Raw genomic sequence first — 144,179 nt, forward strand, 5'->3', positions numbered from 1 at the left:
TTGATTTTTATTGATTTATGCAACATGTTGTTAATATTTGAATGTGATATATATATATATATATATATATATATATAAAAAAAAATTTGGACACAATCCAACTTGTCTATATGATTGCCTGATATTGAGTGACGCCCAACTCTTTCCAATTTTTTCTACCTTATCAGCAATAGGGAGTGCTGTGGGGCAGTGCACCTCCTCCATTAGTGGAACAGTGAGTGAGCCACCAATTCTGACATTTGCCATTTTTGTTAAGTAGGTGCCATTTTTTGGGTCTCTGATGCTTTTAGAAAATGTATGCCACTACTATTCAGTATTAGGATGGTTTTTCAGGCAAAGGCAGTAGCGGGTTGGAAGGGAATGAGAAATATAAGGGAAAGACTTCTACTCCTCCTTCCTGCTGGATCTGCTTCTGTCTTTGGCTCAGAACACTACGACAAAAACCAGGCTTAGGCCTCATGCATACGGCAGTAAGTGTTTCGCGGTCCATAAACTGCAGATCAGCAAAACACGGATCCCGTCTGTGTCCGTGATGACATCTGTGACAAGAAGGTTAGTATTTCATTCATGAAGAGGTTTGTAAAGGGTCTATTTTTTGCGCTCTGTGTCATCCATATTCCATGTACACTGCTAGGCTGTTTCCAGAGCAACTCCAAACAGTCAGTGATGCCATCCCTGTTCTGTCAGTGGTTTCCACAGCCCGGGGGGGTTATCAAAACTTGTGTAAAAGAAAACAGGCTAAGTTGTCCATAGCAACCAATCAGATTCCACCTTTCATTTTCCAAACAAGCTCTGAAAAATGAAAGTTGAAATCTGATTGGCTGCTATGGGCAACTAAGCCTGTTTTCCCTTATACCAGTTCTGATAAATCTCCCCCATAGACTTCAATGGACATGTTTGGTCTACATCACAGAACAAAGTAGTGCATGTCTGTGTTTTTTTCCACTGATCCACAGTCAGTGGGAAAACAAGGTTAAGTGAATAAACACATTGGGAAATATTTATCAAACTGGGGTAAAGGAAAACTGGCTTAGTTTGCCATGTTCCTATAACACCTATCTGACCTTTGCTAAGATTACATACTGTCCTGTAAATGAGATGTATTATCATCCTGGCATTTATATATATACAGTGTGTGTGTATATATATATATATATATATATATATATATATCTCTGTCTTCAAGCTGAGATAGCAAATAGTGCTCATGTACACCATGTTTGCTGCCCCTTTAGTTCTTCAGAAGGAAAGCAATGAGATTTCTTGAGATGTTCTGTCTTTCCACTTGACATAAGGAGAGCCGTGTGCACAGTCTGTCTCACCTGTGATCTAACAACGACTGACACCCAAATGTAATCATTCCGCTTGAACATTGGGAAATCCCATGGATGCTATAAAACTACCTAGAGCGTAGCCAATCCGTAGAATTATGTACTGAAAGTAACAAGACAGACACATGAGGATACAACTAGAAGCTCTACTGCCCTCTGATATAATTTCTGAGGCTAGTATGAATCTACCATAGAATCTGAGGAAATTAAGATTCTGCTTCTTTATACTGTAAATCTGCAGCGTGCGTTCATTCATTAACACTGTGCCACATTGACGGCATCCTGCAAGAGCGCCACCTGGTGGTAAAGACGTAAAAGACTGTTACATAAAAGAGAAAAATTTTTGGCTAACGTAAAATAACGTACATGTACGGTATTTCTGTGCAGGGGTAGAATGTATAAATTATGGTAATTTAAACCTTCACATGCTGTGTTCGATAGCAACCGTGGCATCTGATTGATTAGACAGAGAGAGGGAGCTTTCGCTGTCCTCCGATTGGAGCCTCTGCTGCAAAATCTTCAGGCTCCGATCAGTTGATATGGCAGCCTGGGTTCCTTGTGACCACTCACAGGCCTGCCATAGTAAGCTTCCTGTTAAACTGTGCTTGTGGCAGGGCCTGGCAAGCAGTCAGTATAAATCCCATAGACTGCAATGGCTGTTTTTTAGCCATTTTGCCAGTCAGATGGACCCCACTGAAACTAATGGGCCCGTTTTTAACAGCTGTTTACACAGAAGTGCACCCATGTAAGAGCCTCTGTCAGCATCATCAGTCCTATTAAACCAGGTGTACTGACTGGTAGGGTTGGTCATGCTTATTAAAATGATTCCTTTCTTTTGTTTGTAGTTTGAACAGCTGTGGAGCCACCTGGTCTGAAAGCCTGCGCTGCACGTCTTCAGGACGTAACGCAGTGTACGTAGGAGCGCACTATGACCTGATGCTGTGTGACGTCAGGTCACAGTGTAGTGCGTGATAAGACACAGTGCTGCACAAAGAGTGGAGGACCCCATAGGAGAAGAGAGGTATTTATTTATTTTTTTGGTCTAGCCGCACAGAAAGAATCCCCAAAGTGTACATGAGATTTGTGTATTCTCATACACTTTGCTGGTACTGTAATACTATGCATTTTTTCCTGCATTGGTATCCATATTGAAAATACGCATATTCCACAAGGTGTGCAAGTGGCATTGGGGTACCTGCACACGTTGTGGATTAGGTGTGTTTTTTCTGTGCTGATTTTCATGCAGACAAGACACAGCATAAACTAGTACCAGCAAAGTGAATGACATTGACAATGACTGACAAATTTCATGTGCACTTTGCATGAATTTTCCATGGATTTTCTCGTTGGATGCATTGGGGAACACAGGACCATGGGTATATGCCCAGCTGACACTAGAAAGGAAAAATGTTGACTCCACCCAGATGGGCTATACCCTTTGCACAGACACTAAACTAACCAGTTGGTACTAAAGCAGTAGGAGCACCAAAATCCAGAGCGAAAAGTGAAGCCAACATGTCCTAAACCAGAAACCCGGAAAACCTGAACTAAGAAAAAAACAACAAGGGTGGGATCTGTGTCCCCCAATGCATCCAACGATTTTACGGTAAGTACAAATATCCATTTTTTTCGTGAATGGCATTGGGGGACACAGCACCATGGGACGTCCCAAAGCAGTCCCCGAGGGTGGGAAGAAACAGCCATGTGAAAAACCTAGCGCACAGCCACTTGCAGAACCTTGCGACCCAAACTGGCATCAGCAGAGGCCAAGGAATGGATGTGGTAAAACCTGGAGAAGGTGTGAACTGAGGACCAGGTTGCATCCTTGCAGACCTGGGAGGCTGAGGCCAGATGCCGGACCGCCCAGGATGCCCCGACCGCCCTAGTGGAGTGAGTGGTCAACTGGAAAGGGGGGATCACGACCCTTCGCCACTTATGCTTCCTTGACAGCCGACCAAATCCAACGGGAGATGGTGGCTTGTAAACCCTTACGTGAGCCCTCAGGGACGACAAAGAGGGAGTCAGAATGATGGAAGGACTCCATTAACTGGAGATACAGCTGGAGCGCTCGAACCACATCCAGACGATGGAGAGACCGCTCTCTGGGATGAGAGGGGTTGGGACAGAATGAAGGCAGTACAATCTCCTCAATAATGTGGAATGAGGAAACCACCCTGGGAAGAAAGGAGGGAACTGGGCGCAGGACAACCTTGTCCTGGTGAAAAACGAAAAAGAGGGACTGGCAAGATAGCGCTGCCAGCTCAGAGACTCTGCGAATGGAGGTAATCGCGACTGGAAAGGCAACCTTAAAAGAGACGTAAGAAAGGGAGATCTCCTTCAAGTGCTCGAAGGGAGAGGACAGAAAGGCATCTAAGACCAGATTCAAATCCCATGGTTCCCTTGGAGAACGGAAGGGGGGGGGGGGTGAGCCATCCCCTGAAGGAAGGTTTTCACTTGGGAAGGAGAAGCCAAGGGACTTTGGAAAAGAGCAGACAAGGCCGAGACCTGACCTCTGAGAGAGGCCAGGTGACCTTCAGGAGACCTTTCTCAAGGCCAGCCTGAAGAAAGAATCCTAGGGACAGAAAAAAGGAGAGGGTGAACCTCGCCAGATTCACACCAGGCAAAATAAGCCTTCCAGGTACAATGGTAGATCTTGGCCGACTGGGGTTTACGTACATGAAGCATAGTCTGGATGACTGACTCGGAGAGACCGCGGAACCTCAGGACTGCGGCTTCAACAGCCACGCCATTAAATGAAGCCGAGGTAAACTTGGGTGGAACAGCAGACCTTGCGAAAGGAGTTTGGGATGCAGTGGTAGCCGCCATGGGGCGTTGGCAAGCAGAAAGATGAGATCTGCGTACCACTCCCTGCGGGGCCAGTCTGGGGCCACTAATATTGCCGGGACCAGATACATTTTGAGGCATTTGAGTACCCCAGGAAAAAGCGGAAGGGGAGGGAAGAGATGCAGGAGACTGAATTGGGACCACGGGAGCACTAAGGCATCTACCGCAAGAGCCTGAGGATCCTGAGACCTGGCGACGTAAAGCGGAAGTTTGTGATTCAGACAGGAGGCGAAGAGATCCACGTCTGGGATTCCCCAATGCTGAATTAGCTGTTGAAACACCTCTGGATGGAGAGACTGAGGAAATCGGCTGCCCAATTGTCAACTCCGTGGATGTGGACAGCGGAAAGAGCAGGAACGTGTCCCTCTGCCCACCGCAGGATGTGAGATGCTTCCTTCAGGACTGCCACACTTCTGGTGCCCAAATAAGCCACCGCAGTGGAGTTGTCCATCTGAATCCGGACAGGAAGACCGCAGAGGAGGGGAGTACAACAGGAAAGAGCTAGGAAAATGGCCCTGAGCTCCAGAATATTGATCTGCAGGGAGCTCTCTCGTACTGACCACTGACCCTGTGCTGTGAGAGACCCGAAGACTGCCCCCCAACCTGCTAGACTGGCATCAGTGAAGATCACCTGCCAATGGGGGGAAGGAAGGATCTGCCGAGGGAGACGGTTTGGGGGTTCAGCCACCAATGCTAGTCCCGGCGGACCTGAGGGGAAAGGCGGATCGGGCAATCGAGGCCTGATGGAGACTTGTTCCACCGGGCAAGAATTGAGAGCTGAAGGGACCGGGTGTGGAATTGGGCATAAGGGCAACCATTCGGCCTAGAACGTGCATGCACGCCCTGATGGACAGAGGAGATGGCATGCGAAGGCGAGCCACCCCAGACTGGAGAGCCACTACCTTGTCCTGGGGAAGGAACACTTGACCGAGGCGAGTGTCGAAGACAATGCCCAGGAAATCCATCCTCTGGCTGGGAACAAGGGAGGACTTGGAGTGGTTCACCAGCCACCCAAACTGGGATAGCACGGACAGGGTAATGTGGAGGCTGGACAGGTTGTCCACCCGGGATGGAGCCTTCACCAGAATATCGTCAAGGTAGGGTATTACTGCAACTCCCCTGGCATGGAGAAGTGCGACGAGGGGAGCCAACACCTTTGTAAAGACCCTCGGGGAAGACACCAGGCCGAAGGGCAATGCCACGAATTGAAAAAGCAGAGAACCTACTGCAAAGCAAAGGTACCTCTGATGAGACAGAGCTATAGGGACATGCAGATAAGCATTCCGGAGGTTGATGGAAGATAGAAAATCGCCCACCTCGAGGGAAGCAATCACCAATCTGAGGGACTCCATGCGAAAGTGACTGACATGCACGAAATGATTGGGGGGAGAAAACTTACCGTCCGGCGTCTTCAGGCGCCGCAGGGTCCCCCGTTTCGGAAAACTCGCACATACGTGGGATTGCCGGCATGCCATTGCGGATGCAGTAATGGGGGACTGGGTGACCGGCGAGGTACTCAAAGTATGCGCCCGCAGGGGGTGCAACTAAAGTGGTTATCCATGATGAAGCCCCATCCTGCAGCAGGCCGAGACCTGCAGAAGAAAAGAAAAAAGAATAAAACAAAAAATAAAAAGCAGCAAGACCTGCAAAAAAACTGAGTAGGTCATGTCTGCCTCCTATGGACACTAGACTAAAACTGGTTAGTTTAGTGCCTGTGCAGAGGGTATAGCCCATCTGGGTGGAGCCAATGCTTTTCCTTTCTGGTGTCAGCCTCCTAGTGGCAGCTGGGAGTACTTTTCCCCATAGACTTCAATGGGGTTAAAATAAGCTGAAAATCCACACCAAAAACAGCATAAAGAAATCACCAAAATTGTGATAAATAGTGCAAAATTAGGGCTATAGTTTCGGACCCGCATCAGATCTGCATTTTTTGTGGATCGGATGTTTCAGTAGGGTTGCAAAAGATGTTGACAGCACACAGTGTGCTGTCCACATCGATGTGTCCGTTCCGCGGTCGCACAAAAAAAGAAAGAATATGTCTTATTCTTGTCCGTTTTGCAGACAAGGATAGGACATTTCTAGAGGAGTGATAAAAAAATGGCAGCATACACTCAGCTTGGATCCATGTTTTGCGGATCTTACGGTTATCTGCATATAAGGCCTCATGCACATGGCCGTTGTTTTGGTCCGCATCCGACCAGCAGTTTTGGCGGCTCGGATGCGGACCCATTCACTTCAATAGGGCCGCAAAAGATGCGGACAGCACTCCGTGTGCTGTCCGCATCGTTGCTCCGTTCTGTGGCCCAGCAAAAAAAATATAACATGTCCTATTCTTGTCCTCGCTTTGCGGACAAGAATAGGCAGTTATATTAAAGGCTGTCCGTGCCGCAAATTGCGGAAGGCGCATGGACGCCATCCGTGTTTTGCGGATCTGCGATTTGCGGACCGTAAAACACACCACGGTCGTGTGCATGTAGCCTAAATCAGCACCGTGTGCAGGTACTCTTAGGCCTCTTTCACACATCCATGAATCACGGATGTTTGCTGTCCATGTTCTCCACGAACAGCACACATAACCAGTGATTTTCCACTAACCCACTACTTTGGGTCCATGATGAGGAGCAAACACGCCTAGAGAAGTCTGTGTGTCTGTGAAAACCACTGACACAACATGGATGGCATCCTAGTTCTGTCAGTGATTTTCACGGACCATTGGTAGGAGATGCTCTGGAAACTACCGTAATTTTCTGCCTAGCAGTGCTAGTGTAAAACTGATGACACATGAAGGGCAAAAAACAGACACATGGACCAAACATGGACATGTTCACAGATGAACCACTGACCATCTTGTCATGGATATGATCTCGGATGTGTGAAAGAGGTCTTAGGCTGGGGCTACAAGGCAAAATGTTTTGCGTACTATGAAATGCGTCCGGTCACAAACAGAATGCTGACGGAACAGAAGGCATCGTGAACCAATCTCTTTCCATTCAGATTAAATGGGGACAAAATGGAACCATTTTGGCCTGGGTTTGAGATCCTCTGCCGGATCTCAAAACTAGAATGTCAAAACTTATATGTGAAAGTAGCCAAAGTCGAATCTGTCCTGTATATTTTCTCTTCCTTTATGATCCACTGTTGATATTGGCTTCCAAAACTGCATTACGAAACCTGTGTGGCCATACTCTAAGGCTGGGTTCACACGGGCGAGATTTCCGCGCGGGTGCAATGCATGAGATGAACGCATTGCACCCGCACTGAATCCGGTCCCATTCAATTCTATGGGGCTGTGCAGATAAGCTTTGATTTTCACGCATCACTTGTGCGTTGCGTGAAAATCGCAGCATGCTCTATACTGTGCATTTTTCACGCATCGCAGGCCCCATAGAAGTAAATGGGGCTGCGTGAAAATCGCAAGCATCCGCAAGCAAGTGCGGATGCGGTGCGATTTTCACGCATGGTTGCTAAGATGAAAGTCTATTCACTGTATTATTTTCCCTTATAACATGGTTATAAGGAAAAATAATAGCATTCTTTAATGCAGAATGCTAAGTAGAAGGTCAATTGAGAGTTAAAAAATAAAATTTAATTTAACTCACCTCCTCCTCTTGATCGCGTAGTTGCCGATCTCTTCTTACTTCTTTAATCATGAGCTGCGGGCTAAAGGACCCGTGGTGATGGACCATGTGATGAGCTCAGTGATGTCACCACAGGTCCTTTGACAGGTCCTGAAGAAAGAACAGGAGACCGGCAGCTGCGCGATCAATTGGAGGAGGTGAGTTAATTTTTTTTTTTTTTTTTTAACCCTCAATTGACCTTCTACTAAGCATTCTGTATTAAAGAATGCTATTATTTTCCCTTATAACCATGTTATAAGGGAAAATAATTAGATCTACACAACCTTGAACCCAAACCTGAACTTCAGTGAAAAAGTTTGGGTCTGGGTACCACATTAATTTTTTTATCACGCGCGTGCAAAACGCATCCTGAGCCAAAACGTGACGCCCATGTGAACCCAGCCTAAGAAACATGAACTTTCAGACCAATTAGAGAACTTTCAATTTGGGTAGAATTGATTTGGACCCCATTCGAATTGGTCAACTGACTTGGCTAAATGAAACCCAAATCAAAATGTGAGCGATTCGTTCATTTCTTATTCTAACCTAGGAGAGATGCATGTTCCTTGGCCGTACTCACCGTTTTGTAAAAGAAATACACATGCTGGACGACATGAAACTTTGCACATGATATTTTCAACTTGCCAATTTTATCTACAGCTATTTTTAATGGTGGTACAATTCCCGTTTTTCAAATTGTATTAACATCTGAGATTCCTAACCTCTTTAGTGAGACTTAAGCAAAGACAGATTGTTAGAAAGCCACATGATAAATGTGTACACTTAATGTAAAGCAGAAGTATCTTAGATGTCGCTGAGCAGTTCTGAGGCCACAGCCTAAGTTCTTTTACTACAAATTCCAGACCTCTAAGGTAATTTATCATGCATCTTATAATTTACAGTAGAGGGTACATTATTCCTTAAGATACCTTAGCTGGTGCAGACTCTTTTTTTTTTTGAAGTTAGGGACCTTCAGGTCAAAGATTGAATAACGTGAACCCTCCATAGGGTGCCAGCCCCCACATTGTTTTGATTTTACTGTGATGTACAAGATTGGCACAAAATACCAGAACAAAGAAATATATAGTGAACAAACTATTTTTACTTAAATCTCATATGGGACAAGTCCAATGGAACAGATTGAAACTGATCAAAATCACTCCTGCGGTCCATCATCCATTGTATGACAAGGATCTTAAATGGGCTTTTGCCTCACAGAAAGAAATGGCATATCACTTTTAATGGTGGGACCTCGGCTGATAATGAGAACCAAGAGTCCCCAGTACTGGTTTAGCACTCTGGAGCCTTCACAGCTGCCACTGTACAGGGAACTGCAGCACAGCCATTAAAGGGTTTTTTCCAGGTGTACAATGTTGATGACCTATCCTGAGGGTAAGTCATCAATACAGATCCTGTGGGGGTCTGCTTCCTGGAATCCCTGACACTCAACTGTTTGAAAGTGCTGCAGCGCTCGCTACTGACAGCTTAACGAGTGCAGCGCTGTACAATTGGCTGTGCTTGGTAGTGCAGCTCAGGTTCCACTCACTTGAATGGGACTGCGCTGCACATAGGTCATGTGACAGATGTGCGTGACATGGCTGGCCTAGGGAGAGTCTGCAGAGCTCAACAGGGCGCTGCAGCCTCTTCAAACAGCTGATTGGTGGGGGGTGCCGGGATTCGGTCCCCCACTGATGACCTATCCGGAGGATAGGTAATCAGTATTTTATTCCTGGTAAATCTCATTAAGTTGTGCTGCAGGAAGTCTTAGAAATGTCTAATGGATCCAGGTCCCACCAGATCTGCACCTACCTAACAGACTCCCCCAGGTACCTTCTTTGTGAATGGAGAGGTGGTGACACACGCACAACAGGGGCATATTAAGTCTATCACAGGCCCAGAGCTGTTTACCCCACTTAGACCCCCTCCCTCAATTTGCTCCTGACCATCCCCCCTTTTGTGTTCTACCCCATAGCATTTGTTATTCTGGTAAATATTAAAAATACTGTACCCACATTCTTTCTTCTTTCTATGTGAACAGGAAAATAAAAATGTTATGGCTCCAGGAAGTCAGGGAGTAGAAAATGAAAATATACAGTGTATAATATAACACCCCTAGTATATAGTATAACACCCCTAGCCCCACAAAATATAAAGTATAACACCTTTAGCTGCACACAGTATAAAGCCTCATTCACACGTCCGTGTTTCATGGATGTGTGCTGTACGTGTTCTCCGTGGACAGCACACGTCCCCATTCATTTTAATGTGTGTATTCACACATCAGTGTTTTAGCAGGGTCCGTGTTTTTAGCACTGATGCATGCTCTATTTAGTCTGTGTTCACGGATCCATGACGCCCATTATAGTCTATGGGTGTCATGCTTCGGTGTGGGAGGGAAACACCACACCGAGCATAGGAGGGAAGGGGGGGGGAACAGGGAATAAGGCCTGAGAACTAGGGAAGGAAAATGGACACCTCCTAGTGAAAACCCTAACCAAAATCCTGACTGACTACCAGTATAAACAGACCCCAAAGGTACACGAGTTTATATGCAGGAATACCTAAAGTCCTATCAAGCCCTATAGGACCCTGGTACTAATGGCAGGAACGAGACTGCCTGTTCCTCCAAAAGGAAGGACGAACAGGAGTCTCCTTCAGGCCTAATACACTGCGTGCAGAATTATTAGGCAAATGAGTATTTTGACCAAATCATCCTCTTTATGCATGTTGTCTTACTCCAAGCTGTATAGGCTCGAAAGCCTACTACCAATTAAGCATATTAGGTGATGTGCATCTCTGTAATGAGAAGGGGTGTGGTCTAATGACATCAACACCCTATATTAGTTGTGCATAATTATTAGGCAACTTCCTTTCCTTTGGCAAAATGGGTCAAAAGAAGGACTTGACAGGCTCAGAAAAGTCAAAAATAGTGAGATATCTTGCAGAGGGATGCAGCACTCTTAAAATTGCAAAGCTTCTGAAGCGTGATCATCGAACAATCAAGCGTTTCATTCAAAATAGTCAACAGGGTCGCAAGAAGCGTGTGGAAAAACCAAGGTGCAAAATAACTGCCCATGAACTGAGAAAAGTCAAGCGTGCAGCTGCCAAGATGCCACTTGCCACCAGTTTGGCCATATTTCAGAGCTGCAACATCACTGGAGTGCCCAAAAGCACAAGGTGTGCAATACTCAGAGACATGGCCAAGGTAAGAAAGGCTGAAAGACGACCACCACTGAACAAGACACACAAGCTGAAACGTCAAAACTGGCCCAAGAAATATCTCAAGACTGATTTTTCTAAGGTTTTATGGACTGATGAAATGAGAGTGAGTCTTGATGGGCCAGATGGATGGGCCCGTGGCTGGATTGGTAAAGGGCAGAGAGCTCCAGTCCGACTCAGACGCCAGCAAGGTGGAGGTGGAGTACTGGTTTGGGCTGATATCATCAAAGATGAGCTTGTGGCGCCTTTTCGGGTTGAGGATGGAGTCAAGCTCAACTCCCAGTCCTACTGCCAGTTTCTGGAAGACACCTTCTTCAAGCAGTGGTACAGGAAGAAGTCTGCATCCTTCAAGAAAAACATGATTTTCATGCAGGACAATGCTCCATCACACGCGTCCAAGTACTCCACAGCGTGGCTGGCAAGAAAGGGTATAAAAGAAGAAAATCTAATGACATGGCCTCCTTGTTCACCTGATCTGAACCCCATTGAGAACCTGTGGTCCATCATCAAATGTGAGATTTACAAGGAGGGAAAACAGTACACCTCTCTGAACAGTGTCTGGGAGGCTGTGGTTGCTGCTGCACGCAATGTTGATAGTGAACAGATCAAAACACTGACAGAATCCATGGATGGCAGGCTTTTGAGTGTCCTTGCAAAGAAAGGTGGCTATATTGGTCACTGATTTGTTTTTGTTTTGTTTTTGAATGTCAGAAATGTATATTTGTGAATGTTGAGATGTTATATTGGTTTCACTGGTAAAAATAAGTAATTGAAATGGGTATATATTTGTTTTTTGTTAAGTTGCCTAATAATTATGCACAGTAATAGTCACCTGCACACACAGATATCCCCCTAAAATAGCTAAAACTAAAAACAAACTAAAAACTACTTCCAAAAATATTCAGCTTTGATATTAATGAGTTTTTTGGGTTAATTGAGAACATGGTTGTTGTTCAATAATAAAATTAATCCTCAAAAATACAACTTGCCTAATAATTCTGCACTCCCTGTACAAACAATAGGGAAATGCATCACACAGAACCCAAACAAAATACAAAAGGGAAAGGAAAGACTTAACTTCAAAGGAGCAATGGAGGCACCAGGAACTCAGCCGAGATCCAACCACAATCTATCCAAAGGTCCAAACAGTAGCTATAAACTGCACAGTATTGTGGGAGAAGCAACTATAAATAGAGAAGGTTAAATGACCCTAATAGTCACACCTGGGGAAAGAAGGTGTGGCAAGCACCAGAAACAACACAGACGTCATTTGATCTAAACGGAAAACGTCAGATCACACCACGTGTTGCCAGTCTCACCGATCTCCTTCCACCTGTCGCGGGAAAGTCCGTTACAATGGGTCTGTGAAAACCACGAATGCAACACAGATGCCATCCGTGTTTTATGGATCATTAGGAAGAGATGCTTTGAAAATTATTTTTCAGCTGTTCAGTGTCAGTGAAACACGGATGGCACACAGACAGCAAAAAAAAGGACAGCCACCTTCTCACGGATTTGACCACCGACACGGACGTGTAAATGAGGCTTAACACCCCGAGTCAGCCCAGTATATAGGATCTATAACAGGGTCAGTCTTCGGGAACATACAGTACTCAACATTCTGCCTGCTCTCCCTCTCATGCCTCGGAGGATCATGATACAACAGCTGTTTCCCATCAGGAGTGGGTGCAAAAAGGCTAGCATTGGCAATTAGGCTGTAAATTGTCATTTTTTGCAGATACCACACTGACCTATTAGTTATTGAAATGTCGACATGTTCTGGAATAATTTTTGTCTCGATTTCCTCAGACTTATCATTATTCTCTGTTGGATGTCTGCAACAATGGCGGGTGTCTGATCACGCGGTTATCTATATTTTTTTTGCATTGGCAACAGATTGTGTGTTACCTCACTTCCGTACACACAAATCTCATTCCTTGTAGCTTTGCTTTTGACCATCCCTGCACTGAACTTTATTCTGACGTAAGGCTCACGATTCTGATATCAGTAAATGTGGATGAATCCAATAACACAAACCATGTAATTATGTTTAAGACATTAAGGCCCATTAAAGGGGTTGTCCTACAAACAATTCTACATTTATTCCACATTTTTTAACCAGCACCTGGAAATAAATACTTTTGTAATTGCATGCAATTAAAAATTCCATATAGCCACTAAATTATTCAATAAAAACTAACTATATAGCGTCACCCGCTGTTTGTTCTTTTCCTTATTTCTCTGTCCACCTTCCCTGGACCCGTGCGCCAAGTGCAAACCACAGTGCCGACCCATCTTCTTCTTTAATACATGGAAGAGCAGGGTTTTCCAGAGCAGGAACCATTCTTACTTAGCAGCACTTCACTTTAAGTGATATACTGAAGTCCCACGTGTGTGTGGACACCACCTCTAAGACACGCTTACGCCCTTGTAGACAACCATACAGACAGCCATAAAGACAACAGTGGTTCCTCTTTGCAATAATAGTAAACTCACTATCTTCAAGAGAGGACTCTCAGATCATCAACATCAAGTGCTACAAAGACTCCCTGAGGACACATAATGTAGCTATCAACCCAAGTGCTTTTCTGGACTGATGCCACATCCAGGTCACGCTCAGGGCTGCACACTCTATTAATAAACATTTTAGATACCGAAAGTGTAAATTGTGAAAATTGCTGCCCGTTCCCATGTAAAACAGATTTAGACCATATTCCTACCTGTACAGTTCCTCCAGCCCAGTTAATATCTGTTATACAGTTCCAATAATTCAGACCATACTTAATTAGATATGGGTCTGATATTAGCTGATGCCGAGTCTCAGATTGCACAACCTGCAGTTACAGAGTGAGGCCCCATCAGAAGATGATGGACAATAGAACACATTACTAAGTGGTCACTAAAATAATGACAGTAATTCTGCAGTATGAATAATGATTGGGTCATAAAGTTCATTGTCTCCAATCTTAAATCATCCTGAATAATGATCGCCTACCAAAACCTACGGAAGATATTCAGAAAGTAACTGTGGCGGTTTTTAATTACCTATGCTTTTTGTTTCCAGCCTTGAACACCATTTCAGCTAAATCCAAAAGTTCCATATGGTGGGGGGATGCATGAGGTGAGTAATGCTTCAGTTGTATTTCTAACCGATTATGGCTGAAACACCCTTTTATATCAGTAGTAAAGAAGTCTCTAGTAAGCTCCCCCTAGTCGCAGGTGCTAGCAGTTATTTAAAGGGGTTGTCTGGGCTCAGAGCTAAACCCGGACATATCTCCATTTTCAACCAAGGCAGCCCCCATGACTTGAGCATGCTGTGATGCTCTCCTTTGCCCTGCGCTGAATCGTGCAGGGCAAAGGCATTTTCTGGAGTTCCAGTGACGAACCGGGCTCTACATAGGGCTGCCAGGCAGAGGCTTCCTCCCAGCAGTGAGCCTGGTGACATCACCAGCACTGATAGGCGGGCTTTAGCGCTGCCCTAGTCTGTAAAACGGCTAGGGCATTGCTAAAGCCGGCCCATCAGAGCCGGTGACGTCGCCGAACACACTGCTTGGCCGATCCTGCGCAGGGCAAGAGAGAGCATTGGAGCATGAAATGCTCAGATGCTAACATCAGGGGGGCTGCCTGGGTGAAATTATGGGTATGTCCGGGTTCAGCTCTGAACCCGGACAACCCCTTTAACTCTGTTTGCTGGGGAGTTGGAGCTCTGAGAAGCCAGTCATTACCTAAAGAGTCATTTAGCAGCTCCTCTGATACGACTTACAATACGAATATAGGGGGAGATTTATCAAACTGGTGTAAAGGAAAAGTGGCTTAGTTGCCCATAGAAACCAATCAGATTCCACCTTTCATTTTCCAAAGGAGCTGTCAAAAATGAGAGGTGGAATCTGATTGGTTGCTATGGGCAAGTAAGCCAGTTCTACTTAACACCAGTTTGATAAATCTCCCCCATAACGTTCCATGTTCTATACAATTTAGGCCTCATGCACACGACCGTTTTTTTTTTACGGTCCGCAAAAACGGGGTCCGTAGGTCCGTGATCCGTGACCGTTTTTTCGTCCGTGGGTCTTCCTTGATTTTTGGAGGATCCACAGACATGAAAAAAAAGTTGTTTTGGTGTCCGCCAGGCCGTGCGGAGCCAAACGGATCCGTCCTGAATTACAATGCAAGTCAATGGGGACGGATCCGTTTGACGTTGACACAATATGGTGCAATTGCAAACGGATCCGTCCCCCATTGACTTTCAATGTAAAGTCAGGAGTCCCTTTTATACCATCGGATCAGAGTTTTCTCCAATCCGATGGTATATTTTAACTTGAAGCGTCCCCATCACCATGGGAACGCCTCTATGTTAGAATATACTGTCGGATATGAGTTAGATCGTGAAACTCAAATCCGACAGTATATTCTAACACAGAGGCGTTCCCATGGTGATGGGGACGCTTCAGGTTAGAATATACTAAAAGAACTGTGTACATGACTGCCCCCTGCCCCCCCGTAGTTAACTCTTTGTTGTCCAGTGCGGCCGCCCCCCCCCCCCTCCCCTGTAGTTAACTCGTTGGTGGCCAGTGGGCCCTCCCTCCTCCCAATTAAAATCTCCCCCCCTATTATTGGTGGCAGCGGAGAGTACCGATCGGAGTCCCAATTTAATCGCTGGGGCTCCGATCGGTAACCATGGCAACCAGGACGCTACTGCAGTCCCGGTTGCCATGGTTACTTAGAAATTTGTAGAAGCATTATGCTTACCTGCGAGCTGCGATGTCTGTGTCCGGCCGGGAGCTCCTCCTACTGGTAAGTGACAGGTCTGTGCGGTGCATTGCTCAATGATCTGTCACTTACCAGTAGGAGGAGCTCCCGGCCGGACACAGACATCGCAGCTCGCAGGTAAGTATAATGCTTCTACAAATTGCTAAGTAACCATGGCAACCAGGACTGCAGTAGCGTCCTGGTTGCCATGGTTACCGATCGGAGCCCCAGCGATTAAACTGGGACTCCGATCGGTACTCTCCTCTGCCACCAATGATAGGGGGGTGGGATTTTAATTAGGAGGGGGAGGGAGGGCCCACTGGCCACCAACGAGTTAACTACAGGGGAGGGAGGGGGGGCCGGCCGCACTGGACAACAAAGAGTTAACTACAGGGGAGGGAGGGGGGCCCACTGGCCACCAACGAGTTAACTACAGGGGAGGGAGGGGGGGGGGGGGCCGGCCACACTGGACAACAAAGAGTTAACTACAGGGGAGGGAGGGGGGCCCACTGGCCACCAATGAGTTAACTACAGGGGGGGGGCTGCCCCCTGCTGCCTGGCAGGCAGCAGGGGGCAGTCATGTACACAGTTCTTTTAGTATATTCTAACCTGAAGCGTCCCCATCACCATGGGAACGCCTCTGTGTTAGAATATACTGTCGGATCTGAGTTTTCACGAAGTGAAAACTCAGCTCTGAAAAAACTTTTATGCAGACGGATCTTCGGATCCGTCTGTATGAAAGTAACCTATGGCCACGGATGCCAATCTTGTGTGCATCCGTGTTCTTTCACGGACCCATTGACTTGAATGGGTCCGTGAAACGTTGTCCGTCAAAAAAATAGGTCAATGGGTCCGCGAAAAAAAACAGAAAACGGCACAACAGCCACGGATGCACACAACAGTCGTGTGCATGAGGCCTTAAGGGAGCATTCACTCAACCGTAAGTGTTTTGCAGTCTGCAAATTGCAGTTCCACAAAACACGGATACCAGCCGTGTGCGTTCCGCATTTTGCGGACCGCACATGGCCGGCGCTATATAGAGAATGCCTATTCTTGTCCGCAACCACGGACAAGAATAGGACATGCTCTATCTTTTTTGCGGGGCCACGGAACGGAACAACGGATGCGTGAATGCTCCCTTAGTATTTAGATATATTGTGAGCAACCTGTTTAATTTACAGTGGTGTTCCAGCCAAACCTTTTAATGACATTTCCACAGACTAGGTAACATCATTAATTGGCCAGAACCTCAACAAAGCAATAGAATGATGGCATGGCTGCCTCAAGGAGTATAGATGGATGGATGCTCAGCCAGTGCTGCAGGTCCAGGGGCAGCAGACTGTGGTCTCCAGTTTTAGTGATTGGTGGGGGTCCCAGTGGTGGGGCCCCACTATCTTTTATCAGCTATACAGTGGATAGGTAATGAACGTCTTTGGCTGACGTGCGCCCTTAAAGAAGCACTCCCGCAAAAATCTTTATTCTCTGGCCCATTAGAAAGGTACATGGGGGGCGTGGCCTGGACGTCTTCAGGGATGGCCGCCTAACCGCTGAGCTCCGCCACATGCCTTAAGCCAGAACCTCAACAAAGCAATAGAATGATGGCATGGCTGCCTCAAGGAGTATAGATGGATGGATGCTCAGCCAGTGCTGCAGGTCCAGGGGCAGCAGACTGTGGTCTCCAGTTTTAGTGATTGGTGGGGGTCCCAGTGGTGGGGCCCCACTATCTTTTATCAGCTATACAGTGGATAGGTAATGAACGTCTTTGGCTGACGTGCGCCCTTAAAGAAGCACTCCCGCAAAAATCTTTATTCTCTGGCCCATTAGAAAGGTACATGGGGGGCGTGGCCTGGACGTCTTCAGGGATGGCCGCCTAACCGCTGAGCTCCGCCACATGCCTTAAGCCAGGAGATTCAACCGCGCTACATACGCACCTTATGGGGAAGAAAACTCATCTGGGAGCCCCCGACACCACTCTGATTACCTGTTCGAAGTCCTTGACGCTGGATTCATACTTTTCCAGAAGTTCAGCTTCTCCGTCTCCTGTCGACTGCCTACTTCCGGTCTGGACCTGCGAGGACTGGGAAGCTGCAGTGAAGTGCGCGCGCTCCCTGCCATCAAGCGCAGCGCAGATTGAGGTAGGAGACGCACTCCTCTTCACCTTGTCCCCACTGGTAAGGGAGTTTGTCCCCAAAATCCCAGATTGTCGGAGGGGAGGCCAAATAGAGGCACCTCCAGTCCCAAGTGACCGGCCTGACCGAGTAGCTGCTATGTCACCGAAACTAGCGGCTAGGCACCAGAAGCAGGCCGCCACACCATCACAGCGCCGCCGCGATTGGCCTGACACTTTTGCTGAAGTCAAGGACCCAGCGCACCCCCAGATGAATGCTGAGGGGGACCACACCGTATGGGAACAGCTTTCTGATGGCATAGGGGAGGGAGACAAAGAATTACTGCAGTCGACACAGTCTTCCACTTTACTGCACCAGACCCTGCAGCACCTGCCTACCAAGGATGACTTTAAAAAACTGATATCTGAAGTAAGAAGTGCATGTAAATCTGAAATTTCCTCATTGCGACAGGACTTTAAACAACTGTCGGATCGTATTGAATCGGTGGAATCCGAACATGATGACACTCGTAGATATATCGCTCATTTAGAATCTGTGATCTCAGTCCATTCTCAAACTATCCGGGAAAATACCCGCCATTTGGAGGACCTAGACAACAGAGGGCGTTGAAATAATATCCGAATCAGGGGTCTTCCTGAGCGTCCAGCAAACGAGAATCTACAAGACATACTATCAGAACTTTTCAATATGATATTGGGAACTTCACAACCGCAGGCTATTAAGCTAGACCGGGCACTCCATCCCAAATCATCCTCCGCACAACCACGTGATGTAATATGTTGCATACACGACTTTAGGTTGAAAGAAAGCATCATGGCTCACGCTCGCCTATTAAAAACCATAGATTTCCATGGTTCCAAGGTCCAGATATACCAAGACCTTTCCTGGTTGACACTACATAAGCGGAAAGTCTTGCAACCCTTGCTTATCCTATTACGGGAGAAGAAAATACCCTATAGGTGGGGTTTCCTTTTCACTCTGATAGCCTCCAAAAACGGCAAATCGTGGGTCTAAAGGGCCTACATGGATCTACCAATGTTTTGCTCTGATCTGGACATTTCCATCCCATCAATGGACGACTGGGAGGTACCTGACCCGCCACCTGTCCCAGCACCGGTATGGCGGGAAGTCCGGAAGAAGAGAAACCGTTCTCCTCCATAGGATGAACTAATGGAATCTAGTCCTCGCTCTGCTCCCCCATGAACTTCCTAATGTGGGGAGATCCCCACTGCTCATCTCCTATCTCCGCTCCTTTATTAGGCCGCAACTCCATTGAAAAAGAAGATGTTACAATGTTGTTTTACTTTTTTATGCCTGTTCTCAATTATTTTTTTGCATTTCCTATCAGAATACCCGTTCCATGGGAGCGTTCATCCACTCTCCCCCAAAAAGGGTCTTTTTTACTACCCTTCCTCTTTTCTTTTTTTGGAGAAGGGAATAGAGTGCAGAGTTTGTTGGCATCAAATTATTGCACTATATTGATCCCTTACAGGGCAGTATTGCCCAAGGTTCCAACACTATGGTGTTTTTTGGATAAATGTATGTATATGTCTATGTTTTACCGTTCCCTTCTGTGTCTTCCCTCCCCTTCTTCTGTTCTAGGTACCACGGTTCAACTTCACACTTGTCACAAACATGAGAGATCGCCTCCTGCCGGATGATCCATCAGTACAATGTGGAGTATAAGTTTATTAGCAAACTTGGTGCTTTTAACCTACTGATTAAGTGTATGTCATTGAATGTGAAAGGCCTAAACTCTAATGTGAAACGAAGATTGGCTCTAAATGAATGCCGCTCCCAGAGGGCGGACGTGGTTTTAAATATAAATTGTACCCACGAGTTTATGCTGCCACTGCAGGCAGGAAAACCGCGGGAGTCGCTATTCTTCTGTCCGCCAATTGCCCTATCCAAGAGGATTACTATATATCTGATGCTGATGGTAGATATGTTATTCTCAAAGCGTCACTTAATGGTGCTCCCCTGGTATTGTGTAACTTATAAGCACCTAATTCTGCTCAAATTCCATTTCTTAATAAGGTATTTGGGAAACAATCTACTTACTTGCCAGCGACAATGATCATTGGTGGAGATTTTAATATCTCATTCTCTGATCATTGGGATAGGCTATCTTCCAATGCAGCACCGCCCTCATCCGCACAATGTAGGCTTTCACAGCGGTTTAGACGACTGATCAGAAAGCATGTACTTTATGATTTTTGGAGAATATCCTACCTCTAAAAGTTACACCACACCGCACGCATACTCGCATACATTATTTTTTTGGGGAACACCCCGTCTCTTCGGATGCTAGACTAGGCAGAGCTGGGTAACATTTCCTGGTCTGATCATGCTCCTATTTTTATCAATATCAAAACATCTGGATATCACACGAAAATATGTCATTGGCGGCTAAATGAAACCCTCCTTGCCAACCCAATTCCTAGACAGGAACTTCATGATTCTCTTGTGGAATATTTTTCTTTGAACCAATCTTCTGCATCTATATTATGGGAGGCACACAAGGCCGTTTTCAGAGGTCAATGTATTGCCGTGGGATCTAAACTAAAAAGAGACCGTAACCTCCAATACCGCACTCTCACCACAGTTGAAAGAATTAGAAACGCAATTACAATCCAAAACCTTGCGCCATCTACTGCGTCGCATTGTTTTGCTACGTACTAGACTGCGTGAATTGGCATACCAAAAAAATGAAAAACTGTTGTTCTCGCGACAAAAGTTTTATAGCTGGGGCAATAAATCGCATACTATTCTAGCACACTAGTTGCAGGATTCTAACTTTTTTTTTAAAACATTGGTTTACTAATAAGCTATTCAGGTTTGCAGATATTGTAGACTATAGAACCCTTCGAATATTGCCATGGGAAAGTCTTAAGTCCTCATTCAAGTTGCCAGATTACACCAACTTTCATCATACTCAATTACAACATTTTCTCCGTAGCTTATACAGTTCTTACAAGTTGTCCAAACCTACTGCATTTGAAAAACTGTGTAAGCTCTCGGAAACTACAAAAGAGCCGATATCTGATATATACGTCATCTTATCTTCTCCCCCTTCTCCTGCACTGGTTAGACATGCATATATGACTAAATGGGAAAAGATTCTGAACCGTACTGTCTCGGCAGGTGAATAGGGATTGATCTGGAATAGGACTGCAATGACTTCCTCCTGCATCACTCATAGGGAAAACTCATACAAGGTGTTAATGTTTTGGTACCACACTCCGCAGCTGCTGAGACATCTTAACTCCAATGTTTCAGATAGATGTTGGCGATGTGGATCGGGATTTGGATCTCATATCCACATTTTTGGGGAATGCTCCCTGATACGCCCCTTCTAGGCTATAGTGCAAGAGATTCTCTTCCAACTTCTCAACATTAGATTTCCATTAGACCCTTTTTTTTTCTGAAAGGCCAGCAGTAATGATAACAACTTATACAGAATAAGGGTAATAATGAAGAAATCGAAAAGTCCAGCAATTGTACCCTGTTCAATAATTAGATAGCTAAATTGAATGAGAAAAATAAACTAACCTCTACATAGTCATAGTCAATCGGGTGGGCCACGACACAGTTAGACACACTAGGTGAGTGGTGGGGTAGATGTCCCTACCACTGCTACCCTAATCTGGTCCTCTGCCCAGGGACGTCCCCTAGTGGTGGGGACTCCCTGTCCTCGTGCCTAGCCTCACCTCCTGTCTAACCCTGATAAGGTGACAGGTGGAGAGAAGCTAGTGTCAGAGTGGCCCCCCCAACGGATGACTAGCACAGACAAAAAAGAGGAAAAGAGGTGTCCACTGTATAAAACCCTCGTGACGGATCGCCAGGAGGTACAGGATCCACCTAGTAAGTAAAATACGCAGACAAACACACGCACATGAACACACTGATACGATAGTTAATTGATATAAATATGATACACTACAATCCTGACGCGTTTCACCCACAAAGTGGGATCATCAGGGGGTAATACGAGGTAGGTATAATACAGACAAGGAGCCCATAAAAATAAATAAAGCAGGCCCCGTCCGATAATGATGCGCAATTTAAAATTGCATTAGAAAATTACGTAAAGACAACAGACCCATACTTAATATAAAGGAGAATAGATAAATCTGTGCCAAATGGCGGAGTACATATGGTCACTTGGCAGTGGGATTGACGATGGAGTATGACGAACGCATGCAAAATGCAAATCTCTGAAGTCACAGAGGGCACCAAGTCACAAAATAATAAATTGTGAGAGTGCTCATGAAAGGGCATCAAAGGTAATAGCCCCGAACCTTCATAGGTATAGCTGAAAGTAACTGCCAATGCAGAGCGGTCCCGCAGGGTATGGCTCCTAAAATATAGAGCTACCAACCATATAGTGCATAGCGCCGCCGTCAATATGGCTTCAGACCCTTTTTCCATATAGACGGCGGCGCTATGCACTATATGGTTGGTAGCTCTATATTTTAGGAGTCATACCCTGCGGGACAGCTCTGCATTGGCAGTTACTTCCAGCTATACCTATGAAGGTTCGGGGCTATTACCTTTGATGCCCTTTCATGAACACTCTCACAATTTATCATTTTGTGACTTGGTGCCCTCTGTGACTTCAGAGATTTGCATTTTGCATGCGTTCGTCATACTCCATCGTCAATCCCACTGCCAAGTGACCGTATGTACTCCGCCATTTGGCACAGATTTATCTATTCTCCTTTATATTAAAGAGGACCTTTCACCTGTATAAACTATGTTAACTGAGTATGCTGCCATATAGAGCGGCACCCGGGGATCTCACTGCACTTACTATTATCCCCGGGCGCCGCTCCGTTCTCCCGTTATAGGCTCCGGTACCTTTTCTTTTTAAGTTATAGTAGGCGGGTCTTCCCTTGTCCTGTGGGTGTCTCCTTCTCCTAGGCTGCAGCGCTGGCCAATCGCAGCGCACAGCTCACAGCCTGGGAGGTTTTTTTCTCCCAGGCTGTGAGCTGTGCGCTGCGATTGGCCAGCGCTGCAGCCTAGGAGAAGGAGACGCCCACAGGACAAGGGAAGACCCGCCTACTATAACTTAAAAAGCAAAAGGTACCGGAGCCTATAACGGGAGAACGGAGCGGCGCCTGGGGATAATAGTAAGTGCAGTGAGATCCCCGGGCGCCGCTCTATATGGCAGCATACTCAGTTAACATCGTTTATACAGGTGAAAGGTCCTCTTTAAGTATGGGTCTCTTGTCTTTACGTAATTTTCTAACGCAATTTTAAATTACGCATCATTATCGGATGGGGCCTGCTTTATTTATTTTTATGGGCTCCTTGTCTGTATTATACCTACCTCGTATTACCCCCTGATGATCCCACTTCGTGGGTGAAACGCGTCGGGGTTGTAGTGTATCATATTTATATCAATTAACTATCGTATCAGTGTGTTCATGTGCGTGTGTTTGTCTGCGTATTTTACTTACTAGGTGGACCCTGTACCTCCTGGCGATCCGTCACGAGGGTTTTATACAGTGGACACCTCTTTTTTGTCTGTGCTAGTCATCCGTTGGGGGGGCCACTCTGACACTAGCTTCTCTCCACCTGTCACCTTATCAGGGTTAGACAGGAGGTGAGGCTAGGCACGAGGACAGGGAGTCCCCACCACTAGGGGACGTCCCTGGGCAGAGGACCAGATTAGGGTAGCAGTGGTAGGGACATCTCCCCCACCACTCACCTAGTGTGCCTAACTGTGTCGTGGCCCACCCGATTGACTATGTAGAGGTTAGTTTATTTTTCTCATTAAATTTAGCTATCTAATTATTGAACAGGGTACAATTGCTGGACTTTTTGTTTTCTGTTGAACATGCCTCCTACTCCATTAAAACGGCACTTCCTAAGACTAACTTTGCACATTTTGACAGCCGCCAGACGTCTGATTGCGAGCATTCGGAAGAGATCTGTCTCACCTGTACAGCTTGATCTTATTGCTAGTATTGCTGAGGTTAGAAAATGAAGCATCTGGCAGCTATGCTGGCCAATCAGACTGATCGATTTGAGAAAGTATGGCAATTATGGGATGAGTTTTTTGACTCACACGCTTAAACATTAATGGTACCAGTCTCTTATCCCTCCTTCCTTCATCTCCTTTGCCTTGTCTTGTGGTGTCTTCCCCCTGTGTACGAGTTTATTGTTTATATGGCTCTTTAGTGACAAACATCACAACTTATGGAATACTTTATTGTATTTTGCCAAATAGACTTTGGTTCATGTATCTTGCAAATATTCAACTGGTATCTTTATTGTTATTGGATTTATGTTTCTTCTTTGATCATCTATGCATTTAATGGACAAATGTTTTCTTCCATTGATATATTACTGTAATATATAAAATACTTTAATAAAAAGACAATAAAAAAAAAAAAAAAAAGTAAGGTACATGATGTAAATTGTAGTGAAGGTCTTACCAGTGTATTTGTGAGAGTTATAACCTCCCTTCTGATCCTCAGCTGTGTCATGTGACCAACACTCGGCCTCTCCAAGGCAGGAAGTCAGATTCTCTTTTCATTCCTATAAGACTGACATTGAGGCTCTCATTGGAATACAGAAATACACTGTCTTCTTGTCCACCTATAAGATGCTGTATCAGTTGGAGAGGCAGAGTGTTGGTCAAATGACAAGGAGGTTATGACTATAAATACAGTTACTGATAAGAACATTACCTTCACTACAGTTTACATCCTGTACCCTTATAACATGACAGAGAATAAATAATTTTTGTGGGAATGCTTCTTTAAGACAATCCATAATTCCTTTAAATGTGCACAACTGCACAGTTACAAAATAAGAAGCCTTTTTTGACTTTGTCAGAGTAAAATTGAAGAATCTCACACATGGTTTTATTTAAAGACTGAACCCGTTAAATAAGTATTTAACATTTGGAATACATTAAAACTACCTATAATGACATCGACTGATCGGAACACATCTCATAATTTTTTTTTTTTGCTAGACTACATTACTGAGACAGGAAATAATAGCAGGACAAACTGAATGTATTAAAAGAAAAAAGGCCAGTCTGGGTTTCAAGTTAATATTTCTTTTTTTTTTTTATTAAAAAGCACCATCTAAAATGATATAAAGAGAAAAACAGAAGAATATAATCTAAAAAAAAAGCCACAGCTCCTGCTTGTCTGGCTGCACAATGATGCCTCAATTCCATCCAAATTAGTAAACCAAAATGTTCACTGCAATGGACATATTAACCGTATGATGAAACTCTGTACATCTATGTGCCCTGCACTCATAGGTGACAATTACGATATCACATAACCAATCATAACATATAAAAGTCTACTCTTCCTAATAAAAAGAACAGTGTGATCCCAGGTCATTGTAATTTTTGCCCTCAAGAGTCCTCGGAGACGTGTAATATATTCAGGTAATACTTTAAAGGGGTTGTGAGCTGCCTCAGCCTTGCACTAAAGTTGTGAATCCCCAAGGAACATCTAGGGGCAGGATGTGGCACTTTGAAGTCTTCTGAATGCATCCAAAATAATAAAAAATAAAACTTCACTAAAAACACACAAAAATAATTACACAAGACACCATAATATAGATGAGCAGGGCTCAGTAAATTACCCCCAAATCGCAACACCTCATCCGCCCAACTTGATGAATCCATGGCACAACTTACTGCATAAGATAGCAGTCAGGTGTTTCTTTTCCATCCTATTCTTGTATGCTCAGAGGGTACATTTGGGATGGATTCCTCCAGATTACCGCCCATTTGTCTCAGTTATTATTTTCTTTTTGTCACAGATTTCCAGTTGCCCTCTACAAGCAGCAAGCCAGAATCTATACTGGTATATAATCTTCTATAAATCATTCTAGGGAAAAGTTAAAATTGAATTTCAGCATTTTTGATGTCTGCCAAGATCGTAACATAATCTGTTGGACTGGTCACGAGAAAGGAAAATTAAAACAGAGATACTGATCTACCAATATCACTGAATGAGCTAGACACAGGCGTTGTTCCTGAGTGGTGAGTTGGAGGTATGGCAAACCCGTGGGGTTTGATGCCTTTCCTCTTCTTGTTCTTGGTTAAACATGCAATGTTTGGTTGAAATTATTGTTCCAGTGCTAAACCGAGGACATTTTTATCTTAATGGTGAGGGGAGGACAGTGGGAATAAATGGAATCCTTTCTTCTCTATGCCAAAGCACCCATAGGGTCCCAGGCTGGTAGCTCCACTGGGAGCTGCTTCAGCACCTTTAAAACTTCCTCAGGTACGTGTTTCTTGTCCACAACCACTTCGTAGACGTACTCCGAGAACCATTCATCAGTCATGATGAGGTAACCTAGGCAGAAGCAAAAGCATCTTAATTAGTCATAAGTCACCTAGACTTGTAAGGTAATTATTCGATGCCATACAGCAAGCAGATTTATTCAGATGTCTAACATTTTATAAACATTAGGTCATTTTACTCAAATATTATGCTCTATATACATACAGGACTATATATGCGCTCTTCAGGCATATACTGAAATTTATAACACAGGGATAAAACCAATAAACAACCAAAAGTACTAAACTGAGAACCCATCTGTGGTACTGGGGCCTTGATCTCGGAACTGTACATTATAGTACTGGTAGAGAATTCATTATTCACATTTTTTTTTGGAGATCTAAACACCCTTGAGCTTACACGCCAGGCAGACACAGAGCAATGTAATGTCAAGTTGATTCAGCTACAAAGATTAAGTTCTTCAAGAAATGCCAGAATCAGAGGGGATATGTTCCTCTGATAGGCAGAATGCCTGTCATTGTGCTAAGTTGTTTTTGCAGAATACATTTCCTTAGAGAATCCCACCCAGATTCCTGCACAATTTAAATTAGGCTGAAAACAAAAACGTTTGGAATGTGAACACTTTTCAAAGACGGTAAGAGCATAACCAAGTTTACAAAAGCTGCCAACCGGGCAAAAGCTGAACCACGTTTGGAGTAATTTTTTGTGATTGACTACTTGTATCAGTGGTTTTTGACCAGTGACCCCCACAACTGTAGGAAAAACTACAGTTCTCATCATGCTGGGAATTGTAGTTTCACATCAGCTAAAGGGCTACATGTTGGAGGTCATTGATTTACCAAAACCTTAAGTACATCGCTAATCGTCTGAATGCACCAAATGTGATATTACCACTATGGTTCAAGATGAAGAATGTAATGTAGATGTTTTAAATTGTCAAATGTTCTTTACAAAACCTGAGAGGAGACCTCATGCAGGGGGTATGGGATGAAACCAAAATGTCTACCCCATGTTAACACTAAGGCTGAGCGTGATGAAATTTCTTTTTAAAACTTTCAATATACATTACAGTAGTGTTCAAGAAAATAGCAGTTTAAAAAAGCAAATTCATTTCCATAAATGCAAATGCACTGGAAATACTACACATTCAATTCTTAATCAAAACGATAACCAAAATGTATCCAGTTTATGTTAACCAGTTCCGGACATTAACTGTACATGTATGGTGGAAGTCCGGTCTTTAAAAGATGGCGCATGCATAGGAAATGGCGTAAAAACATAACCCATAAAACTGTGGTGGAATTGTGTTTTTTTTTTCGCAATTACATCCAATTTTCCAGCTTCTCACTACATTGTATGTAATAGTATATGATGCCATTAAAGAGTACCACAAAAAACAATCCCACATACAGCTATGTGAATGGAAAAACAAAAAAAGTTATGTCCCTGGGACGGAAATGGAAAATTGCAAGGCCCAGAAAGGGTTAATCTTTTACAGAAAATAAAGTAAAAGGAATATTAGGCTGTTCAAAAATAGCAGTGCCATTATTTTTTTTTTAAAAAGCAAAAATGTAATGTATAAGCAAAAAAATGTTTGAGATTTCCCTTTTCTTTAAATTACTAAACTAGCATTTAGTGGCATCTGAGAACTGCTTGACATCCGTGTTGCATGGAGTGGATCAACTTCTGGCCCCTCTAAACAGGTATTCCAGTCTAGGACGACTGGACTGCATTCCACAGTTCATTTGCATTTTTGATGTCACACACACGTTGAGGTTAGGAGATTGCTGATTACTGGTGTGTTTTGGGTCACTGTTGTGTTGAAACACCCATTTCAAGGGAATTTCTTCTTCAGCATAGGTCAACATGATCTCCTCAAGCCTTTGCCATTTTAGCCATCACCACTTCCCACTGCGTCTTTCAGGTTTTGGTTGCCACAAGGCATTAGAGATCATTTTAGCTGAGCAGCCTATAATTTGCTGCACTTCTCCATATGTTTTTATCTCTTCAATCAACTTTTTAATCAAAGTATGTTCTTCATCAGAACAATGTCTGGAACAACCCATTTTACCCAGTATTTCAGAAGGAAATGCACTATAACCAACATGTGCAACATTTACCACCCTCCTACCTAAAATAACCGAAACCTGTTATTCCACTAAATGAATGACTTCACATTCTAAATAAAATGAGCTAAGGCTACTTTCACACTAGCGTTCGGAGCGGATCCGTCTGATGTTTCATCAGACAGATCCGCTCCGATAATGCAGACGTTTGCATCCGTTCAGAACGGATCCGTCTGCATTATTACTTAGAAAATTTTCTAAGTCTGAAAGTAGCCTGAGCGGATCCGTTCAGACTTTACATTGAAAGTCAATGGGGAACGGATCCGCTTGAAGATTGAGCCATATAGTGTCATCTTCAAGCGGATCCGTCCCCATTGACTTACATTGTAAGTGTGGACGGATCCGCTCGCCTCCGCACGGCCAGGCGGACACCCGAACGCTGCAAGCAGCGTTCAGGTGTCCGCTCACTGAGCGGAGCGGAGGCTGAACGCTGGCAGGCGGATGCATTCTCAGTGGATCCGCCTCCACTGAGAATGCATTGGGGCCAGACGGATTGCTCAAAATCTCACAATAAATGGCCCCATTCATCCTCTCCTTAATACAGTGCAGTCGTCCTGTCCCCTTCTCAGAAAAACACTCCCAAAGCATGATGTTACCTCCTTCACAGTAGGAATAGTGTTCTTGGGATGCAACTCATCCTTCTTTTTCCTCCAAACATGACGAGTGAAGTTTAGACCAAAATGTTCTACTTTGGTCTCATCTGACCACATGACTTTCTCCCATGCCTCCTCTGGATCATCCAGATGGTCATTGGCAAACTTCAGATGGGCCTGGACATGTGATGACTTGAGCAGGGGAACCTTCCGTGCAATGCATGATTTGAAACCATGACGGCGTAGTATTCTATTAACAGTGACCTTTGAAACTGTGGTCCCAGCTCTCCATGTCATTGACCAGCTCCTCCCTTGTAGTTCTGGGCTAATTCCTCACCTTTCTTATCATCAGTGATACCCCACGAGGTGAGATCTTGCATGGAGCCCCAGTCCGAGGGAGACTGACAGTCGTCTTTAGCCTCTTCCATTTTCTAACAATTGCTCCAACAGTTGATCTATTTTCATCAAGCTCCTTGGCAATTGCCCCGTAGCCCTTTCCAGCCTTGTGGAGGTCCACAATTTTGTCTCTGGTGTCTTTTGACAGCTCTTTGGTCTTGCCCATGGTAGTAGTTGGTGTCTGACTGACTGTTGGGTGGACAGGTGTCTTTAAAGAGCTCAGACAGGTGCTACTAAGTTAGATTAATGAGTTGAGTAGAGGTGAACTTTTTAAAGGCACAGTAACAGGTCTTTGAGACAGAATTCTTGCTGTTTCTCAGGTGTTCAAATACCTATGTTCAGCAGTGCAAGACAAATAAATTCTTTAAAAATCATACAATGTGATTTCCTGAATATTTTTTTTTATTCTGTCTCTGAGTGGGAATGCACCTGCAATGTGAATTTCAGACCCCTCCATGATTTCTAAGTGGGAGAACTTGCAAAATCGCAGGGTGTTCAAATACTTCTGTTCCTCACTGTATGTATTATAAAGTATGTTTTGTAGAGTAGGATGGGTTTGAGGGTACCACCATTTCAATTTATCAGGAGGCCTATTTTAAGGTGGCATTTCCTCTAATGCGCTTATCTTTGCTTGTGTAAGGGTGCTGCTTCCGCAAGCTGATAGATTCCTATTTCCACATGGAGATTTCAAAAAATTACTAGGCTTTTCCTCAGTTCCGGGTCAGATTTAAGAGGAAGTTAGTTCCCCTTCTCCATTGTTACTCTGTTAGCAATGCGCTTCAAACTTGATTAAAGCAGAAAGGAAAAGAACTAGTGCTAGATCAGGCCTTGGTGTAGACATACAGTACAGACCAAAAGTTTGGACACACCTTCTCATTCAAAGAGTTTTCTTTATTTTCATGACTATGAAAATTGTAAATTCACACTGAAGGCATCAAAACTATGAATTAACAGATGTGGAATTATATACATAACAAACAAGTGTGAAACAACTGAAAATATGTAATATTCTAGGTTCTTCAAAGTTGCCACCTTTTGCTTTGATTACTGCTTTGCGCTCTCTTGGCATTCTCTTGATGAGCTTCAAGAGGTAGTCCCCTGAAATGGTTTTCACTTCACAGGTGTGCCCTGTCAGGTTTAATAAGTGGGATTTCTTGCCTTATAAATGGGGTTGGGACCATCAGTGGCGTTGAGGAGAAGTCAGGTGGATACACAGCTGATAGTCCTACTGAATAGACTGTTAGAATTTGTATTATGGCAAGAAAAAAGCAGCAAAGTAAAGAAAAACGAGTGGCCATCATTTCATTACTTTAAGAAATGAAGGTCAGTCAGTCAGCCGAAAAATTGGGAGAACTTTGAAAGTAAGGGCTATTTGACCATGAAGGAGAGTGATGGGGTGCTGCGCCAGATGACTTGGCCTCCACAGTCCCCGGACCTGAACCCAATCGAGATGGTTTGGGGTGAGCTGGACCGCAGAGTGAAGGCAAAAGGGCCAACAAGTGCAAAGCATCTCTGGGAACTCCTTCAAGACTGTTGGAAGACCATTTCAGGGGACTACCTCTTGAAGCTAATCAAGAGAATGCCAAGAGTGTGCAAAGCAGTAATCAAAGCAAAAGGTTATATACATAACAAGTTGTTTCACACTTGTTATGTATATAATTTAACATGTGTTAATTCATAGTTTTGATGCCTTCATAGTCATGAAAATAAAGAAAACTCTTTGAATGAGAAGGTGTGTCCAAACTTTTGGTCTGTACTGTATGTAATGATAAGCGGGCCAGCAAAGCTAAATGGCCCTGCATATGACCTAACGACCTAACTAGCAAGTTTTTATAGCTGCTTCAGCCAACATATAAGGCAGAGGCCATGGTGGTGATTTGAATAGCAGGGGAGGACAGGGCAGGGAGAACAAACTACCAATGTAAAATTGATAGGAGGCTCACACAAAAACGAAATGGATAGTGGAGGGTTCACTATCAATTTGGGTCACCCGATCCCAATATAAAAAGAGAAAAATAGATAAAGAGAGATAGGCACTCCTCCTTCTGTAATGTATTTAGTACAAGATGTATAAAAAAAAATTATTATGATAACCGAAACCAACTAAATAAATATAAAAACAAAAATTAAAAGTAAAAAAAATAAAATCAGCATGATCCAGTATTACACATAATGAAATAAATTAAATAATATCCCCAAAATATCAGTTAATGACGTAGCATATAAGGGTAATTCATGCAATAAAGTTGTAAATCATGATAGACATATATTTGCATAATAACTATAACCATACAATCATGTAGTAAATTTAATATTCGTTCAATAATCAAGGTCTCTTGTAATTAATTACCCAAAATCATGATTAATCACAGTATCTTATAATTAATATCCAGCAAATAGATTTGTTATTTTGTGTTCATGACTAATCTTTTTAATAATAATAAACACTATTAAAAAATCAAATAGTAAATGATTGATCTTCTTCATGATAAAAAATACTAGGGCTGCAGCTAACGATTATTTGAATAATCGATTAGTTGTCGATAATTTAATTGATTAATCTGAAAAACACCAAAATTACAAAACAAAGAGGTTTATATGATTTTACTTGAAAAATTATGTTCAAAGGCCATATTAAAATAAATTGTGGATGGCGCTGTTATGGGGGATCTGTGGATGGCACTGTTATGGAGGGGATCTGTGGATGACGCTGTTATGGAAGGGGATCTGTGGATGGCACTGTTATGGAAGGGGATCTGTGGATGGCACTGTTATGGGGAGGGGATCTGTGGATGGCACTGTTATGGGGAGGGGATCTGTGGATGGCACTGTTATGGGGAGGGGATCTGTGGATGGCACTGTTATGGGGAGGGGATCTGTGGCACTGTTATGGGAAGGGGGATCTGTGCACTTATGGGGAGGGGATCTGTGGATTGCACTGTTATGGGGAGGGAATCTGTGGATGGCACTGTTATGAGGAGGGGATCTGTGGATGGCACTGTTATGAGGAGGGGATCTGTGGATGGCACTGTTATGGGGAGGGGATCTGTGGATGGCACTGTTATGAGGAGGGGATCTGTGGAAGGCACTGTTATGGGGAGGGGATCTGTGGAAGGCACTGTTATGGGGAGGGGGATCTGTGCACTGTTATGGGGAGGGGATCTGTGCACTGTTATGGGGAGGGGATCTGTGGATGGCACTGTTATGGGGAGGGGATCTGTGGATGGCACTGTTATGGGGAGGGGATCTGTGGATGGCACTGTTATGGGGAGGGGATCTGTGGATGGCACTGTTATGGGGAGGGGATCTGTGGATGGCACTGTTATGGGGAGGGGATCTGTGGATGGCACTGTTATGGGGAGGGGATCTGTGGATGGCACTGTTATGGGGAGGGGATCTGTGGATGGCACTGTTATGGGGAGGGGATCTGTGGATGGCACTGTTATGGGGAGAAGATCTGTGGATGGCACTTTTATGGGAGGGGGATCTGTGCACTGTTATGGGAGGGGGATCTGTGGATGGCACTGTTATGGGTAGGGGGATCTGTGCACTGTTATGGGGAGGGGGGATCTGTGGATGACACTATATAGCATCTTATGCTATATGTGTCATCCACAGACCCCCCTCCCCATAACAGTGCACAGATCCCCCTACCCATGACAGTGCACAGATCCCCCTCCCCATGACAGTGCACAGATCCCCCTCCCCATGACAGTGCACAGATCCCCCTCCCCATGACAGTGCACAGATCCCCCTCCCCATGACAGTGCACAGATCCCCCTCCCCATGACAGTGCACAGATCCCCCTCCCCATGACAGTGCACAGATCCCCCTCTCCATAACCGTGCCATCCACAGATCCCCCTCCCCATAACAGTGCACAGATCCCCTTCCCCATAACAGTGCCATACACAGATCCCCCTCCTCATAACAGCCCCGGCCCTGCTGCTCACAGCAGACTATTCTGGCAGTAACTTTTATTCAGCGCATCTTTATTACCTTACAATGAAGCTCCAGTAACAGGCAGAGCGGGCGGCGGCGTAACGTCACTCACTCACGTGACGCACCTGCTCCGCCCACTGTATGAATGAAGTAGGCGGAGCAGGCGCGTCGCGTGAGTAAGTGACGTTACGCCGCCGTCCGCTCTGCCTGTTACTGGAGCTTCATTGTAAGGTAAAATAAAGATGCGCTGATTTAAAGTAAACCGCCCGCAAAGCAATGAATCGGCGATTATTCGATAACTGGATTCGTCGACAACGAATCCCGTTATCGAATATTATCAATAAAGTCGATTAATCGTTGCAGTCCCAAAAAATACTATTGTAAACTAAAACTAAAAACAGAGAAGAAGTTCTTAGTGGCTATGGAGACCTTTGGCGCAATTTTTATTTTATTTTTTATTATTGCACTGTACTCAATTTTGAACGCACGTTAAATCATCTGCTGGAATTTTCGCAAAGGTTTACAGCTATACAAAATGGGCCCAGTGGTTATTTATGCTGTGTTGGAACTACACCCAGAATGTTTGTATTTGCAGATACAATCTGGAGTAAATCTGCACCAAGTTATAGGAGGTGTAAACTTAGGCTACTTTCACACCAGCGTTTTCATTTTCCGGTATTGAGATCCGTGAGGGTTCAGGAAAAACGCTTTCGTTACTGATAATACAACCATCTGCATCCGTTATGAACAGATGCGGTTGTATTATCTTTAACGTTTTCTGTTATGTCAGAGAAAACGGATCCGTCCCCATTGACTTGCTCTGCATCCCAGGAAGGAAAGTAAACCGCAGCATGATGCGGTTTGCTCTCCGGTATGAGAACTGAAAGTAATGCATTTTGGAGCACTCAGTTCTGTTCTGTTCAGTTTTGTCCCCATTGACAATGAATGGGGATAAAACTGAAGTTTTTTTTCCCGGTATTGAGACCCTATGATGGATCTCAATACCGGAAAATATTAACGCTAGTGTGAAAGTAGCCTTAGAGAGTTTTTTTGGCACATGGACACGTTTTTTGGAGCATGAAAAAAATCTGGTGCACAGACAAAATTCTGGTAGAAATCTGGAGCAAAATGTATAATACTCCAAATATATAAAGGTCCATGCGCCACAATATTAAATTTGTCTAATAATTTTACTGTGATTTGTATTCTTGGTGTAAAATGCGACACTGTTAGTAAATCTGCCCCAGTATTACATTTAAAACAGTCATCAAAACTCCACTTAATTTATAGATAGGTTTCTCTATTATTGAGAGCAGGAATCATAACATGGTCTCCAATATATATCCAGTGAGGGCAATACTACAAAGAAGCGTTCACCTTTATATAAGACTATCCAATAACAAGCTATAGAATTGTTCCTTTAATCTCTGTGGCGCTTTGCAGAGCTCCAGACAGTCTGCGCTCCAGCCCTGAACCTCTACTAATTAATAAAGCTGTTAGACATTGCAAGGATTTGAGGATTTGCCATTGATTACAAATCGTCCAGGCCATTGCTGGCTCAAATGCATAAACGTACAGGCAATTTCAATTTACCCTCCCCAGACACAAGCTTTGTATCCATGATCTGGTATTTATGACATAACTATCAGGACATTGTATCCTTGGCTTATAAAAATACAGCTACACTGTTTCACCAAGTGTCCGGGGAGCCAAAATGTCAAAGCAATCAGGTTACATACATATATACTTTTACATAAGGGACCGGATTCAAACAAACATATGCTTTCACAGCCTGTTACAAAGACTATTTTTTTTTCAGGAGAACGTTCCTTTAATCCATGTCCAATAATCGTCAGTAATAGGTTTCAGGACCAAAGGGTTAAAAGTAACGCTTGTTTCATATATGAATAGTACAAGTGAATATAAGAAACTTTGTAACATATCTTATCAGAGAAAGATCCTTCCTTCTCCTATCAGTTTCCTCTCCTGATCCCTTCCTCTTCGCTAACTCTCAATTCACTGCTCAAATCTGTCTTCAGTGAAGTGTCAGATTACATAGAAGTCTATGGAAAGGGGAGCGGGGAGGAGGAGAAGGGAGGGGGAGAGATACAGACTGCTGTTGGTTTTTAAAGGATAACTTTCATATTATTTTTTTTTTCTATAATTGGATTTGTCTCATTACGTTTACATTAGTGCCCTAGTTTATACTTATGGCTTAGGTATTAAATTACCATGTAATTCCTGCATGTTCGGTCCTCCCTCTGGCATTTTAGCTTTGCCGCTAAAAGAGCGTTGTTAGGTGTCCTCCATCTCCCAGCTTCTTCAATCAGAAGACTGAGGACGTAGAAGTGGGCAGTCCCGAACCCTGCCTGCTCGCTCCCATGTGAACCCGGAAGTTACTTTCTGCATAGAGAGCTGTAAATCACGTTCTACTAAGCATTACACCAGGTAGCTAGCCACAAGTGTAAAAAAAAAGGAAATATACATAAACATAAACCCCTGCACTGACGTTCAGCAGCGTGGCTCTGATCCCCTCAGTGAGTGTTGAGGAGATCGGGCCGTGCTGCTGTGTTTCTGTGCCCTGATCTCCCCTTCAGGATGGCCGAGCCGGAGAAAATTGTTATTTCAGACAGAGAGGCAGTCCATCCCCCCACCCCTCCTCTCCCCCGCAATTGAACAGGATGGCCGAGCGGTTTAGTAGATTGTCAGCTGTAACATACAGCTGACAATCTACTGTAACGGCCGACATCAGTGGATGTCTTCCGTTTAACCCCTACCTTGCGGTGGTCTGTAGGGACTGCTGTATGGAAGGGGTTAACAGTAAGGAGCTCTCCCGTCCCCCCAACCCTCCCGACACTGCGCTGCTGTGGCAGCGTCCGGATTCCTCATAGGAGAGGGAGGGAGATCTTTTTAGGTGTCCAGGCTGAAATGACGCGCAGCAATACAGCCACTTGCTAAAATGTATGGGCTCTCAGGAGGAAAAGGGCGTGTTGAAGTGTGGACAACTCCAATTGGTTGAGTTGAGGCAGCGAGTACCTGAGATTAGCACAATGCGTTCTGGGTAGTGAGGGAAGGCAGGCTTAGCCTCAGGGTGAGGGAGAGGCAGAATGAAGTCTGGTGAAGAACGGTTGCTATGAACGGAATCTTCTTAAATATGGGGTAAGTGAGGAAAAAAATTTGTGATCATGGATTATCACTTCAGTAGTAACTACATATGTGAAAATTTAAATTTTGAGTTAAAATATGACAGTTATCCTTTAAGTATTTTAATGTCTACTGCTGTGTAATGTCCTCTATTACTCCTGCTGCTTCTGAGGTTGTGCTACAGAGAGCAGAATCTCCTGTTTCTCCATGTCCTGTGTCTGGGCAGACATGATTCAAGCTAGTCTCTACCCACCAGCTCAGACTAAATTAGAATTACTGACGGACTGCTAAGGGAAAACTGATATAAATGCCAGATACAAGTCACGATTTAGGAGGTATTTTCTTTTCTTACGGAGAGCGCCTTAAATCGGCGTGAAAAGTCTTATAAGCCATACATGCTCCTCTGGAATTCTAGGAAAATAGTATGCAAATGAGCTCTTAACAAGCTCTGTCTCTGATGCCACCAGATGTAAGGCAGCTATCCTATAAGTCAATGTTCAACCCTTTAAACAGGCCTTGAGACATGACTCAGATAAGCCAGCACCTCATCTGCAGACAGCCACCTTCTTCTCAGATACAATGGCCAGAAATCGTGTTATTCCTCATGTAACTCACGTGGCTGCCTATTCTGAAAAATTAACTGAAATGACAATTAGGTCACATTCACACGACTGTATTTTTGGTCCGCATCCAATCCACAATTTTTTTGTGGATAGGATGTTGATCCATTTATTTCAATGGGTCTGCAAAATATGTGGACAGTACACCGGCTGAAATCCACATCTGTATGCCCATTCCGTAGTCCCGCAAAAAAGAGGTCCCATTCTTGTCCGTTTTGCGGACAAGCATAGGCATTTCTACAATGGATCTGCAAAAAAAACGGATGTCATACATATTTTTGCTGATTCACGTATTGTGGGCCGCAAGATACATATGGTTGTGTGAATGGACCCTTACACTTCTAGGCCCTGATTTATCATGCCTTCAAAAAGTCGCAAAAGGGGGCTTTTGCGACTTTTTCGTCTCACTTGTGCAAACATTTTGCGACTTATTTCATTTTTACACCACTCGCTCCAGTTTTGAAATATTGGTGGGAAAGTGGGTGTGGTTCATTTATGTTACTGGGTTTCACTTCAGATTTATTAGAAAGTTGTAAAAAAAAAAAAAAAAAAAAAAAAAAAAAAAAAAAGGAGCAATATTCCTTTTAGTGGGAGGATGGAGAAGGAAAGATGGAGGAGCTTTTCTAGACAAAAGTGTTAGGCGTAAGGATAACGCAAATTGTCCTCAAATTTTTTTCAGCATTCTCATTTGTGTAACTGTTGAAACCGTAAATAATCCTAAGGGTCCATTCACACAACCGCGGCCATTTTTCCGGCCGGCCACGTGCACCCCTCACAGTGTTGTGGACACGTGTGCTTCCGGATGCGAGGACGTATCCTCTCTTTGGCCGCATCTTGTGGACCCGTTAAAAGTCAATGGGTCTGCACCACGATGCACACGGCCGGTATCGTGTATTGCGGATCCGCGGTTTGCAAAACGGACAAGGTCATGTGAATAGGGCAGTGATGGCGAACCTGTTAGAGACCGGGTGCCCAAACTGCAGCCCAAAACCCACTTATTTATCGCAAAGTGCCAACACTGCATTTTATCCTGAATACTACAGTCCAGTATAGTATATTTTCCATATACTTTATCATTTAAGTATAATGACCTGCCTACATTCAATGTGCTGTCCATAGTGCGCCCAGCGCTGATGAATGGCTGGAAAAGTCCAGAGTATATTGGTACACCATAGACTTTTTCCAGGGTGCGGGTGCCCACTGAGAGAGCTCTGAGTGCCGCCTCTGGCACCCATGCCATAGGTTCGCCATCACTGGAATAGGGTCTTGTGCTGTAAAAATGTCAAAACTCATGATTACTATGCTTTTCAATACAAAGGAATGTCCACATGCAGTGGAATTGTTGCAGATGATTTTTGCCGCAATTCTGCAGAAAGTGAAGGGAAATCTTTTGCAGCAATTCTATATAAAATTGTAGTAAAATTACTTTAAAAAACGAAACAAATAAAAAACACGCATCTCTCATCCCCGCCCAGCCTCTGTACACCCGGACTCTTGCAAGGATGTCTCAATGACTGGTCATGAAACATGGCCATCACAGGAGGCCCGGATGTACAGAGGCGAGTAGGCAACCAGTCAACAGAGCCACAGAAGTCCCAGGGAGGTGAGAATAGTTTTGTTATTTTTAAACTGCGTGTAAAGTGTTATTTTCCTATTTAAGAATTTCACTGCGGGTCACAGTCAATCTGCGGCAAAATCTGCAACAACTGGCGTCTGTTGGGCCACTGGCTTCCTCCACAACTGGTGTCTGTTGGGCCACTGGCTTCCTCCACAACTGGTGTCTGTTGGGCCACTGGCTTCCTCCACAACTGGTGTCTGTTGGGCCACTGGCTTCCTCCACAACTGGTGTCTGTTGGGCCACTGGCTTCCTCCACAACTGGTGTCTGTTGGGCCACTGGCTTCCTCCACAACTGGTGTCTGTTGGGCCACTGGCTTCCTCCACAACTGGTGTCTGTTGGGCCACTGGCTTCCTCCACAACTGGTGTCTGTTGGGCCACTGGCTTCCTCCACAACTGGTGTCTGTTGGGCCACTGGCTTCCTCCACAACTGGTGTCTGTTGGGCCACTGGCTTCCTCCACAACTGGTGTCTGTTGGGCCACTGGCTTCCTCCACAACTGGTGTCTGTTGGGCCACTGGCTTCCTCCACAACTGGTGTCTGTTGGGCCACTGGCTTCCTCCACAACTGGTGTCTGTTGGGCCACTGGCTTCCTCCACAACTGGTGTCTGTTGGGCCACTGGCTTCCTCCACAACTGGTGTCTGTTGGGCCACTGGCTTCCTCCACAACTGGTGTCTGTTGGGCCACTGGCTTCCTCCACAACTGGTGTCTGTTGGACCACTGGCTTCCTCCACAACTGGTGTCTGTTGGGCCACTGGCTTCCTCCACAACTGGTGTCTGTTGGGCCACTGGCTTCCTCCACAACTGGTGTCTGTTGGGCCACTGGCTTCCTCCACAACTGGTGTCTGTTGAGCCACTGGCTTCCTCCACAACTGGTGTCTGTTGGGCCACTGGCTTCCTCCACAACTGGTGTCTGTTGGGCCACTGGCTTCCTCCACAACTGGTGTCTGTTGGGCCACTGGCTTCCTCAACAACTGGTGTCTGTTGGGCCACTGGCTTCCTCAACAACTGGTGTCTGTTGGGCCACTGGATTCCTCAACAACTGGTGTCTGTTGGGCCACTGGCTTCCTCAACAACTGGTGTCTGTTGGGCCATGGGCTTCCTCACTGACATAAATTGACATCCTAAAAATCCATACCACAGGTCAATTTATAACTTTTTCTGCAGCATATCTGGGTGAAAAATCTGCAGCAATTCCGTCTTGTGTGAACAAGTCCTATAACCTATCATGCTCCGTCATACAAAAGCATGGCTCATTACTGTGCAACACTTCCGTGCTATATCCCATTGGTATACAAAGAGGAGGGGGGTCTGCTAACAAAATTCAAACTAGCCTCCAATCAGGGTGCACAGTTTTGCCACCCAAGACATAACAGCATTTGTTTCTCCCTTTATTTACTTTCTATGAACCTTGAGACAATTTCTCTCCCAACATGTAGCCAACAGTGCAATTCCGGTGGACAGGGAAGTCCGGCACAGGTACTTACCACCCAATGGCAAAGGGAATATTACCAAGCAGTGCTGGCCCGCTCTCTCCAAGGGCTCCAAAGCACTGCATGGTGTGCCTTATGATATGTCCCCGTAACCATCTCCATTGTGCTTTTGTCATTTTATGCACAGTGTCTGAGGTCACTTAACTTGCCTCAAAATGTTCTCAAATAATAACCTACCCATTATTATGACTTTCACTTACCCTTATTTCCACGATCATCTCCCCAGGAATTCTCAACTCGCCATTTTTCATACTCTCCTTCTTGGCCGTCCTGGAAAAGCACACAATGTTAGAGGCTAGCAGGGTGGGAGTATTAATCGAAGACCTGTGAGAACTGATGTAATGACAACAGTTTTCTGAGTTAAAGAGGATCCGTCACCTCTCCTGACATGTCTGTTTTAGTAACTACTTGCATTTTCCATATAATAACAATTCTGGAAAATCTGTTCTTGTGCCCCTCTCGTGCCATTCCCGATTATTTTTTCTACAAGTTATGCAAAAATTGCTAGTAATATGCACTGAAGGTCCAGCTGGGTGTTACCAGTTGGAGGTGTGTCCCTGCACAGTCTGACATTATTCAATCAGTGCTGCCAGTGCCAGACTGTGCAGGGACACATCCCCAATTGGTAACACCCATCTGGACTCACTGCAAACTGCTATCAATTCATTCATAACTTCTAGCAGGAATAATAAAGGAACGGCACAACATAGAGTCATAAGAACAGATGCCCCAGAATTGTTATTACAAAGGAGGAATCAAGTAGTATCTAAGGCTACTTTCACACTAGCGTTAATACACTGCTCAAAAAAATAAAGGGAACACTTAAACAACACAATGTAACTCCAAGTCAATCACACTTCTGTGAAATCAAACTGTCCACTTAGGAAGCAACACTGAGTGACAATCAATTTCACATGCTGTTGTGCAAATGGGATAGACAACAGGTGGAAATTATAGGCAATTAGCAAGACACCCCCAATAAAGGAGTGGTTCTGCAGGTGGTGACACAGACCACTTCTCAGTTCCTATGCTTCCTGGATGATGTTTTGGTCACTTTTGAATGCTGGCGGTGCTTTCACTCTAGTGGTAGCATGAGACGGAGTCTACAACCCACACAAGTGGCTCAGGTAGTGCAGCTTATCCAGGATGGCACATCAATGCGAGCTGTGGCAAGAAGGTTTGCTGTGTCTGTCAGCGTAGTGTCCAGAGCATGGAGGCGCTACCAGGGGACAGGCCAGTACATCAGGAGACGTGGAGGAGGCCGTAGGAGGGCAACAACCTAGCAGCAGGACAGCTACCTCCGCCTTTGTGCAAGGAGGAACAGGAGGAGCACTGCCAGAGCCCTACAAAATGACCTCCAGCAGGCCACAGATGTGCATGTGTCTGCTCAAACGGTCAGAAACAGACTCCATGAGGGTGATATGAGGGCCCGACGTCCACAGGTGGGGGTTGTGCTTACAGCCCAACACCGTGCAGGACGTTTGGCATTTGCTAGAGAACACCAAGATTGGCAAATTCGCCACTGGCGCCCTGTGCTCTTCACAGATGAAAGCAGGTTCACACTGAGCACATGTGACAGACGTGACAGAGTCTGGAGACGCCGTGGAGAACGTTCTGCTGCCTGCAACATCCTCCAGCATGACCGGTTTGGCATTGGGTCAGTAATGGTGTGAGGTGGCATTTCTTTGGAGAGCCGCACAGCCCTCCATGTGCTCGACAGAGGTAGCCTGACTGCCATTAGGTACCGAGATGAGATCCTCAGACCCCTTGTGAGACTATATGCTGGTGCGGTTGGCCCTGGGTTCCTCCTAATGCAAGACAATGCTAGACCTCATGTGGCTGGAGTGTGTCAGCAGTTCCTGCAAGACGAAGGCATTGATGCTATGGACTGGCCCGCCCGCTCCCCAGACCTGAATCCAATTGAGCACATCTGGGACATCATGTCTCGCCCTATCCACCAACGTCACGTTGCACCACAGACTGTCCAGGAGTTGGCAGATGCTTTAGTCCAGGTCTGGGAGGAGATCCCTCAGGAGACCGTCCGCCACCTCATCAGGAGCATGCACAGGCGTTGTAGGGAGGTCATACAGGCACGTGGAGGCCACACACACTACTGAGCCTCATTTTGACGTGTTTTAAGGACATTACATGACATTAAAGTTGGATCAGCCTGTAGTGTGTTTTTCCACTGTAATTTTGAGTGTGACCCCAAATCCAGACCTCCATGGGTTAAAAAATTTGATTTCCATTTTTTTATTTTTGTGTGATTTTGTTGTAAGCACATTCAACTATGTAAAGAACAAAGTATTTCAGAAGAATATTTAATTAATTCAGATCTAGGATGTGTTATTTTTGTGTTCCCTTAATTTTTTTGAGCAGTGTATTTTAGGGTCTCAATACTGGAAAAAAAACTGTTCATTGTCAATGGGGACAAAATGTAACTGAACAGAACGGAATGCTCCAAAATGCTGCGGTTTGCTTTCTGTCCTGGGATGCGGAGCAAAACGGATCCGTCATCACCCACAATGCAAGGATAGGTCATCAGTTAAAAAAATATCAGAAAGCCCTTTTAAATGTCAAACCACTCAACAAGCAGTTTCCAAAGAGACTGTTTCTGGACAAGAGCACGTACCCTGGGAGAACTTATTACCCCCATCCCATCCAATGAGCGGCAGCTTATCTGATGCCTTTGATGCTATTAGGTGAAGTATGAGAGTTAACAAGGCACAAGTCACAAGCTAATCTCCACCAGCAGCAGGAACAAGCTTTTACTGTTGCTCAAATGCAACTGCGGATTTAACTTTGCTCAATCCTTTACCGTCCCTACTCGGGCAGCACAAATTCCCAGAGTGGTTTTCTTTCTTCTGCCCTTATGCTATTTTTTTTAGATAATCCAGATAAGAACCAGAAGAGAACCGCATTCTGTAACCATTGGGGTGGGAAGAATAACAAGCCAGGGGGGCATTGTACAAAAAAGTATTTCTCGCCCAGTTTCCTTGGGGGACACAGAAGACCTTGGGTATAGCTCATCTCCATAGGAGGCGTGACACTAAGTGAAGACTGTTAAGCCCCTCCTCCACAGCTATACCCTCAGCCTGGAGAGAAAGGCAGCCAGTTTTTTGCTTAGTGTCCAAGGAGGCAAGACACTCCCTGCTCTGCAGGGCTGGTTTCTCCTTGTTTAAATTTTAGATTTTTACTTTTTTATTTCTTTTTGTTCCAGATCATCAGGGATAACAGAGTCGCACTAGACCTCTCTGTTCTCCCGGGGTTGAGCTGCGCCAGTGCCGGTCATCCGCACTGCTGCCTCCCCCACAGAAGGCAAGGTGGATCAGGGCAGCCTCGCTCCCCCACATCCCGCCAGCGCAAGGGTCGCCCGCACGCCAAGTCCCTCTTCCAGCGTCCTGCCACTACGGTGCCAGTAGCTGAAGGGGCGACCCTGCTGGAATGGACCGAGGGTGAAGACGGCTGTGGTAAGAGAGTGGCTTCTCCAGCCCTACGTCCCCCACCCCCCACCCAATGGTCTCCTGCGTGCCTGACCCCCCATACTACTGCTGGACCTAGGCTGGCTCCTGGGGTGCCGCAGAGCGGCAATCTGCTCCCTGCCTCCCCCCCCCCCTTTTTTCCTGGCCCTCATAGTACATGCAGCTAGTGGCTGTCAGCCGTCGCCTGCCTTCTCCTCACGGGCACCCCGTCTTTGGGTCCCCCCCCATCTCGCCTGATCACATTGGGCCTTACCGGAGAGTGCAGGACGCTGCAGTGGAGTAAGGCCTCGCCTCCGGACAGCACTAATATTCCGGTGCGGCCGAGCCGGCGGCAAACCGCCATTCCGGGTCCCAGTCTCTTCCGGCCGGCGGGGTGGGCCCCCGCGGCCGGCAAACCGCCATTCCGGGTCCCTGTCTCTTCCGGCCGGCGGGGTGGGCTCCCGCGGCCGGCAAACCGCCATTCCGGGTCCCTGTCTCTTCCGGCCGGCGGGGTGGGCTCCCGCGGCCGGCAAACCGCCATTCCGGGTCCCTGTCTCTTCCGGCCGGCGGGGTGGGCTCCCGCGGCCGGCAAACCGCCTTTTCGGGTCCCTGTCTCTTCCGGCCGGCGGGGTGGGCTCCCGCGGCCGGCATTGGGCTTGACTATGCCCCAGCAGGCCCCGTCCGACCATCGGTGCCGGTCGCCAGGGCTCAGCAAATTTGGTCCTAGGCTTCGCGGCCTGCTGGGCCGCAATTCCGACCGGCCCGCGGGGTGGGCTCCCGCGGCCGGTTTAAAGCGCCATTCCGCCTCAGGTCCCGGCGGTATAACGGGCCGGGCGCCGCAAATTTAGCCCCCGGCTTCGCGGCCTACTAGGCCGCAATATTCCGGTCTCTGGTGGAGGGGGCGGGAACCTCTCCAGGCGCGAATTCTTCCCGCCTGGAGGTTCCTCCGCCCCCAGGGGATCGCACGCCGCCCTCCAGGCCGGATCCCTGTTAACCCTTTGGGTACAGGCCGGCTCCCAAATGGGTCTGTATAGTTGGCCCCCCTTTTTTTCTCAGGTGCCCATATATGGTGGCTCCCCTTTAGCCTTGGAGAGGCTGTGTTTTAAATATATATAAAAAAAAAAAAAAAAAAAAAAAATAATAAATTATTATAATAATAAAATAAATAATAATAGATCACTGATTTCTATTGGACTGCGCAGGACGCTGCAGCCTCATCAGTAGTGCTGCATGTCTGCATGACCTCTTTCCACAGGCGGCATGGTGTTGCGCTCCCAGCCTGCGTCGCTGCTAGGGCATTTCCCCTTTTAGGCGGTTTTTCTTGCATCTTCCAGGATACGGCGCTGGCCAAGTGCATGCGGCCCTTCCGTAGGCAGCATTCATCTTCTCTCCAGTTATGGTGCCTGCCATGTGCATCCCCCCCCCCTCCTAGGCGGGATACTGCACTCTCCCTGGCTGCCGGCTGGCCATGTGCATGACCCCCTTCTTAGGCGGAATACTGCACCTTCACCGGATACGGTGCTGGCCATGTGCACGACTCCCTTCCATAAGCGGAACGCTGCACTCTCTCTGGATTTGCTGCCGGCCATGTGCGTGACCCCCTTCCATGGGCGGAACGCAGCACTCACTGGATTTGCTGCCGGCCATGTGCGTGAGCCAGCCATGTGTGTGTGTGACTCCCTTCCTGGGCGGAACGCAGCACTCTCACTGGATCTGTTGCCGATCATGTGCATGACCCCCCTTTTTAGGCGGAATACTGCACTCTCACCGGATACGGTACTGGCTATGTGCACGACCCCCTTCCATAGGCGGAATGCTGCACTCTCACTGATGTGCTATGATGCACTTATGTACTATGTTACTATGCTGCACTCTCACTGGTTTCGCTGCCGGCCATTTCATAGGTGGTATGCTACAGTCTCATTGGATTCCTGCCGGCCTTGGGTATGCCTCCTTCCCTCAGGCAGCATACAACATCCCTCTGTCTGTGGTTGTTTCCTCGCAGGTACGTTGCTGGCCATGTGCATGTACCCCATACATGGCAGGGTGCTTGCACTCTCGCTGGATCCGCTGTCGGCCATATGCATGACCCCTCTTCCGTGGGCGGTGTACGCACTCTTGCTGGATTCGCTGCCAGCCAGGGGCATGCCTTCCTTCCTCAGGCGACATGCACACATTCTTACTGACTGTGTTTGTCTTTCGCCAGTACGTTGCTGGCCATGTGTATGACTCCCATGCATGGCGGTGTGCTCGCACTCTCCCTGGATGAGATGCTGGCCATGTGCTTTACCCCCCTTTTTTCTGGGCGGCATGCTACACTCTCACCGGATACATTGCTGCCCATGAGAATGGCCCTCTAATATGGGTGGAATGCTTGCGCTTCCATTGGATACGGTGCTGGCCTTGTGCGTGACCACCCCTCATCCCATGAGCAGAATTTGGCACGCTCATGAGATTCACGGCTGTCCTTGTATGGCTGTGCTGGACTTGTACATGTCCCCCTTCATTGGCAGAGTAGTTGCACTCTCGCTAAGTTCAGTGTTGGTGTATTATTGCACATTCACTTAATGCTAGGATACCCCTGTGCATGTTCCCCTTTCACTAGGTGGACCTTCTGCGTTCCTGCTGGATTATAGGGTATGTCCTGCTTCTCTGAAGTAGGTACGGCCTTAGGCATCACTCCCTTTTGGGACCGGCCTTTGCACTCTTGCCGACTGCAGTTTGCCAGATACAATTTCCCCCCTTTTCGGGGCGGACTGCTTGCGTTCCATCGCATGCTATACTAGGCTTGTGCATAACTCCCTTTCAGGTTGCACTTTGCAATTCCGTACATGCTGTGGCACTCTGTGGCGAGCCCCCCCTTTCTCGCTAAATTAACCTTTTGCAGTGAGCGGACGTTCTTGTGCGTTGTTTGGGCCGTGTATGCCTTCTCCTCCTGTAGGTGGGTTGGCCTTCTCACTGCTTACGGGCTGCTCGTACGTATGCCTCATCTACTTCCTGCGGCATACTTTTGTTTTCTTGGGATACGATGCCTGCCACAAACCTTGCACTCGTCTCTAAGGAGTTCATTCTGTCCACCTGACCCGGACGGGCTCTACTTGCTCTCTGCTGCACGGAGCTGGGTGGTACTCATTCATTTAGTTGGCCCTTCATCCCAGGGAATGTTCGTGGTTCCTAGATGCGTGCCCATTCGTCCTTCCGCGGTATTGCTTCCCTGCGCTAGTGGTCACATGGTCGAGAGTGCGGTTGTCTGGATCGCCCCTCGAATTCTTCGTTGGCTCTGGCAGGACTGCGGTTCCCTTGCCTGCTGCAATTTCCTCCTCTTCGGATGTAGTGTGGTATGAGTCCTTCCTCTTGGCGCCTCTACGCTACAGTCTGATCTGCTACCAGGTGCGGGCCGCTTTTCTCGGGAAGGTCACCCAAATTCTCTTGGGTGCTCGATTACCCAGGTCCGGAGGACCTCCGCCTTGGGTTCTTCAGGGTATTCTCCTTCTGCGAGGCGGTGAACCGGGCATCTCACAGTGTAGCAGGGTTCTGCTTTTGAGCTGTCCTATGGCTTCCCTGTTGCCCACTCCTCCGTTCGGTTGGAGGGTGTTATGCCGGCCTTTGTCTCGACTACCTTATCTTGCCGGCTCTGTTTGGCCGCCGCTCGGTACAGATCACTCTGATGTGGCTTCTGTCCCGCCAGACTTCAGAGGTTGTTCCTTCACTGTCCTCCCCTCTGGGGAGAGCATGGTTGTTCATGTGGATGGTTCCGGTGTTCCTTTTGGCCTCGTACTGTCTCCCTTGTTCACACTGGCTGTATTAGCTGTGCCGATTTATCGAGTCTACCGCGTTCTGTCCTCCCGCTGAGTGCAGAGTGTGTGGTCCATTCTAAGACAATGGTCCTGCTGTAGACTTACCTTCTCGGTAACTTGGGGGGACTACCTTTCGGTCCAGATTATCCTTTGATCTCCTACACCGGGACTGTAGAACATGGCTACATCAGCATGGACTTTAGCCTGTCTTGTCCTGGCATCTGGCGGATGCTGGGCGGACCCTTTTGGTTCCTTTCCGTCTGTCCTTCTGCTCCCCCACTCGGGTGGATACGGGACAACGTTGCTCGGGGGCCGACGGGACCAGTTTGTCAACCTCTGCCCGTGTTACTGGTCTGCGCCTGATCACATTTGGTTTTTCGCCCGCTTGCCAGGCGACTCCAGCGGTTTCGCTACTGCCCGCTCCTGGCTGTATTTCGTCCAGGATCTGTCGTAAGACTTATGTTTTTTTTTTTATCTGGGGTTCTGTGGGAAGCTGTGCATTCCCCACTCTGACTTTTCTCTCCCCATGGTTCTGTCTTTTTTCCAGTCCGGCCTGGACCTGGGACTGGGATTCCTTTACTTGAGGTATCAGTGTCAGCGCTGTTCTTCCTCTTCCAGCGTTCCCCGGCCCTCTGGGCCTGTCAAGACCTTCTTACTCGAAATGGCTCTTTGGTTCCTCTGTACTGTCCTTCGGTACCGCCCTGGGAACTACATACTGAGTTCTCGGCGCTCCAATCTTGTCCTTGGAGCCGTTACAGAAGTTCTCTCTACCCCTCCTGTCCTGTACGGTTGTGTTTCTGTATCAGTCATGTCTCTGACGGGTGCCTGAATGGCCCCCTTTTTGTTCTGAGCCTTCTGTCTTTTCCCAGGACAGGGCTGTTCTACATCCCGTTCCTTCCTTCTGAAGGTGGTGTTTGCCTTTCGCTTCAACACTTCACCAATTTGGACGTTGTTTGGGCCTTGCAGTTTTTACTTGGAGATCTCCGACTCTTGTCGACGTTCGGTCTCTTGGGTTTCCTGGAGGTCCGCGCTTAGAGTTGACGGACTCCAGGGTGGTTTTCCTCCGCTTTATCAGATTGGCTATTGCTGAGGTTACCGCACCGAGGGCAGGATTCTGCCTTTACTGTCACCGTTCATTTCACCAGAGCGGTCGGTGCCTCCTGGGCCGGAGGCATTGGGCTTCGGCCATGCATTTGAGCAAGGCGGCCACAGGTCTTCCTTGCACGCTTTACAGAGTTCTACAGGGTGCATACTCTGGCTTCGGCGTATGCTGCCTTGGTCCGCCTGGGTCTGCAGGCGGCGGTTCCTTGATGCCTTCGGGTGCTTCGCCTTGGAGCTGTGGTCCCTCCCCTTTTGGACTGCTTTTGAACGTCCCAAGGTCTTCTGTGTCCCCCAAGGAAACTGGGCGAGAAAACGAGATTTTTGTATAACTTACCAGTAAAATCTCTTTCTCGCTCTTTCCTTGGGGGACACAGCACCCACCCATTCGTTGTTTTTCTCTACACGGTTTCCGAGTTTGTGTTACCCGTTGGGTAGTTGGCTTGTTGGTTCCTTGTTGGACTTTGCCTTTTCTCACTGCTTGGACACGCAACTGGCTGCCTTTCTCTCCAGGCTGAGGGTATAGCTGTGGAGGAGGGGCTTAACAGTCTTCACTTAGTGTCACGCCTCCTATGGAGATGAGCTATACCCAAGGTCTTCTGTGTCCCCCAAGGAAAGAGCGAGAAAGAGATTTTACTGGTAAGTTATACAAAAATCTCGTTTTTACAGAGCAGAGTGGGAGAGGTGTATGGAGGGGGGCATGCTTCAAAATGAGGGCTGCTTAAAGCTTCTAAGGAAAACATAAAGAAGTGAATAAAAAACAGCATCAACTATATTATACACAGCAGATATAGAAGGCAAAACCCACAAACACGCTCGCTGCTTCCTGGACAAAATTAATTTTAAAGGGGTATTCCCATCTGAGAGAATGGGGGCATATCGTTAGGATATGTCCCCATTGTCTTATAGGTGCGGGTCCCACTTTTATGGAGAACAGAGCGGGGAAGGTGGTGGAGGGGTACATCGGGTTTCCCCAGGTCCGGCCACCACAAAGCACTCTCCCCATAGAAGTGAATGGGAGTGCACCACGCTTGGGCGGCCACCGCTTCCATTTACTTCTATAGGGCTGACGGAAATAGCTGACCCAACACTCGGCTAATATTTGGCAGCCCCATAGAAATGAATGGAGGTCGGCTACGCATGCGCTGTGCGCCCTCCATCGCTTTCAGGGCTCTGTTCTCGGTGTAGGTACGGGTCCCAGAGGTGGGACCCGCACCTTTTAGACAATGGTGGCATATCCTAGCTATATGCCCCCATTGTCTCAGATGGGAATACTCCTTCAACCTTTTCCCTCCTACGGACATATCTCGTACATCCTAGCAGGGCGGCACATCAGTAATCAAAGGCATGCTGTTAGGGAATTTAGATTGTAAGCCCCTCTGGGAATAGCGGGTGACAATAATGTCTGTAAAGTGCTGCGGAATATGTCAGCACTATATAAGCAAGAGGAATAAATAAGGACGTATCTCATATGTCCTTGCTACTGATGGCTGTCTCTTAATGCATTTTTTTAAAGAAATCCTGTTTCTTGCAAAGTTACATGAAGGTGGATATGGCTGTCCGTGAATTTTTTTTTTCAATCATCAGGTTGTCTGCTTTAGGAAATATATATGCTAGGTTTTAGGGGTGCACTTATTTTTTGTCTACTCCCTCTATTTTATAGATTGAAATTCTGAAAAAGACCAATCTTAGAGTTTTAGGTGGAGATTTATCAAAACTGGTGTAAAGGAAAACTGGCTTAGCTTCCCATAGCTAACTAACTAAGCCAATTTTCCTTTACACCACTTTTGATAAATTTCTCCCTTAGGGCTTGTTCACACGAAGGTGCTGTGTTTTGCGTTCAACAAATTGCAGATCCGCAAAACACGGATGCCGCCCGTGTGCCTTCCGCAATTTGGGAACGGAACGGACGGCCCTTTATAGAAATGGCCATTCTTGTCCGCAAAACGAACAAGAATAGGACATGACATAATTTTTGCGGGGCCACGGAACGGAGCAACGGATGCGGACAGCACACGGAGGAGACAGCGCGCGGAGTGTGCACATGCTATCTCCCTTCTCACCGCTGCTTTGCCATACACAGCAGCAGCAAGAGAGACGGGAGATGGCACATGCTCACTGAGCGTGCAGTCTCCTCATACAGCTGATTGTGGGGGTGCCGGGTGTCGGACCCTGCCAATCTGATATTAATGACCTATCCTGAGAATAGGGCATCAATATTGAAAGCCCGGACAACCCCTTTAACCACCTAACAAGTCCAGCTCAGTGGGAAAAGTAATTAAGTACTGCTCAGGCAGGAGGGGGAGGGCTGCTTTAGACGCTGCCATCTCCTGAAACATGACAATGGTCTTGTTTGAAAGCTAACATTCCAGGCTTTCATACAAGACCAAAATGACAGCATTAGTCCAAGCAACAGACGAGAAATCACTGTTAGAAATCGAGTCGGGAATAATCGGGGGTAAAACCTGCTTTTACTTTCACTTTCAGCTGCATTCACAGCATCCCGATTTCTATCAGTGATATCTTAGGCCGAGTTCACATCAGCGTTCAGCCTTTCCGTTCTCCTGCTCCGTTATAGATAAAGCAGCCCCCCTCCCCCTTCAGTCTGGAGGAGGGGGAGCAGTTGCAGAGCTGACAGGCTGCAGGCGGAAAGAAAAAACATGTCCTCCTGTATGATCAGGACAGGTTTTGTGTGTACTGATAGCACTGCGGCCATTTTATTTCTCATAATGATTGCTCCCTAGACAAAACGAACCATTCTAAGTAATGAAAGGTATTTGTGAATATATGTATTATAAAATAATACTTAAGTATTTTCATTTTTTTTTTTATTCCTGGAGAACCCCTTTAAAGTCAGAGATAGATTTTTGATTTAGCACAAAAGCTGCCCACCACAGCAATATTCAGTACATAACTGCCTGCATAGCGGTATCACAAAATTATAGCAAAAAAACAAAAAAAAACATTTAAAAACATTCCAGGCCCACCGTTTAAAGCAGTCTGCTTTCATTACTATACTCATATGGGAGTATACTATTACAATTTCTTTTAAAGAGCCTCTGATGAGTCTTTTAAAGGTAAATGTATGCAACAATTCAGTTTTGTTAATGCGGAAGGCTGCAGCTGCTTTTCTCAGCCTGTGGAAGGGTCGGCTTAATTATCGCCCTAGTCTTAACCCTGAACAAGGTTTAATTAGGGATGAGCGAACCAGAACTGATGGGACAGCGGCCATTTTGTTTCCCCTGATGATTGCTCCACAGACAAAACGAGCCATTATAAATAATCTAAGGTATTTGAGAATATATTTATAATAAAGTAATATTTAAGTATTTTTCATTTTCTTAATTCCCGGAGAACCCCTTTAAACTCTAACCTTCTCAGTGACGGCAGTCAGAGCCATGGCATGGGTCATCATCGAGTCTCCAAAAATAAGTCTCTCCGCCTTGTTCATGTTCTTGACAGAAAGACCAAACACCAGCTCATGGTCAAATCTGAAATAAAAGAACAGAAATGTTTGAAATACAACATACAACATAATCAAGTGCCATGAAAATACAAAATATAAAATAAATGGTGCTTAAAGGGGTTGTGCCATGAAAAATATTCTACATTTTTAGAACCAGCACCTGGATCTGAACACTTTTTTAATTGCTTGTAATTAAAAATTTAGTATAACCATTAAGCTATTCAATAAAATGTATCTGTATAGCGCCACCTGCTGTTTGTTCTCTTTCTTATTGCTTGTCCACCTCACTGAGGTGGTCGCACATGCTCAGTTTAAATCTTCATCTACCACCAGTCATGTCTTCTGTTAGAAACTGACAGTTACAGGGAAATAGCTACAGAAGAAAGGACATACCCTGAGAAAGGAGACACATCCTGAGCTGCGATAGGGAGAGAGTTGCAGCAGGGCTGGTTCTAGCTTTGTTGGAAAGAGATTATCGTGTCTTATTTTCATTTTTTAAATCAATTATGGCATAACCGCTTTAAAATGAATGTTTATAGCGGTTTTATGACCCACATTGATCCCGAGATCGAATGTGCTTTCATTTACTATTGTCCATAATGTTTTCCAATCATTTTCATGGAAAGCACATCCATCAAATGGCTCTAGACCCCAATGGTCATCATATTACAATTTGAAGGAAAACAATAATATGAAAACTGCCTAATACATAATAAGTAGGGTTGAGCGAATGTTCGGGTAATATTAATATACCATTGGATCGGAGTTTTCTCCAATCCGATGGTATATTTTAACTTGAAGCGTCCCCATCACCATGGGAACGCCTCTATGTTAGAATATACCATTGGATTTGATTTAGATCGTGAAAACTCAGATCCGACAGTATATTCTAACACAGAGGCGTTCCCATAGTGACGGGGACGCTTCAAGTTAGAATATACTGAGAACTGTGAACATAACCGCCCCCTGCTGCCTGGCAGCACCTGATCTCTTACAGGGGGCTGTGATCCGCACAATTAACTCCTCAGGTGCCGCACCTGAGGGGTTAATTGTGCGGATCACAGCCCCCTGTAAGAGATCAGGTGCTCCCAGGCAGCAGGGGGCCAGACCCCCCTCTCTCCTCAGTATTAAAATCATTGGTGGCCAGTGCGGCCCCCCTCCCTCCCTCCCCAGTATTAAAATCATTGGTGTCCAGTGTGGCCTCCTCTCTCCCTCCCCCCCTTAATTAAAGTCATTGGTTAACACCCCTTCCCCCCAATCATTGGTGGCAGCGGAGCGGCAGTTCCGATCGGAGTCCCAGTTTAATCGCTGGGGCTCCGATCGGTTACCATGGCAGCCAGGACGCTACTGCAGTCCTGGCTGCCATGGTTACTTAGCACTTTTAGCAGCATTATACTTACATGCGCTGTCTGTGGCCGGCCGGCGCTCCTCCTACTGGTAAGTGAAAGGTCTGTGCGGCGCATTGCTTGTAGCACAGACCTGTCACTTACCAGTAGGAGGAGCGCCAGCCGGCCACAGACAGCGCACGTAAGTATAATGCTGCTAAAAGTGCTAAGTAACCATGGCAGCCAGGACTGCAGTAGCGTCCTGGCTGCCATGTTAACCGATCGGAGCCCCAGCGATTAAACTGGGACTGCCGCTCCGCTGCCACCCATGATGGTTGGGGGGGGGGGGGAGGGTGGCCACTGCCACCAATGATTTTAATTAGGGGGGGGGGGGGGGAGAGAGGGGAGGCTGTACTGGACACCAATGATTTTAATAGGGGGGGGGGGGCACTAACCATCAATGATTTTAATAGGGGGTGGGGGGGCCGCAATGGCCACTAATGATTTTAATACTGGGGAGGGAGGGGGGGGGGGGGGGCACCTAAAGGGTTAATTGTGCGGATCACAGCCTCCTGTAAGAGATCAGGTGCTGCCAGGCAGCAGGGGGCAGTTATGTACACAGTTCTTAGTATATTCTAACTTGAAGTGTCCCCATCACCATGGGAACGCCTCTGTGTTAGAATATACTGTCGGATAGTGAAAACTCAGATTTGAAAAAGCTAATACTATTATTTTCCGTTATAACGGAAAATAATAAAGTGAAGTTCGGGTCCCCATTGGCTTCAATGGGGTTCGGGTCCAAGTTCGGGTTCCGAACCCGAACTTTTTTTTAAAGTTCGGCCGAACTCCCTAAACATCTAGGTGTTCGCTCAACTCTAATAGTAAGCATAAAACAAAGTATTACTTACAAATTCAACAGCTTAAGACAGGAAACGTGATTACATTTTTGAGCAGAGAAGCCTCTGTTTTTCATTAGTGTGTATTTGAAGGTCTAGCAAAGAATTTAGATAAGGACACAGAGCAGGAAATAAAAAAATCACCAGTCGTTTTACTTTGACAACTTGGAGAATTTGGAACCTGAGAGATGTACAGTAAAAAGACATACATAAATTAACACAGATTATAAATGTGAAAAAATGCATTCATCCGTCTAGTTCAGGGGTAGGCAACCTCCAGCACTCCAGCTGTTGTGAAACTACAACTCCCAGCATGCATACTTGCTCTGCTCTTCTCAGAATTCATAGAAATGAATAGAGCATGCTGGGAATTGTAGTTTCACAGCAGCTGGAGTGCCGAAGGTTGCTGATCCCTGGTCTAGTTGATCCAGAGGAAGGCAAAATAAAACCCATGAAGTAGGAGCCAGATTTCCTTGCCTTAGGGAAAAAAAACTTCCTTCCCAACTCAAAATCTGTCAGTCAGAATAAAGGTCAATTTACACGGGCCGACGAGCAGCAGCAGTGGAGGTGAAGCGCTGCATTTACACGCTAAGATCGCCTCCACAGTATGAGGACAAGTGATTGCTATTGCATTGTTTCTGGGCAGCAGACTGCTGTTTACACGTGTGGCTGCCCAGAAATGATATATTAGGTGCGTGCACTAACGACAATTTCACCCAATGAATGAGCGTTTTGCTCAATCATTGTGTGATCGGCTGCACCTTTACACGGGCAGACTGTCGGGAATGATCGCTCGCAGGAATGTTCATTCCCGATAATCTGCAGGTCTTAATCCACCTTTACTCCCTGGATCAATGACCTCTCTCCAGAAATCTAATAACTATATCCTGCAATATTATTACACTCCAGAAATACATCCAGGCCCCTTTTGAATTCCTTTACTGTACTCACCATCACCACCTCCTCAGGCAGAGAGTTCCATAGTCTCACTGCTCTTACCGTAAAGAATCCTCTATGTTTGTGTACAAACCTTTTTTCCCCTAGACTTAGAGGATGTCCCCTCGTCACAGTCACAGATAAATAGATGATGGGATAGATCTCTGTACTGACCCCTGATATATTTTACATGGTTATTAGATCTCCCCTCAGTCGTCTTTTTTAATAAACTGAATAACTCTGCCCAAGCCTCCAATCAGTCTTGATCAGTTTGTAAATCACAGGTTTGACTAATTGGCTGTCAGAGAGTCTACTGTATTATAGTAGTGAACAACAAGGTATTAAATAGAAGTCAAAAACTTTATATGGACAAAATGACGTCTTTAGTGTCTTAAAAATGGCAGATGCAGGAGTATTCCTTAGGAGAGAGAGGATATACTCACCCTAATGTCTCACCCTATTCTGTTGAGGTTTGCCTAAAAACGGAATGGCCACCCTGAAAGGCTTCAGCAGTGATGTGCCGCTTGTGGCCTCATCACCGATGAAGCCAGTTATTGGCTGCAGTGGTGTACGTGACCATGTCCAAGTTTCTGGAAAACTCCTTTAATCAGCTTAAAGAAAACCTTAAAGGGGCAACCTATAGAACATGACAATCTCTTTCTAACAAAGCTAGAACCAGCCCTGTACCTCACACCATTCATTGCTCTGCTAAATTTATATCAACATGCTCGCCCAATCACAACCTCAGGAAACTGAGCACGTGCGGCCATCTCAGGGAGCCGGACAAAAAAATAAGAAAAAAACAAACAAACAGAAGGTGGAGCTATACATATACATTTTATTGAATAACTCAGTGGCTATGCTAAATTTTTAATTACATACAATTACAAAATTATTCAGATCCAGGTGGTGGTTTAAAAACTGTAGAATGTTTTTCGTGGGATAACCCCTTTAAATGCATTTTTCTACCATTTTTGTGTATAGCTCATGTGTCTCCATGGTAACAGACTACATGCAGACCTTGTGTGTAGTCTGATCTTGAAGTGATCTCTTAGTTTGTTCTCTTTATTTGAAAGCTAACAAAGAATTTGGTTAGCAACAACTTATAATGTCATTAGCAACCAATGACAATTTAGATTTCATATTCCAGCTTCATTTTAGACCGTTTACAGTACACAGTCTTAAAACCCACATGCAGGACTAAGCATTGGAAAGGGTGACATTTGGGCAATTGACTGTAATGGCCCAGCACGGTGTCTCCCGAGGAAATTTAAGCTTTATGACAATATGTCAGAAGAGAAGAATGTATGCACAAAAATTCACACATACTTCATGAACCATGCGCATCTTGACGATACAGATCCTTTGAAGGACACACATTTGCAGAAAGCATGTGTTAAAGGGGAACTAAACCTGCATGCAAAGAATGGAAGGTGCAGAGGCGCTTTTCAAAGCCAGCTGCACCTTCCGCTTATATCGGCATGCAGCGTATGGATCTATAGAAAGTATATAGGATCCGTATTCCGCATGCCGATGCAAGCGGGAGCTGCAGATCCCTCTGAGAAGCACCGCTGCACCTTTTGTGCTTTGCGTGAAGGTTTAGGTACCCTTTAACATCTAACTTCATCTTGATGGAACCACTACATATACAGTAAAACCATCAATCCCACTTATATTCTAAACAAGGCTTCAGGATGTTTTTTTTACCCAACTTACATGTTTAAGTCATTGATTCCTAATTTTCCTTGAAAGTGCTTTCCAACATCACATCCAAACCACACCGCCTGGTATAAAATAATAGAGAACAATAATAATGAGACAAGAGACAACATGTAAGTACGTACACGGCAAGATCAAGCAGATATCCAAGTGAAGGGATGAATGACCAGCAAGCAAGCAGAGGAATACAGGAATACACCTTGCTGACCTATGATTGCAGGGGTTCACTGGTGGGGCCCCCCGGTGATCCCAGCAGAATTTAAGGGCTTGCCATGCTCAGCGTCCCTTTCTATTTTCCGCAGATACATTTAGGAGGACAAAACTACCCACCTCGCCATCCTTTATTGAGGCAGCTGCCAGGCTTTTTAACACTTCGATGGGTTGGTTATTATACAGCGTTCTCCTGCCTTCTACCATGTTCCCAAGATACTGCACAGTATACAGTTTCCCAAAAGGGTTTTGCGGTCGAGGATCATTCACAAGGCACATCTGCAATAGAAACAGACGGTGTCCAGAAATAAAATATGCTATAAACAGACCGAAGAATAAAAGACAAGGCTCAAAGCATAGAAAATTCCTGTAAATTTGATATCAAATAACCTGTAGATTCTAAAGACTCCTTCACACTGAAGTGTTTTTTTGTTTTTGTATTTTTTCTTTTATTTCAGCCAGGTATCGCCACATTATTCAATGTATTACATCTCAGACAAGTGGATTCTAAATAACACATGTCTCACTACAAATCAGTATTCCAATATGTGTTCCTGAGTGATGGCTCGGAGAGATATGCTGGGGAACAAACAACATAATGGGAAGGGGATGGGTGGGAGGGCTGTTTTCATAACCTCAAAGCCAGGAAGAACTGATAAAAACAAAGCGAGAGCGGAATGCGTTCAAGTCAGGATACAGCGGTTTTCTCTGCTTGCTCCGGCACATGTATTTTTTAGGCAGAATACACAGCATCGGCTTGTAACGTGCCAATACACCTTCAATAGCAGTCGGACAGTTATTCCTTCTGACTTCTCCATACACATTGCACGCTGGGCTTGGCTGAACATGCATGTGTAGCCCATAGGTAGAGGGGAGGGCCTGCTGCCAGCCACCTGTGAAGGAGGTCTATCTCCCTTGGGATCAAATGGATTGGACTTTGAAATTCAACATGCCTAACCCTCCACCCCAACAGAGGAGGATAGTTGGGAACAGTGGCGTACATAGAGACCTGACCAAGTTTTCACCCCAAGTAGAAGAGAGGATGATCCCAACTGGGCCCCCTCTTGCCCTGGGCCCCATAACAGTCGCATGGTCTGCCGCTATGGTATTTACGCCCCTGGTTGGGAGAACCCCCATACACATAAGCTAGCTAGCCTGTCCTGGTGGAATCAGCTGGTTGTGCTGACTATTCTCTTATGTGTATGGAAGACTGTAGAAAGTTAGGCCAAATGTGAAGTCGAAAATGTGAAATCGAAACCAATCTATATTGATTATAATTATTAACCCAGAAATAACCAAATCCATAACTTTTCCACTTATCAGCTTCGAACATGTCGACACTTCAGTTCTGCTATATTCTACCCTAACTTAGCCACTCCAGGAAGAGTGAAGGACCAACCTGCCAAACCAGAGACATCAGATCTGTGATCCCGTTAAAAAGGTTGCCCCATCTCAACATTTATGGCATATTGCTCAGGTTGATTTTAACAATGCATGACTTCTGCTTCTTTACATAAAAGCGTATAATACATATCAATTTCAGCAAATGCCCACCGATGCTCACCTTGTCTTCTACATTGTAAAGCGGTTTTACATGCTCCCTGTAGAACTCTTGGGGGGTCATGGGTCCAATCTTGTGATAAGTCTTCTCCTTGTCCCTGAATTCCCAGGTGAAGGTTTCTGGTGGGCTCCCGATACATATACTAACCACCCGGTACACCTGAAGTAGAAAGAAGAAATCAAAATACAACTTTTATATCTGCTTTACGCTTTTATATAGCAGCTTTATAAAGCAGATCAGACCCCACTATAAAGGAAGAATATTGGCATTAATCAGTTACATTTAATGATTATCAGTCTAATGCCTATGGTAGGAATAGCACAATTCAAACATGGCGACGCAAGCAATACAGAGATGAGCGAAGAACTGATTTGTCTCATCAAGCAGAGTTCTGCACTTGTTACAGGGTGTCCCTGTAGCTGAGGAAGCTCCCCCTACTGCTTGATTGACAGGACATATCTGGTGCCTGTTCCGCTGCTCGGAGAGGCTATGATTTGAGCGACTGTTCATGTGCCATTACCAAGAAGTGGTGCGGCACATGGAGTAGCAAAAGCAGGGCCTCCGGCACAGGAGAAAGATTGTCACTCAAGCAGCAGGGTGGGGGGGGGGGGGGGGGGGGGGGGCATCCTCACCTTTGAGAACTGTACTTGATGAGATGAAATCGATTCGCTCATCTCCATGACAATTTTACAAGAAAGCAGAGATGAGGTCAATGATGGTTGATCACTTAAAAAGTGGCAAATCCCAAGGTCTACATTAGGGGTGCACAACCCTTTCTGATCCGAGAGCTACATTATAAGAGTGAACCGAAACCAAGGCCTGCAATACTGCTTAAAGGGGTACTACCATATGAGACATTTATAGCATATCAAAATACAGTAATACGCCATAAATGTCCGATATATGCCGCTTCCACTTCCAGGACCCTTTCTCAGGAAAATGCGGTTCCCCTTCTTCACCATTTGCACTCTAGAAAGGAAGAAACTAAGCATACATGGCTACCTCTCCACCTCATCTACTTCTTTCTTTAGTGACACATGAGGGTCAGCAGACCCCCATTCTTTCAATCTATGTGGGTTCCAGAGATGGCCACACAGTGCACTATAAGTGCATGCCCCTCTTGCAAAACGCATCACTCCTATTCCCTGAAATTACACATGAGCAACCATCACAAACTATTATGGTTGAGACAAGATGGTTGGGGGCCACACAGAATAGTGCTGTGGGCTGCATGTTCCTGGTTTTGCATCCATGGTGATATATATATATATATATATACACACACTGCTCAAAAAAATAAAAGGGAACACAAAAATAACACATCCTAGATCTGAATTAATTAAATATTCTTCTGAAATACTTTGTTCTTTACATAGTTGAATGTGCTGACAACAAAATCACACAAAAATAAAAAAATCGAAATCAAAATTTTCAACCCATGGAGGTCTGGATTTGGAGTCACACTCAAAATTAAAGTGGAAAAACACACTACAGGCTGATCCAACTTTGATGTAATGTCCTTAAAACAAGTCAAAATGAGGCTCAGTAGTGTGTGTGGCCTCCACGTGCCTGTATGACCTCCCTACAACGCCTGTGCATGCTCCTGATGAGGTGGCAGATGGTCTCCTGAGGGATCTCCTCCCAGACCTGGACTAAAGCATCTGCCAACTCCTGGACAGTCTGTGGTGCAACGTGACGTTGGTGGATAGAGCGAGACATGATGTCCCAGATGTGCTCAATTGGATTCAGGTCTGGGGAACGGGCGGGCCAGTCCATAGCATCAATGCCTTCGTCTTGCAGGAACTGCTGACACACTCCAGCCACATGAGGTCTAGCATTGTCTTGCATTAGGAGGAACCCAGGGCCAACCGCACCAGCATATGGTCTCACAAGGGGTCTGAGGATCTCATCTCGGTACCTAATGGCAGTCAGGCTACCTCTGGCAAGCGGCCCTCCAAAGAAATGCCACCCCACACCATTAATGACCCAATGCCAAACCGGTCATGCTGGAGGATGTTGCAGGCAGCAGAATGTTCTCCACGGCATCTCCAGACGGCGCCTATCACATGTGCTCAGTGTGAACCTGCTTTCATCTGTGAAGAGCACAGGGCGCCAGTGGCGAATTTGCCAATCTTGGTGTTCTCTGGCAAATGCCAAACGTCCTGCACGGTGTTGGGCTGTAAGCACAACCGCCACCTGTGGACGTCGGGCCCTCATATCACCCTCATGGAGTCTGTTTCTGACCGTTTGAGCAGACACATGCACATTTGTGGCCTGCTGAAGTGTTGCTTCCTAAGTGGACAGTTTGATTTCACAGAAGTGTGATTGACTTGGAGTTACATTGTGTTGTTTAAGTGTTCCCTTTTTTGAGCAGTGTATATATACACACACACACAATATAAAAGTATATAAGTAAGACACACAGATGAGAAACAACATGAATAATAAAAGATAAGAAAGATGTACACAGAAAAATACTACTATAGTCTAAGGCTCAGGGATCAGCAACCTTTGGCACTCCAGCTGCTGTGACACTACAACTCCCAGCATGCAAACATGCTTGGCCATTCTTCTAACTCCCATAGAAGTGAATGAAACATTCTGGGAGTTATAGTTTTTGAACAGGAATGCCGGAGGTTGATGATTCCTGGTCTAAAGCCTGCCAACGATGAGGCACATCCTGCTGGACTTTTCACTTAAAATTTTTTCATCAAATGACAGGTGCTCCAATTGAGGCAAACCGAGCCATGATTGAGGATGGTTTAATCATGGTTGGGGTTGGCATGGGGTCCCAGTCAATTACACTTTCATGCATGGAAAACACCAAATGCTCACCGCGTTCCTATCAAATACGGTTGACAGTTACTTAAAGGGACGAAAAAACCCCCCAAAAAAACTAACTTTATTGTACTTCTAATTTAAAAACGTGGAGGATAACAACATTAGTACTCAACACATATCATATACAATACATAAAAGCAGTCAGAGTGGCAGCCTGTTGCCGTTGGTTTAATGCCTAGGTGAAAAGGCACACACTGCTGTCAGGTGGGATAAATACCACAGGTTGGGATAATGAAGCCAGATTCGTTTTTTCAGATGCGGAATTACCAACTGAGTCACGTACGCCTAGTTTAAACAGTTCCTTCAAGTCCTTGACCAACATCTATAAGGACAATATTAGAGGATGGTGGGAAATTCAAACACTTGAAACGTATTTGAAATTGGGTCTCAGGATTCTACTGGTACTGGTGGCACGTATACGCTCCCCTGAATTCCTCAAGAGATGGGAAAAAAAAGAGTTGATTAATTCATCTCTGCACCTCATCTCCCTCCAATTAGAGGAGGAGCGTGCTGCTTTGTATGAGAGAACCACCACATCTCTGAGGGATCAGATTGAGGGAGTTCAACAATTTACAAATAATCCCGAGTTTCCACTTAAGGAACAAACTCTCCAACAAACGATTGAGAGATTTATGGCTCAAATAGGGACACCACCGACTTCAAGGAGGGACATATTTTTGAATATAGTCAAAAAAACGAATAAAGCGCTTGAACTGGAAATGGAACCCTCCTCATCTGAGGGGGAATCCGAGAGTGGCCCCAGTAGAATACAGCATACACAGTCTGCTCAATCAGCTATATCTAGAGGCAGGACCTTCAATAGAGATAGATGTGGTAGAGGGTCTCGCATGCGGGGCATTTTTTTTAGGGAAAAATCAACCCATGTATGATTATCTGCTGAGGGACAGAAAATAAAATCTATAGGAAAGGAGGAGCTTCCTGCAGATGAGATGCAAATTATTAACCTATCCAGCAAACCTTTGAATGGTGATGAAATGAGTCTTCTCCAGAAAGGTCTTTCATTCGTGCCCACGAACATATTCAATCTGTTCGAATGGGTGAAAGATCTCCATTTATTTATACTGAGACTGAAATGGAGAAAATTCTTCATCACGCATGATAAGGCACAATGTGAGGCACTCGGTATTGAGATGGAGGACCTCCCTGATGTCTGAACGTTAGCGGCTCTATGGGAGGAGGGGAATAGGGACCCTTTACCAGCTTGAGGTCCTCTTCCTCCAAGAATCCGCCGATTGGGGATTATACACCCTGTGATATTTTCCTGAAGGTGGTCACGGACCAATTGAAGGGACTAGAGGGGTGCAGGATAGGAAGCAAAGGGGGCAATATTGTAATTTTAGATCACCAGCAGTACACTGAAATGTGTTTAAACATCTTGAAAGATCGACAGTGCTATTCGATCCTTCCATCTAATCTGCTATCACGATATCGCAAGGAGCTCCATACGATTCTGTCCCAGGCATTGGACTCAAAACTGCTAAGTAAATCAGAGTTTGAGCTCTTACTTCCAAAATACCCACAAATGGCATGTTTTTACAGCCTTCCAAAAATTCATAATGGCCTGAGTCCATTTAAGGGAAGACCTATTGTCTCGGGCACAAATAGCCTGACACATCCAATTAGCACTTACGTGGACCAGATCCTTAGGCCGTTTGTTACAGCATTGCTCTCTTACATCAGGGATTCCATGGATGTCATCAAACACATTGATGGCATCCAAATGGAAGAAGGAATGATACTAGCAAGCCTTGACATAGAGGCTCCATCCCCCATGTAAAAGGGATGTGAAGCGGTGTCATGTTACAGGAACGGTACTCATTGTCGACCCCACAATGCATTTGTACTCCAGCTAATGACATCTATCCTGGAGCATAATGCCTTTGTCTTTGAGAACAAGTACTACCATCAGATTAAGGGCATGGCCATGGGGAGCCCATGTGCCCCTAACTTTGCCAACATATATCTGGGCAGATGGGAACGGGAAATTGTCATAGAGAAGCATTAAGAGAGGATGCATCATCGATTGTAATGTGGAAAAGATACATCGACGATGTATTTATTCTCTGGAAGGGGGACTCCAAGTCCTTTGCGGGTAAACTGAATAGGAATTATTGGGGTCTCTTCTTCACCAGGGAGACTCACCCGTTTACCATCTCATTTCTCGATTTAACCATCTATATAAAAAGAGATGATGGCACATTGGGTACACGTCTATTCAGAAAGAAAACCGCTACGAACAGTTAGGCTGGAAGAGCGGTCACCCGCCAGCCTTGAAACGAGGGATTCCTAAGGGCCAATACTTGCGGTTGAGGCAGAACTGCTCGACCCTAGGGGATTTCAAAACAGCGGGGGGAGAATTACAACAAAGATTCAGACGTCGGGGTACCGTGATAGGGTGCTGAACCAAGCATACCAGCATGCCCTGAGTTGTGAAAGAAGCTCACTATTGTATCCGCGTCAAAAGAATGATACATCAGAAGAGATCCGTATCGTTGGTAACTTTGACGAGTCTCATGAACTGGTGAGGGGGATACTATCAAATTTCTGGGGCATCTTAGTAGTAGCGCGCCATATGACGACAATGCATAAGGACGGTACAGCAAAGTTACACTTTTAGAGCATTGAAGTGATCAGATCACCACGCGAGGCGGAGATATGGACAGGCAACTGCTTCAAAAAGAGGCGCAATGGATCTTTCGCCTTGATACGGTGCGCCCAAATGATCACATTTCCTTCAGCTGTTTTCTTTGATATGTCTGTGCTTGCAAGTAATGGGGATACCAGTGGTGGGTCACTGCGGAATAAATAATATGATCAGACCAGTAAGTACATTACATGGGGGTGTCAGTGGGAGGTCACTGTGGAATATATACAAAGCGTTTGGACCACTGAGGATAATAAACCACGTGAGATATGCCATATACCTTATAGGTGACACTGATATGGCTTTCCATCGGTAGTAATGTAACGGGAAGGTGACAACTTGCTGACTATGTCACTACTTCCATACGTCCCATCCACAACTAAAGTGGGTCTGATAGCCTCGTGTGATTATGTATCTTAACAGTAACACGGTAGGTTTTCAATAATTGCTCTAGGTGACACGTATGTTTCACTTGATTCCTAAGGAACACCGACATCCCTATTCTAAGTCCCCAATTATAAGGTCAGAAGGATGGGGCAGTGAGCCATATTAATTTATGATTTAGGATATACCGATGTGTTCCATGTCACGATGCTTTTAATTACCTGCCTCGAATTTACATATATTTTCTGTGTGAAATAAAAGCTTCATGACTTTGTAGTCTAAATGTCTGGCTTCGTATATGGATTTCCTGGATATTACCACCTACCATATACATCCGCCGCATTGATCCCTCTAATATGACCGGATCTTCTCGTCCTGACGCGATCGCCCAGTGGTAGTGAAGGCTGACACTTACCCCGGAGCTGAGCCAGCTTATTGGTCAGGTCTGCGCTAATGGGAGGTGAACAATGACAAAGTAGTGGGTTTCGGCGGCCGTCTTATGGCCGATAGCGCTGCCAAGTGCAGAGGTGGTGTGCGGTTGTATATGTGTGTCTGTCTGTTTTATTGCTAAATATGATAGGTGATCTACATTAGGGCTCCTGATGAGGGCTGTATATTAGCCAGAAACGCATTGAGCCAGAGATCACAGTGTATTCAGCTAGGTGCAACTATTGACATGCAGTAACAATAGGCAACAGAGACATAATAGCTTTTATTGAGTATTGGAGTGAGGGATACATAGGTTGCGAATAGGGCACCCTTGGATGTGTACAGTGGGGTAGGGTTAGATCTGCGGCGCACTAAGTGAGATAGTGGTGACTATCAGTGTGGCAAAAGACAACCCCCCGCACCCTCACTATAATATATAGGGGCAGCAGTGTGTGCCTTTTCACCCAGGCATTAAACCAACGGCAACAGGGTGCCACTCTGACTGCTCTTATGTATGGTGTATGATATGTGTTGAGCACTAATGTTGTTATCCTCCAAGTTTTTAAATTAGAAGTACAATAAAGTTTTTTTTATTTTATTTTAGCGTCCCTTTAAGTAACTGTGAACCGAAAACACCAAATGACCTATGAAGGGTTCTGTTTCCTCCTTTTTTCTGCAGGCCATAAACCTCATCCTTTGTGTTACCAGATGCCATGTGTTTCACACTTTTCTTCCCCGTGGGAACTGGAGCCTGACTCCATGAACTACAAGTGTTCTCTTCCCGGAGCGTTTATTCGGGTCCTATGAGGATTGGTAACTCAAGAGCTCCACACATGACGTAATGATCTGTTTAGCAAAGATTTGGGTGTGAAAGCCCCTAGCTGGCATACTAGAGGCCCGGAGGAAATGAGTGCATTAACCTTTCTGTAAACAGAGCACAGAATGTATACCCAGATAGGTAGTGCCCTGAAACCGGACGCAGGCGGGCCGAGATTACAGCACATCAATTATTGTGTTACAAAGGGCACGCGGCTGGCTAGGACATGATGGGAGGACAGCAAAAGGGCGATATTAACTCCACATTAGCAAGACGGAGCCTTATAGCCATCGCTAGGATATGCAATGTCAGGTAAGTGGAGGTCCAGAACAGGGCCCCCAGAGTGAAGGGTCGCTACACCACACATGCACGGCGCGCTCTCCGATCACCACTGGAAAGAGAAATTACAATATATCGACAGAATGGAGGAACTTTTTAGTTGGGTGGAGCATTGTCAGCAGGGGTGCACCTAGCCTTACTGCTGCCTGAGGCAAAGACTAAAACGGCTAATTTCTTAAGGCTACTTTCACACTAGCGTTCGGGGTTCCGCTTGTGAGCTCCGTTTGAAGGGTCTCATAAGCAGCCCCGAACGCATCCGTACTGCCCTAATGCATTCTGAGTGGATGCGGATCCGCTCAGAATGCATCAGTATGGCAGCGTTCAGCCTCCGCTCCGCTCAGCAAGCGGACACCTGAACGCAGCTTGCACCGTGACCCTGCGGAGGCAAACTGATCCGTCCAGACTTACAATGTAAGTCAATGGGGACGGATCCGTTTGAAGTTGACACAATATGGCTCAATTTTCAAACGGATCCGTCCCCCATTGAACAACTTTCAGACTTAGAATTTTTTCTAAACTATAATGCAGACGGATTTGTTCTGAACGGATCCCAACGTCTGCATTATAGGAGCGGATCCGTCTGTGCAGACACCAGACGGATCCGCTCTGAACGCTAGTGTGAAAGTAGCCTAACCTAACCCCTTTGCCACAATGAAAGTGCTAATTGCCCATGGCCCTTCCGCTGCCCCCCTCTTGCCCCTACCTGTTGCTGCCTAAGGCGATCGCCTCACCTGGCCTCATTGGTGGTGCACCCCTGATTGTCAGTGCACTTGGGCCCTCTGTAAAAGGTATATTATTGATTAGCATGTGTCTGCCTAAGATGACAGGTAACAGCTCACAAACTACAGGGACTAGTAGCTTCGACAAAGGCACTGCTCTGGAATCGAGACTCCTTCTTGGTGCTTAGCGGCCTCACTTGTAGGAGAAAGTGGGAGAACGAACAACAGGCACTCCCACCAATTGTGGTCTCCTACGCTTTCAGCAGTTTCTCTCTCTCCTTTCCTTTTCCATCCCTCCTACCTTCCCTATGTCGCTAGTTTCTATCTCACGTGATAAAATTGCATTTATATGACACAGGACTGTTACAGTTTTTACCCTGTCCCGTTACTGAAAATGGTCAACATAAACTGAATAAAAAAATGGGGGTAATTTATAAAGGGACTTGCGACTATTTTAGTTGTTAAAATAGTCGCAAGTCCCCTTTTTAACCAGCCGTGCAAAAATATTAAGTTGCGAGGCCAGTTTTACGCGGTTTTTGGCAGTTGGGCGAGACAGGGGGGGTAGACGACTCCAGACCCAGCAAATTTACTAACAGTTACACCTGGAAACAGGCGTAGTTTTTTCGCCAGGCACATAGGAGGTCATTTATTAACCTGAAATACGCCTATATTAGGCTTATTTTAGGAGCAGATTGCAGCGCAACGATCAGCTGCGCCGCAATCTGCGACTTTTCCCCGCTCACGCCAGGTCTAACAAAGTGGTTGTGGTGTGGGCATGGGAAGGGGGCGGTCCGGCAGGCCCGTCTCAATTATCATTTTCTAGACCTGTTTTAGGCGTGGAAAATGGTCTAAATGTAAGGCAGCTAGGAATCCGTCTTACACTTAGAAGCGCGGTCTTAATAAATGACTCCCATAGTCTGGCACAAATGTGTCTGGTCATAAATTAGACAAATCTTAGGGCAGCGCAAGGGGAAAACCAAGACTGGCGTAAAAAGCAGGGCTGTGGAGTCGGTAGATAAATGGTCCGACTCCTCAGCCCTGGTAAAAAGCCAGTTTTAGTAAATGTGCCCAAATGATCTTAACAAAATGACATGCGTTTCAGAAATGTAAAACAAACACAACAAAAAAACAACTACTTTTACGTGAAACTTATAACAGTAGTTATAGAAAAAAGTCCAAATAACTACATACATTTCACAATCCTTTCAAGCGGAACCCCATACTATGATCACATCTGTTGAAGACAAAAGCCAGATGTGTCTACAGCGAACATGGCCTAAAGTAAAAACATTCTTCATCAACTAAAGAAGTCTCCGATTTTCATCTGGACTCCAGAGAACGCGGCGCAACACGATTGCATCATGTGGGCTCAGTTCACTGCCCCCCCCCGGCCCCCCCCCCCAGCAGCCGGAATCATTCCAGCTCTTATATTTGGCTACGATACAAGACAGGATTGTGATATTGCAGGCCAAAATAAAATGTGCGACTTTAAAGAGGTGCTAACTTACATCTTCGGGTGTTTTGGTCAGAATCAAGAAACATTTGCTAGTTGAAGCAAGAAAAAAATAAATAAATGGGACTGAAATATGAGGACAGACGTATGGAAGGCTACACAGCCCTGCTAAACGCCCTGCTCTCCATGTAACAGAGCACAATGGAAGGTCTTCTAGTTTATAAGCCTTGGTTAAAGTGAACAAGATTTAAATGTCTTATTTGTGACTTCAGCGTAATCTAAAAAGAAAAAGCCCCTGAAAAATAGAGGTTTTTACTCATTTCTTCTGCTGTACTGCCCTCATGTGGTTAAAAAGTTAATCTAAACATTTGTTAGGCCTTACACACGACTGTATTTTTCATCTGGGTGTCATCTGAATTTCTTCGGATGTGTGCATGGCCCCTGTGACACAGTGAGAGGTTTGGTCTGGGAAAACAGGTATTTTCCTCCCAGCATGTGCTGCTGGGCTGATTTACAGCCAGGTGAGGTCAAATACCGGACCGGATTTTAATTGCCGGTCCGGGTTTAGGCAGCACCTGGCTGTCCTTAAATAGGCAGCTGGGCTCAGAAGCGATGTCTGTGTGTTGGGATCTGGGAGCCTTGTGTCTGGATGAAGGCTTGCTACCTGTTTGGCGTGAAAACAGGTTGGTGCTGCTATCAGCAAGGACTCTTTGAGGCAGAATTGCTGCCTGGTGTGAATTACCACCAACACTGCACGGTGACTTTTTGTTTGAATAGGACTGCTTGTTTTGTCACTTGCCTAAAGTGTGAATAAAACACTGAACTGTTTGATCCAAAGAACTTGTTGTTGCCTCTCTACTGCGTCCGCTAATCCTGTCTACCAGAGCGAGTCTCCACACCCCATAGAAATGAATGGGTCAGTGTGCTATCCGAATTTTTGGTGGAACCGTGTGGCCGTTCTGCAAATTATAGAACAAGTCCAATTCTCTGCAGACAAGAACAATCCTTTCTATTGATGAGAGTGAGAAAAATACAGAATGCACACAGAAAGTTTCTGCAGTTTGCAGATCAGTTTTTTGCGGACCGAAAAGCAAAAAAGGCCACGTGCAGAAGGCCTTGAAAAGGTACCAACCTTTTTTATTATAAATATATATCTAGCAAATGCAGACGTCAATAATATTGTAATATACTATATTCATTTACTGGGGTTGCCTTGATATGGAGCCTCAAATTCCCCCAAAGCCCTCAGTCTTCAACTTACTGAAAATTGATATTTATAGCTCCCATTGACTTCAAGGTTATGGTCTGATCAGTGCAAACAGGGGTTTAAGGGCAACGTATTTGAGAACCGGAGGTCCGATTGCAGGGCTGCAACAATTAATCAACACGAGGGATGAGCGAACTTGTGTTTCAAGTTCGGCATGCAGGGTTCGGTTTATCTAAGAATTCCGTTATGGATTCCGCTACCACGGACCATAACTTATGGGCTGTGGTAGCGGAATCCATAACGAAATTCTTAGATAACCCGAACCTTGCACTCTGAACTTGAAACACAAGTTCGCTCATCCCTAATCAACACATGCTTGAAGAGGTTGGTGGCCGCACCACAGAAGCATGCCGGTGTCATGGCCCATAGGGACTGAGAGTCCCATTCCAGGATTAGAGAAACATGGCTGCTTTCTTCCAGAAACAGCGGCACGGCGGTCCACGAGGCCGATATTGCAGATGAGCAACATTAAAGTGACTGGAGCTGAGCTGCCATACCATATAAAACATTTCATCAGGCGTGGTACTGTTTGTGGAAGAAATCAGCCATGTCTTCTAACCTAAGCCCTTTGAAGATAAAGCTTTGTTCACACCCTGTTTTACATGATGTCCTTCAAATACGCTGGGAAAATCTCCTGACTGTAAGGAACTGCATGTCAAACAACTCATAGGGGTTTTCTGGGTGTTTATTGATGACCTATCCTCAGGACAGGTCATCAGTATCAGATCAGTGGGGGTCCGACTCCCTGCAGATCAGCTGTTTGAGGAGGTCACCAAGCACAGCGCTGTAAATTGTATAGTGGCTGTGCTGGGTACTGCAGCTCAGTCCCATTCACTCGAATGGAACTGAGCTGCGCTTAGATGAACGTAATGTCACTGGCCTAGGAGGAGGCCTCTTCAAACAGTTAATTGGAGTCAGACCGCCACCAATCAGGTATGGATGAATTATAGTAGTAGTAGTAATAATAATAATAATAATAATAATAATAATAATAATAATAATAATAATAATAAGTCATCAATGTTACACACCCGGAAAACCCCTTTAATACCTTGCCTGTAGACACCAACTAAAAAAACTAACTAAAAAATACCCACATTATTCAATACGGTAAAAATAAAGGAACCACATTGGCCAAATGTATGCCGAAATGACATTCTACATCTAGTCCATTACAGCACATACGTTCAATGTACATACCAGTATAAAAAGAACGAGATGTGACTAGGACCTGTCACCATCTCTGACATGGCTGCGTCAGTAACTACTAGCATTACCCATGTATTTCTATGGCATATTGTCAAAACGCTACGTTAATATTCTTACTAGAAGTTTAGGAATAAAAGAACAAGAAGGTATTACCCGTTGGGGGAGGGGGAGTTACACTGACACTGACTGGATGTTATTAGACTCTGCAGGGACACATCCCTGGTAACACTCAGTTGTACCTTTATTCATAAACTTCTAGGGGGGAATAATAGAGGAACAGCACAACATATAGCCATGAAATTAAATGCTTCAGAACTGTTATTATAAGTGGAATACAATTACTTACTAAACAGACATGTAAGGGGTGGTGACAGGTCCTCTTTAAACTGACCAAATAATCACCTTAAAGGGGCTCTCCAGGCTCACTAATATCTAATCAGCGAGTGTCCAACGCCTCACACCCCTGCAGCCACTAGCACTGTGAATGGAGAGGGAACACAGCTCCGTTCAAAGTGTAGTGGCCGTGCTGGGTTACTGCGGCTCAGCTCCCATTCACTTCAATGGCAGCAGAGTTGCAGTACCCCAGCACAGCCACTACACTTTGAACGGAGCTGTGCTTCCTGTTGCATTCAAAGAGCAGCGAAGGCTGCAGGGAAGATCCGATTGGCAGGGGTGCGGGGTGTCGGACCTTTACCCATCAATATTAATTACCTATTCTGAGGATAAGTCATGAATAAAAGAAGCCTGGAAAACCCCTTTAATAAAACAAATGTCTACCTGACATTGGGTGTAGTCTGGAATATTAAAGGGGTTATCGAACGATGACCCACCCAATGCCTGAGCCCCTCATATACATTATACTTACCTGCTCCCTGGCACCCGCATCGCTCTGGCTCCCAGCACGGACGCTGCTGCACCTTCCCGTCGCTCGGATTAACATCCGATGACAGGGGAGCAGCATCGCTGGGGAGGCTTGCGGCAGTCATGGCCTGCTATTGACTGCTCCCCCTTTTGCTGGATGATTTGATCCGCGCAACGGGGAGATGCAGTGGTGGCCGCGCAGGGAGCCAGAGCGGCGTGGGTGCCGTAGAGCGGAGTAAGTATAACCTATCTGAGGGGCCCGGGCATTGGGTGGGTTATTATAGGGGTTTCATAACCCCTTTTAGGAAAACAACGCAGTTTACAAAGCCACATATGTGTGTGAGGAACAGGCCCACAAGTTCACTGCTGACCAACATTACATCATGAAGGTGGTAGAGATGCAGTCATGTTCCTCAGTTTTGCACTCACCTCCTCCATCATCGTGTCCAAAGCTGCAGAGATTTCGTCCTTAGCACAGCCACTGGACACCATGTTCCTCAACCTCAGACAATATTCCCTCATCTTCAAAAAAAAAAGAAATCACACATTATATTTCTTAAAATGCAGCACGAAACTGTATTTTAGTTCCAATAGCCACATGCAACTGGGTGCTAGCATTTCTCTCATCAGTAAAGTACAGTCCCACAAGTGTGACACTGTCAGCAGGGAATGGACAGCATCAGAGTGAGCAAGGACACACGATTACAGGGAAATGTAATGGCCAGTCTTTAAGTTAGTCACACATTTCCAGGAGGATTAACCGGGGAACCGCACAATGCAGAGTTCTGAGATAAGATGCTGCAGAATTATTTAAAGAGAATACAAGTGATTTGGTCGGTTATTTCCATTAGTGATTGCGAGTAGGGCTACAGCTAACGATTATTTTAGCAATCTAGTATTCTACCAATTATTTTTATGATTAATCGAGTAATCTAATAAGAAAAAATGAATTAATAGACTGTTTTCCTTTATAAAAACTCATCAGACCCCTGCCATCAGTCCCCAACGCCCTTCGTTCCCCCCTGTGCGATCACCCCAAGCGCATCAGCTCCACTATCCCCTACCATCAGCTCCGTTCCCCCAGTGCCTTCAGCTCTCCCCACCCCAGTGCCATCAGCTCTCCCCACCCAGTGCCATCAGTCTCTCCCCATTGGCCGGGCCACACTTCAGTTAAACCACGGACGCACAGTCTGTGAAAGCCCAGCCTGCCCTCCTCCTGACACCCGGAGTGCACAGCGTCATTGGTTGCTTGCTATGACGCTGTGCACTCCGGGCGCCCAGCCTTAGTCGCATCCCCACCCGCTCAGTGTCACCAACTTACGTTTCCAGCAGGGGCGCCGCCGACACTCCATCTTTCCGCGCTGCTCTTGGCCCGACGTCACACAGCGCGTCAGGTCACGGCGTGCGTACATCAGGAGGTCAGTGCAGTGCGGGACCATGGAAGTGCTGTATAGTGTCCGGAGGCCCCCTGCTGGAAAGGGGAGTATTCCGAGGGCATTGAAGTCCAGCGGGAGACCACAGAGATTCACTCCCGCTCTGTGGTCACGTGACACAAAAAAATTTGCATCAAGGATTTTTTTGTGTCTAATTACTCGATTTATTGGAATACTCGTTGCAGCCCTAATTGTGAGTCAAAACCAGATGTGAAGGCTACACACAGACATAAGGTATAATGGAAGGATTTGCACCTGTTCTGTGTCTCTGACCAACGACTAGTTTTGGCTCACAATCATTGACCAAATCACTGAAACATGAACGAGGCCTAAAGGGGGTTTATGGCCATAATAATTTTTAAGCAAGTGCCCGCAGCCTGCCTGCTGAAACAGAAGATTCTGTAGGTACTGAACTGCTCTACGCCACCGCCATCTTCTGATCCTGGCTGGCTATGGGCATGGTCACATGTACCGCTCCACCACTGACATGCTGCTTGTGGTCACGTCACCGACGAGGCCAGTCATTGGCTGGAAAAGTGACCATGCCCATAGCCTGCCCGGATGTAAATGGTGCAGGGTCCGGAAGATAGAGACAGAGGAGGACCGGAGCGGTGTGCAGCAGGTAGGGACGAGTCTTCTGTTTCAGCGGGCCGGCTGCAGGCACTTCCTTAAAAATCATTATAACTGGAAAACCCCTTTAAAGGATCTATAGTGTATATAACGCCCTCAATACGTGCTCTTGTGGGACCAGAGTGAAAGAATTAACAGCCTGGCATGTGACATGACCTTAGTCGGTCCGTATAGTACAGGTGAAACTCGAAAAATTTGAATATCGTGCAAAGTTCATTTATTTGAGTAATCCAACTTAAAAGGTGAAACTAACATATGAGATAGAGATAGACTCATTACATGCAAAGCGAGATATCTCAAGCCTTTGGTATAATTTGGATGATTATGGCTTACAGCTTATGAAACCCCAAAGTCACAATTTTGAGGTACCCTTTGCTCAGGGGGTATGGATTTAATTAGCTGACTAGAGTGTGACACTTTGAGCCTAGAATATTGAACCTTTTCACAAAATTCTAATTTTAAGTTGCATTACTAAAATAAATGAACTTTTGCACAATATTCTAGTTTTTCGAGTTTCACCTGTATGTACAGATAGTGTATAGGTATTAAAATAGTTTACCTTGTGATTCAATATGTCGTTCATTCTACGACTTGCCTCTGACGAGTGGGATTCTGGGAAACATTTCTTTGGGATAACACCATATTTTTCTACAAGAGTGCAAAGGAACAAAAAAAGAGCAATCACAGAGACTGGATTAGTAGATTACCACTCTCCCACAATGAAGACTGCGCTGTTTAGTCGGTCTGCATTGCCATTAGCTGTGCGGCCATTAACAATGCAGGCCGACAAAACAGTGTGCTCTTCATTAGTTTAAATACAGCCTGCTGTGGCCCATCACAGTCCAAATCAGGAGAGAACCATTAAAGGGGTTGTGCAGTCAGTACATACTGATGTGAGGGGTCTCACTCTCAGCACCCCAGTTGATCAGCTGTTTGAAGAGGGGACAGTGCATATACAAGCACTGCTTCCCCTTCAAGATTACACTGCGCGTCCTCTCAGAAGTCTCAGCAGAGCAGTGTAACTACTTGTTCAGCTTAATGTGATGAGCATTTGTAATTAAACTGTGCCACTGCTGCAAGCGAAACCTGAAGAGGAAGCGGTGCTCTTACGAGCGACTTCTCTTCAAACAGCTGCGGCAGAGGAGTGTTGGACCCCCACCGATCTGATATCGATGGCCTATCCTAAAGATAGGTCAAGTATATCTACACGTGGGGGCACAGATTGGGCCTTAAAAGGGGTTGTCTCATCATGGACAATGGGGGCATATCGCTAGGATATGCCCCCCCCCCCCCACTGTCTTATAGGTGCGGGTCCTACCACTGGAACCCGCACCTATATCGAAAACGGAGCCCCGCAAGTGAAGGAGGGCGCACTGCGCATGCACAGCCGCTCTGCATTCATTTTCTATTGGGGTGGCGAAAATAGCCTTGCAGGGCTCCGTTCTCTATATAGGTGCGGGTCCCAGCGTTGGGACCCACACCTATAAGACAATGGGGGCATATCCTAGCGATATGCCCCCAATGTATATGATGAGACAACCCCTTTAAAGTGGTTATCCGACACTAACAAATGCCCCCCCATATGCCGGACCCCTCACACTGAATCTACTTACCTGGCTCCCCGCGTCGTTCCTGGCCCCCGCACGGCCGCTTCTGCCCGTGCGCTGATAAAAACATCCGGTTCCGGGGGGGGGGGGGGGGGGGATGGAGGAGCAGCCAATGCCAGGTGGTGATGGGGCATTACCCGCGATGCTAGGTAGGCTAGTCCCGTCACCGCCTGCCATTGGCTGCTCCCCCCAACACCGGATGTTCTCATACGTGCACAGGGACAAGCAGCTGCAGCCATGAGGGGGCCAGGAGTGACACGGGAGCCAGGTAAGTAGAATCAGTGTGAGGGGCCCGACGTATGGGGGAGCACTTGTTAGTGTTGGATAACCCCTTTAAAGTGGAACCAAGACAGAATATCTTTTTAATTTTTTTTTACATTTTATGTAATGGGAAAAATGCATCATTTCTTTAATGTATCGAGCAGGGCAAGAGCTTTTTTGCTTGCATTTTTTACACTGCTTCCGCCTAGCAGTGTTCCCGGTGATGTCACCGGACCTAATGAAAAAGCCCTTGCCCTGCGTGATACAGCGGAGGGCAAGAGAGAGCGTTGGAGCATGAAATGCTCTGATGCTCACATCAGAGGGGCCGAGTAGGTGAAGAAGGGGATATGTCCGGGTTCAGTTCTGAACCCACTGGTGTACAAAAAACCTTAAAAGCAAATAGCCTGTGAGAACAAAATCGTAAAGAACAAAAAATTGTGATATGTAATAATTTAGGTGGATTTAAGATGACATATATTCCATGACATAGACGCATTATTTTATGCGTCCATGATGTCCATGTGACAGAAGACAGTCCATGATGGTGCAGTTGGGTCCAGGGTGGTAGAATTTATTTAATTTCACAGACTATTTTTATTTATGTATTTTTAATATTTGTCTTCTTTTTAGGTTTCATTTAAGCCTCATGCACACGACTGTAATTTGGCCACTTGGACACATTCATTTCTGTGTAGCCGCAGAAGACGTGGCCAGCACATCCATGTCATTTGTGTACTGTCCAAATCTGTGCGGCCGTTCTGCAGATTATATCATTTTATAGCCCTATTCTTGTCTGTTTTGTGGATAAGAATAGGCATTTCTATAAGAAGTTTGCGGAATGCACATGGCCGACATACGTATTTTGTGGATCTGAGGTTTGCAGTGGCCGTGGGCACGAGGCCCTATTCTTTTTTATTTTGCCTGATGGAAGATGTGAGATTAACAGTTATCAAAACGCTTTCCGGGGGAAATTGCTGGGAGGACACAGATCACCCCCTCCCAACATGCTCCTCTCCATCATCAAACCTGTGAGCCATCACAGGTTTCCATGATAACAGCCTGAAAGCAGAAAGACTCGGAGCGCGGTGTTTAGCATATTTTGTGGCAGGGAGTGGAGGATCATTTCACGAGGATCGGACTGAGGAAGAGAGCTAAGCAGCGAGATTAAACAAGAACGCACATATTATATAAAGTGTGGTGAGGTGAGCTGGCTTGGCCAGTGTATAAAGTGTGTGATGGGCATTCTGCACACATATCCCTCGTTGCTGTCAAAGTTAAAAAAGGAATGATTACTGGCTTTTGGGCCAAGGGCGGTAGTATTTCTGAAACTGCGCAGTTTGTGAATTGTTCATGCGCTGCTGTAGTGAAAGTGTATCATGAGTGGACAAATGGCACCATTGCGAATAACCAACGTGGAAGTTGCGGAGCATCAGGTGCCAGAGGAGAACGTCAGCTACCAAGGTGCAACAGGGCGGACCAACACCCTACAGCAGGGATCAGCAACCTCCAGCCCTCCAGCTGTTCTCAAACTACAACTTCCAGAAACCTCCTTTCACTTCCCTCAGAGTTACAAAAACAGCCAAGAAAGTGTGCATGCTGGGAGTTGTAGTTTCACAGCAGCTGGAGTGCTAAGGTTGCTAATCCCTGCCAATACCGTGTTTCCCCGAAAATAAGCCCTACCCCGATAATAAGCCCTAGCGCTATTTTGCAGGGTTTTTGGAGTAGGCTTAAAATATAAGCCCTACTCCAAAAATAAGCCCTAGATACAGCCGTATTTTATTTTATTTAAAGGGAAGGTGGGAGAAATGTGCGGGCTGCAGCAGCTCAGGAGCGATCACTAATGGCTCCTGAGCTGCCATGAAACTGTTGGCGGGCGGGCAGCGCAGACTTTAGCCTTCAGTGAAGCCGCCAGCCCGCGCATACATCGCAGCACTAAGCAGCACCTAACGGGCTTCACTAAATGCTAAATTATGCCAGCAGCCCGAGCTTCCCTTTACTTTCACGTTGGGCGGGCTGGCAGCTTCTCTGTATGCCCTGTACTGCCGCCAGCCCATACGTTCTTACTTACATGAAGAAGCCAGCAGGAGGATCTCCTTCTCCTCTCTGCTGCCTGGAGGAGCTCCCTACATCTCTCCCGTGCCGTATCCGCTCTCCCTGGTACCGTAGATTGCTGCCTAGGTCCCTTGGGTAAGGACAGCTCAGGGGCAATATACGGTACCAGAATGAAAAATGTGGAGTATATGGGTGCATTCATATGGATTAGGGGGGTTATAGTCATATTTAATATAAACACTGTCCAGGGACTGTTCTGTAATTGGCATGTGTCTATATAAAATATGTTCATGGAGCCAAAATAAGCCCTACCCCGATAATAAGCCCTAACCCTAAGACCCTATCTTATTTTCAGAGAAACACGGGTAGTAGGCCGCGACGGGAACGAGCCTCCCTAGCATCACCCGCGATGCTAGGGAGGATCTTTGTTTTGATACGCTCGTCGGGAAGATGCAGCGGCGGCCTCGCGGGCATCAGAAGCGACGTGGGTGACGGGGAGTGAGGTAAGTACAATCTGTATGAGGGGCACAGGCATTTGGGGGGGCATTATAGGGGTTGATTACCACTTTAATCTTAATTAGATGATCACAGTGATGTGGGACTGAAAGGGGGACACCTGGGGAATGACAAGGGGACGGCAGCAGAAGGTGCTATATGTTCTAATAAGGACACTATAAAAATCTGCTGTATAAAGAGGAGTCGAAGGTCCACAAATCTGTGCTTTTCAGAGATGTAGATCTGGTACTGTATATAGGGAAAGCGGTGCTATCAGTTATACTGCAGGTTCATGTTCAAGCCTACATGTCCCTTATGTTTCGGTGAGGAGCAGTGGCAAATATGTGCAATGCCAGTGATCGACCACTGCTTCCTTTCTGTATCCGCTTACCGATCAGATTAACAAGCATGTCCCACTGGCCTCCGTCATTGTTGGGGTTCGAAATAAGGAACTGCATCAGCCTTCCATCGATCGGCTCGTTCAGGTGTGCGGTTTCTACAAAAGCATTTAGGAAATAATAGCAGCGTTCTACCTGCGGAGAGTACAGATTATACTGTTAACAGGGTGGAACCACAGGAGATTCTCAGATCATACATGTTTGTAGCTTACCATGTTCACTTTACAATATTAAAGGGGCAGCCCCCCTGACTTGAGCATCGGAGCAGTTCATGCTCCGATGCTCTCCTTTGTCCTGCGCTAAATCGCGCAGGCAAAGGCTCTTTTGTTTACAATAACACATTGCCGGGCGGAGGCTTCCGCCCAGCAGTGTGTTCGGTGACGTCACCGGCTCTGATGGGTGGGCTTTAGCGCTGCCCTAGCCGTTTTACTGGCTAGAGCAGCGCTAAAGCCCGCCCATCAGTGCCGGTGACGTCACCGGGCTCCCTGAGCAGCCGGAAGAGGAGGTTAAGCTCGCCTGCAAGAGTATAAGAAAACAGTCACCTCCAGCTAAGAATTTCCTACATGAAAACGGGGCTTCTGAAATATGTGGCAAAGGTAGGACATGTATGTATGCATTATGTATGTCACTCTAGTACTATTACACCAATGTTCCCAATCCCGGACAACCCCTTTAATTTATGCCAGAGCCTGCTGTCAGTATATGCGACCATTTATGTATCATCTGTGCTCCAGAGATTGCTTTACAGCAGCAACAGGAGTGTAAGAAAGCTATGCCAGGCAAGAACTCTTGATGTCTATGGGGGTGTTGCTCTGTGACATATAAAGGGGAAGGAAGAGGAGCTGAGCTGTCGTCATCACAGTAAAAGTCCTCCATAGCACATCCGTACAGGCTTTTAGAAGAGAGCGCCATCAGGAGCTCTACAAAGTACATCACTGCCCCTGCCTGCGCCCGCTCCTCTAAAGCAGAGTGGAGATGGCGCAGGCAGGAGCAGTGATGGGTGCTCCTGCCTGTACATCGCTCATTGGGCCCCAGAGTGGAATCCGTACACTGCTGACAGGTCAGCGGGGTATGAGTGTACGGTTTCCAAAGCACTATAGGCACCTGATTTATTCATTTTCTGACATTTAGAATAGGATTTAATATTGTATATAAAAGTTGAGGTAGACTTTAGGAAGGTTGTGCATCACTATATCTGATCAATACCTAAATCCTCATGAAACTCTGAGAGGAAGAAAGTGTTTCTGTTAATACAAAACTGGGGATAATTCATGGGCAAGGGCATCGTCCGTCAGTCCAAGACACTGCGTGTGCAACTATGCAGCTGGTAGAGACCCGGGGATATTACTGAAGGAGAAGTTGCAGAATAAGGATTTAGGTTATGTCAGCAGATCAGAGTTGCAGACACAGCAGCTAAAAAAGTGACCCCTCGTGTGCAAATCAAGGATCGGTCACAGAGTTGATTACCACCATGAAAAGTTTTGTGAATATAAGTGATTCAGTACATACTATATCAGCACACACTATATGGGGGTGCATACTATATTAGCACACACTATTTATGGGTGCATACTATATCAGTACACACTATAAGGGTGCATACTATATGAGCACACACTATATGGGTGCATACTATATCAGTACACACTATAAGGGTGCATACTATATGAGCACACACTATATGGGTGCATACTATATCAGTACACACTATAAGGGTGCATACTATATGAGCACACACTATAAGGGTGCATACTATATCAGCACACACTATATGGGGGTGCATACTATATCAGTACACACTATAAGGGTGCATACTATATCAGTACACACTATAAGGGTGCATACTATATTAGCACACACTATTTATGGGTGCATACTATATCAGCACACACTATAAGGGTGCATACTATATCAGCACACACTATATGGGGGTGCATACTATATCAGTACACACTATAAGGGTGCATACTATATGAGCACACACTATATGGGGGTGCATACTATATCAGTACACACTATAAGGGTGCATACTATATGAGCACACACTATATGGGGGTGCATACTATATGAGCACACACTATATGGGGGTGCATACTATATCAGCACACACTATATGGGGGTGCATACTATATCAGCACACACTATATGGGGGTGCATACTATATGAGTACACACTATAAGGGTGCATACTATATGAGCACACACTATATGGGGGTGCATACTATATTAGCACACACACTACAAGGGTTGTGGTAATCTGGACAGTACACAAAGGCATGTGTATACCACCCAGATACCTCAGCTGGGTGAGATAACTAAAATCCGGAAAGCTGCAGTGGTCTCAGCAAAGTATAATTTTGCATACATTTTCTTCTGGGCTGGATTTTACTTAGATTGGCGGATAGGTTTGGTAGTGGGATCTGCCAGTCCACACTCTTCCGGCACAGGTATTCCCTTTCACCTGAGGTGTTCACAGGTAAGGCCTGCTCTAATCAAGGAGGCCTAAAACCAACCCTCGCAACACTTTAAGGGCTGGGGGTCCCTGAGAGAGATGGGAAGATGTGGAGAATTGGTGAAGCGGGCATCTGGGGTCTGCCAGCCTATTTCGATTATGGAGAAAGATTTACCTGACTCTTTTAAACCCCTCCCAGTAGTAGGATTAATGAGGAAGGTCTGGGGAAAGGTTAGGGAAATTCTGGGTGTTCGGGAACTATTGGACCTGTCTCCTGTTTGGAATAACCCTCATTTAATAGAATTGTCCAAACGGCAGGGATTTTCTGATTGGGAACGTAAAGGATTATGGAATTTAGGTCAACTATATTCACAAGGTATCCTAAAACAATTTGCACAACTTTGCACTGAATATGGCCTAGTGTCTACCCATTTCTATAAATACCTTCAGTTAAGGCACGCTATCAGTTCGCAGGATAAGGTGCGCCCCCTACAATTTGTATCACATCTCATGCTTAAAAAACTGATAGAACCAGGTCCTGTAAAAGGAGCTATTTCGGATGCTTATAATACTTTGCTAAATGAGCAGCTGAAAAAATATCCGCTCAAAGTTAAGTTGAAGTGGGAGAGGGATGTGGGCCCCATCTCAGACAGCCAATGGGAAGAAGTCCTTGCACAGATTCCTACTCTAACCCCTAGCGAAGCGGCTAGACTGTCTCAACTCTATATGATACACAGTTTGGTTGTTGGATCTTTATGTTAAGGATCCTGTTTAGTGACTATCCTGTTTTGTACAATGAGTATTTTTGCACTGTGTTAAACATAATATATGACACAAGAATTTTGTAAAATGATATTGTTTATTTTTACAAAATAATAAAAATTTATCTTTAAAAAACAAAAAAAAAAACAAAAAAAAAAACCCTCTGTGTGTTAGGGCTCATGCACACGACCATATGCCCTCCGAGACATACTGTCCATGAGCGGGCCATATGTCCCGGAGCGGCATACATCGTGCGCACGAGAGCACACAGCATCATAGATTACTAGAATACTGTGCGCATTGGGCCGCCTGCAGGACTACTGTCCTGCAGTCATATGATCATATGAGTGCAGGATAATAGCCCCTCGGGCGGCCCGATACGCACAGCATCATAGTAATCTATGATGCTGTGTGCTCTCGTGCGCACGATGTATGCCGCTCCGGGACATATGGCCCACTCACGGACCGTATGTCTCGGAGGGCATACGGTCGTGTGCATGATCCCTTAGTCAGGGGGAAGAAAAGGCTGAGGAAGCCTGAGTTTGGGGGGACCTAGCAACGTCTGCGGAGAGAGGGTCACACAGCCAGAGTCAGGCGGACTTCTGGCCCACAATCCCCCAAAGGTACTGATGTTGTTGTAGTCACAGCCTGGAGGCTGCTGGACTGTTTGGGCTGAGAAAGCCACATCTGATCACGTGTGAACTGTGAGTCAGGGAATGAATTATGTATTAGGTAGTGCCTAGACGGGCAGGAGTTATTTTGGTTGCTGTATTGTGCTAAAGTGCTAGAAAATAAAGCATCGTTTGGACTTCAATCCGGTTGTCTGTGAGAAATCTGTGATTGAGACCGATCCCTTACAGAGTGCATACTACTGTATATTAGCACACACTATAAGGCCTCTTTCACACAAGCATGACGGATTAGGTCCAAGTGTGTTCAGGGTGCGTTCAGTGAAACTCGCACATTTTGATGCATTTTTTCACACGCGTGATACAAAACTGAAGGTTTACAAACAACATCTCCTAGCAACCATCAGTTAAAAACGCGTCGCACCCTCACTTGCTTGCGGATGCAATGCGTTTTTCACGCAGCCCCATTCACTTCTATGGGGCCAGGGCTGTGTGAAAGATGCAGAATATAGAACATGCTGTGATTTTCACGCAACGCACAAGTGATGCGTGAAAAACAAAGCTCATGTACACAGACACATTGAAATGAATGGGTCCGGATTCAGTGCGGGTGCAATGCGTTCACGTCACTCATTGCACCCACACGGAAAACTTGCTCTTGTGAAAGGGGCCAAAGGGTGCATACTATATTAGCACACACTATATGGGTGCATACTATATTAGCACACACTAAAAGGGTACATACTATATGAGCACACACTATAAGGCTGAGTTCACACGAGCGTGCCCGGATGCGTTGCGGCAAACCCGCGCGAGTAGGTACCCAATTGCAGTCAGTTTTGACTGCGATTGCGTTCCGTTGTTCAGTTTTTATCGCGCGGGTGCAATGCGTTTTGCACGCGCGTGATAAAAAACTGACTGTGGTACCCAAACCCGAACTTCTTCACTGAAGTTCAGGTTTGGATTCAAGGTTGTGTAGATATAATTATTTTCCCTTATAACATGGTTATAAGGGAAAATAATAGCATTCTTTAATACAGAATGCTTAGTAGGTGGTCAATTGAGGGTTAAAAAATAAAAAATAATTAACTCACCTTCTCCTCTTAATCGCGTAGCTGCAGGTCTCTTCTTACTTCTTTAATCATGAGCTGCCGGCTAAAGGACCTGTGGTGACGTGAGATCACATGGTCCAATCACATGTGAATCACCATGGTAAAAGATCATGTGACGTACCATGTGATGACCGGAGTGACGTCATCACAGGTCCTTGAGCTATAATTAATGCTGACCACAGGTTCTATTCAGTAAAGGGGAGAGAAGAAGATGCCGGGCTACGCGAGCAAGTGGATTAAGGTGAGTTAAATGATTTTATTTTATTTTTTTTAACCCCTCCAGCGATGTTTTACTGTGCATTCTGTATTCAGAATGCTATTATTTTCCCTTATAACCATGTTATAAGGGAAAATAATAATGATCGGGTCTCCATCCCGATCGTCTCCTAGCAACCATGCGTGAAAATCGCACCGCATCCGCACTTGCTTGCGGATGCTTGCGATTTTCACGCAACCCCATTCATTTCTATGGGGCTTGCGTTACGTGAAAAACGCACAAAGAGGAGCATGCTGCGATTTTCACGCAACGCACAAGTGATGTGTGAAAATCACCGCTCATGTGAACAGCCCCATAGAAATGAATGGGTCCGGATTCAGTGCGGGTGCAATGCGTTCACCTCCCGCAACGCATCCAACTCGCTCGTGTGAAAGGGGCCTAAGAGTCACGACCATGTCCATGGGTCGTGACATAACCATGTTATAAGGGAAAATAATACAGTGAATAGACTGTCATCTTAGCAACCATGCGTGAAAATCGCACCGTATCCGCACTTGCTTGCGGATGCTTGCGATTTTCAAGCAGCCTCATTCATTTCTATAGGGCCTGCGTTGCGTGATAAACGCACAATATAGAGCAAGCTGCGATTTTCACGCAACGCATAAGTGATGCGTGAAAATCACAGCTCATGTACACAGCCCCATAGAAATGAATAGGTCCAGATTCAGTGCGGGTGCAATGCGTTCACCTCCCGCATTGCACCTGTGCGGAAATCTCGCCCGTGTGAACTCAGCCTAAGGGTGCATACTATATCAGCACACACTAAAAGGGTGCATACTATATCAGCACACACTATATGGGTGCATACTATATCAGCACACACTATAAGGGTGCATACTATATCAGCACACACTATAAGGGTGCATACTATATCAGCACACACTATATGGGTGCATACTATATCAGCACACACTATATGGGTGCATACTATATCAGTACACACTATAAGGGTGCATACTATATCAGCACACACTATAAGGGTGCATACTATATCAGCACACACTATATGGGTGCATACTATATCAGCACACACTATATGGGTGCATACTATATCAGTACACACTATAAGGGTGCATACTATATCAGCACACACTATAAGGGTGCATACTATATCAGCACACACTATAAGGGTGCATACTATATCAGCACACACTATAAGGGTGCATACTATATCAGCACACACTATAAGGGTGCATACTATATCAGCACACACTATAAGGGTGCATACTATATCAGCACACACTATAAGGGTGCATACTATATCAGCACACACTATAAGGGTGCATACTATATCAGCACACACTATAAGGGTGCATACTATATCAGCACACACTATATGGGTGCATACTATATCAGCACACACTATAAGGGTGCATACTATATCAGCACACACTATATGGGTGCATACTATATCAGCACACACTATAAGGGTGCATACTATATCAGCACACACTATAAGGGTGCATACTATATCAGCACACACTATAAGGGTGCATACTATATCAGCACACACTATAAGGGTGCATACTATATCAGCACACACTATAAGGGTGCATACTATATCAGCACACACTATATGGGGGTGCATACTATATTAGCACACACTATAAGGGTGCATACTATATTAGCACACACTTTAAGGGTGCATACTATATCAGCACACACTATATGGGTGCATACTATATTAGCACACACTATGTCGGCGCATACAGAAACACACATTCTCCAGGGAAATGTATACGTCATCCATCTGAAAAAATGTATGTGCATCTAATCTGTTTGAACAGATAACGTACCTTATCCCAGAAAAAGAGATACGACTGGCTAAACTCGAATTCTTCAAGATTAAACTTCTTTATAAAAGGTAGTCTCATCACGTTTAGACAAGAAAATATCCAGCACCTTCCTAAAGATGGCAGAGAGAGAAGACATTTTGTTATGTCACTGAGATTAATAATCATTAAACCAGACATTTACCAAAAATGCTAAAACCTATTCATCTCATATTACTGCATACTGGCAGATGCCATTACATACCACCCCAGCCAGAAAATCTTCATATATTAGGGAAATAGATGGTAAAGCAGTAGCCAACTGTTCTGTTAATTATATTCTTTTTTCATATAGATTTTGGCATTTTTCTATTCTGCCGCCGCAGCTATTTTAGCAAAAGTGACAACTGGCACTGTTGGCTACTGCACGCACGTCTTACTAATATATGGAGAAGTTTTCCTTGGAAATGTACAGAAATTGGCCTATATACTTGCAGGAATATTTCTAACTTGAATGGGGTATCTTTAAAGGGGAACTGTCATCAACGTTATGCTGACCTCACTGAGAGCAGCATAAATAGTGACAGAAATGCTGATCTCAGCGCTGTGTCACTCATCAGCTAAAAGTCAGTGGTTGCTGAGAACCAGCATCATAATCATTGCAGCTCAGGCCTTGAAAAGAGTCAAATCTACCTGAGAAGAGTCCTGGTTATTCCTAATCTCCTGCTCTCTCCTCCATCTGCTGATGATTGGCAGTTCTCTCCTAGAGAGAAAGGGAGAAAACTAGGTAGAAGACGGTCAGTCATCAGCAGGTGGGCGGGAGAGCAGGACTTCATGAATAACCAAGACTCTTCTCAGGCGGCCGTGACTCTTTTCCAGGCCCAGTCTGCAATGATTGTGATGTTGATTCTTGGCAACCACTTACTTTTAACTTTTAAATTACCGACCGCTGAAATCAACTTGCCGGTCACTACTTTATTCTGCCGTTAGTATGGGTAGAATAAGGTTGATGACAGGTTCCCTTTAAAGGGTCGCTAACTTATCAAAAAACTTTTGATATGTCATAGGGACATATCAGAAGATTAGACCGGGTGGGTCTGATTGCCGAGACCCCCACTGATCCCTAGAATGAGGGGAGAGAAAGCGCGTGCATATTGCGGTCTCTCTCCTCACTGCTGAGGACAGAATCGAGACAGGCCCATAGACTTCTATGGAGCATGTCTCATGCAGCAGCAAGAGAGAGCACTCTCAGATCTCAGACCCCCACCGATCTAAACTTTTAATATGCCTCCATGAGATATCAAAAGTTTTGTGTAAAGTTAGTGACCCTTTCAAGAGAACCCGTCACCATGAAATTACAGTACAATCTTCAGGAAGCATGTTACAAAGCAGGAGGAACTGAGCAGATTAATATATAGTTTTACTGAAAAAGATGCAGTATCGCATATAATTTACACACTTATATCTATGCTTTTTTGATGTTCCCAGTGTACAGCTATCAGTGACTGACAGCTATCTATGTATACACACTTACACAGAGAACACAATCACTGATAACACCTGCCCCATGTACAGCTATCAGTTAGTGACAGCTATCTCTGTATACACACTTACACAGAGAACACAATCAATCACTGATAACACGTGCCCCATGTACAACTATCAGTTAGTGACAGCTATCTCTGTGTACACATTTACACAGAGAACATCATCAATCACTGATAACACCTCCCCTGTGTACAACTATCAGTGACTGACAGCATTCCCTGTGTAAGGGTGTATACAGAGATAGCTGTCAGTCACTGATAGCTGTACATGGGGAGGTGTTATCAGTGATTGATGGTATTCCCTGTGTAAGTGTGTATACAGAGATAGATGTCAGTCACTGATAGCTGTACATGGGGAGGCATTATCAGTGATTGATAGTAATTTCTGTGTAAGTGTGTATACAGAGATGCCCAACCAGCCACTCCGTACATTTCAGGGTGCTCCACGGGGTTCCTGTTCTCTGACAGGATGTTCAGGTGCAACTGCAATGCCCTTGTTATACCTGAAGACTCATTTGCATAAACAACACCATATATCAACATGGGATCAAGTACATCTGCACAGTCAGAAGGTTTTATTTCCAGGTATGTGTTGATAGATTCAATTTTTTTTTTAAATGACCCTTTCACTTATGGACTGCCTCATCTCATCACAGGATTTCTGCTGTGCATCAGCCCATAGGAATACACAGGAAAGGGAACTGCATGTCCATGCCACTTCCCTCGGATTTACATATAACCGCATGAGGGCTTCGTTCACATTTCCGTTTTTCCTGGACAGCACACATACCCATTGAATTTAATGTGTCTGTTCACACATTGGTATTTTTTTTTTACTGAACGTGGGCCTGTGAAAAAAAAAAATCACGAAGAAATTCACTACTTTGGTTCATGATGAGGACCAAACACGCCCATTGAAGTCCATGGGTCGTCGAAAAATCTCTGACACAACACAGGTGGCATCCGTGTTTGGTCTGTTTTTTACTGAACACTGACAGGAGAAGCTCTGGAAAATAATTTTCAGCTGAGAAGCGTCTGTGGATTACGGATGACGCGCAGAAAGTAAAAAACAGACACGCGACCCAAACACGGATCCTTCGCTGACAACTTCACGGATGATTTTTTTCACAAGTATCAAAAAGGCACGGAAATATGTAGGAGGCCTGACACATCAATAAAAATAAAAAAAGTGATATATTAAAAAAAAAAAAAAAAGTTGTGTGCAAATCTGAATAGGGCTCAAATCGTACAAGTGACAGAGTCCTGAACAATCAGTGCGTTTCCCTGCAGATCGGCTATAACAACACACAACGCAAGCAGATCGCCAGGAACAAGTTGTCGTACCAGAGTTTTTCTGGTTGGAGACCGGTTTGCCCTCAGCCGGAATGGTGTGCTGGAAAACATGGACGCTGTCCTGGACCGTCTGCCTCTGCAAGCACACCTCCAGCGGATCGCTGCACGTCGCCACATTCTGGGCCAGCACAAAGCGGGGCTCGTCCTTCAGCTTCTTCCTGAAGGCAGCAATCTTATCCGAGCTCAGACCTGGAGACACAGAAAGCAAATATGATAAGAAACCATTACATCAAATCTGTCTATGTTTGGTTGTCAAGTGGCCTATGGATACCTTTGGGAGTCCATTTTCTTTTATCGTTGCATTTTCCTCCGTTTTTAAAAATTTTCTAAAGTTTTTCTTCTACGGCTTTCAGTTGCAGTGTATCTGCAGGCTGCTTCTTTCTGCTTCACACCGCATCTGTCAGCGAGCTGCTCTGACGGCAGGATCTGTGCTTTCCTGACAGCTCATAAACACTCGTTTGATAAGGGCTCATTCACACCAATGTAAGGGCTTTGTGGCTGGTCCGCAATACAAGGGCATTGGCCGTGTGCAACTCCTTGCTGTGGATGCAGACCCATTGACTTGAATGGGTCAACGATCTGCAACATACGGCAAAAGTTAGGACATGTGCTATTGTTTGCAGAGAGGAGGCACGGATCGGAGACCCACAGAAACACTCGGAAGCGCTTCCGTGGGCTTTCGGGTCTGTGCTTCCACGCCACAAAAGATAGGACATGTCATACATTTTGCCATATCTTGCAGATCGCAGACACATTCAAGTGAATGGGTCCGAATCTGCAATACGGGATTCACACAACCGCTGCCCGTGTATTGCGAATCACTATTTGCTGTCCGCAACACTAAGAATGTACTTTAAACAAGCGTTTACGAGCTGTCAGGAGTTCAGCGATAAGGGCTACAGATTCAGCTGACAGAGCAGCTCTCTGATGCATTCAAAATGAAAACCCACAGCAGAAACCACTGCGGTGTTTGCTGTGGGCTTTCAATTTGAATGATGCGGACCCGCTCTCTGTTTAGCTGCATTGAATGGAGCAAATTCTCGAGCAGGCTCCCACTGCAGCTTTTCGAGGGGTCTACATGGTAACCAAGCCAAAAATGGACCTGTACATATTTGGCGCGGTCTGGAAAACGACATGGCAAAAGTCCTCTGCCACATGAACTGTGCCACAGCCTTGAGTTTGCGTAGTTTTCAGCCACAATAAAAAATAAATTTAAAAAATTGCCTTCAAACGTGTCCATAGCTTTTAAATGGAACTAGTTTTGGGAAGGGGGGGGGGGTTCACTAAACCATCAGTATACAGCTGGGGTTTAGGGTAGAACCTGCGCAGAGCAAGCCCATCCATTCACGTAAAGAATAGTAAATGGCAATCATATGTAGGGCTCATGCACACAAATCTATTTTTTTCCATGTCTGTTCCGGGTATTTTGCAGCCCTTGTCTGTTCCGGGTATTTTGCAGCCCGTATATGGAACCATTCACTTCAATGGGGCCACAAAAAAACCTGGAAATGACTCAGTGTGCATTCCGTGTCTGCATGGCCGTGCCACAAAAAAATAGAACATGTCCTTATGTTCCACAAAATGCGGAAAGCACATAGTCATTATCAGTGTTTTGCGGATCCACAATTTGCGGACCACAAAACATTCAACGCTCGCGTGCATGAGCCTTTCCAGGAGAAGAGTCCAGGACTCCTATCCCGTGTTATCAAACCCATGTACCGCGGCGACACACCTTCACCGCACGTGTCCAATGAAGCAATGTGCCCGATTCCGCTGGGGGTGAGTCCCGGGCTCTTTTCGCAGCTGATTTTCCTTTGTCATTTAGGCCTCATGCACACGATTGTTCCATTTTTTGCGGTCCGCAAATTGCGGATCCGCAAAACTCGGAAGCCGCCCGTGTGCCTTCCGCAGGAACAGGCGGCCCATTGTAGAAATGCCTATTCTTGTCCGCAAAACGGACAAGAATAGGACAGGTTATATATTTTTTTCCGGGACCACGGAACGGAGCAACGTATGCGGACAGCGCACGGAGTGCTGTCCGCATCTTTTGCGGCCCCATTGAAGTGAAAGGGTCCGCACCCGAGCCGCAAAAACTTTGGCTCGGATCCGGACCAGAACAACGGTCGTGTGCATGAGGCCTTACTGTTCTTTGCGGTGATGGACGGGCTTTACTACTCGCAGGTCTGGAACCCTAAACTGAAGCTGCAAAACGACATGCTGGTGGTTTAGTGATCCTAAACCAAACGACAGGTCCCCTTTAAAGGCCACGTTTCGCCAATTTTTAACAATTAAAATCTACAGTGAAACACATTCTTCTCATCTCTGGTCTGCTTGAGGCAATGTTCACACTGCTAAAATCTGCCACAGGTGCAGCAGCAGAAAACGGGCGAAATCCACATCTCGAATGGATTTTCTGCGACTGTCGAGTCGCAGTAAGTCGCATGTCGCATGTCGCAGTGCGACACCATAGACTGCCATCATAAAAATTGTCGCGCGACATTGGTGCGACAAATGTCGTTGTGTAGACCTAGCCTTACTGGGGGGCACTAATGGGAAGGATTACTCTCACTGGGGGCATTATTCTTACTGGGGCACTGTTCTTACAGGGGGGCATTATTAATTCTAGGGCACACTAATGGGGGCATTACTATTACTGGGGACACTTAACTCTGGGGCCATTATTCTTACTGGGGGGCACTACTATTACTGGAGGCAGTGTTAATTCTGGGGGGCACTAATGGAGGCAATAATATAATTAGTAGCCACAGTATGACAGCAACTCTCCCGTGTTAAGCCCCCACAACTACACCCCCTTCGTGTGTGGCTTAACTTGGCGATATTTTGTGTTGGGAAAGGTGGCAATCCTAAACCCGCACCTATCTGACTTTGGTGGCACATCGTAGCGTCATGCCACCAATGTCCCAGGCGACACATCCCCTTTAACCTCATCATTTTTGGGGTGGACATATACTTCTAGCACGGACGGGCAAAGCGCTCTAGACCAGCAATCCCCGGCACTCAAGCTCTTGTCAAACTACAACTCCCAGCATGCACACTTGTCAGCTGATCTTGGAACTTCCATTAAAGTAAACTGAGCATGCTGGGAGTTGGAGTTCCACAACAGCTGGAGTGCCTGATGTAGACTGCAAGAAGCTAGAATGCTTATCTATAGAAAACCAGGTGAAAATGTAGATGGCAGAGGCACAGTCCAGGGAATGGGACGCCTGGGGCCTGTCCAGCCTGAAGAGCACACTCCCTATACAGGGCCCCTACAGCAGCTCTGCTGGGACTTGTGGTTCCACAACACAAGTATAGCTATTCTCTGCAGCGAAGATCACAGCCGGGAAAACACGCCCACAAGCAGAAACGTCCACACGAAGCCCCGCCCTATCCAAACAAAGCCCCACCCATGACTCAGCATTAGAGTCTACGGCCCGAAACAAAAAATAAATAAAAAATGGGTAACCTGACCGCACCCCGTGCTGTGGACATCTCCCACCCCGCGGCTTTACACGGTCTGATTCCCCCCTGCGTTACCTGTGCTCATGGTATCTTCCTGTGCTCACAACAGCGGCGCCGTACAAAGATCCTGCTCAGTAGAACCGGCAAATCTCGTCGTCTCCGTCCGGCTTCCGGGGCTGGCTCAGGAAGTGGCCGACCGTGTGGAGAATGAAGCAGGCTCTGTGGGGAGGGGAGACACGTGATCTAGCGCGATACTAAGTGAAAGGGAAAGTGGATAGATTTCTTCAGGATGGGATGTGACCGCTGGAGGGCGCTGTGCCTGTCGTGATCGCTACAGGGCTCGTTATGGTACGCGTTGTGCGGTCCGTAAAACGCGGATTGTCAAAATACGGCCTTGTTCACGTTTTTTTCACTGATGTATGCTGGCCGTGTGCTCACCATATCACTGATCCGGACCCATTCCTCTCCGTGCCTCCGCATCGCAAAAAATAAAAATAGAATGGGTTCTATTATTTTGCGGTGCGGACGGATCATGGACCCATCCAAGTTGAATGTGTCTGCATCCGTCTGTGGAAACCGCATGGACGTTGCCCGTGCATTGGGGACAGCAATTTGCGGTCCCCAATGCACGGGCAACATCCGTGCAGCGGCCGGGACGGATCGAGATCCGTTCAACTTGAATGGGTCTGTGATCCGTCCGCACCGCAAAAAAATAGAACAAGTTCTATTTTTTTTGCGGTAGGCACAGAAACACCACGGAAGCACTCTTCTGTGGGGTTCTGATCCGTACTTCTGCTCCGCATCTCCGTGATTGCAGACCCATTCAAGTGAATGTGTCCGCATCGGCGCTGCGGAGTGCACACAACGTTCGTGTGCAAGAGGCCTTACTCCGTTTTTTTTACTGACACACCCATTGTGCCTCCTCCACATTGCTGTGTCAGTTTCATGTCCGTAAAAAGAAGGGTCCATGTGTCCGTTTTTACCCTCTGTGTGTCGTCCGTAATTCATCTCCTATCAGTCTTCAGTGAAAAGCGGATGCCATTCGTGTTTTGTCCATGATTTTCATAGACTTCAATGGGCGGGTTTGGTCCACATGACAGACCAAAGTAGTGCATGCCTACGGTCAGTAAAAAAAATACTGATGTGAACAAACACATTGAAATCAATGGGTACGTGTGGTGTCCCTGGAAAATGCGGACGGCACACGTTAGTGAAAAACAGAAATGTGAACGAGGCCTAATAGTTTATGGGTCAGTCTGACCACTGATAGAAGATGTTTTGGAAATGTCCGTGTACTATGGATGCAAAAAATGGACACACGTGCATCTTCACGGATGAAACACGTACTAATTTTTTTTTTTGCGGACGTCAAACGGACATGGAAATGTGAAAGAGGCCTACGGATGATCGCAAAATACATACGATCGTGTGCATGAGGCCTTAGGATGTGTTCAGAAGTAGGAGTTTACAGAGTGGATTCGGCGCAGAAAACTTTTTGAATCTGAGCTGAAACCGCCTTCTATATTTTTTCAGTAGGAGGTCTGAACGTATAAGTCTATTCTTGGCACGGTTACCGCACGGGCCCTGCAGGGCTAAACCTAGAGCAGGTCCACATAAAAACCCAAGACACAACCAGCAGCACTTTCTGACGTAGGATACGTCGTGGACAAAATCCTCCGACTGAACATACCCTTAGGGAACTTTGGCATGGACACCCACGCTGAAATTTCGCCAGTGGCCGTGTGGTTTCTGCCTCCCGTTCATTTCAAAGGGAGTCAACGCTGAGGATTGCGGAGCTAAAGTTGCTGTCGTGCTTAGAAGAGACCGGGCCACGGCTATAAGGTGCCGTTCCACAATCCTCAGCGCTGCCTCCTATTGGAATGAATTGCAGGCAGAAAGGATGCGGCTGATGACGGGATTTGGGCCCGGCTGTCCACGCCAAAATTCTGCAGTAAAACCCACAGTGAGTGTGAACATCCACATTGAAACACAGCACATCTCCATTGCTTTCCACCATGGTCACCGACTAAGCCTCACCCTTAAATACTAGCCATGCCCCGCTGAGACAGCCAGAGTAACCATACATACTACCACCATTCAGGCAGAGGCTACACGGTGACAGCAAGTCTCAGAAAGTCAACGCAACCAAAAAAAACTATGGCGCGTTGTCGTGGTCAGAGCTGAGTCCCACCAAAGGTGACATCTCCCCCCCCCCCCCCCCCTCCAAATGTTAGACTCACAATTTCCATGTCAGAAAATCTGGAGAAGAATGCCCTGCATGTCGCAGGATTTTGCTTAAAGGGGTTTTCCAACTTTGTTTCAGACCTCAGAGAGTGGCCGGACCTGCGGTGGTGATCATACCTACCTAGTCCCCACCAATGGATTCTGGCTCCATCACTCTGCTTGTCGCCGTGTTGCACATGACCCAGTGACGTGCCTTCACCCCTTCGTTTTCTACTCCCGCCTCTCCTGGAGACATAACTTTTTTATTTTTGGTTCACATAGCCGTGTGAGGGCTTCTCTTTTTTTTTTTTTTTTCAGGAAAAGTTGTGCTTTCTATTGGCACCAGTTACTGTTGCATACAACGTAGTGGTAAGCTGGAAAAAAAACAAAATGGGGATGGAAAGGGAAAAAAATGCGATTCCGCCACAGTTTTGAGGGTTTCGTTTTTTTACGGCGTTCCCTGTGTGGTAAAAGTGACCCATGCCCTTCATTCCCTGGGTCACTACGATTACAACGATACCACATTTATATAGTTTTTCTTGTGTTTTAACCACCTCAGCCCCTATGGCTTAAACACCCTGAAAGACCAGGCCACTTTTTACACTTCTGACCTACCCTACTTTCACCGTTTATTGTCGTTTTCTTCTCACTAATAGAGCTTTCATTTGGTGGTATTTCATTGCTGCTGACATTTTTACTTTTTTTGTTATTAATCGAAATTTAACGATTTTTTAGCAAAAAAATGACATTTTTCACTTTCAGTTGTAAAATTTTGCAAAGAAAACGACATCCATATATAAATTTTGCTCTAAATTGATTGTTCTACATGTCTTTGATAAAAAAAAAATGTTTGGGTAAAAAAAAAAAATGGTTTGGGTAAAAGTTATAGCGTTTACAAACTATGGTACAAAAATGTGAATTTCCGCTTTTTGAAGCAGCTCTGACTTTCTGAGCACCTGTCATGTTTCCTGAGGTTCTACAATGGCTAGACAGTACAAACACCCCACAAATGACCCCATTTCGGAAAGTAGACACCCTAAGGTATTCGCTGATGGGCATAGTGAGTTCATAGAACTTTTTATTTTTTGTCACAAGTTAGCGGAAAATGATGATTTTTTTATTTTTTCTTACAAAGTCTCATATTCCACTAACTTGTGACAAAAAATAAAAACTTCTATGAACTCACTATGCCCATCAGCAAATACCTTGGGGTGTCTTCTTTCCAAAATGGGGTCACTTGTGGGGTAGTTATACTGCCCTGGCATTCTAGGGGCCCAAATGTGTGATAAGGAGTTTAAAATCAAATTCTGTAAAAAATGGCCGGTGAAATCCGAAAGGTGCTCTTTGGAATGTGGGCCCCTTTGCCCACCTAGGCTGCAAAAAAGTGTCACACATGTGGTATCTCCGTATTCAGGAGAAGTTGGGGAATGTGTTTTGGGGTGTCATTTTACATATACCCATGCTGGGTGAGAGAAATATCTTGGTCAAATGCCAACTTTGTATAAAAAAATGGGAAAAGTTGTCTTTTGCCAAGATATTTCTCTCACCCAGCATGGGTATATGTAAAATGACACCCCAAAACACATTCCCCAATTTCTCCTGAGTACGGAGATACCACATGTGTGACACTTTTTTGCAGCCTAGGTGGGCAAAGGGGCCCACATTCCAAAGAGCACCTTTCAGATTTCACCGGGCATTTTTTACACATTTTGATTTCAAACTTCTTACCACACATTTGGGCCCCTAGAATGCCAGGGCAGTATAACTACCCCACAAGTGACCCCATTTTGGAAAGAAGACACCCCAAGGTATTTCGTGATGGGCATAGTGAGTTCATGGAAGTTTTTATTTTTTGTCACAAGTTAGTGGAATATGAGACTTTGTAAGTAAAAAAAATCAAAATAAAAATCATCATTTTCCACTAACTTGTGACAAAAAATAAAAAATTCTAGGAACTCGCCATGCCCCTCACGGAGTACCTTGGGGTGTCTTCTTTCCAAAATGGGGTCACTTGTGGGGTAGTTATACTGCCCTGGCATTTTCCAGGGGCCCTAATGTGTGGTAAGTAGGTAAATGACCTGTGAAATCCTAAAGGTGCTCTTTGGAATGTGGGCCCCTTTGCCCACCTAGGCTGCAAAAAAGTGTCACACATGTGGTATCTCCGTATTCAGGAGAAGTTGGGCAATGTGTTTTGGGGTGTCTTTTTACATATACTCATGCTGGGTGAGAGAAATATCTCGGCAAAAGACAACTTTTCCCATTTTTTATACAAAGTTGGCATTTGACCAAGCTATTTATCTCACCCAGCATGGGTATATGTAAAATGACACCCCAAAACACATTGCCCAACTTCTCCTGAGTACGGCGATACCACATGTGTGACACTTTTTTGCAGCCTAGATGCGCAAAGGGGCCCACATTCATTTTATGAGGGCATTTTTAGACATTTGGATCTTAGACTTCTTCTCACGCTTTAGGGCCCCTAGAATGCCAGGGCAGTATAAATACCCCACATGTGACCCCATTTTGGAAAGAAGACACCCCAAGGTATTCAATGAGGGGCATGGCAGAAGTTAGCGGAAATTGATATATTTTTTTTTTTTCTCACAAAGTCTCCCTTTTCGCTAACTTGGGACAAAAATTTCAATCTTTCATGGACTCAATATGCCCCTCACGGAATACCTTGGGGTGTCTTCTTTCCGAAATGGGGTCACATGTGGGGTATTTATACTGCCCTGGCATTCCAGGGGCCCTAAAGCGTGAGAAGAAGTCTGGAATATAAATGTCTAAACATTTTTACGCATTTGGATTCCGTGAGGGGTATGGTGAGTTCATGTGAGATTTTATTTTTTGACACAAGTTAGTGGAATATGAGACTTTGTAAGAAAAAAAATAATAATTTCCGCTAACTTGGGCCAAAAAAATGTCTGAATGCAGCCTTACAGGGGGGTGATCAATGACAGGGGGGTGATCAATGACAGGGGGGTGATCAGGGAGTCAATATGGGGTGATCACCCCCCTGTCATTGATCACCCCCCTATAAGGCTCCATTCAGATGTCCGTATGTGTTTTGCGGATCCGATCCATGTATCAGTGGATCCGTAAAAATCATACGGACATCTGAATGCAGCCTTACAGGGGGGTGATCAATGACAGGGGGGTGATCAATGACAGGGGGGTGATCAATGACAAGGGGGTGATCAGGGAGTCTATATGGGGTGATCACCTCCGTCATTGATCACTCCCCTGTAAGGCTCCATTCAGACGTCCGTATGCGTTTTGCGGATCCGATCCATCTATCAGTGGATCTGTAAAATTCATACGGACCTCTGAATGGAGCCATACAGGGGGTAATCAATGACAGGGGGGGGGTGATCAGGGAGTCTATATAGGGTAATCAGGGGTGAATAAGGGGTTAATAAGTGACAGGGGGGGGGGGGGTGTAGTGTAGTGGTGCTTGGTGCAACATATTACTGAGCTGCCTGTGTCCTCTGGTGGTCGATCCAAACAAATGGGACCACCAGAGGACCAGGTAGCAGGTATATTAGACGCTGTTATCAAAAAAATCACATCTCCAGCCTGCCAGCGAACGATCGCCGCTGGCAGGCTGGAGATCCACTCGCTTACCTTCCGATCCTGTGAACGCGCGCGCCTGTGTGCGCGCGTTCACAGGAAATCTTGCGTCTCGCGAGAGGACGCGCCGGCGCGTCTACTCGGAATGAATCAACCACCTCCGGACCGCTGTACGCACAGACGCGTCCTGGAGGTGGTTAATACTGAAAAAAAATTACATTTAGGAAAAAATTTATTTTTTCTTTTTATCACAATAAAGTCTTTTTTTTTTTTTTCCTGCTACCCCATTCTCAGTATGGGATAAATATTTTAATGTTTTAAAGGGGTTGTCCGGCCTTCTCTATTGATGACCTATCCTCAGGACAAGTCATCAATATCAGATCGGAGGGGTCTAGACGCCCGGCCCCCCCGCTGATCAGCTGCACGCGCAGTGTCCATGTGCCACCTCCCTTCTCTCTTCCTGTTCACTGCTGCCGTCTGTGGCAAAGACCATCTTTCAGTTCCAGTAGAGTACAGTCTGCCAGAGTTCTCCAGATCTGGCATTGCCGGATACTACTGGCCTCCCGCCGGACACCATTGACTATAATGGTTTCGGGTAGAGATCCAGCCACTGCCCAGCAAATATGCAGAGAATCGGCCAGATACAAACAGCTTCGTGCAGACCAGACCATTCCCAACATTGACGGATGGAACACCCGGCCACAGGTGTGAACTCGGCCTTACATGGCTATTTGCTGCAGATTTCACTTTATGTATTGCGAAGGGTGAAACCCGCAGCTTACGGTCAGGTTCACATCACAGTTTCATTTTCCATTCTTCTGATCCTTCAGAAGAACAGAAAACAAAAAATGGAGCCTTTATTTTAAGTATCCCTTCTGCACATTTAGCCATTTTCACATGAGATCCATTATTTTAGATGGAAAAAAGTCCTCCAAAAAGTACTTTTTTTCTGTTTACAATAATGGATCTCAGATGGAAATGGCTAAAACTGATGCAAATGTGCATAAGGGCTCATGTGCAGGTCGTGCCCGTATTCTGGCAGCGGGTCCACAATATACAGGCACAGGCCGTGTGCGCACTGTATCACGCATGCAATTGAATGGGTCCGGAAGATACAGAGCGGAAGGCTACGGAATCACTATCCGCACTACGGAGTGCTTCCATGGCATTTTGGTCGATGCCTCCACACCGCAAAAAAAAATAGAACATGCTTTATTTTTCTGCGGTGCAGACGGATCGCGGACCCATTCAAGTTGAATGAGTCTGGATCGGTCAGCACAGGCCACATGGATGGTGCGGTCCACAATGCACGGCACAGGTGGCATACATTTGTGTGCATGAGCCCTAAATAAGCATAACGGATGGTTAAGGCTACTTTCACACTGGCGTTTCTGTGTCCGCTTGTGAGATCCATTTCAAAACGGATCAGTTCAGCCCCAATGCATTCTGAATGGATAAGGATCCGTTCAGAATGCATCAATTTGGCTGCGTTTGGTCTCCGTTGCGGTTTTTAGGCGGTCACTAAAACGCAGCTTGCAGCGTTTTGGTGTCCGCCTGACTAAGCGGAGCCAAACGGATCCGTCCTGACTTACAATGTAATCAATGAAATAAATGAATGGGCGGCACTGCGCATCAGTCGCGGTCCAGGTGCGCGGTCAAGAGGTAGATACCCAAATATTTGCAGTATAAAGACCAGCACTCCGTAATTCCAATGATGAAAAAAAGTTTTCTTTTTATTCGTCACCCATGTGTGACGCGCGTTTCGACACTAGTTTGTGTCTTTATCAAAGTACAGGTGATAACAGCTCATCGTAGTTTACAAATGGCATCATTATATACAATTCAAATAACCCGCCTCTTGACCACGTAGGCAGTCACATGGCGAGGGGCGGACTGAGCCGTCCCTGGCCATGTGACCAGTCACGGGGCCAGAGCGTCATACTGCTAGGCAACCCAGCCAAACAAACTAGTCAAGAGTGGAGTGCGGTGAGATAAGTATCTAATCCATATGTTATTATATTTTTACAAGGCAATTTTAGATCCCTTACACATCTCATATATATGCTCAATGGATAGCGATACATTATAATTCGAACATCACCCCCTCATACAAAAACAAATATATAATCACGGAGACAATGATGTTAGTCACACGATACATCATATGACATAGCACCATTGTCTCTGCTACAGAAAATGTTATAAAGGTATGTTGCATGTCACGGGAAATAGGTTGTGCTGCAGTATTCAATAAGATTCACGGCCGGTTCAGACATTTATAGAAAGCCGCGGTATCAATATTTGATCACAAAGCAATAGCATGCATAAATACAAAGTGACAGATCACAATTATCTATCACACACATATTGGATCAGAGAAAACAATTAAGTGAATATTCCTTATTTAAACCTTTAGGCGCAAGCGTCTCAAGTCGATGGATCCAATATGCTTCACGCTGGTGGAGCATCTGGATCCGATTTCCTCCACGTCGGGGCAAGGTTACTTCTTCTAGAATTTGAAAACGCAATTGTGAAATGCGGTGATTTTTTTCTTTAAAATGTTGGGGAATAGGTAGCAAAATATTTTCTTTCCTAATTGTGGACTTATGTTTTGCTACCCGGTCCTTCATACGCATTGTCGTTTCCCCAACATAGCACAACCCACAGGGACATTTAAGCAAATAGATCACAAAGCTGCTGTCACATGTGAAGTGACCCCTAATGGGGATTTGCTGTCCTGTCTGTGGGTGTGCTATGTTGGAGCCTTTAATCACATTGGAGCAGTGAACACAGTTAAGACAAGGAAATGTTCCCTTCCTAACTGTAGAGAAAGTGAGCTGTCGCTGAGGCATCCTGTCACTCCCTACATCTGCTCGGACAATCATGTCCCTAATATTTTTATTTCGCTTAAAACACATCATTGGACGGTCCCTAAATTCCTGAATCTCAGGATATGATTTTTGTAAGATGTTCCAGTGTTTATAGATGACAGCCTTAACTCGGTCCATCCAAGGATGGTATTTTACCACTAGCGGTATTCTTTGTCCCTTGTCTTTCCTTTCTGTGGGATTTTTTATCTTATCCAGCTGTTGGTGTAATAGATAGGGCGGATAGCCTCTGTCTATAAATTTCTCAGTCATCTCCCGTAACCTGAGTGTGTCAAGGAAGGAAACACGTTGTGTATCTTGGTGCAGGGTAAATTTCAGCTCTGGTCTAATGTTATTAATATAGTCCACAAAGGTCATAAGGGTCTCAATGCTGCACCGCCATATGCAAAAAACGTCATCTATAAAACGTTTCCAAAATATGCAATGATTTTGATACAGCTCACTTGGGTAAATATATTCTCTCTCAAAGTGTGCCATATAGCAATTTGCATATGGCGGTGCAGCATTGGACCCCATCGCGGTCCCGCACCGCTGCTGGAAAAAAGTATCCTGAAATAAAAAATAATTTCGACGTAAGACAATGGACAATAAGGAAATAAAAAATTCTTTTTCATGTGCCGAGTATAGGCTGTCATCCAGTAACTTCTGAACAGACTCCAGACCTTTTTCATGCGTTATACTTGTATATAAACTGCAGACGTCTAGAGTGACCAGGATGCAATCATGCGACAGCTCAATTTCCCGTACTGCCTCCAAAAAATGTTGAGTATCCCTCAGGTAGGAAGGGGCCTTTTTTGTAAGTGGAGTCAACACTTTGTCGAGAAATATTGCAGGGGGAGATAGAACTGAATCACTAGCTGCAACAATGGGGCGACCCGGAGGTTTATCTAGGGATTTATGCACTTTTGGTAATGTATAAAATACGGGTGTCACGGGGTGTTGGTTGATCAAGAACTCCGCTAATTTTTTATCAATAACATGATGTAATACATTTTGATCAACCAAAGTCTGTAGCTCCCGTTTTATTGTCCAGACCGGATCCCCCTGCAATATTTCATAGACATTGTGGTCGGATAATTGTTCCTGAATCTCTCTAACATAATAATCTTTATCAAGTATGACAAGGGCACCGCCTTTGTCCGCAGGCTTAAAGACCAGGGAGTCATCATCAGTCAGATGATTGACCACCTGCCTCTCCTCCGCGGACAAGTTATGGTGAATATAGTAATCACCTTTCTTAAAATCTGCAAGCAATGTGGCAATATCACGTTGTACAAGATGTATAAACGTTTCACTAGGGTGGTAAATCTTTGGGGGCATATAATGGCTCTTAAGCCTTAAGCCAAATTGCTGCAGATTTAATGAAGGTTGTAAATTTACAATAGGGACCGGATCATGCATAGGAACTTTTGAAAAATGGCTTTTAAGCCGTATGCTCCGAAAAAAGCGGTTTAGATCCATGTCCAGTCCAAATGTATCCAGACTCGTGGTGGGACTGAAGGATAGTCCCTTTTCAAGAAGTCCAATTTGGAGTGGAGAGAGATTCTTAGAGGATAGGTTTAACACTAAGGTGGGCTGAGTACCTGTGACCGGGTTAGACGTGGCGCTTCGGCGTCCCCGATGATGGTGTCGACCTGAGCGCCGGGTATTGGCCTTCTTGGGCGTCTGCGTGCTCCTAAAAAATTGCGCTGACCTGTTGTGGAGTCGCTCCCGGAGTCGGATGAAGCTGTACCCGCTCTGCGGCCGGGTCGGCGCGGTGGTTGAGATGTAGCAGTGCCGGCCTTGTCCTGCCATCTGTAGACTTGATTTCTTTGGTAGTCTTCCATATCCCGGATATATTTTGTGCGCTTTGTGCTCTGTATAGAGCTTTGTAGTTCGGCACATTGTTTATCAATCTTATCTTTCAGGATATCAAAATCCTCCTTTTTAAGACAGTCTCTTAGTTGGGACTCGATGGTACTGATGCTTTCTTGGCACTCGGCAATAGCGTTGGTCAGGTGTTCAATCGTCAGGACTATGATGTCCAAGGAACACTTATTTAAAATACTGGCAAAGCGGGCACAGTATTCAACACTTTCACGGAAAAAAGTTGGTCGAAGGTTTACTCTTAATCCACGTGGGATGCGTTTGGAGCGGTGATACTCCGCTAGTGTGGTAGCATGCAATTGTAGTGATACCAAATGCTTGGAGGTTCTCTCAAAATCACGGCTTCTCAGTTCACCTGGGGGTATTCTCAGGAACTCTGCCGATGAATCAATTCGTGCTACTATTGCACGAGCTTCCTCCTCATCATAGCCGTAGGTGCTCATCTGTACGTTTGAGCTCGACAGCACGTGCACGCTCCAAAAAATCAAGGAAATCAATGAAATAAATGAATGGGCGGCACTGCGCATCAGTCGCGGTCCAGGTGCGCGGTCAAGAGGTAGATACCCAAATATTTGCAGTATAAAGACCAGCACTCCGTAATTCCAATGATGAAAAAAAGTTTTCTTTTTATTCGTCACCCATGTGTGACGCGCGTTTCGACACTAGTTTGTGTCTTTATCAAAGTACAGGTGATAACAGCTCATCGTTTATATACAAGTATAACGCATGAAAAAGGTCTGGAGTCTGTTCAGAAGTTACTGGATGACAGCCTATACTCGGCACATGAAAAAGAATTTTTTATTTCCTTATTGTCCATTGTCTTACGTCGAAATTATTTTTTATTTCAGGATACTTTTTTCCAGCAGCGGTGCGGGACCGCGATGGGGTCCAATGCTGCACCGCCATATGCAAATTGCTATATGGCACACTTTGAGAGAGAATATATTTACCCAAGTGAGCTGTATCAAAATCATTGCATATTTTGGAAACGTTTTATAGATGACGTTTTTTGCATATGGCGGTGCAGCATTGAGACCCTTATGACCTTTGTGGACTATATTAATAACATTAGACCAGAGCTGAAATTTACCCTGCACCAAGATACACAACGTGTTTCCTTCCTTGACACACTCAGGTTACGGGAGATGACTGAGAAATTTATAGACAGAGGCTATCCGCCCTATCTATTACACCAACAGCTGGATAAGATAAAAAATCCCACAGAAAGGAAAGACAAGGGACAAAGAATACCGCTAGTGGTAAAATACCATCCTTGGATGGACCGAGTTAAGGCTGTCATCTATAAACACTGGAACATCTTACAAAAATCATATCCTGAGATTCAGGAATTTAGGGACCGTCCAATGATGTGTTTTAAGCGAAATAAAAATATTAGGGACATGATTGTCCGAGCAGATGTAGGGAGTGACAGGATGCCTCAGCGACAGCTCACTTTCTCTACAGTTAGGAAGGGAACATTTCCTTGTCTTAACTGTGTTCACTGCTCCAATGTGATTAAAGGCTCCAACATAGCACACCCACAGACAGGACAGCAAATCCCCATTAGGGGTCACTTCACATGCGATAGCAGCTTTGTGATCTATTTGCTTAAATGTCCCTGTGGGTTGTGCTATGTTGGGGAAACGACAATGCGTATGAAGGACCGGGTAGCAAAACATAAGTCCACAATTAGGAAAGAAAATATTTTGCTACCTATTCCCCAACATTTTAAAGAAAAAAATCACCGCATTTCACAATTGCGTTTTCAAATTCTAGAAGAAGTAACCTTGCCCCGACGTGGAGGAAATCGGATCCAGATGCTCCACCAGCGTGAAGCATATTGGATCCATCGACTTGAGACGCTTGCGCCTAAAGGTTTAAATAAGGAATATTCACTTAATTGTTTTCTCTGATCCAATATGTGTGTGATAGATAATTGTGATCTGTCACTTTGTATTTATGCATGCTATTGCTTTGTGATCAAATATTGATACCGCGGCTTTCTATAAATGTCTGAACCGGCCGTGAATCTTATTGAATACTGCAGCACAACCTATTTCCCGTGACATGCAACATACCTTTATAACATTTTCTGTAGCAGAGACAATGGTGCTATGTCATATGATGTATCGTGTGACTAACATCATTGTCTCCGTGATTATATATTTGTTTTTGTATGAGGGGGTGATGTTCGAATTATAATGTATCGCTATCCATTGAGCATATATATGAGATGTGTAAGGGATCTAAAATTGCCTTGTAAAAATATAATAACATATGGATTAGATACTTATCTCACCGCACTCCACTCTTGACTAGTTTGTTTGGCTGGGTTGCCTAGCAGTATGACGCTCTGGCCCCGTGACTGGTCACATGGCCAGGGACGGCTCAGTCCGCCCCTCGCCATGTGACTGCCTACGTGGTCAAGAGGCGGGTTATTTGAATTGTATATAATGATGCCATTTGTAAACTACGATGAGCTGTTATCACCTGTACTTTGATAAAGACACAAACTAGTGTCGAAACGCGCGTCACACATGGGTGACGAATAAAAAGAAAACTTTTTTTCATCATTGGAATTACGGAGTGCTGGACTTACAATGTAAGTCAATGGGGACGGATCCGTTTTTCACTGACACAATATGGTGCAATTGAAAACGGATCCGTCCCCCATTGACTTTCAATGTAAGTCAGGACGGATCCGTTTTGACTTAGACTTTTTTTTGAATGAATAATGCAAACAGATCGGTTATGAACGGATACAAGCGTTTGCATTATCGGTGCGGATCCGTCTGTGCAGATACAAGACGGATCCGCACCGAACGCCAGTGTGAAAGTAGCCTAAAATAAAGGATCCATTTTTGTTTTTTTGATGGATCAGAAGAACGGAAAACAAAACTTTGATGTGAATCCGGCCTTAAACTAAAGGGGTTATCCAACCCCTATAATGTCCCACCTAATGCCTGGGCCCCTCATATAGGTTATACCTACCCCGCTCCCCGCCGCTGCAACTCCTCATCAAGCGGATCAAAACATACGGGGGAACAGCCAATAGCAGGCCGCGACGGAGAAGAGCCTCCCTAGTGTCACCAGAGATGCAGCGGCGGCCGTGCAGGCATCAGGAGCGATGCAGGGAGTGGGGTAAAATTTTAACCTCAGGTTTCCCTGCAGATTTTTCCGCAGTGTGTGGATGACCTGCTTCTGGAATACACTGCAGAATCACAGCAGAACACGGGCAGCATATCGGCAATGTATGAATATGTCCTATATCAGGCAGAGTGGTATCTGGAGAAAAGACTGTGACGCAGACTGGTAGATCACTGTGGACCGGAGGCCGATAGCTTGTCCATGCTAGCTCACTAATATGCTTTAATCTGATCTATTTTCTAGTCTTTAGTGACCCTGGATCTGGAAGCAGCGCAGGATATGGAGATTGATGGCAAAGACTGCGATGTAAAGCTGAACTTTTTCAAGGGAAGCTGAATTCACAGACTGACAATGTGACACTGAAGACTGGAATGGAAACGATGAAATACAGAACAGTCATTAGTGTGTTTCAAGTTCGGCGTACAAGGTCCGGGTTTTCAAGGAATTCCGTTATTGATTCCGCTACCACGGACCATCAGTTATGGTCCGTGGTAGCGGAATCAATAACGGAATTCTTCGATAGTCTATAATGTTGGAAGACTGGCACACTCAACACATGGACCCAATGGATTAGTGCAAATCACAAAATTTATTATACTTATACATAAAAGAATAAAAGAGTAAAAGATACATTTATAAACAATAATATATGAATAGTATCACTGGATTACTAGGTTTCACACAGTATTATACTTGTTATAGCATGATATCATAAAACATATAACATATATTAAACATCCTATCTCATGCATTGAACCTCATGTTGATCTAGTAGTCATTGTACCAAAAATATATGGCTATTTGCAAATGAGTTCCTATAAGGAACGGAATTCTTCGATAACCCGGACCTTGTACGCCGAACTTAAAACACACGTTCGCTCATCCCTAGTCATTAGGCATTTAGGATTATCGTTTCCATCGTCTTTATGTATTTTTCATTTGGAACATGTAATCATGGAGGAGCTTCTGGTATTCTCCAATATTCAGGTTTCTTCATTTCAAATGTTTTTGTATCTGAAGAGACAGCATTTAAATAATTACAATGGGGCACATTTACTTAGGGACTTGCGACACTTAAAAAGTCCCCTTTTCTGTCCACAGTTTTGGTGCAAGGCTGGATTTGCACACGGTATGCCAGGTGGGTATGACATGCGCGGGGGCATATCAAGGGCCAGGCTGGGACTCCAGATATATTACTTCCATTTGTGCCTGGAAACAGATGCAAATACTGGTGAGGGCTTTTCACAGATCCCACCCGGATAAAGTTGGGCCGGGGTGTCCGGAGGTCACCCGTAGAAGGGGGGGTACTGTCATGCCCTGCTCAGGCTATGTGCGGTGGTCTGCCAGGTTAGCAGCACGTGTGTAGCCTTTTGTTTTTGTTTTGGAGTTGAGCTATATCCGCCTCCCTTCAGGTGCACTGGGTGGGGTCGTTGGTTTAAGTTTAAATTACGCCCACTCCCAGTGTCCTGTGCGGGTTATAGCTTCTGTCTGGCTCAGAGGAAGGCAGGATTTGCTGTTCCTGCTCAGTAAAGATAAGTTGGTTTTGTTTATCTTGTGGTTGTCTGTCTAGGCTGTTAGAGAGACGCCTGCCCCCTCCAGGTCTGAGGGAGCAGGCTGCCTCTTTCCCCCTTGCACCATCTTAGGGATTCTAGGGAATCTTCAGCCTAGGCACGAGGACACGTTTATTCCCACCTTCAGGGTCTGAACGTGGGCATAGAAGTCTAGGGAGAGCTGGTAGGGATTTGTCAGGAGGTCACCTTTATCCCCAGCTTCTTGCCTAGACACTTGTTTATTGATATTCTGTGTATCTTGTGTCCTGTTCGCCGTTACAACCGGCCTGTGCGCTCCCTATCAAGCAGCTGCGATGCAGAGACATAATTGTGCCTGTCGCACTGAGCTGAGTAGGAGAAAGCACAGGCTTTGTTATGTTTATTGGGAGAACATGGCTAGGTGAATAGTACTTTTTTTTTTTTTTAACTGTTTGATTGACAGAAATGGAAATACAACAGTATCACACATTTTTGTTGCCAAATACAATGTATATATGGAGGTTCCAAGACATTTATGGTCCACATCCCTTAATACAGAAAACAGTGTAACCAATAATACAGTAACTGTCTTAGTCTCATCTCTAGCCAGCCATTGCAATGCTACCCGCCCCTATGACATCATTTAAAGCATAGCAATGTTGATGTATATGAATGTCCCGGTACACCTACTGAGCCATGTCTCCTCGAGCCACTAATATTGCTTGTCGCAGTCTCGAGGTTGAATACATGGTTTGTGCTGCCCCACACCACAATCCCCAAACTTTATCAAATTTCTGTGGTTTATTGCGGTTTGTATACCAGTACTATGTAGGGTAGGATCTGCTTTATTTGCGATTTCCACATGGTCAAGTTCGGTGTATTGGGGCTGTACCATCTCAGTGCTACACATTTACATGCCAGAAACAGGGATTACCATAGGAATATCCTTGTATAGTGGTCCCAATTATCATCATTCAGTATTCCTAGCAGGCAGACCTCAGGAGTGCACGGCACCCGATCCGATAGTAATGAGGAAAGAAGATCAATCACCTCTTTCCAGAAGGCGGCTATAGGGGTGCAGCTCCAGATCATGTGCCAGACGTCCGCCCACCTCGGACAAGCTGTGGATGGCACTCTACCCATTCTGTACATCCTAATTGGAGTTAAATATGACTGGTGAATGATATAAAGTTGGATTATTTTATTATTTATTGCGGGTGATACTCGTAGATGTGACTCCAATAAATGCGATATTGATTCTTCTGTGAGTGTGGGTATCTTTTTTTTCGATTTGTCTATCACTGGGAGGGGCTCTGTGCTAATCTTTGCTCGTACTCGGTGTGAGCAAATTGCTGATACTAATCCTCTGGGACCCATTATTGAGGGGACACTTCGGATCAATGTGCCAAGTCCTGGTCAAATGATCCGAAATTCCCCGGGGCAAGTACGTTATGGACCTCAAATTTAATAATGTTGATTCATTGCCTAGTAAATAGTATATATCTTGGTTAGGGAGTTGTGGCTGCTACTTTGACATGGATATACCCTAGATCTGGGATATCTAGACCTCCAGAGGTCATGCCATCTAAATTCTGTTAAGAATCTGCTTAGCTGTAAGGGGTTTTCTGTAATGAACGGGTCTGCCACATCATTGTGGCGATCCAACAAGGGATCTAATATCATGTTTAAGTCTCCCATGCAAAGTATTTTAGCGTGTGGGTGTGCTGCGGCAAAGGTGGCTGCTAGGTGTAAAATCTGCATGGATCCGGGGCGAGGATTATCAACGCCTAGTAAAACATAATGTACATTGTCGATAAGAACGTGTACAAAGACATATCTGCCTTCCGTATCAATAGCTAGTTTTTTCACCTCCCATCTTAGCTGTTTATGTAATAGAGACACCCCCCTTGAGAAAGAGGAATGGTAGGAGTGTGCGCACCATTGTACCCAAGGCTTCTTTAGAACCAAAGATGTAATAGGTGTGAGATGTGTCTCTTGAAGACACAGTATGTGCGGGCTGGAGTTTCTATAAAAAAAAGTGCAGTCCCTAATCCCCTAACATTCCATGAAAGAATTTTCAACTCAGCCATGGAATCCTGGGTGTGAATAGGTTGTCAGGAGCTAGATATATAGCGATGGCTATGATGATACTGAGCATGTGTGTTTGATTAACCATAATCATACTAACATTAAAAACTAGATCCATAAACTGTGAATCTTAACAATACCAGGAGCTGAACAAATGGCAGTGGTTGTGATAAGGTATAGCAAATTTGTTTGAGCAACCTTGAACATAGAAACCTTAGAAAACTAGATATACCAACTGTACTGTTTGACTGTAAAGTATTCGCTGAGTAAATGTTGAGTCTTGTGTGGCTCCTTTCAATACCAGACTCTGTAGTGTCCCACTAGGTAAATGTGGGCACTACACAAGGGTTAACATGACATTTGTATTAATATAATGTTTTATGCATATTTTCCTGTTTATCTGGGTATCAGGCCTGTTAGGGTGTAGTTCAGCATCCTAGGCACTAGAGGGAGCTAGTGAGCACTTAGTATATATAGTTAGGCCCAGACAGGGAAGGGTAGTGCAGTGCAGGAGGCTAGTAAGTGCAGTCTAGCCTGCCTGAAGTTCCTGAGCCTTTGTTAGCTCAGAAGATTCACCCCAAGAGAAGAGTTTTCCTCCTGGGAGAAACCTGCAGTTCCCTAATCAGAGCAGAGCCAGTGTTCCAGCTAGTCAAGTAAGCTGAAGGGCAGAAGGATCATCAACCTAAAGCAAGGGATATATACCTGAGGAGGATTGCTACCAAGGATAAAAGACAGCATTAGGGCATACGGGCCTTGGGATACAGACAGCCAGGATATCTGAGGAAATAGTGCAGCCTGGTCTGTGAGTGTTGATTTTACCCTCTGAGTATCTTGCAAAGAACATTACCTGCCATTGCTGTAAGAGCCTGCTATTGATTAATGCTGCAAAGTGGAACTGAACCTAAATTGTATAAAGTTTGAACTGTTTCCAGTAAAGAAAAGTTTGGTTCACCACAACACTGTGTTCCTCACTTATTACAACTATAAATCGGTGTGCCACCGTTACAGGCACTGGCGTCACGAACCTTAAAGGGACCTTGCCCTAGGCACATTAAACATCTGCAACATCCAGGGCACCTCATCCACCATCAGGCCTGGTCCCTATATACAAAGAGTACTTCTGTGCCAGCCTCTCCATCACTGCTGTACGCTGCCCAGGGTCATCCTACAAACTGTGAGTAACCCATATCAACCCTCGTTTGCCTAAGTAACCGTGACCTCACATCGCTATACCCTGCAGGCCTGCGTACCGCATATTTTGGCATCGCGAACAGGATTTACGGACTATTCCTACGCCATTGCGGAATTTAAAACTGTGTGCCATTGTATGCCCAAAAAGTGACTAAGCCCTACTTGTTTATTGAGGAAAATTGCTGGGCCAAAGGACTGTAATAATCGCGGTGTGAAGATTTTATTGCATGGACTGTTTTGCTGTTTCTGAACTCACCGCTTTTTGTCAGTGAATGGACAGCGTTTGCTCAAAAATGGCCGCTTAACCTGACTGGATTATTTGTGCGCCTTGTTGGGTTCGTTTGGCGCGAAAAAGACAAAGAGAAGGTACCGCCCAGCCTGCAAGAAAGAAAACGCCGCCCTGTATCTGAAGAAGATACCGCCTACCTTGAATCCCGGAGCTCCAAGAGGCCACGCCTACCGTCTGACGTAATCACGCATCTCACGAGATTTGGAGCGAGCACCGCCGGAGTAAGTACAAACTTTCATATTCACCGGCCCCTGCATATATCCGTACCGGGAAGGTCCCGATCCTTGCCAGGAGACTGGGGAAGGTCCCCCACTAGCAATAAGAGACTTGACCTGGGGGAAACATACGTCCACCTTAGCTCTGAGGAAGCGGGGAAGGCAGCCCCCGATGTGCCTACTGAAGCGCACGCAGCGGATAATAGGGCGCCTGCCACTGCGGCAGCATCAAGCCTGATGCCACTGACCATGCCGTATTATTTTGGGGCTCCCTGGTTCCCACGATATTTCAGGGAAGCCCATAAATTGAAGGACTTTAGGGACCAAATCCTGGCCCTGTTCCGGCTCTACCCTATCTCTGCTGAACAACAAATGGAAATCCTCCTAGCCCAGTTAGAAGGGGCCACCCGCAGGGAAGTCATGTCCTGGCCCCTTTCTGAAAAGAGTAGCCTGGAACTGATATTTGATCGCCTCGGCACCACGTTTGAGGCCTGAACGGTGTCCGAAGTTAAGATGCGATTTTTCAGCAGGAAGCAACAGCCTGATGAGTCACTCCGTGATTTTGCTCTGTGCCTGCAAGAGACCCTGAGGGCTGTGGTCCAGGTGGACCCTAAGGAGGCCGAGGATCAGGACCGGACTCTAAGAGAGCAGTTCATTGCGGGTATAAACATCGAGCATTTAAAGGTCCAGCTGAGGATGCTGTCGGCCCAACACCCCCATTGTGCGTTTTTGGACTTTAAAGAGCTGGCCATCAGTATCCTAGGCCAAAACCCGCCCATTAGTGCCGCCACCACATCTGTTACTGGGGCCTGTGTGACTTGACTAACTCCAGACGGCCTCACATTGACAGTTTTTGACTGCCTTGAACCTCAGGCCTGTCAGTCAAAAACTGTCAATGTGAGGCCGTCTGGAGTTAGTCAAGTCACACAGGCGCCAGTAACAGATGTGGTGGCGGCACTAATGGAGCAGGTAAACCATCTCACTAAGAGCCTGGAGAAGGTGTGCAGGAAAATAGAAGAATGGGAAAGACCATTGCTACTGGAAGATGAAAGCCCCCTGCCTCCAAGGCTCCCGCCTGCATATAAAGATGTATACCCCAAGGAACCTGATGGACGACCGAGTTACCGGTCTAGAAATCGCAGGCAGCCTGTCTGTCACTATTGTAAAAAATATGGACATACTGAATCCACGTGTTGGCAGTTTAACGGGCCACCCCCGAGGCCGAGGACCACCCCTCGGGAAGTAGAACAATAGGTCCAAGGGATCCAAGCTGGATGCCCAGATACGTAGGATCTCGCCCAAAAATTAACATATGTATCAACGGGATACCTTTTGAAGCCCTGCTGGATACCGGGTCTCAGGTCACCACCATCCAACGGCCTGCCTTTGTCCAATTTTGGGATTCAAAATCCTCGCCCAGCCGCCAGAATCCTGGCTGGATATCATTGCCAGCAACGGTAAGCCAGTGAAAGTTCATGGGTACTGGGAACCTACCCTTCAGGTGGGAGAAGCCACCTTACCAAAGCAAGGTGTGATTGTGGTACAAGCCGGAGATAAAGGGGGACACCCTGTGATCCTAGGGACTAATGTCTTTAAAAATTGTTACTCCGAGGTGCTTGAAGCATTAAATCAAACTATACCCTCAGCCTCACCTGCTTCTAAAAGAGTCATTCAAAAGTCTATCAGTGTGCTGTGTGCTCAACAAAGGTTCGCAAATGGAAAAGGAGAAATCTGTACTGTCCGGATCCGGGACAACCGGCCGGTAATTCTGCCTCCAAATTCCCAGATCATCCTGTGGTGTCGTGCTGTGTTAGGGATCCAGGGCCAGGACTATCAAGCCCTAGTGGAACCTATTCAAATTGAGAATCATCCCTTCGTACGAACAGCCAAGAGTCTGGTGACCGTGTCTCAAGGTAAAGTGCCTGTCCGTCTGATTAATTTCGGTGATCACCCTGTTACTCTTTTTAAGCACTGCCCCGTTGCTCAGCTTTTCCAGGTGTCTTTCCAGGATGTGATCCGACTGCCTGCCACAGAGACGTTCCAGACCACACAGAGCAGCAGCCCCCCTGCCAGCGCCTCTTCAGTATCCTGGTGGGAAGAACTTCATGTGGGGAACGAATCCACCCCGAAGGAGCAAATAGAGGGAGTCCTGAGTCTGGTGAAAGAGCACCACAAGGCCTTTAGCAAGCACTCCACGGACTATGGAGAGGTCAGTGTAATTAAACACACCATACCCACTGGCTCGCATCCTCCTATCAAGGAGAGATACAGACCCATACCACCTACTACCTATCAGTCTGTGAAAGAGATGATACAGGAGATGAAGGACTCTAACATAATCCGGGACAGTCATAGTCCCTGGGCTGCGCCCCTAGTTCTTGTCCGAAAAAAAGATGGCAGCATAAGGTTCTGCGTGGATTATAGAAAAATCAATCAAATCACCCACAAAGACACTTATCCGTTGCCACGCATTGAGGAGTCCTTGACTGCCCTGGGGTCATCAGCCTACTTCTCCACTCTGGACTTAACCAGTGGGTACTGGCAGGTACCCATGGCCCCAGAAGATCGAGAGAAGACCGCTTTCACTACGCCTATGGGCCTGTTTGAGTTTAATTATATGCCGTTCGGATTGTGCAACGCTCCAGGGACATTCCAGCGGCTGATGGAGCGTTGTTTAGGCCATAGGAATTTTGAGACTGTACTACTATACCTGGATGACGTCATTATCTACTCAAAGACGTATGAGGACCATTTAAAACATCTGACTGAAGTGTTTCAAGTCCTTGTTAAATATGGCCTTAAAATTAAGCCGTCCAAGTGCCACCTACTGAAACCAGCCGTGAAGTATCTAGGGCACGTTGTTAGTGCCGAAGGAGTCCAGCCTGATCCTGATAAACTTGCTGCTGTCCGTAATTGGCCTACTCCCACCACCGTGAAAGAGGTGGGAAGTTTCCTCAGCTTTGCAGGATACTATAGACGCTTCATCCCGCATTTTGCTCAAATTGCGGATCCGATCCAGGAACTCCTAAGGGGGGATCCCAAGAAGAGTCCAAGACTCCTATCCCTGTTGAATGGAATGAGGAACGGGAGATTGACTTCCAGCTCCTAAAGAAGAAGCTGACTGAACCCCCTGTTCTGGGTTACCCGGATTATCAGAAGCCGTTCCAACTCTACACGGATGCCAGTAAAAGAGGCCTGGGAGCCGTGTTGGCCCAGGTGCAGGACAACAAAGAGAGGGTGATTGCCTACGCCAGAAGATCCCTGAGGGGAGCTGAGAAAAACGATCAGAATTATAGTTCCTTCAAGCTGGAGTTCCTCGCTTTAGTGTGGGCTGTAACTGAAAAGTTCAAAGACTATCTTGCTGCCACTCCGTTTGTCGTCTTCACGGACAACAACCCCCTGGCGCATCTGAACACAGCCAAATTAGGGGCGCTGGAGCAAAGATGGGTCTCCCGCCTTGCCAACTATGACTTCACTGTGAAATACCGAGCAGGCCGCTCCAATGATAATGCTGATGCCCTGTCCCGGCTTCCCACTACAGAAGCCCCAGAGGAACCAAAAGATGCCTGGGAAGAAGTGGAGATGCCGGCGTTTTACAACAAATTTGCTCAGCAAGATAATGTTTGCACTGAAAATCGCTCAGCTGCTGATTCTTCCTCATCAAATATTCCTGAGTCCAGGGGCGAACGAGAAAGGTGGATTAAGCTCCAGTCCGAAAGTAGAGTCCTCGGTGAACTGCTCGACTTCCTTACTAGTGGGAGAACTCCTGAGAGAGTCCGCAGGAAGAGTGCAGACCCAGAACTATTGAGACTGTGGGGACATTGCCACCAACTCTTCCTTCAAAAAGGCCTGTTGCTTAGAAGGAGCCTGGATCCAGTGTCCTGCGATAGAATATACCAGATCCTCATACCACGTCGAGATGCCAGTCTGGTGCTGGAGATGTATCATAACCAGTCCGGACACTTCGGCGTGCAGAAAACTGAGGCCACTATTCGCAGGAGGTTCTATTGGATCGGGATGAGAGAAGACATTGAGAAATGGTGCCGGGAGTGCACTGCCTGTGCCGTGGGGAGAAGTGAACGCCATGACCAGAGGGCGCCTCTCCATCCTATCGTAAGTAAGACTCCCTTAGAACTTGTTGCCATTGATCATGTGAAGCTGGAGCCAAGTCGCTCAGGGTATACATATGCCATGACTATTATTGATCACTTAACTAAGTTTGTCGTAGCAGTGCCTGTGAAAGACCTGACAGCCAAGACTGCGGCGGAGGCGTTCTGGAAGCATTTCCTCCTGCCCTACGGCTGCCCAGAGAGGATCCTCACCGACCAGGAGTCTGCGTTTGAATCACAGCTGTTCCAAGAGATGTGCCTACTACATAATTGCCAGAGAGTCCGGACCACCGCCTATCATCCACAAGGTAACGGACTCTGTGAAAAGATGAATCAAACTCTCATTGAAATGCTGAGAGCAGTACCCCCTGAGACCAGGGGTAATTGGCCTACTCTGCTGCCACAACTCATGTATACTTACAACAATACAATTCACTGCTCCACCGGGTACATGCCCTTCTATCTGATGTTTGGCCGTCAAGGGAGGTTACCTGCTGACCACTCCCTGGATGTACAGGTGCCGGATGTCATCACTCCACTACCAAAAACCGATTGGGTAGTGGAGCATCAAAGGCGTCTCCTCAATGCTAAGGAGATTGTCCAGGAGCGCATGGAAAATGCCCGGGAGCGACAGCAGAGAGACTATGACCTGGCTGCTCATGCAGGGCCTCTAGCTATAGGAGACATGGTGTGGTTAAAAAATAACCACCGTGCCAGTAAATTGGACAGTAAGTGGGAAAGGACTCCCTATGTCATTTCTGCCATCCCTAATGCTGAGGCCCATATTTATCAAATTTCCAGAGAAGATAAAGGCTCCCAAATTGTACACAGGAATCGTTTAAAACACTGCATAGAAGGAGAAAGTGCAGCAGAGGACATTGCGCCGGAGTCTCCTGAGCCCGAGTTGCCGGCCCAGCCTGCTGATCCTATGCAGGCTGTTGAGAACCTGATACATGATAAAGGGCCACTTCATTGGTTCCTCACACCCTGGTTAAACTTGGTGGTACCAGCTCCAGTTCCTGCTGGTTCTCAATCCCAGGATGAACCCACTTCAGCTCCTGCTATTCCTCCACCTCAGGATGACCTGTCCCAGAGTGTACCTGAAAGAGTTCCAGAGCCTGTGGACTCCTCCAACCCTCCTGAACTAAGCCAGGAAGGATCTCCGCCAGTAAGAAGATCCACACGGTCTACTAAGGGGCACCCACCTGTGAGATTCTGGGACTACATTGTGGGCCCAAGTAGCCCCTCCCAGGAAACCCCTGTTTAACTGTTTATAAGACCAGAGTACGGACTCATTTTTGTTCTTTGAGCCTCCAGGAACTTACCTCATGTTTGCATTTTCTATCATCATCATTATAGACTATCTTTATGGACTATCCTGGTTATCCTTGATACGCTGTACCAGGTCAGCACCCCCTGTTCCCTTATACTATCCTGAGAGAAGAGAACGACGCCCCTTTTCACCGCACTTGCCAGAGGAACTGCTTGATATTTGTACTGTAACAATGGTGACGGTTGTATATGCCTGCTTTTCGTTTTGTCTTACAGGCTGCAGTTTCCTGCTGGGCGGGCCCCTTATGTTGCGCCGAGGACGGGCAACGTCACAGCAACAGTGTATGTAGTGTCCCACTAGGTAAATGTGGGCACTACACAAGGGTCAACATGACATTTGTGTTAATATAATGTTTTATGCATATTTTCCTGTTTATCTGGGTATCAGGCCTGTTAGGGTGTAGTTCAGCATCCTAGGCACTAGAGGGAGCTAGTGAGCACTTAGTATATATAGTTAGGCCCAGACAGGGAAGGGTAGTGCAGTCCAGGAGGCTAGTAAGTGCAGTCTAGCCTGCCTGAAGTTCCTGAGCCTTTGTTAGCTCAGAAGATTCACCCCAAGAGAAGAGTTTTCCTCCTGGGAGAAACCTGCAGTTCCCTAATCAGAGCAGAGCAGAGCCGAACCAGTGTTCCAGCTAGTCAAGTAAGCTGAAGGGCAGAAGGATCATTAACCTAAAGCAAGAAATATATACCTGAGGAGGATTGCTACCAAGGATAAAAGCCATCATTAGGGCATATGGGCCTTGGGATACAGACAGCCAGGATATCTGAGGAAATAGTGCAGCCTGGTCTGTGAGTGTTGATTTTACCCTCTGAGTATCTTGCAAAGAACATTACCTGCCATTGCTGTAAGAGCCTGCTATTGATTAATGCTGCAAAGTGGAACTGAACCTAAATTGTATAAAGTTTGAACTGTTTCCAGTAAAGAAAAGTTTGGTTCACCACAACACTGTGTTCCTCACTTATTACAAGTCCCTATATACAAAGAGTGCCCCAGAGGACTTCTGTGCCAGCCTCTCCATCACTGCTGTACGCTGCCCAGGGTCATCCTACAAACTGTGAGTAACCCATAGCAACCCTCGTTTGCCTAAGTAACCGTGACCTCACATCGCTATACCCTGCAGGCCTGTGTACCGCACATCTAGGCCAGTAAAACCGGGATGCCTCCATAATTGATGATGGTTTGACAGAGGCATGCCAGCTGCAGTAACTACTTTAATACCTCTAGTTAATCATAAAGATATGGTAGAGGCGACCCTTAGTCAGTAGCTAAAACATGTAACAGAATGAACAGGAAGCTATATTTGAACATATTGAAAACCTTTCAACTTAGCCTAGCCAGTCCGATGGCACCATCTGGTGACCAGTCCTTAAAGGGGTTCAAGGATTCCGTCGTCTTGGTGTTCTTCGCCTTAAAGGGAACCTGTCACCTCTACTATGCTACCCTCACTAAGCGTTTCTAAATGTTCATTGTGTTACCCTAAACATAAAAATTCCACTTTTAATTTCATTTGCAGACGAATTCAATAAGTATTATGCAATTTTGTACTTCCTGCCTTTTATGCAAATTAACATAAAAGAGTCATATCTTACTTGTGTGACCAGAGAAGAGTCATATTTTCAAGCTCTGACTCATCTCAGGTTAATTTGCATATGTATCAAATCGGGTTTTTTACACAATAAAAGCACACAGAGCTATGGGGACTGGGTATTGCGGATGTGCTAGCGGCCATCTAGCAACCCATGTTTTCAGCTCTATACCCAAAATCCAGGTGACAAGTTCCCTTTAAGGCCTCTTTCAGACGGACGTTGCGGGAAAATGTGCGGGTGCAATTCGGTTTTTAGGTTAGGCGCATGTTGAACTAAGTGTAGGAGTGTGGAGTGACTGCAGACCCACCTCCCTTAAGACACATTAGCGGCAGCGGAGTCGCAATAAATGATACATAACTAACGAAAATGATGGATTGAAACTAAAAGCGACTAGCTAGACGATCCACACCAATGCGATCTATCTAGACACTAAGGAAGGCCTTAGCCAACATACCAAAAAGAACTGGAAAGTAGGGAATAATGATTGCTGTAACAGAAAATAAAGAAAGATAGATGCATGTGAATGAGGCAGGATATATAGGTGAAGCAACCTATATCCTCTGCCGCTTGAGTTCAACAGCACCTATAATTTTAATAGTTTCTATCCTTTTCCTTCCCGATTCATATTAGCTTTAAAGGGCTTCTGTCACCCCACTAAACTAATTTTTTTTTTTGTGTACTTATAATCCCTATCGCGCGCCTGTGTTGATTCGGCGCAGGCGCTCTGAAATAAGGAGGCTCGCCTCCTCAGCACTCCCTCAGTGCGCCTGCACCGATGACGTCTCTCTTTCGGTGATGTCATCGGCGCAGGCGCACTGAGGGAGTGCTGAGGAGGCGAGCCTCCTTATCGCCGAATCAACACAGCGCGCGATTTTTGAAATGCTGACAGGGCCGGCCGGAGGAGGAGATCGCGGCTGGCCCTGTCAATCAACAGAAGGAGGGGGCGGTTTTCTGCGGCTGCTACCAGCAAGTAGACGCCCTACTTGCTGGTAGAAAGGTAATTAGCATATCATAAAAGTAAGTTTTTTGCTAAATCTACTGAATGAAAATTATTAATAACATAATGTATGGCAATATGGCAGGATAGGGATTATAAGTACACAAAAAAAAAAAAAATAGTTTAGTGGGGTGACAGAAGCCCTTTAATAAATGAAATAAACGTTATGTTTTAATTGACCTGAAACGGGAATTTAGTAGCCTAGGCTATTTGAACCTTATCAACTCACGCATCGCATCCGCGCGGAATACTCGCCCGTGTGAAAGGGGCCTAAGGCTAGCCATTCAGCAGCTTCTCCGGGGGAGGTGAAGAAAACTGCTCTATCTCCGTCTACCACTCTCAATTTCGCAGGATATCCCATGTAGTAGGGTATGTTGGCTTCTCTCAGCCGCCGTTTGACATCCATAAAGGTGGCACGTTGTTTTTGCAGCTCCATGGAAAAGTCTTGGAAGATGGAAACTCTGGAATTATAAGATTTGATTTCATGTTGTCTTCTGGCTAAAGCCAATATCCTATCTCTATCTTTGCAATTAAGAAATCTTGCGAGCATGGGTCGAGGTGGGGCTCCAGGTGGCAGAGATCTTGCCGGCACCCTGTGAGCACTTTTAACTGCAAATGCCAAAGAGAATTTTGCATCCAGGAAAAGTTTTTAAATCCACTTCTCTATAAACTCATCTGGAGTACGACCCTCTGCTCTTTCAGGCAAGCCGATGATTCTTATATTTTTTCTCCGGAGTCTATTCTCCAAGTCATCCGCTTTCTGTTTCCGGAGCTCTGCTTTGCTTTGGTGTTAAGCTCGGATATGGATCTGGGAACAGTTGCTGTCGCATCTTCAATGCGTGATATACGTTCTTCAGCATGTTAGACTCTGTTCTGCAAATTATGCATGTCTTGACACAGGAGGCCTAGATCAATCTTAATTTTATCCAGTTTCCCTGCAAGAGACGTCTTGCAGGCTGTAATAGCCTCTAGGACTTGTGCTGTTACTTGTTTAAGGGTGGGTTCATTCTGAGCATCTTCAGGAGCTGTTGCAGGGACTACAGTGTCTGATGCACTGCTAGCCCTTGTGTGCACATTTCACTGCAGTAGAGGAGAACGGGACGCCTCCTCTGGTTGTCTTGCAAATTCTTTCAGTTTGTCTGCCGCACTTTGTGCCTTTTGTGTCCCCATTATTATATTGATTTGAAAGCAAGTATATCTGATGTATATCTATTGTGAGCACTTATACAGCACAATTAGCTTCTTTGTGGCTATGGGGCCCGCCAAAGGAGTGTGCAGAGGCTGTGCTGAGGTTGTCATGCACCCCTGTATTAAGGATATAGTCCCAGCAGGAGGTTAGAGGGTTCTTTTGAAGAGGTTACACTGTCCACTTTATGTGTAGACTGGATACTCTGCTGCGCCCGTCTGCTGTCTGCACAAAGCTCCCTCCTCTCTGCTCCCTCCTCTCTCCTGGTGCTGCCGGGGAGCTGGTAAAAATGGCCGACTGGCGGGAAAGTCAGCGGGAACTCGCAGCGCCTACTGCTTCCAATTTTTCCCCTTTTTTTGGGTCCTCTCAGCCCGCTCCGTCTCCCTCTGGCCCCTCTCTCTGTGTCTCTCACCTCTTCACAGCCGCAGCTTTGTTGTACACCTCCACTTGTCAGCTCCTCTCCCGGCGCTCGTGCCGTTAGTCGCGCTGCTCACTTCAGCTCACACTTCAAGGTAAGTCAGATATGTGTCGGCTTCCTGATGATGTCGGGGTTCCTCCAAGGATTCCTAGCTCAGGGCGCCTGAACACCTAAGGCCAGCCCTGTAGGCAGGTAATGATCAGTGCCTGGTTTCCTCCAAATTTAATGCTTAGAATTGAGGCCAAAAACTTCAATCTTAGATTCATCAGACCAGAGAATCTTGTTTCTCACAGTCTGAGAGTTTTTTTCGGTGCATTTATCCAAACTTTCATGTGTCTTTTACTGAGGGAAGGCTTCTTTCTGTCCACTCTGCCACAAAACCCAGATTTGTTGAATGGAACTGTGATGGTTGACCTTCTGGCCTGTCTCCTATCAGCACACAGGATCTTTGAAGAGGCAGTCAGATATAGGAAGAGTCCTGGTTGTTCCAAACGTCTTCCATTTAACCCCTTACGGACACATGACGTACCGGTACGGCATGTTTCCCGAGTCCTTAAGGACACATGACGTATTGTTATGTCATGGCTTTAAAACGTGATTGCGGCGCCGCGGGGGTTAATCGGAACAGGATGACCGCTGAAATCATTCAGCGGGCTTCCTGTAACAATGCCGGGGGGGGGGGGGGTCATTTGACCCACCCCCCTTCCCCGTATCGGCGATCGCAGAAAACCGCAGGTCAATTCAGACCTGCGGTTTGCTGCGTTTCCGGTCCATTCGGGTCTCCGGTGACCCAATGAACCGGAAAAAGACTGTGATCGGTGGTGTGATTACATACCACCAATCACAGTACGAAGATTTGGAGAGGTGGTGCTGGCCATGGTGCTGATGCCTGCTGTCCAGGGTGCTGATTGGTGCAGGGAGAGAGGTGCGAGATTCAAACTTCCTGCGCTCCTCTCTCCCCTCCTCTTCCTGTTCTGCACAAGCACCCTGCAGCACCGTCCTCACCAGGCTCCTGAGATCCCCCCTAATCGGCACCCATCGCCCTCCAGGTAGGTTAGGGTCAGTGAGGGAGAGGCACCGTTAGGCAGGGATAGAAGGGAAAAGTTAGTTAGGAAAAAAAAAAAAAAAAAGCACTTTTATCTAAACTTTTTTTTTGTTTCAGCTTTCAGACCCTAGACCCCCCCCCTCCACCAGCCCCTCCCCCCCCACCACCACTTTTTTTTTTTTCTGCGTGCGCTGACTGGCCAGCACTCTTAGCGTCCGGCCACTGTTAGCGCATCGCCCACCCCACCGCTGATCAGCAAGTTTGAACTTTTTTTTTTTTCTAACACTTGCCCATTTTTTTTGTTGGCAATCCAGGAATCCAGATTCCCACAGTGGGGTTCACTGAAATTGACTTTTTAAGTTTTTTTTTCAGTGACCCATTTGTGAATCTGATGGTGGAGCAGACGAACCTGTACGCCCAACAGTTCGTTGCTCAACACCCGAGCTCCTTTTTGGCTAGACCCGGTGGCTGGACGCCGGTCAGTGCAGCCGAGATGAGGACATTTTGGGGCCTCATGCTGCATACGGGTCTAGTGCAAAAACCCAGTGTCAGGCAATACTGGAGTGGGGACATCCTATACCAGACCCCACTGTACAGTATGGCCATGACACGCTCCCGGTTTGAGGCCATCCGGAAATGTCTGCATTATTCAGATAATGCAGCATGTCCCCCCCCCCCGAGGTGATCCTGCCTATGACTGTCTGTATAAGATACGGCCGGTCATCGATCACTTCGGGGCCAAATTTGTACAGGCCTACGTACCTGGAAGGGAGGTCGCGGTTGATGAGTCTCTCGTTGCGTTCAAGGGGAGACTCAGTTTCCGCCAATACATTCCCACTAAGCGGGCGAGGTATGGCGTGAAGCTGTACAAAATTTGTGAGAGTGCCTCAGGGTACACTTACAAATTTTGTGTGTACGAGGGGCGAGATTCCCGTATTCAACCCCCTGAATGTCCCCCCACTCTAGGTGTTAGCGGGAAACTCGTGTGGGACCTTATGTACCCACTGCTAGATAAGGGTTACCACTTGTACGTGGACAACTTTTATACTAGCATTCCCTTGTTCAGGTCCCTTGCCGCCAGATCCACGTTCGCTTGTGGGACTGTGCGGAAAAATCAGCGCGGCCTCCCTGCCCACCCCCTCCAGGTACCTATCCCCAGGGGTGAGACCCGTGCACTTATCAGTGGAAACCTGTTGCTGGTCAGATATAAGGACAAGAGGGATGTCCTTGTACTGTCCACAATCCACGGTAATGGCATCACCCCTGTCCCTGTGCGAGGTACCGCGGCAACGGTCCTCAAGCCCGATTGTATCGTCGACTACAATCGGTATATGGGAGGAGTTGATCTCTCTGATCAAGTCCTCAAGCCATATAATGCCACGCGCAAAACCCGGGCATGGTACAAAAAAGTTGCGGTCTACTTGGTACAGGTTGCCTTGTACAACTCTTTTGTATCATTCCGAAGCGCTGGCAGCACAGGGACATTCCTCCAATTCTATGAGGCAGTCCTCAAGGACCTGATTTTTTCAGACCGGGAAAGAGCAAGCCGGAGTACCTCGGGAATTGGAGGCGCCCGGATCGTCCCTGGCCAACATTTTCCAGGTGTGGTCCCCCATACTGGAAAGAAGGGACGAACCCAAAAAAGATGCAGAGTGTGTCACAAGAGGGGGATACGGAAGGACACCACCACTCAATGTGACACGTGCCCCGATCATCCGGGCCTCTGCGCTATCGATTGCTTCAGGGAGTATCACACTTCCATGGAGTACTACATTTTTATAATCCCCAACAGTCCCCTAGAGAACATAAAAAACTATGGCTCTCAGACTTTGGAGACACGGAAACAATTTATTTTTTTTAATATTAGTTTTAGTGCAGGCATCCTCAAACTGCGGCCCTCCAGATGTTGTAAAACTATAACTCCCAGCATGCCCAGACAACCTACAGCCATCAGCAGGGCATGATGGGAATTGTAGTTTTACAACATCTGGAGGGCCGCAGTTTGAGGATGCCTGCTTAGTGTCTCCAAAGTCTGAGAGCCATACATATTGGGCATCGCCGCGTCCGTAAAAATCTTCTCTATAAAAATAACATTTAACCCAACCCCCTTGAAGAACAGCGTTAAAAAAAAAAAAACGTGTAAAAACAATTTTTTGTCACCTAACATCACAAAAAGTGTAATAGCGAGCGATCAAAATGTCATATGCACCTCCAATTAGTGCCAATAAAAACGCCATCTCATCCTGCAAAAAATGAGCCCCTACATTAGATAGTCGCCCAACAAAAATAAAAAATAAAATGTAGCTCCCAGGCTATGGAGATACTAAAATAATTTTTTTTGGTTCCTAAAATGATAATATAGTGTAAAATCTAAATAAATTCTAAAATGTAGACATATTAGGTATCGCCACGTCCGTAAGAATCTGCCCTATAAAAATAACATTTGACCAAACCCCTCGGATGAACAGCGTTAAAAATATAAAATAAAAACGGTGCCAAAACACAAATTTTTGGGCAAAATTTCCATTTGAATCCTTTTTTTCCGGTAATAAAGCAAGGGTTAACAGCCAAACAAAACGAAATATTTATTGCCCTGATTCTTTAGTTTGCAGAAACACCCCATATGTGGTAGTAAATGGCTATATAGCCACACGGCAGGGCGTAGAACGAAGGGAACGCCATATGGTTTCTGGAAGGCTGATTTTGATGGACTGTTTTTTTGACACCATGTCCTATTTGAAGCCCCCCCTGATGTATCCTAGACTAGAAACTCCAAAAAAGTGACCCCATCTAAGAAACTACACCCCTCAAGGTATTCAAAAGTTACTTTACAAACTTTGTTAACCCTTTAGGTGTTCCACAAAACTAAATAGCGAATGTAGAAACAATTTTAGAATTTAAATTTTTTGTTACCTTGCCTCAAAAAAGTGTAATATAGAGCAACCAAAAATCATATTTACCCCTAAAATAGTCCCAAAACAACAACCACCTTATCCCGTAGTTTCCTAGATGGGGTCACTTTTATGGAGTTTCTACTCTAGGGGTGCATCAGGGGGCTTGAAAGGGTACGTGGTGTAAATAAACCAGTCCAGCAAAATCTGCCTTCCAAAAACCATATGGCGTTCCCCTTCTTCTATGTCCTGCCGCTTAGCCAAATAGTAGTTTACGACCACATAGGGGATGTTTCTGCAAACTACAGAATCAGGGCAACCCATATTGAGTTTTGTTTGGCTGTTAACCCATTTTTTCCAGTAATAAAGTAAGGGTTAAAATGGAAAATTTTCCAAAAAATTTAAATTCCAAAATTGTTTCTCCATCTGCCATTAACTCTTGTGGAACAGCTAAAGGGTTAAAAAAGTTTGTAAATCCAGTTTTGAATACCTTGAGGGGTGTACTTTCTTAGATGGAGTCACTTTTTGGGAATTTCTATTCTAGGGGTGCAAGGGGGGGCTTGAAATGGGACATGGTATAAACAAAACCATTCCTGCAAAATCTGCCTTCCAAAACCCATATGGCGTTCCCCTCTTTCTATGTCCTCCCGTTTGGCCAAACAGTAGTTTAGGACCACATATGGGGTGTTTTTGCAAACTACAGAATCAGGGCAACCCATATTGAGTTTTGTTTGGCAGTTAACCCTTACTTTATTGCTGGAAAAAATGGGTTAAAATGGAAAATTTTCCAAACAATTGAAATTCCAAAATTGTTTCTCCATCTGCCATTAACTCTTGTGGAACACTTAAAGGGTTAACAAAGTTTGTAAACCCAGTTTTGAATACCTTGAGGGGTGTACTTTCTTAGATGGAGTCACTTTTTTGGAATTTCTATTCTAGGGGTGCAACGGGGGGCTTGAAATGGGACATGGTATGAACAAAACCAGTCCTGCAAAATCTGCCTTCCAAAACCCATATGGTGTTCCCCTCTTTCTATGTCCTCCCGTTTGGCCAAACAGTAGTTTAGGACCACATATGGGGTGTTTTTGCAAACTACAGAATCAGGGCAACCCATATTGAGTTTTGTTTGGCAGTTAACCCTTACTTTAAATTTTAAATGGGTTAAAATGGAAAAAAAAATAAAAAATTGAAATTTCTAAATTGTTAATTACATGAACTCTTGTGGAGCACCTAAAGGGTTAACAAAGTTTGTAAACCCAGTTTTGAATACCTTGAGGGGTGTAGTTTCTAGAATGGGGTCATTTTTGGATGGTTTCTATTATGTAAGCCTCACAAAGTGACATCAGACCTGAACTGGTCCATAAAAAGTGGGATTTGGAAAATTTCAGAAAAATTTCAAAATTTGCTTCTAAACTTCTAAGCCATGTAACATCACAAAAAAAATAAAATATCATTCCCAAAATGATACAAACATGAAGTAGACATATGGGGAATGTAAAGTCATCAGATTGGATTACTGAGAGACACGCCTCCTCACTCTGAAGCCTTCCTAGCTGGAGACAGATGAGCTATAGCAACGGTCTTTTAAGGAAGCAGTGGAAAGGGACAGGAGACATTAATGAAAGCTGTTATTATAAGGTAATTACAGATCTTTTGGCAATCACTGACAGACTAACTCAGGTATACATGCCTAGCTCTAATAAACTAGCAAATAAAAAAAAATATGACAGTTTTCCTTTAAGAATTATGGAGGCCATTGTGCTCTTGGGAACTTTCAATGCAGCAGATGCGCCCTTCTCCAAATCTGTGCCTCCATACAATCATGTAGTTGAGTTCTACAGGCAATTCTCTCCTCTATGTCTTTCCACATCTTGTCCAATCAACTGAATTTACCACAGGTGGACTCCAAAGTACAGAAACATCATCAAAATGTTACTTTTCCCTTTAAAAAAATAAATAAATTGGAAACATTTCTTAAATTCTGTTTTCACTTTCTAATTTTGGGGTATTGAGTGCAGATTGGTGGGGGAAAACTTGATTTTATTAATTTTAGCACAAGGCTGCAACATAAAGTGTTAAAAAAAAAGTTAAAGCGTCTGAAGATTTTCCGAACGAACTGTATTACAACGGCCCAGGTTACTAAATTTAATCGGGTTGTCTGATGTAAGAAAAAGTTTATCATTGTTTTCAAAATGTAACGTGAATGAACTTACTGATACACTAAATGTCCTTGCGGTCCCAGAAGAGGAGACTCTCCTGTAAGCTGTAACGGTCTGACACAGATAGAGAGCTTCTTCCCATCCATGGTTGCCGTTGACTTGATGAAGGACTGGCAGTTCAATAGCTAAGACCCATTTTTTATCATGGCTGATGCAGAGACACAGAAGGCTTAGCTAATAACTGAGCCACACAGCCAGCTCCCTTCACACATCACGACACACACACATATCATTTGTAAAGTTTTCAAGATGCTGTTAGTAAGTTCATTTATTTAGCAGTTGTAAAACAATACTGAACCTTCTGGCGTTAAACCGATCCCTTTAAAAATGCTTCATTAATTATTCCAGGTGCTAACGGGAAGTTCCTCTATTGTTTTGCAATTCTGCACAATCATCGCTATGAGTCATGGCACTCACTCCTTCTTCTTATATGCGGTATTATTCTCACTGAGTAACACACCCATGGTGTATAAAGTAAGATGTTATGTGGAAGTTGTGGCAGTACAGTATTAGAAAAACATGACTGCTTTCTTCTAAAAACAGTGCCACATCTGTCAACAGGTTGTGTGAGATATTGCTGTTTAGGCTAGTTTCACACCAGCGTTTTTGCTGGATCCGGCAGGGCTCAGCAAAAACGCTTCCGTTATGAACGGATCCGGTTGTATTATCTTTAACATAGCCAAGACAGATCCGTCATGAACACCGTTGAAAGTCAATGGAGGGGGCATGTCCTGGTCGGGCATGTAAGAGGATGCGATACTGAGAGGCTCCCGTCCTGCCTTCTACAATCATCCTCCTACTATATTGCTAGCTGGCCCTCGGAATACTCCCCTGGGTGTGTGGACCTCACCTGCGCCGACATGAAGCGTGCGGGAAAGAAAGAGAAAGAGCAGAGAGACGCCGGGACTCCTGCACCGCCGAGGCAAGGTGGCGCCGCGTCGGAGGTGAGAGCCGCTGAGGTTGAGGCCCGTCTTAAACAAAAATATTTTGAGGCTGGAGAAAACTCTGGCAGACAATTGGCCAGGGTCGTCAGGGCACAGGATGGCCCATCAAAAATTCTGTCCATACAGGAAACTGATGGTTCTCTGGTCACGACTGATGCAGGTATCCTGGCAATATTCCACACGTACTACCAAACACTATATCAAACCAAGTCGACAGTAGACTCCCAAAATATTACAGATTATCTTGCTGGGATCCGCATCCCGCGGCTTTCAGAGGGAAATGCGGCCTATCTAGACCAACCTCTGACAGTAACCGAACTAGATTCGGCGCTTAAAGGGATTCTGTAACCTCTTTTTACCCTATAGAGCTGCGGACATGCACGGCTAGATCGCCGCTAGCATGTCCGCAATATACTTGTCCCATATCTCTGAGTGCTTTTATTTAGGGGAAAAAATGATTTTATAGATATGATCAGCCTGGTAAGGAGCCCAAGGGGCCGTACTAACCGTTCTGGAGCCCAGCCACGCCCCCTGTAAAGGAGCCCAGCACCGCCTGTAACCAGGAATCTCCTTCTTGCTCAAGAAGTCAGATCGCAGTAATCTCGCGATGCACGAGCTTGTGCATGCGCAGTTCCTTCCCTGAGGCTGATACCAGCACAGGGAAGGAACACTATGCCGGCACTGCGCATGCGCGAGCTCGCGCATCGCGAGATTACGGTGATCTGACTTCGTGAGCAAGGAGGAGATTGCTGGTTACAGGTGGTGCTGGGCTCCTTCACAGGAAGGCGTGGCAGTGTAACATCCCAGAGTATGTCACTAAACTCTTTCTCCACGCTACAACATGTTAGGTGTATGTATATTGTCATCTGGTGTAATCTAACATTGCATTCTTAATTATATGTATTTTGTAGGCCTGTTTTATATATTATGCTGTAATTTCCATGTACACCAGCAGGTGGCAGCAGTATTTACCAGGACCTTAGCCAGTTTAGTATATCTGGACTGGAATAGTTCATTCCAGTCTAGCTCCCCCCTCTTTGAGCAGAAGTGGGCTGGCCCATGTCCTGTCTCATGGGGAGGAAAGGAAGTTCTAGTTAGTGTACCAGCCACCCCTGCTGGGGGAAGGCTGGGTTAGTAGGAGCTCCCAGTTACAGGGATCCCAACCTTGGAGCCAGCCTTGGCTGAGGCCAATGATCTCCATTCCCAGACTGAGCCATCAGCCTCAGTGCTGGTAGGAAGCAAGCAGCAACTCCAGTCCTCCAGGAAGAGCATTCCCTGTGAGCATAGCTGTGAGTACAGATCCAGAGACCAGGAGAAGCCAAATTCCTCCTCAGCTAGTCAGGCCCATATCAAACAGAAGACAGACAGAGCAGAAGATATATACCTGCCAGATTCTCCAGGCATATGATAAGAAGCATAAGAGATATTGATTCCTGCCACATATTGCCAATACCTGCTGGGACCTAAGGCTAATGCCCCACATTATCCCCACTCTGGCCTTCCTCACCTGGTACGTGAGTTATAACATCTTAAAGGGCCCTGCAACAGTACCCTGCGCACATTGCAATTGCCGTCACGAACAAACCATAGACTTTTATACACATATCCTGACCCACTGCATAATTGGCCACCGTACCACGGTCCTGCTCATTGCATTAAGTGGCGTCACGAACAGGATCGGATTGAATTGTACCTACCCCTGTCCAACAGAACCGGACCCAATTCTGTGCTAAAACGGACCTAATCGCATGTTTCACAGTATTGCAAGAGTTGCAGATTGTATTGAGAGAGCTGCAAAAAATGTTGAAAATGGACTTTATTACTTTCATTGCTGGACCAGAAAACGCTGCATTGTGCGCGTCAGCACTGCAAGGGTTAATCGGCCATGTTTCCCTCAGTTATTGTAACTGCCCCCAAGAGATGGGAAGAGACAAGAACACCCTCTCAAGAGCGCGAAATTTGCGAATATGCCCCCCAGAAGCGGGAAAGCTAAAGACTGCCCACCATGAACTTTCTATTGTGAGCCAAGGGGATAAAGACTCCTCCCTCTGGGCTCCACCCTTATCTCTGGCATTCTGCTTGATCAAGGAGGCAGTGAAGATGGCACTTCCCCAGCCCAGGTGGAATCAGATGGCTATTGGTGGAGAGCCAGTCTATGAAGAGTACCTGCCAGAGATCCAAGTCTCGCAACTGGTGAAAAAGAGTGGACCCTCCGTCTCTGCCACAAGCCCAGGGGCAGTGGATTCCTTCGCGGCCAAAGAGTCCGCGCCACTTACCCTGAGCAGCGCTCCTGATGTACCAGAGGAGACCGCTGTCATGATTCCAGTTCCCGCGGAGGAAGACAAGACTCAGATCAAGTCCCTGGAGGCTGCGGATCCCTCCGCTTCCAATCCTGTCAGCACAAAAGGCGAGACGTCACGGAAGATGGGCGCCGACGCCAAACCTGCTCCCGCGGAGGACGCCGCTGACGTTGCTGCGCAAGCCTCTGACCAGCCTGCACCGCAGACGGAGATGGGACCCCGTGATGACTACCAGGAAGCACCGGTACCGGCCGCCCGGCCGCGACAACAGGTAGGAGCTGCCGTGCTCCCTGAGGCCTCGGCCCGGTCCGCATCTGCCCCTGCACCACGTCCCGTCGCTCCTGAAGCTACCACCAGGCCTAGGCCTGCTCCGCCAAAGACACTTACTGGTGCGGCGGAGGCGGCTGGTGTTTCCACTCCGCTGCCCAGCTCGACTCCCGTTAAGCCGGGGAGCCTGAACCCTGAGGTGCCCCGTGAGATAACTGCCTTTGCCCAGACGGCCTGGGAGTATAAATCCGCCGTCGAGGAATGGGTGAAACAGGTAGTGGATGACCCCCAGCCAGGAGACCCTAAGCTGAACAGACGGACTGGAACCGTCCTATGGTTCTCCGTTGAGAGGGGAGTCGGGTTCCTACAGGACAATTACTCCGGATCGGAGGTTTTCGTGGGCCACCGCTCTGTAAAGCGACACTACCTGCCGCAGGCCTGTCACAACGTGTACGTGGGGGACCAGATGGAGTATACCCCCATGCGCTCCGTGCAGGGTCCCTTTGCCGCTGGTGTGACCCTATTGGACAAGCCACTCACCCCTGCAGTTACCCCAGAGACCTGGCAGGAGGACCCAGGCTCTGCGGGCAAGGTGAGATGCCTACAAGAGACCCCGGATGGCAGAATGCGGTTTAGAGAGCAGCCCCAGCCTGAACCTGCTCCACTTATACCTGATCTGGCCGCACCACCAACCCTGCGAGTGGGCCAGATTAATAACTCTGTATTGACATTCAATCCTAAGGTGCAGCTGTATATACTGCCTTGGAAGCAGCCTCAGGCACCTACTGCCTACTTGCCAGAGCCCCTTCAGCCAGAGGTTCTGACCCCCTCTGTAACGGTTAGGGATTCCGGGCTACAACAGGTTACAGCAGCATTTTCTAGGCTGTCTGCACATCCAATCTAACCAGCCACCACTAGAGGTCAGTGGCGCACTACCACAGCTGCGACCATGAGCTACCAGAGGCAGGAGCGCCCTCTTATGCGCTTTAGTTGCTCAAGCAGCGAGGAGGACATGGATGCCCTCCTCTAAAGTGTGTCCTTTCTAAAACAAAAATGACATTTGGGAGCCACTCCGTGGACTGATTCCTGACGGGTGAGGACCTGTTGGCCTTGTGTGTTTTAACGTTTTTATGTTTCAGGTTGCCCTATTTTAATCCTCACCCTGATGTTCATGCTCAGTAAGGACTCCCCCCATCAGTACTTAACCCCCTCATGTCCAAGTTCAGCGTTTTATCCCCTTTCTCAGGTTACTTGATAGCCTTGTGCTTTTATAACATTTTATCCCTGTGGATTACAATTGACTTTTAAAAGTTTCCAGAGGATTCTACAACTTCAAGCACTTCCAGGAAAAAGGACTCAAGTTATTGTTGAGCCTCATCTTGCATTATTAAAATTTGCACTATTTTACTAAAAATGTTTTATTGCAACATAAAAGCTTGCACCCAAGGAATGGACTCGAACGATACCTGAGCTCTTTGTGATGTCCTATTTAATATTTTTGCGCTTATTGTACCAGTTTACAAGTTATGTAACCTTCAAGATAACATGCCCATTGTGTGTATTATCCTTCTAGGTGCCGCAATGTGAATTTATGCACTGTTTATGATGTTTGCACTTACCATTGCACTTAACAAAAAATGTAGCAACTTACTTAAGTGTGCCTTAACTTAACAGCTCTTGTTCTCCCCCCCCCCTTTATACGGACTGTCTTCATACGGACGCTGAATACTAATGGCCTACACCCGGTGATATATACCCATAGGTACCCAGGGTAGGACCAAGTGGTAAGTCCAGGCAGGTCCAGTAACTACATAGGTACCCCCGCTGCTTCGGTAATCGTTAAAAGCCCTAGTTTGCTCCTTCCCGCTTGTTAAATGTTCAGGATTGTTCCCATCCTGAGGTGTCTCATTTCCAGGAGATCCATGGGACCGTACTGCCCTCCTCCTGTGACTTGCCAGAAGTATACGGAGACGATAAATACCTCCCCTTCTGAGCCTTTGCCTAAGGTAAGGCGCCTCAAGCCTTAGAGCCACATATTCTAGCTACCCCACAGTCATCATAGTGATCGTGCTTTAAGCCAAATTTCTTCAGGCTATGGTGCAGGGAAGGGAATACAGGATAAAGCCACACTTTCATTTGCGGGCATTCCATTACATAATGGTGGGATTACGGAGTAAAGACACCCACATGCTTTCTTTGATGTTTGATGGCCATAATAACATACAAAGTCAGTCAGTAAAGGTTTTGCTTTGTGCAGTATTTAGGTTACCTGGTTATACCAAGAGAAGGAAACTGTGTGTTGGACACCTAACTCTAGCGGGCAGGAACCTGGGGAAAGCTGTTTCATGTTTTCTCTATGGATGTCATTATATGTAATTCACGCAGCACTTTGTATTTATTGGGTACCCAGAGCTGGTTCTTTCTCTACCTCCTAAGCATAAGCCGAGGACGGCTTACCTTAAAGTAAAGGGGAATGTAACATCCCAGAGTATGTCACTAAACTCTTTCTCCACGCTACAACATGTTAGGTGTATGTATATTGTCATCTGGTGTAATCTAACATTGCATTCTTAATTATATGTATTTTGTAGGCCTGTTTTATATATTATGCTGTAATTTCCATGTACACCAGCAGGTGGCAGCAGTATGTTGCAGGACCTTAGCCAGTTTAGTAAATCTGGACTGGAATAGTTCATTCCAGTCTAGCTCCCCCCTCTTTGAGCAGAAGTGGGCTGGCCCATGTCCTGTCTCATGGGGAGGAAAGGAAGTTCTAGTTAGTGTACCAGCCACCCCTGCTGGGGGAAGGCTGGGTTAGTAGGAGCTCCCAGTTACAGGGATCCCAACCTTGGAGCCAGCCTCGGCTGAGACCAATGATCTCCATTCCCAGACTGAGCCATCAGCCTCAGTGCTGGTAGGAAGCAAGCAGCAACTCCAGTCCTCCAGGAAGAGCATTCCCTGTGAGCATAGCTGTGAGTACAGATCCAGAGACCAGGAGAAGCCAAATTCCTCCTTTAGCTAGTCAGGCACATATCAAGCAGAAGACAGACAGAGCAGAAGATATATACCTGCCAGATTCTCCAGGCATATGATAAGAAGCAGAAGAGATATTGATTCTTGCCACATATTGGCAATACCTGCTGGGACCTAAGGCTAATGCTGTATCTTGTATGGATTAAAGCTGCAACCAGTAAAGACAAGTTGAACTTTATTACAAGTCTGGATCTCATTTACTGCTACCAAAGATCCTCAATTACTCCTACTAACAACACTCATTTTATTGCAAGTGAGCCAGGATCCAGGAGTCCAGCCGTACCAAGGTAGGAGACACCGTTGACATTACACAGAGACATTATCCCCACTCTGGCCTTCCTCACCTGGTACGTTAGTTATAACATCTTAAAGGGCCCTGCAACAGTACCCTGCGCACATTGCAATTGGTGTCACGAACAAACCATAGACTTTTATACACATATCCTGACCCACTGCATAATTGGCCACTGTACCACGGTCCTGCTCATTGCAGCTGGGCTCCAGAACGGTTAGTACAGCCCCTTGGGCTCCTTACCAGGCTGATTTACATATCTATAAAATTATTTTTTCCCCTGAATAAAAGCACTCAGAGATATGGGACAAGTATATTGCAGACATGCTAGCGGCGATCTAGCTGTGCATGTCTGCATCTCTATATGGTAAAAAGAGGTGATAGAATCCCTTTAAATCATTTCCGAATGAAAAGGCTCCTGGGATGGATGGTTTACCGGCTGAGTTTTAAAAAAAAATATACCAAATTATTATTACCACAACTACTATCTGTCTTTAATGATGCCTTTCAAAACGGGGAACTGCCAGCTTCAATGAAGGAGGCAGTGGTGGTTGTACTACCAAAGCCTGGGAAAGACCCGACCCTCCCTGATTCGTATAGAACAATCTCCCTATTGAACACCGATGTTAAGATATTGGCAAAGGTCCTAGCAAATAGGCTACAGGCTGTTATCTCGACTATCATCCATAATGATCAGGCAGGATTCATGCCTGACAAATCCACCTCGATAAACCTCAGGAGGCTATTTCCTAATAAGGGCAGACTCGGTGGGAGATCAGGCCATAATATCTCTGGATGCGGCCAAAGCCTTTGATAGTGTATAATGGAACTATCTCTGGGAAGTATTACGTGTCATGGGCTTTGGAAACACATATATATCCTGGGTTCAACTACTATACCGCAGTTCCAGAGCTAGGATTAAAGCTAATGGTGGTACATCTGAGGTATTTGGGTTGGGCAGAGGCACAAGTGAGGGGTGCCCGTTATCCCCTCTTTTTATTCAACATTGCGTTTGAACCACTTGCATGTTTACTCCGATCCTCTGAAAAAATCGTGGGTTTCCCTATGGGAGCCAAAGAGGAGATGGTGTCTCTTTACGCAGATGACATGCTCATATATGTGGGAAATGTGAAGCAGTCGCTGGGCCCTATCATGTCTCTTATACAGGATTTCGGAGACAGGTCTGGTCTTCGCATAAATTGGGACAAGTCCATTCTGTGTCCACTGGATCAGACCCCTGTTGATTTCTCCCTTTTATACACTCAGCTGCAGGTTGTCCATGAATTTAAGTACTTGGGAATTGTGGTCTCAACAAACATTACAAAATAAATGCGTGGTGCAAACTACCAATGTCTGAGACAGGTAGGAGCAATCTCCTTAAAATGATTCTCATGCCAAAGTTTATGTATGTTTTGCACAATTCCCCTGTCTGGATTCAACAACAAATTTTTTTCAGGATAGATACACTGCCTATCCAAAAAGAAAGCGGCCGACTGGATTTAACTAAGCAAATAGTTATGAGCCTCCAATTGGATAATTACTGCCTGGGCGATTATCTTTCAGCTGGCAATAAGTTATTTAACCCCAACTGGTGCAATGAGTTGCTTCTCATTTCTTAAACAACCATATCGAAAGACACATCTCGTGGTCGTGGAAAAGATGTTAGTCTGTTTAAGAAGGGTCAAATCATTGGTATGCATCAAGCAGAGAAAACATCTAAGGAGATTGCAGAAACTACTAAAATTGGGTTAAGAACTGTCCAATGCATTTATAAAAACTGGAAGGATAGTGGGGACCCATCGTATTCGAGGAAGAAATGTGTCGGGGAAAAAATCCTGAATGATCGTGATCGGCGATCACTTAAAGGTTTGGTGAAATCAAATCGAAGAAAAACAACAGTAGAACTCAGGGCTATGTTTAATAGTGAAAGTAAGAGCATTTCCACACGCACAATGCGAAGGGAACTAAAGGGATTGGGACTGAACAGCTATGTAGCTTTAAGAAAACCACTAATCAGTAAGGCAAACCAGAAGAAAAGGCTTCAATTTGCTAGGGAGCATAAAGATTGGACTCTGGAGCAATGGAAGAAGGCCATGTGGTCTGGTGAGTCCAGATTTACCCTGTTCCAGAGTGATGGGCGCATCAGGGTAAGAAGAGAGGCAGATGAAGTGAGGCACCCATCATGCCTAGTGCCTACTGTACAAGCCTGTGGGGGGGGGGGGGCAGTGCTATGATCGGGGGTTGCTGCAGTTGGTCAGGTCTAGGTTCAGCAACAGTATGTGTTCCAAGAATGAGGTCAGCTGACTACCTGAACATACTGAATGACCAGGTTATTCCATCAATGGATCTGTTCTTCCCTGATGGCACGGGCATATTCCAAGATGACAATGCCAGGATTCATCGGGCTCAAATTGTGAAAAAGTTTTTTTTTGGTGGTGACTTTTTTTTTGGACAGGCAGTGTAGAATGTTTAGAAGCTTGATCTGACGTAGGAAACGAGCCAGGATCCGGCTAGATATTTTACAAAGAGGAAAAGAAGCAGGGGGGTCTATCCATTCCAAATCCATGTCTATATTGTATATTCTCTCAGTTGCAGCAGCTGAGGGGGTGGGGTAGAACCCCAGGGGATATCGCATCTGCCCGGCTAATAGCACACATTATAGAAGATGACTCACCGGTGGTCCTATTGGAACAAAGTGGCCTCTCTGATAAGTTGGGGAGACCCCACCCTACACTTACCCTGATACACAAGATTTGGCATAAGTGTCGGGATTTGATGTCTGTACAGGGATTTACTCAGGTCACTCCCCTGTGGAAAAATCTCCTGCTGCCTGAGATATTTCGCTTAGAAGGGTTTTCGCCCTGGGAACGGAGAGGCATGAAATTTCTGTAGTAGCTGCAGAGAGATGGGGGCGTTCAAATCATTTCATCAGCTCAGGGACGACTTTGCCCTGCCTCGTACAGCCTTTTACCAATTCTTCCAGCTACGGCATGCATTCCAGGCTCAGGCAAAATTTATATCACTTACATGCACAACAGTCCCACTGTTTCAGCAGATTATCACAAGTGACTCCTCCAGTGGCTTAATATCACCCATATATAGTAACTTGTTTGCGAAATCTGTGAAACAAGATACATTACTGGTCAAGCGAAGGTGGGAAGGAGAGGTTGGCCCAATATCAGAAGACCAATGGAAGGCAGTTTTAGCCTTGACGCCTCAATTATCATTATGTGATGGCCAGCGTATGTCCCAGTTGTTTCTTGTCCACCGGGTATATAGAACTCCGGCATTTCTGTTCAGATTGGTGTTAGGAATGATGCTTCATGCCCTAGATGTGCACTGAGTCCTGCATCCTTGCTTCACATGTTCTGGGAGTGTGCGGGGCTTGGAAACTTCTGGTCAGGTATGCTAGAAGATATCAAAGATGGCTATCAGATTGCGGTTTCGACCGGTCCGAGGACGTGTGTACTGGGAATATTGGACATTCAACACCGCCACTCACGCACTGGAGTGCATCGCTTGCTCTTTCAGGCCAGGGAATTAATAGCTAAACACTGTCTTAGACCCCAACCCCCAACTAGGGCTGAATTTTGGGACAGAATGACTGAGATCCTTCACCTAGAAAAGGGTGTTTATCTTAAAAGGCAATGTCTGGCTAAGTTTAACAAAATATGGGACAAATGCGTTGAATGTAGGTCTATTGTGGTATAACAGGGCTCATTGCTGTGGAACTTTTTTTGGGAGGAAGGGTCACAGAGTTTGGTGTAGATGCAGGACTTTATCATATGAATCCCACAATATAGAATGGAGAATAGGTGTGTAGACCTGGCGTGGAGGTGGATAGGTAATACTGTCTTGATGCAGTTGGACATGAAGCCCATACTTAGTGTATCAAGAGTTTGTCTGTTGGTGTTCCAATACAATATACCTTTATTGTGGTTGCTGTGCCCGTTTCATCGCTCGGGTGGGGGGTGGGTGGGATGGTTTAAGGGTGGGGTAGTTACTGTTAATACACTCCCTGTCCAAAAAAATAATTCACCACCAAATAAAAAGGTCACACACTCTAATATTTCGTTGGGCCGCCTTTAGCTTTGATTACGGCACGCATTCGCTGTGGCATTGCTTCGATAAGCTTCTGCAATGTCACACGATTTATTTCCACCCAGTGTTGCATTAATTTTTCACCAAGATCTTGCATTGCTGATGGTAGAGTCTGACTGCTGCGCAAAGCCGTCTCCAGCACATCCCAAAGATTCTCAATGGGGTTAAGGTCTGGACTCTGTGGTGGCCAATCCATGTGTGAAAATGATGTCTCATGCTCCCTGAACCACTCTTTCACAATTTGAGCCTGATGAATCCTGGCATTGTCATCTTGGAATATGCCCGTGCCATCAGGGAAGAAAAAATCCATTGATGGAATAACCTGGTCATTCAGTATGTTCAGGTAGTCAGCTGACCTCATTCTTGGAGCACATACTGTTGCTGAACCTAGACCTGACCAACTGCAGCAACCCCAGATCCTAGCACTGCCCCCACAGGCTTGTACAGTAGGCACTAGGCATGATGGGTGCATCAGTTCATCTGCCTCTCTTCTTACCCTGATGTGCCCATCACTCTGGAACAGGGTAAATCTGGACACATCAGACCACATGACCTTCTTCCATTGCTCCAGAGTCCAATCTTTATGCTCCCTAGCAAATTGAAGCCTTTTTTTCTGGTTTGCCTCACTGATTAGTGGATTTCTTACGGCTACACAGCTGTTCAGTCCCAATCCCTTGACTTCCCTTTGTATTGTGTGTGTGGAAATGGTCATACTTTCACTATTAAACATAGCCCTGAATTCTACTGTTGTTTTTCTTTGATTTGATTTCACCAAATGTTTAAGTGATCGCCGATCACGATCATTCAGGATTTTTTCTTCCTCGAATACGATGGGTCCCCACTATCCTTCCAGTTTTTAATAATACGTTGGACAGTTCTTAACCCAATTTTAGTAGTTTCTGCAATCTCCTTAGATGTTTTCTCTGCTTGATGCATACCAATGATTTGACCCTTCTCAAACAGACTACCGTATCTTTCGCCCTATAAGACGCACCTGCCCATAAGACGCACCTAGGTTCTTGAGAAGGAAAATAAGAAAAAAAATATTTTGAACCAAAAGGTGTGCTTTTGGTGGGTTTTGAACTAATGGTGGTCTGTGGATGACACTATTATGGGGGATCTGTTGAGGACACTGTTATGGGGGATCTGTGGGTGACACTGTTATGGGGATCTGTGGGTGACACTTATGGGGAATCTGTTGGTGACACTGTTACGGGGGATATGTGGGTGACACTGTTATGGGGGATATGTGGGTGACACTGTTATGGGAGATCTGTGGGTGACACTGTTATGGGGGATCTGTGGGTGACACTGTTATGGGGATATCTGGTTGGCTCTTATTGGGGTCTCTGGATGGCACTGTTATGGGGATCTGTGGATGACACTGTTATGGGGGGGATCTGTGGATGACACATATATAGCATCTTATGCTATGTGTCATCTACAGATCCCCTTCATAACAGTGTCCCTGTAGTGTGAATGACCCCCAATACAGGGGCTGGGGGTTGCATCTGCTTTTATAATGACAGCGGGGCCCATGCAGTGACTGTATTCTACTACACGGGCCCCGCTCACTGTATATAATCTTATCTATAATTTTAGGCATTGTTAATATATAAAAATTCAGGGTAATTAGCGCCTGTATTACTTACAAGCGCTCAGTAGCGCCTGCGCCGCCCACTTTATGAATTTTTATACATTAACAATGCCTACAATTATAGATAAGATTACATACAGTGAGCGGGGCCCATGTAGTAGAATACAGTCACTGCACGGGCCCCGCTGTCATTATAAAAGAAGATGCCGGCCCCCAGCCCCTCCTCCCTTTCAGCTGATACACCCACCGTGCAGCATCGCGGCGTATCATTGAAAATTCTGCAAAATGCAGCATTCGTCCCATAAGATGCACTGCTATTTTTCCCCCACTTTTGGGGGGAAAAAAGTGAGTATTATAGGGGGCGAAAAATACGGTAAATCTTTTCCACGACCACGAGATGTGTCTTTCGACATGGTTGTTTAAGAAATGAGAAGCAACTCATTGCACCAGTTGGGGTTCAATAACTTGTTGCCAGCTGAAAGATAATCGCCCATGCAGTAATTATCCTATAGGAGGCTCATAACTATTTGCTTAGTTAAATCCAGGTGGTGACTTTTTTTTTGGACAGGCAGTGTATTAAAATATGGATGAATGGGCCTTGACATGTAACTTGTACTATTACTTCTGGAAAGATATAAATTTCTGCAGGTCAAATAGATTACTTGTACCCATTATTGTATCCGTTGCTGATATTCCATGTTTATTTCTGTATAAATTAGAAAATTGTTAATAAAAATTATCTAATTAAAAAAAAGAAAGTCAATGGAGGACGGACCCGTTTTCTATTGTGGCAGTTTGTGTCAGTACTTGTATTGTGGGGCATGACGGATCCGTTTTGCTCCGCATCCCTTGACAGAAAGAAAACTGCAGCATGCTGCGGTTTGCTCTCCGGTATGGGAACACAACCAAACGGAACGGAATTCTTTTGGAGCATTCCGTTGGGTTCAGTTACTTTTTGTCCCTATTGACAATGTTCGGGGACAAAACAGAAGCGTTTTTCTCCGGTATTGAGATCCTATGATGGATCTCAATACCGGAAAATAGAAACGCTAGTGTCAAAGTAGCCTTAGCCCCATTTAGTTAAAGCTGTTGTCTCACTTCATCAGATGGCATTTATCATGTAGTTAAGGCACTTACTAATGTATTGTGATTGTCCATATTGCCTCCTTTGCTGGCTGGATAAATTTTTCCAGAACATTATACACTGCTCATATCCATGATTCAAATAAACATTTAGCTTTTTGAGACCACGTTATATTATGCAATTCATATCCATGGTTACAACCACTCTTCAATCAATCAGCGGTGGCCGTGCTTGGCACAATAGGAAAAAGTGCCGGCCTCTCTGGTGACTATGACCGTTGAAGTGTACATAGGCCAGAGCTTTTTTCTATATTGTGCAAGCAGGGTCACCGCTGCTGGATTGCAGGGTGGTCATAACCATGGAAACAAGCAGTTTATAATGTGATGGAAAAATGAATCGAGCCAGCAAAGGAAGCAATATGGACAATCACAATACATTAGTAAGTGTTATACATGATAAATGCCATTTGCTGAAATGAGACAACCCCTTTAAGTCAAGATGAGCTACAATACCAGACACAACCCATCCATGGGCAGGTGTGGCACTGTTTCTGGAAGAAAGCAGCATTTTTCTAATCCTGTAAATCCCTTTAAGATGTTCTCAAATTATTGATAATCAGATATATTGTGTCAATGTTTATTCGTCAGCTTTATAACTACTAAGTGCATTACAGGAGGGCATTATTGCTACTGTGGCTTTAATCCTATTGTAGCAACAATGGGAGAGCATTGTATCACAGGGGCCAATATAGGGTGGCATTATTGATACCTGTGCACTATAATGGAGTACTATAACTGTTGAGGGTACTCTGCTTAGCACAATTTTTTGTATGGTATTAGTGTTTTCCAGGGGACTAAATGTACGGTACTATTTTATCTACAGTATAGTATTTAGAGGCATTGAGATGCACAGCGGACATGGTATAAGGGTAGTAGAAGGATTGCACTGTGCACCAGGATGGGAAGTTTGTTGAGAAAGTGGGGAAAGTAATGTAAAAGTGAGGAACGTAAGATGTTTGGGTGGCAAACTCTGAAAAGATGAAATGTGTCTGGAAGAAGTTGTTATGGTGGTCTGGACGAAATGGAGATGATGAGGAAAGAGATCGTTTACAATCAGAGGAGACATCACTAAATGTAATAGGTATGTAGAGCTGTATTCTCCTGTGTGTTTGATAGAACTGAAAGGCCAGGCAGGATGCTGACAGTAGGACTGGCTGAGTTCTGTGTCCCACATGTGCCAGTTATTTGAGGCCGCTGGAACAGTATCTTGTGCTGAACTGTGATATTTGGTTCTGTTGGGGCGGTATTTTGTGCTTCATTGTGGTATTTCTTGACTCTGCCTACTTGTGTTGGCCCCACCTTCTGCCACTTTGGACCCACTTACAACATGGAGCCACTTTTAGTTTTTAGTCCACAACTGGCCATGTTCTTCTTTTGATGACAGCTCTATCCCTCCGGTCTCCCCATTAACATGTTCTTTCAATAAAGGAGAGAGAGAAGTTGCTTGCCGGACACTTCAGACACTGGACTATCATCTGGCAGAACAAAAGATTGACTGAGTTAAAATTGAACATGTCCAACCTGGTTCCTTCCAATGTCTCCTTATGGCCAGAACAACAGGATACAGGCTCAAGCTGCCATGTGATAGAGATACAATCCATCTGTCAATATATAGACCGTAAGTAGAGACCATGGATGGCACCATCGTCAATGCAGAGAGTAACATTTTATTGGCACTCAATACACTTATGTGGAGCATATAGACCATAAATACTGAAAAGGTTTCTACATGCAAAATCACCAAAACACAATTACCAGACCAAGATTAGAACATGGACAAATACATATGTCTATTGCTATTTGGTCAGTAGATGGCAGTGTAGTTCATTCCTGTCTCTCAAATCATATTCTATGAATGGGAACAGTAAGAGACAAGAAAAACAATTTTTAAAGCGAGTCCTTGACCTAAAATCACCATTATAGAATACTAACATCAGGATCTCCATTACATTCCCCATATTAGAATGCTACCTTCCATATTGCTGTCCATCGCCGATTTTTTCAGAAAAACACTTTTATTCAATATGTTAATTAACTTCTGAAGGTGCCCAGGGGCGGCGTTCAGGCGGCCGTTGCCCAGGCCCCTAGCCGCTTTTCTTACGAAATCCATATTGAATAAAAGTGTTTTTCTGAGTAAATCGGCGATGGACAGCAATATGGAAGGTAGCATTCTAATATGGGGAATGTAATGGAGATCCTGATGTTAGTCTTCTATAATAGTGATTTTAGGTCAAAGACTCCCTTTAATGCATCGACCTGTATACAAGTTTGGAAACAACTGCTATTATATAATACAGGATGGCCAAGCTTATATAATGTAATGTATTATGTAATTCCTTTGGCAGAGTGAAGATGTCATGGCAAAGCTCCATGCTCACCTCCATCCCGGGGCGGGCACCGTTGTTGCCTCCCTCACTTAGCTTCTGCCAAAGACTGACCGCCAGACTCCTGGGTCCCATGGTACAGGCTGCAGCCTGACTGCTAGATCTCTTTCTGTGTGTGTATTTGTGTCTTTTCATTGAACCTCCTGGCTGCATGCAAGGGTTAATTCCCCTTTTTGCTCTGAGTTCAGCTATTTGACTAATTATGCCCATAAGCCCTCCTATATATGCTGGTCTGTTTGTTCCATGACTTGCCTGACCAGTATATTTCATTTGGTTTCACTTGCTTACTAGGGCGTGCAAAAGAGCTATAATCCGTTTGTGTACTGACATATTGATAATCTGGTGGATGGGTCATCAAAATCTTAAAGCTGGACAACCCCTCTATGTGAGGGTACTTTCACACTAGCGTTTTTGTTTTCCGGTGTTCAGTTCCGTCCTAGGGGCTCAATACCGGAAAAAAACTGATCAGTTTTATCCTAATGCATTCTGAATGGAGAGCAATCCTGAATGGAGAGCAAAATACTGTAGCATGCTGCAGTTTTCTATCAGGCCAAAAATACTGATCACTTGCCGGAATGCCGGATCCGGCATTAATTTACATTGAAGTATATTAATGCCGGCATTAAGTGTTCCGGCAAAACGGATCCGGCTTTCACGTCTGCGCATGGGCAGACCTTTAAAAATGCCCACATTTTTTTATACCAGATCCGTTTTTCCAGATGACACTGGAGAGACGGATCTGGTATTTCAATGCATTTGTCAGACATATCCGTATCCGGATCCATCTGACAAATGCCATCAGTTTGCGTCCGTATTGACGGATCCGACAGGCAGTCCCGGCGACGGAACTGCCTGCCGGAATCCTCTGCCGCGAGTGTGAAAGTACCCTAACACTCCTTGGGTTTAATACACAAATAGAGTTGAAAAAGATAATGTTCCATCTTGTTAGCGCTTGAGCTTTAGGCATTGTCCTCCCTTGGGCACCATTTTTGCTAATTTTAAAAGGTTTGAAATTCTGTGATGATTAATTTCATAAAATACCTTTTTAGTGCCTCTATCGTTCAGACAAATCACAGTGGCAATCCTCAAACCAATGATCACTAGAGCCAGGCAGTGACATGAGTGAGCCCACTTTCTTCAGTCATGGTGTTCAGAGGGTCGTCTGAAGCAGTGCTTAGTGGTGTTGAATATAATTGCCGACACACCACTACCCGTCTGTGATGCGGATCCAATGGGAACATTAATTGCAGATCTCGGTGACCTGCAGAACACAACGTGATGACCAAGAGATGCCAGTGCACACTAGAACGGGACACACTTAGACACCCTTCCCGCTCGCTCAGTGCCCACTGTCATCTCTGAAGGCCTGATGTCAGATCAGATAGGAGAAAACTCCTGTAACTGCAATTGAAAGGCAGTGGCCGCATCAAGGTGAATGCATTCGTTTTATTTCACGCCTTAGGCTGGGGAAGGAAATTGAAGCGTTTGGTTTAAATCCCAGTCAAAATCTTCAAAACCAACAAAGTCTGACTGT

General features: G+C 45.7%; 2 protein-coding genes across 2 annotated transcripts in view; both read right to left on the reverse strand.

The window, feature by feature from the left end:
• Positions 1 to 24,972: 24,972 nt before the first annotated feature.
• On the reverse strand, positions 24,973 to 92,025 carry BLMH (bleomycin hydrolase). The gene is made up of 12 exons (XM_040423395.1): positions 91,870 to 92,025; positions 88,324 to 88,521; positions 85,457 to 85,566; positions 78,423 to 78,564; positions 74,176 to 74,264; positions 71,983 to 72,075; positions 58,573 to 58,728; positions 57,129 to 57,287; positions 56,796 to 56,863; positions 51,830 to 51,947; positions 40,301 to 40,370; positions 24,973 to 26,222 (listed from the first exon to the last, which is right to left on the reverse strand). Exons 1-12 carry the CDS (start codon positions 91,877 to 91,879, stop codon positions 26,074 to 26,076), a joined length of 1,362 nt encoding a protein of 453 aa, XP_040279329.1. The 5' UTR covers positions 91,880 to 92,025; the 3' UTR covers positions 24,973 to 26,073.
• A 52,078-nt stretch (positions 92,026 to 144,103) lies between these two features.
• The window catches only part of RSKR (ribosomal protein S6 kinase related), a 30,027-nt gene continuing 29,951 nt past the window's right edge, over positions 144,104 to 144,179 (reverse strand). The window contains exon 12 of the mRNA XM_040421788.1: positions 144,104 to 144,179. This exon is cut by the window's right edge and continues 149 nt beyond it. Coding sequence (XP_040277722.1) covers positions 144,104 to 144,179 — 76 coding nt within the window.

This window comes from Bufo bufo, chromosome 3 (genome assembly GCF_905171765.1).
Source record: "Bufo bufo chromosome 3, aBufBuf1.1, whole genome shotgun sequence".
Classification (NCBI taxonomy): Eukaryota; Metazoa; Chordata; class Amphibia; order Anura; family Bufonidae; genus Bufo; species Bufo bufo.

Bases quoted from the DNA above. Each gene is read 5' to 3' on its own strand.
- BLMH (XM_040423395.1), bottom strand. The intron at 56,864-57,128 runs GTGGGTAGTTTT...ATTTTATACCAG, and splicing joins CCTCAATAAAGGATGGCGAG to GCGGTGTGGTTTGGATGTGA. The intron at 40,371-51,829 runs GTTAGAGTTTAA...GTGCTTTTCCAG, and splicing joins TGACTGCCGTCACTGAGAAG to GACGGCCAAGAAGGAGAGTA.